The sequence below is a fragment of the Hyla sarda genome, chromosome 2, assembly GCF_029499605.1.
Source record: "Hyla sarda isolate aHylSar1 chromosome 2, aHylSar1.hap1, whole genome shotgun sequence".
In the NCBI taxonomy this organism is placed as follows: domain Eukaryota; kingdom Metazoa; phylum Chordata; class Amphibia; order Anura; family Hylidae; genus Hyla; species Hyla sarda.
Window position 1 is genome coordinate 85,816,079 of NC_079190.1, and position 125,833 is coordinate 85,941,911.

Here is a 125,833-nt window from a genome sequence, read left to right on the forward strand (position 1 = left end):
CGGAATTCGTGCAGAATTTGCACGAAAAAAAAAAAGCCTAAATCTTATTGGTGGTTGTAGTCCAGCAAAAACACCCAGTTTACTCCTATATTCTGTTCGGGAAATCAGTACATTACATGATGTGTTACCAGCACTGACCTGGCCAATGTCAGCTCCTTCTTCCATAGTATATACAGAACTAAAGAACCCATTCAGTAGCTTCGCCTTCTCTTGATCGCCCGTGACAACCTCCATTATCATTATTAAGGGGTCCTACATGCTCTGTCCTTGTTTTTTTTTTTTATTTATATATCTAAAAAATATTTAGGATTAGTTTTGCTTTCTTTGGCCACCTGTCTCTCATTTTGAATTTTTGCAGTTTTTATAAAATTTTTACAGATTTTATTAAGCTCCTTGTACTGTTTAAATGTTATAGCTGACCCATCAGATTAGAATTTTTTGAAGGCTATTTTTTTGTTGTTTATTGCTCTTTTAACATCATTTGTCAGCCATGTAGGATTTAGTTTTAATCGTTTATATTTGTTCCCCTTTGTTATATATTTAGCTGTATAGTTATTTAGAGTTGATTTAAAGATGTCCCATTTACCTTCTGTATCAGTATTTGAGAACACCTCCCCCCTAATAAAAGTTTGAATCCCCCTGCTTTTCCCATTTAAATTTTTTTTTAACAAAAATAAACATATGTGGTAACGTTGCGTGCGTAAATCTCCAAACTATAAAAATGTAACATTACTTTAACCGCACAGTCAATGGCGTATACGTAAAAAAAAATACCAAGTCCAGAATTGTGTAATTTTTGGTCACTTTCTATACCTTAAAAACATTATAAAAATTGATCAAAAAGTCTTATCAAAACAAAAATGATACTGATAAAAACTACAAATCTCGGCGCAAAAAATAAGGCCTCACACATCCCTGTATAAGGAAAAATAAAAAGTTATAGGGGTCAGAAGAGGACATTTTTAAACATGCAAATTTTTGTACAAAAAGTTATAATTTTTTAAAATAGGTATTATTTTAATTGTGTGGACCTACAGAATAAATATAAGGTGTAATTTTTTACCTAAAAGTGCACTGCATGGGATTGAAAGCCCCAAAAGTTACAAAATGGTGTGGGGGAGGTCAATTTTGCCCCACAAATAATTTTTTTTTTTGTTTTGCCATAGGTTTTGTGGTGAAAATATTGATGTCATTACAAAGTAAACTTGGTGGCGCAAAAGACAATCCCTCATATGGGTCTGTAGGTGTAAAATTGAAAGTGTTTAGTTTTTTCCTCCTCCCCTTCTAAAAATCATAAGTCAAAAATGAAAAATGGCCCAGTCCCCGAGGGATTAAAATTCTACTGCGTTACATTGATCTAGGGATCGACCGATATGGTTTTTTTAGGGCCGATAATCGGTGGAGGTTAGGGCCGATAGCCGATAACTTATACCGATATTCCGGTATACGTTATCGGCTATTTATCCCCCCACGACACCGCTGCAGAGCATTGATTTAAAGCGGGTGCTTTAAATCAATGCACTGCAGTGGCTTTTGCGGTGCCATAGGCTGCCGCCGCCACCCGCTTCTCTCCCCCTGCCTGTCCGGGGGTCCTGAGACATCACCGCCACCGCCACCCCCCCCCCCCCCCCCCAAACCTGCCGCACCGACCGGCCCCATTGCCTCCCCCATCCCCGGTTTTATAATTACCTGTTCCCGGGGTCCACTCCACATCTGGCTCCGGTGGCGTCCTCCTGAACTGTCACTGTGCGCACTGACGGTCACGTTGCGCACGTCACGTCACTCGTCATTGCGCACAGCGTAACGCAGGACGCAGCAGGAGCAAGAAGTAGCGTGGGCTCCGGGAACAGGTAATTATAAAACCCGGGAATGGGGGGGGGAGCGGTCGCGGTCCGGGGGGCGGGGCATTATCGGTAAGGTAATTGCCAATACCGATAATGCCCGAAATCGTGATTATCGGCCGAATCGGTCGATCCCTAAATTGATCCATGTAATCTGCACTCTAATGCAGCAATCTCTAAGAGAAGGATGCAGAGGCACAGTTTAGGCCTTGGGCTGCCTCAGCAATCAATCGGCGTTCACTATTGATGCTGGCTGATCGCAGAGGGCATCTGCCGGTTACGGCAAGCTAAAGACGAACCCCCTCACCTGACCCATGATATACCGGTACGTCATGGGTCGTGAAGATGTTAAATTGCTTATCCTGGGTTACATCCTAATAATTGATAGTACTGTATCTGCTACAATCAGTAAGTATCTCTTATCTGTACTGTATAGTGCAGCCTGCATCATGTAGACCCACCCAAAGGACGCAGGTCTTGAGCGGTACAGGGACAGCTTCAGGCTGCTGTGGATGTTGCACACCTGCTCCAGGACTGAACGTTACTGCTAGTGCACACTGACAGCCAGTGATCCTTCGACCATCACAGCATTGTCCAAAGATATGTCCTCGTCAGATGGAGGTCTGGAAGCACCAGACACAGAAGCCTTGGCTTTCTTGTTTTTGACTTGGGAGCCCCCATGGTAAAGGCGGAGGAGGGACTGCAAAGTGGGAGCGATTCCTGGCAGAGCACAAGCCCACAGCACAGCTAACGCACTTGCTACTTCTACTGTGTGGTGCACCCCTTCAGGGAGCCCTGAAGGGGTGCACCACACAGTAGAAGTAGCAGAGCGGACATGAACAAATGTCTCTTAGGGTATAGCACCAGCCCACAGCAAGCAGACACACTTGCAAGGCCAGCACTGGGGAGGCATCAATTAGGGTACACTGCTAACTTGCAGCACTGCAGCCACACTTTGAGGGGTACTCCAGTGGAAAACAAAAAATTTTTAAATCAACTGGTGCCAAAAAGTTAAACAGGTTTGTAAATTACTTCTATTTAAAAATCTTAATCCTTCCAGTACTTATCAGCTGCTGTATGCTACAGAGAAAGTCATGGAAACCCTCAAGAGCACAAGCTGAAGAAGAACCACAAGGGTGAGGATCACGCGGAGCACCCCAAAAATACCACCTTGGGAGCACAGGGACAACAGACCAGCCGCTGTCAACACAGGGACTGATACCTCTGTGATACATCCAAGGGAAAGCTAGACAGAAGTTTCTCTATATCTTGAATATGGGCTATTTCTACAAACCACTCTTCAGGGGCGGGGGGCGTGTGGTCGTGGCAGCTTGGAGAAGATGTCATGCAAGGGACTTTTTATATTTTGATTGAGACATTGGAAACATAGAGCAGGGCTGCCTCGAGGGGTGGGACCCGAACCCCTGTTACTTCAAAAATGACCCGAAGGACTGTGCACCGCCAGTCTGCCTCCATTTTATGCTGACCTCAGCATAACCGACAGGCTTTGTTTAGGCTAGAGCTACATGGCAATTTGAAGATCGCAATATAACATTGTGATATTGTATGTAATAAGTGTCAATATGGTTGCATTGTGATAACTGCAGCGCAACAGTCACAAAAAAAATCTATCTTTGATGGATTTTTAGTTGCAGGTTGCACGTGATTTTGTCACCATTTACATTAATATAAGTTACATTTGACCTACTTGTGATTTATCTGTGATTTGGCTATCTTTTAACCACTAAATTGTAACTAATAAGGTCATGTGACTTGGCTAAGCTTTGCTGTCATGCACCATGTCACTGTTTAGCCTTAAAGGGGTACTCCAGGGAAAACTTTTTTTTTTTAATGAACTGCTGCCAGAAAGTTAAACAGATTTGTAAATTACTTCTTTTAAAAAATCTTTATCCTTCCAATACTTATTAGCAGCTGAATACTACAGAGGAAATTCTTATATTTTTGAATTTCTTTTTTGTCTTACATCTGTGGGCCTACATCTACCTATGGGGGCAATATGGGAGCCCACACCTAGCTATGGGGGCAATATGGGCACCTACACCTACCTATGGGGGCTTAAAATATATATATGGGGGCACTGTACTATCTGACTGTACAATTGAATCCTGCAGTGTCGACACCGAGAAGGAAGAACAGATCACATGACCTCTTATCATGTGACCTGTAAAGAGATGTGAGAGAAGGTGGGACTGGGCAGCAGTATTCAGCAGTAGGAGCAGAATTCGGCAAGTTCCTGTACAGGGGTCATGGAGGAATTGAGTGGTGTGTGTACAGGCAGGTACTTGTGTGAATAATGTACACCACATCTACATCATGATTGGGGTCTCTGAGAGGTACGGTCATAAGACCCCCTCTGTAGCCTCTATGCCCCTCTGTAGTTATAATGCCCACTGTGCAGTACAGAGGGCATATTACTGGCAACAGGGGGCATTATGACTGTACAGGGGCATAGAGGTACAGAGGGGGCATTATGACTGTGTTGGATAAAGGGGGGGTATAACGACTGCACAGGAGGCATAGTAGATACAGAGTGGGCATATTACTGGCTAAAGAGGGGGATTATGACTGTACAGGGGCACATATAAATTAAGCAAAAATGAAGCTCAATTTGGTACCGTCATGCAATATTGAGTGGTTCTGTCCCTTTTGGCTCCTCCCCTTTGATACGCCCCTTTATGGCTCCACCCCCGCATAGCCACACCCAGTTATATATATCCCCTCAGACTTGTGGGGGTTCCTATGCCCCTGCCTGGAGACAAATGCAATAGTCTCATTGAGAGTTACAGAAATCACTTTATTGATCGTAATGGAGATCCCACTAGTTTAAAATTCCTGGGAATAGAAAGAGTTAACTATAAGGAAGGAGTGGATCGTCATAGAGCCCTGTTACAACGAGAAGCCAGGCTAATCTTAGAGTTGAACGCCCAGGGAAATCTAGGGTTAAATGACCGTTTAGATCTTAGTGTGTTTTTGTAATCCTATGTAGCACTCCATGTAATTAATTGTTATGGATTCACTGTATATGTTTTTAACTGTTTTATCTTGGATAACAAGTTACCTCCCCCCCTCTGGTGACATCACGCAGGGTGAAGGTATTTACCTGTGTGAAGATCCAGAGACGGGTTAGTCTGAAGAAACGGCCGGAGGGGCGTGAAACAATTGTCACTCAGTGTATTCCTACCGCTCCGGCGTCCCACGCCGCCGTCAGCAGACTGCCGCATCTATAATAAAGAAGCCGTGATCCACCTTCCGAACGTGAGTGCCTCCTGAATTTCTTATCTTTCTACTGCTTTACTTACACTTTATTGATCGTAGTGACTGCATCGAGAGGTTGCGCAACATAATATTAAGTTCTGGGTACCATCATTTTTGTCCAGGCCAGTTTAATTTCAAAATGATTCTGTTGAACTACAATTTAAAAGCAATGTCTGATTTTCATCAGGAAATTTTTATTCACCAGTTTCAAATTATTTCAGGGAGCATTGTAGGGTTTTCTGTCTTTAACAGAAAGGTACCAATAATCGTGTCCACGTCCGTATGTGTCTACCAGCTTTGCACATCTAGAGAGAGCAATAAAGCTGAAGCTCAGATTGAATAGAGAATGTGAATGGACATTTTCAAGTTATGCCATAGATTCTTAATTGGATTCAGGTCTGAGCTTCGAATAGGCCATTTTAGGATATCTAAACCATCCCATTGCAGCTCTGGCTGTTTTTTTTTTAGGGTCCATGGGGGAGATTTATCAAACCCTGTCCAGAGGAAAAGTTGCTGAGTTGTCCATAGCAACCAATAAGATCACTTCTTTCATTGTTCAGAGGCCTTTTCAAATATGAAAGAAACAATCTGATTGGTTGCTATGGGCAACTGGGCAACTTTTCCTCTCGACAGGGTTTGATAAATCTCCCCCCATATCCTGCTGAAACATGAACTCTTCCATCCAAGTCTCAAATCTTCAGTTAGAATCTTTGTGCACAGTGTTGAATTTCCGAGCACATAGCAAAAATGTTTAATTTTGGTCTCATCTGACCAGCGCACCTTTTTCCACGTTTGCTGTGTCTCCACATGAGGCAAACAGGATTTCTGTTTACCTCAGTGAAGGTCAGTTTTTAGATACAAATAAGTGACAGATTTTTCTGATGAAAAAATCTGTAGTCTGAGTACCATAAATGTTTGCAAACTATGGACACTCTTCTTGGATGTCAGAAATAAATAAAGGGGCACATCTAAGACTTGTACTGAACCCCATACTACAAACCAATCTTTATTTCTTTTATATATCTTTGTTTCCATAGTCTCAGTCTTTCGGTCAGGTTTCTAGAACTGCCATTCAGTTTGTTAGACCAATTTTTTGTCCTGCCAGTTCTTGTTCAGGAACATGATGTACCATCAGTAGGACTTTATATGACTTGACTGTGCGGCCAATTTACACTGGTAGCGCTTTGCCCATTCTGATGTCATACGAAGGTGAATGTTTGTTTGTAAACGGGTATCAGCAATTTAGGGTAATCAATAGGGTAAGTATATATAATGCCATATTAAGAAATGTCTTGTTGCAATTGGTGGAAGAAGAGGCATCTTGGTGTAACCATCAGTATGATTTTACCAAGGGAAGGTATTGTTTTGCCTTTTTTTTTTCTATTTTGTATACTTTTTTTGTGGCGTGGAATTGCATACCACACTTTTCTGCCCTTCATTAAAAAAAGTGTAATTTTTTTTTTTTTACATTAGAGCAAATGAAAAACCAAGAAAGTTAAATTAAAAGCCATTCTTTCCCATACATTTAATGTATCCAGTTCTAATTTTCAAATATGTGCATGATTTAAGTTGAATTTATCAATTTTAATATGCAAAATAAAGACTCAACAAGAAAAATGTATAATCTTTGTGTAAAAAACATAAAAATGTATAGAAAGGTATAGCTATACATTTAAAGGGTTGTCCCAGCTCACTCCTTCCGTCTTCTCCAGTCTGTTTTCAGCAGCTGAATGTGATCAGGAAAGCCGAAAGCAGCCAAGGTAGGGAAGTTAAACAACTCCTATTGATCTTAATGGAAGTTACGCAAACAGCATAGACACATGAGCCACTCTGATTACAGCCGTCACACCCCCTCCCATAGACTTGCATTTTGTGTTTATAAGACTATTGTATTTGGATTACCAGGGAAGATTCAGTAACGTTTTGTTTCCTTTTTAAGTTGTTTTCACGTTATCTATGTGTCCAGAGTTATCCTTACACTTCACACTATGGGGACAACTTACTTCACAAGGGAGTTTCAGATAAAACTTAAAAGTAAAAGGTAAAATACAGAAACTAAAAACTAATAGAGAAAATAAATCTTGATCTCCTCTTTTCTCCTTCTTTTGTTCTAATTGGATTTTTTTTTTTTTTTGGCCAGTCAATGACTTTGATATTGATCTGCTACAATTTTCTTTAACCCCTTAAGTACCAAGCCCATTTTCACTTTAAGGACCAGGCCTATTTTATCTTTGCATTTTCGTTTTTTCCTCCTTGCATTCTAAATCCGTAACTCTTTCTTATTTCCATCTACAGACCCATATAAGGGCTTGTTTTTTGCGTGACCAATTGTACTTTGTAATGAAACCTCTGATTTAAACATAAAATGTACGACGACCCCAAAAAATATTTTTTTAGGGAGGAAATTTAAATGAAAACCAAAATTTTGCACATTTTGGAGGGTTTTGTTTTCACACTGTACAATTTACAGTAAAAATTACGTGTTCTTTATTCTGTGGGTCAATACGATCAAAATGATACCCATGTCTAGATACTTATTATATTTTTGTACCGCTTAAAAAAAAAATTTCAAACATTTTGTACAAAATCAGTCATCTAAAATCGCCCTATTTTGACACTTATAACTTTTTCATTTTTCCGTTGAGGGCTCATTTTTTGCACCGTCATCTGAACTTTTTATCGATATCACATTTGCATTATTTTTACGCTTACGCCGTTTTTTTTTTTTCATGATCACGGATGTCGGCCATTACCGGCGGGTCCCCGGCTGCTGTTAGCAGCCGGAACCTGCCATGTATGACGCGAGCACCGCTCCGATGCTCGCGGTCATACACAGGACGTCCATTTACGTCCAAACCAGAATGTACATTTTTGTCCGTGGGCGTTAAGAGGTTAAAGGGTCACCATCCTTAAAAAAAAGACCTGTCAAGAGTTATAATTAGAAGAAATGGGAGAAATGCTCAGCTAAGCCCTTCTCTCCCTGTTTCTCTTGTTGCTACAGGAGATGGATTCTATAGAAAGTCTATGGAGCCTGTCTCCTGCAGCAAGGAGATGTAGAAGAGAAGTGTTTAGCTAAGTGCTTCTCTGTAATTGATCTACAGATCAGTGAGGTCTCAGAACCCAGATTCCAACCAATCAAGACCTTTGTCTTTATAACATGTCAAAACATTTTTTAACCTCTTAAGGACCAAGCCCATTTTAACCTTAAGGACCAGCCCAATTTTATTTTTGCGTTTTCATTTTTCCTCTTCGCCTTCTAAAATCCATAACTCTTTTATGTTTCTATCTACAGACCCATATAATGGCTTGTTTTTTGCGTGGCCAATTGTACTTTGTAATGAAACCTCTCATTTTACCATAAAATGTACAGCTATCCCCCCAAAAAAATTTTAGGGAGGAAATTTCTATGAAAACCACAATTTTGCACATTTTGGAGGGTTTCGTTTTCACACTGTACACTTTACGGTAAAAATGACATGTGTTCTTTATTCTTTGGGTCAATGCGATTAAAATGATTCCCATTAGAGATGAGCGAACTTACAGTAAATTCGAATTCGTCACGAACTTCTCGGCTCGGCGGTTTCTGACTTTAGCCTGCATAAATTAGTTCAGCTTTCAGGTGCTCCAGTGGGCTGGAAAAGGTGGATACAGTCCTAGGAGACTCAGGAAAGAGTATCCTAGGGCTGTATCCACCTTTTCAGCTCACCGGAGCACCTGAAAGCTGAACTTATTTATGCAGGCTAAAGTCAGCAACTGCCGAGCCGAGAAGTTCGTGACGAATCGAATTTACTGTAAGTTCGCTCATCTCTAATTCCCATAGCTAGATACTTATATATTTTTGTACCGCTTAAAAAAAATCAAAAACTGCCCTATTTTGACCACCTATAACTTTTTTTAATTTTTCCTTATATAGGGTGGTATGATTGCTCATTTTTTGCGCCGTCATATGTACTTTTTATCGATACCACATTTGCATATAAAAAACTTTTAGATCATTTTTTTTCGAATAAGATGTGACAAAAAAAGCAGCATTTTTGGACTTTTTTTTTATTTTTACGTTTACGCTGTTCACTGTACGGTATCATTAACAATATATTTTGATAGTTTGGACATTTATGCACATGGCAATACCAAATATGTTTATTAAAAAAAATTACGCTTTTTGGGGGGTAAAATGGGAAAAACTGACAATTTTCTTTTTTATTGATTTTTTTTTTTTTTTAACATTTTTAAATTTTTTCACCCTTTTTATGTCCCCATAGGGGACTATCTATAGCAATCATTTGATTGCTAATACTGTTCAGTGCTCTGCATAGAGCTTAGCACTAATAAGTATTATCGGTGATCTTATGCTCTGGTCTGCTCTATCTCAGACCAGAGCAGGAGACGCCGGGAGACAGACGGAGACAGGTGAGGGGACCTCCGTCCGCCATTACAGATGATCGGATCACCGCTGCAGCGATGTGGGCGATCCGATCATCTATTTTAACATGCTCATTGCCGCAGATGCCATGATCTGTACTAATCACGGCATCTGAGGGGTTAATGGCAGACATCCTCGCGATCGCGGATGACGGCCATTACCGGCGGGTCCCCGGCTGCTGCTAGCAGACGAAACCTGCCGTGTATGACGCGAGTACCGCTCCGATGTACGTCCTGGTGCGCGAAGTACCACCAAACCAGGACGTACATTTACGTCCGTGGTTGTTAAGGGTTTAAATGATAGTAACACAAGTTTTTGTGTGTAAACAACATAGCTGACAGCTTTTTTTTTTACTTTATACATAGTACTGTATAAAAGTATAGCATAGTATAAAAAGTAATTAATGAAACTATAAAAGAAACTGCTAATCGTCTTTTAGTTATTCAAACGTTTATTGAGTTTCCAAAGAAATGATCAGTTCATGTAGATGAACAATGACAAGTCCCTGTGTCCTGTGCTCAGCTTACAGCCGTAGATACAATTTTCACATATGTTTATATGAATGCATATACATGCATATGTGTATGCACACTCATATATATACATATAGTATTTATATAACATATTCACAGGGAATAAAAGGGAAATTATATTACTCTGATACTAATACATATATTTTATTTCTCAAAATAACATACTATGTGTTGAGGTTAGTAAAGACCATTATCAAGTATGAATTCCTTCTAGCTTCACTGATTTGGGTATTTATCTCCTGGTACATATTTTAGTAATTCAAAATCAACTCTAAGGAGAAGTTACAAGTATTGTAAACACAAATGTCTACACTACTGACAGTGGAAGACTGAATAACTTAACTATACTTATATACATATTTAACTTTGTAAACATCGCATTTTATCTTGAAATTAAATCATAGCACGTAAGTGAATTATTCAGATGTATAGGTAACTATATGTATGTCTCTCTGTGTGTCAATATATCTGTATGCATATCAATATATTTTTTTCATTTTTGTTTCAGTCCCTTTGTCGCTGAAATACCCAGCCCCTAAAGGCAATAAGTTGACAAAGTCTGCAATAAATAAGTAAATAAATAAGCAAATTAACATTAAAAGATAAATTCATAGTTGCCCAAATAATAAGCTGGCTAAAAGCTTCTACAGTATTTATTTTCTGTTTAAAGGTTCTAGCTTTATTTGCAAACTGTAAATTATTTTGCAACCATACATGCTGTAAAATGGTTGTACGTCCAGTCAGCCATTCCTGAAGAACCTATGTGTTTAATGTCCAATACTTGTCCAGATCTCTAATGGATGTCATAAAGTGACACAATGAAGCTGAATGGCAAAAAACTACTTATGTCCCCCTAGCCCTCCATGACTATAATGTTTATTTCTTTTTTAATTTATATAATTTCTCATGAGATGGGTAATATGAAACTAACAAGATGTTTTTTTGTTAAAAATAACCTTGAACTCACAACATCAAGCAACAGATGTACTGTCTGTCCCATGGCCTGCGCCCCACACTTTAAAGCGTACAGAAAGTCATATGTACTCAGTAAACATATACGTTGCTGATGATGAAAAAATATCGTTCAGAAATGTTTGGTGAATTTTTTTTTTTAAATTCATGCCTGGTTCATACATCCAGTCTTCAGTGTGAGAATCCCGTAAGTTTGATGACCTTGTATGTTGACTGCAATCCATCATTTTGTAGTGTTTAATAACGTTGTAGTGCATGCTCCAATAATGAAAGAGTATTAATGATTCTGACCCACAATCGCCCTTAATAATTGTTTTATTACTATCAAAGCTGTGTTGGGACTGAAACAGTAACCTGTAATTAAACATCATTTGCACCATACCAAATTCCATGAGTGCCAATATTTCAGCAAGATTCCCACTCAATGACATAAAGTCCCAGGCATATAATCTTTAAAACAGGAGTACCATTTGTTATTTTTACATGCACTAAACAGTTATGCCATTTACAGAGATGTAGACAATGGTCAGGGTGTTTAAGATGAAGAGATATATACCACAAAATAGAATTCTTGGCTAGAAAAGGTCGTATAATGATGTGATCAGACCTAAACAAAATCTAGCTTAATCATAGAAATATCTAGAGTGAAATTCAGTTTTTAAAAGACACACCTACTTACCGAAAGATTTTTTTTCGTTCAGAATCAAACCAAGAATTATTAATTATATTAATCAAGTATAATTAAACACATCTTTAACTCATTAATGTCCTCATGAAGCTGAATTCTCGATGCTGAAAACATCAGCATTGGGAAATTTCTTATAAGATAACTGTATCAGAAAGACAGAGTTTTAAAGGGCTTTTAGGAAACTAGGACAATCAACAAAACGTTTCCAGTCCGACAAAGGGAAGCTTGTTGTTCACTGTTATGAGGATTTTGATATACAAAGTAGTGTATCTTCCTTTCAGCCAAATTGTTGGTTTTTAACCCAATGTGATCTAAAATATTTGAAAAAGGAGTAATAAACATGCTTGCAAGCTGCCAATTAATGGCATTTTGTCTGAAAAGCACTAAGGTTTTCTTTAAGACTACAGGGCAAACAATTCCACACAGAGGGATATAATAAGTATAAGTTATGTGGGAAACACCTCCACTGTTACAGGATGTCTACAGAATGTTTTAATGTAAAATAAAAGAGGTTTTGGCCCATATTTTCCTCCACCCTCTTAAAAAACACAAAAAGAAAACATTTCCTTAAACCAGCAAAAAGTAAAACGCAGTATAAAGAAAATAATTTGTCTGAGATGTACAGCAGCATCAGAGGCGTAGTTAGGAAGGTGGGTGGGAAGTTTGATGGGGACCTTTGGCTGATGCTAATTAGATATCAATTGCTGACACTTAGGGGAGGCATTACTAAGCAATGTTTCCCTAGGTGCTATTTTTTTTGTCTGGCAGGGAGTATTGATCCCTATGGTTCAAGCAATAAACATCCTTCTGTGGGATATAAATGCTATATGAATTGCCCCTGAGTTGTATGGCCCCTTCAAACAACCCCACTTTCTTTGCCTCCATCTCCACTTCTGTGAGAAAGTCAAGCACATTAACTGTTCCTTCCTGATCCTACTTTAACACAATACCCACAGCCTGGTAAGAAAAGAAACATCTTTCAAAGTTTACCCCGACCCCCCAACACACTTCCCATGACGGATATTACGCTAACTATGCCCAAATTGTGTGCATGTATGGTTGCTTGTGTGCTGCTATGTAACTGTGCAGTTTTTATTTATAGGGATTGTGTTTTTAGCTCTATAGGCTCGCCCGTTGCTTCTTGCTGGCCTTCAGGCTCAGCAGGCCTTGCTCCTTTAAGGATTGAAAGTCTTTCAGAAAGCCCTCTCATTCTTGGAAAGAGAATAAAGTCGTACACTAGACCTCCAAGTGCTCCACCAATGATGGGACCAACCCAGTAGACCTGCAGCAGGTAAAAGACAATATAAAATTATCCATTTTGAACATATGACCAGCACAATTTTCCTATGTTTAAGCATTTTGTCAATACCCATGTTGTTGTTTTTTTGTTAATAGTTTCATTTATTGCTGAAAATGATATGTTTTACTTAAAGGGCTTTGTCCATCTACAATACTAGAGGCAAGCCATGGGTAAGAAAAGCTTATTTTTCTGTCCAGGGATTTAACAAAAAATATTTATGGCTGAGAGCATTATAAAAATAAAAAAGTCCTTCTCATCTCCCCCAATCCCCCACAGCTGCTATTAATATGCTCCCAGTCCATGCATATCACTGCCTCTTCCTTGTCTGTGTGAAGCGACTTCGCCACAGGAAGTGCTCTACTTAGCTAATCACTACTGGCCAAGGTGGAACAATTCCTGTCATAACAACGTGCAACAGAAGCATGGGGGAAGCCATGGACTGGAAGTGTCTGAATGTCAGCTGTGTAGGATTGGAGGAGGTGAGTACAACTTCTTTTTTTATTTTTAAAACTTCTTTAAATATCCATATCTCCTTCCCCCTTGGAGTATGCAACTTTATCTCCAAGGTGGTAAGGCAAGCATAAAAATCTTGTTTCATATGCCATCGCTATCAACCCAGTAAACGTGTAAAAAAAATCTATTATCACAGACATTTATAATGGTGGGAGTTATGAGGTCAAGTTACTTTCTTCATTTAAAAAAAATCCAGTTTTGACAAGTTATTACATATTAAAGGGGCACTCCGGTGGGGAAAAAAAATTTCATAGCAACTGGCTCCAGAAAGTTAAACAGATTTGTAAGAAAGATAAGATATTAGAAAGAATATGTGCAGCTCACAGTTATACAACCTACCGAGGACAAGCGGGTAATACACCTATACCTATGGTGCTAATATTAGAAATAAGAAAAAGAGGAAAAATACCCAGACCTCAAGGAAGGTATGATAAATGTAATACATTGAACTATAATCAATAGGCCAAGGATCGTGCTTCAATTATATTAAAATTTATTTTTATTAATTAATAAATAAAAATACCACCTCACAATGGGCCCCTTGTGAGGGAAGTATACATCTACCAACTAAAAAAATATAAAAATATAAAAACTATCACTGGTATAGAAGGCTATTTTTTCTATTATAGAATGCACTGAAGGAATAAAAAACACTTCATTAGTATCCTTAAACCCAGTCTTTTCTCACTGTAGACATGGTTAGAAGAGAGGATGCAATGATGTATGCAATATTGTAACGAGCTCCTTTTAGCAGACAGGAGTGTAACAGTGTTCAATATATTAACATAACATAACATATTGAACACTGTTACACTCCTGTTTGCTAAAAGAAACTTGTTACAATATTGCATACATCATTGCATCCTCTCTTCCTACCATCTCTACAGTAAGAAAAGACTGGGTTTAAGGATACTAATTAAGTGTTTTTTTTATTCCTTCAGTGCATTCTATAATAGAAAAAATAGCCTTCTATGCCAGTGATAGTTTTTATATTTTTTTTAGTTGGTAGATGTATACTTCCCTCACAAGGGGCCCATTGTGAGGTGGTATTTTTATTTATTTATTAATTAATAAAAATAAATTTTATTATACAGTGACCCCCCGACCTACGATGGCCCCGACATATGATCAAATCGACACACGATGGCCTCTCAGAGGCCATCGCATGTCGATGTCCGCATCGACATACGATGCTTTTTTATGTCGGGGCCATCGCATTAAGTGCTATTCGACAGCGCAAAATGCTTAAGCTGCTGCCGGATAGCAGCTTAATGTTCCCCGTGTGGTGCGGTAAGTATTACTTACCCCTCCACGATTCTCCGGGGTGCCCTCCGGGTCCAACGCTGGTCTTCCGGTGTCTTCTTGGCCCTCTCCGATGACGTCAATATGCTGCTGCACACGTCATCCAATAGGAATGGCGTACGCAGCGGCGCAATGAAGTCGCTACGCAGGCCCAGTAAGGCCTTGCGGAAGACAGCAGAGGACCGGAGAAGACCAGGAGAGCCCAGCGGAGGCCCGGGGTCACCATTGGGAGCGGCGGGGTCACCATTGGGTGCGGCGGGGACAGGTGAGTACAGCTTCCTATACTTTACATTGCACGAATCCCTCAACATACGATGGATTCGACAAACAATGGCTCGTTTGGAACAAATTACCATCGTATGTTGAGGGACCACTGTAATTGAAGCACAATCCTTGGTCTATTGATTATAGTTCAATTTATTACATTTATCATACCTTCCTTGAGGTCTGGATATTTTTCCTATTTTCCAGATTTGTAAATTACTTCTATTAAAAAATCTTAATCCTTTCAGTACTTTTGAGCTGCTGTATGCTTCCGAGGAAGCTGAGTTGTTCTTTTCTGTCTGACCACAATGCTCTCTGCTGACACCTCTGTCTGTGTCAGAAACTGTTCAGAGTAGGAGCAAATCCCAATAGCAAGCCTCTCCTGAGATGGACAGAGGTGTCAGCAGAGAGCACGGTGGTCAGACAGACAGAAAAGAACCACTTCCTCCGTAGTATACAGCAGCTGATAAGTACTGGAAGGATTAATATTTTTTAATAGTAATTTACTAGTTTGTTTAACTTTCTGGCACCAGTTGATTTGAAAAAAATAGTTTTCCACCAGAGCACCCCTTTTAAAGCAAGACTAAATACTGATTTAACCCCTTCAAGACCCGGGGTTTTTCCGTTGTTGCATTTTCGTTTTTTCCTCCTCACCTTTAAAAAAAATTACTCTTAAAATTTTGCACCTAAAAATCCATATGATGACTTATTTTTGGCGCCACCAATTCTACTTTGTAATGACATCAGTCATTTTACCCAAAAATCTACGGCAAAATGAAAAAAATCATTGTGCGACGAAATTGAAGAAGAAATGCCATTTTGTCAATTTTGGGGGCTTTAGTTTCTACGCAGTACATTTTTCTGTAGAAATGACACCTTATCTTTATTCTGTAGGTCCATACGATTAAAATGATACCCTACTTATATAGGTTTGATTTTGTCGTACTTCTGGAAAAAATCATAACTACATGAAGGAAAATGTATACGTTTAAAATTGTCATTTTATGACCCCTACAACTTTTTTATTTTTTCGCATACGGAGCGCTATGAGGGCTCATTTTTTGCGCTGTGATCTGAAGTTTTTAGCAGTATCATTTTTGTATTGATCAGACTTTTTGATCGCTTTTTATTCATTTTACATGATATACAAAGTGACCAAAAATACGCTATTTTGGACTTTGGAATTTTTTTGTGCATACGCCATTGACCGTGCGGTTTAATTAATGATATATTTTTATAATTCAGACATTTCCGCATGCGGCGATACCACATGTTATTTTTAATTTTTATTTACACAGTTTTTTTTTTTAAATGGGAAAAGGGGGGGGGTGATTCTTACTATTATTAGGGGAGGGGTTAAATGATCTTAACTTTTTTTTATTCACTTTTTTTTTCTGCAATCTTATAGCTCCCATATAGACCTATAACACTGCACACACTGATCTTTTACATTGAGTATTGTTATCCCATAGGACAACATTGCTTAATGATTCTGCCGCTTGACAGCTCATGCCTGGATCTCAGGCACTGAGCAGTCATTCGGCGATCGGACACCAGGAGGCAGGTAGGGGGACCCTCCCCGTGTCCTACAGCTGTTCGGAATGCTGCAGCGATCCCGAACAGCCCCCTGAGCTAACCAGCATTTATTAACTTTCACTTTAGACGCGGCGATCAACTTTGAACGCCGCGTCTAAAGGGTCAGTAGCGCGGCACCGCAATCAGTGCTGTGCGCTATTAGCCACAGGTCCCGGCCGTTGCTAGATGCCGGGCCTGACCCGCGTTATAGAATGGGTGCCGACCCATGACATACATGTATGTCATGGGTCGGGAAGGGGTTAAAATGCCTGCAATATTTATTATTTGTTATGGAGAAAAAAAAACCTATATTGCCCAGTGATTATTCAAGAATCTATAACAACAAATTTCAGCATCAGAACAAGATTGCTGTGTACATTTTTCACCTGGCTCTCGTTTTCATCCAAATACATTTTTATTTATTAATTTATTTATTTTTTTTGCATATTAACCCCTTTTTCATTTAACAATTTTCATTTAACAATTTCATTTAACAATTTTTCATTTTTTCCCTTTCGTTTTTTTCTCCTCCCCTTCTAAAAATCATAACGCTTTAAATTTTCTATCTACAGACCCAAATGAGGGCTTGTTCTTCGCGCCCCCAATTTTACTTTGTAATGACATCAATCATTTCACCACAAAATCAATGGTGAAACCCAAAAATATTTGTGGGGCAAAATTGAAAAGAGAAAATGTTATTTTGTAACATTTAGAGGCTTTCAATTCCACACAGTGCACTTTCCATAAAAAAAAAATGACACCTTTTATGTATTCTGTAGGTCCGTACATTAAAATGATACCCAACTTATATAGGTTTGATTTGTTTTACTTCTTTTAAAAAATATACAATTACCAATTTACAATTTGGTTACAATCACTTGAAAAATCCAGGAGAGGACACGGTGCTACACCAAGACTGTATCTCCTTCATTCTAATGATCAGTGGTCATTCTAATTGACACCAGAGGTCTGGCCCCAACCAATGTGAAAGTTTTGGCATATTCTAGGTTTTATTATTTTTGGGATAAAACATTGGGGATTTTTTTTTTTTACATAGTTGCTAAAATTTGGTTTATGGTTACAGGAATACCACATATGTATTTGAGGGGATAAAGCTATTACAAGACAAAATATATTTTTATGGAAAATTTTCCTTTTTATGTACTTTTTCCTTTTCAATATTTTATTTAGTTGGTTATTTAGTCAGCGCAACAAGGAAATAACAATTCCATCTTCCGTGTGCTGAAATAATACTTTGGTCAGTAGCACAGCCCAAATGGTGTACAGATACCTCTGCTTGCCGGCAAGCCAGCAGCACCCTGTAATTGCATTTGTAGGGCACTTTTAAATGACAAAAAGACCTCCCCCTCCTCTGCCTGACCACTTAGATGTATTCATTGCAAAATGACCATGAAATCATAAATGGCCATAACAAAAGTTCAGCTGTCAGTTACCTCCAAGCATCTGCGGCAATCACACAGACACAGCTTCTTTGCCTGGGTGATCACCATGATGTGCATGTATGACATCCTGCAGGAACTATAAACCACAGATGACTTACATGTACTTGTTTTGTGTTAAAGGGTTACAGGGAAGTGCATTATTGGTTCCAGAATAACTGCCCTGATTACACCAAAGTATGTTATACTCTTAAATACAATAAAACAAACATATTCACATTGTGGCCTTACCCAGTGGTTGGTAAAGTTTCTAGTGAGTACAGCTGGGGCAAATGATCTTGCAGGATTCATACCGGCTCCAGTATAGTAAAGCTGTAGAGACACAGAGTTCAGAAAAAAATTTGCCTTTAATAAATTGCAACATCTAATTAACTCAGTTTGTTTCTGTGTTGTCACTTAATTGCAATGTTAATAAGGTCATTTGGAAAAATTATAATAATGCAATTATTTCATAGCCCACTTTTTTTTAGGTTCCAGACCAACATTGGTATGACAGATTTTGTGGTTTATTACAGACTATTGCAAAATGGATAACTTTTTTTTTTTATTTTTCAAAATAAACCTAATACTGATATACAGTATATTCTTTTCTTCTAATCAAACATTTTTTTTATTATAGCTTTTTTACATTTTATCTTCTGTATATGATCATGGGGGCAGCCAATATGTCCCAGTTGATGTTTAAAGAGAGATACTCTACAGCAGCCACATGAATCATATGAACTTGTAGTCTGACAATCATTCTTTAACGGGTAACTAACAGCCCATTCACCCGGATCCATGGTCTGATTCTGAACATACCTTTTGTATTAGCCTTTATTGCTAATAGCCAGCTTTGGGCAATAGAGGGGGGACCAAGCACAACAGGTCCTGCCCACATTGCATAAAGTTAATTGTGCAAAGTTAATTAACTTTAGGACAAATCCTGGCCTGCTACATGAATTTACTGTCCTGTTCTAGTTGCAAGTTTTTTTTTTCTTTTTAAATCTGGTTCAGATCCGGGCCACATGTGCAGTGATCACGGGGACTGTACTGTGTTTGGAGAATTTCGCCCAAAAGATGTTCTCCAGTTCATGCTGTGAAGGCATTGTGCTGAAGAGTACATGCTAATTGGACTGTATTCTGTCTGCAACTGCATCTACATTAGTGATTTATCTTGTAAAAAAAAACATGCAAAAAGCACATTAGAGACAATCCACAGCCTTTTAAAGTGACAGTGACCAATTGTTCATTTTTCTGCTTTAAAGACTGTAACATTCAATTTTATGCAAATAGACTGTATTGGAATTACACAGAAAATTCAGTAAAGTTTACAAGTTGTTTCCACGTTTTCCAGGTATCTGGAGTTATCTTTCTTAATCTCCACACTACAGGGAAAGAATTGTTGGTCTTACAGGGGGACTCTGGTTAGTTACACCACGCTGTCATGTGACATCATTACCATCTGCTTCCCTACAAGACTACAACTTCTAACTAACCTGCATTACAACACGCATCATCCCTTTGGGAAATACACCAACACCTGCACTGTCAGCAAATAAAGTAATAGGGCTATTGACCTAAAGGTCATGGAAAGCAAGGGTGAATAAACACCAGACCTTTCTGCCCTGGGAGGAAAAAAAATATATAGTAAGAGAAGATGCATTTCGGCCTTTTCTGTGGGGCCACCTTTCTTCTTTGTATGTCACTGGTTATGTGTGGTCATGTAAATGAAAAATAAGCTATAATCTATGGTAATTTTCATTCGTATATACGCATATGTGACTGAAACAATAAAGTACGTAACTTATTTTTATTTAAATGTATATAACAGCTCCAGTGCTAGAGATAAAGTTAAAGTGTACAAAACTGTTATATATTACTCAGTACTTAATCCTGATCATGTACATATCATTTTTATGTTTCTATCACCCATATAGAGTATCTCTCATGTTCTTGTTAAATTTTATAATCCTCGTAGTTCTCTGACCCCATCAGCTTTTTTAAACACAAAATATAGAAAACTTCATTTTTTTTTTCTAAGTACATTAGAAAGATTTTTTATTTACCATAAGGAGTACAATAGCAAAAATTAGTTTTAATGAGAGTGCGCATCTAAACCTGCTTACTGTCTTGTCAATCCTCTCTTGTGGAGGGGACGTGTGCCTCTCTTGCCTGCACTTTGCATGACTCATCTTTCTCCCTCACTCTGCATACTCACTGCTAAGGGAACGAGCCTGGCAGTCAGTCAATCACTGCACTCTGCTTTGTAACTCTCTCTGGTTTTCTGCTGTACATGTTACACAGAGAGAAGGAAGGATTATTGGAGATTGCCTGTACTCCACCAAAGACAATATGGTGAGTATATAACTCAGATCTTCCTAAATTAGTTCAAAGGTTTAGTGCTAAAAGTACAGTAGTTTTTTAGGTATATATTTTCTATATGTTCCTATATCAGTCATGTTTATCATCCTTATGCGGTTATGTAATGTTGGGACATGTAGTTTTGGAATAGTTGAAGGTACAGTGTTTAGATAACTCTTTTGTACAGCAGTGTTGCCTTCAGCTTGTGCCTACAGCTTTTGCAAAACTACAACTCCCAGCATGCCCAGATATCCTTTGGCTGTCCAGTCATGCTTGGAGTTGTAGTGTTGCAACAACTCGAGGTACATGCTTGGTAAAAATGTGTTTGAGCAGTGTTGCTGCAGGCTGTGTTCCTCCTGCAGCCTTGTCCATGACCCTTGGACAAGCTGATGCTGCTGTGAGACTCATCAGTGTCCCAGGAGGTATATGGACCCCTAGTGGAGTGTTCTTTTTAATAAAATGTGGAGAGTTCTCTTTAATAAAATGTGAAGAAAAAAATTAAGAAGTATATTACAAAAACTATTGTTTTGCCAAAATGTACAATATATAAAAAGTTTTTATATCTGACAATGCATATTTAAGTATAACTGCTTACCCCAAACAAGTGCCCCAAGGTGAGTGAGAATCCAATAGCCAAAGATACAGAGCCCAGGCGTCCATTCCTCCTCTCATCATAGGTGGCAAAAATACAAAGCACAAACTGCAGGGTGAGGAAAATCTCTACTGTTGTTGCCTGACCAAGGCTCACACCAGGATGAAGCTGTATAGAAAGCAATATGAACATAATATACATATTTTAATCTGAGTATAAATCAGCTATAGCAAAGAGAACCTAAATACATTAATGCTTTTGTTCACTTCTGCATCAGAAACTCCATTTGCAAATTATATCAGGTTTCACAGAAATAGTCGTGCTAACAAAACTGCTGACAGCCCTAAAAAATGCACTAACTGAGAACATACAGTCATGGCCGTAAATGTTGGCACCCCTGAAATTTTTCAAGAAAATGAAGTATTTCTCACAGAAAAGGATTGCAGTAACACGTTTTGCTATACACATGTTTATTCCCTTTGTGTGTATTGGACCTAAACCAAAAAAGGGAGAAAAAATAAATAAATTGGACATAATGTCACACCAAACTCCAAAAATGGGCTGGACAAAATTATTGTCACCCTTAACTTAATATTTGGTTGCACACCCTTTGGAAAAAATAACTGAAATCAGTCGCTTCCTATAACCACCAATAAGCTTATTACACCTCTCAGCTGGAATTTTGGGCCACTCTTCCTTTGCAAACTGCTCCAGGTCTCTCTTATTGGAAGGGTGCCTTTTCCCAACAGCAGTTTTAAAGGGGTATTCCAGGCAAAAACTTTTTTTTATATATCAACTGGCTCCAGAAAGTTAAACAGATTTGTAAATTACTTCTATTGAAAAATCTTAATCCTTCCAATAGTTATTAGCTTCTGAAGTTGAGTTGCTGTTTTCTGTCTAACTGCTTTCTGATGACTCACGTCCCGGGAGCTGTCCAGCTCCTATGGGGATATTTTCCCATCATGCAAGGGATATTCTCCCATCATGCACAGCTCCCGGGACGTGACATCATCATTGAGCAGTTAGACAGAAAACTTCAGAAGCTAATAACTATTGGAAGGATTAAGATTTTTTAATAGAAGTAATTTACAAATCTGTTTAACTTTCCGGAGCCAGTTGATATATATAAAAAAAGTTTTTGCCTGGAATACCCCTTTAAGATCTCTCCAAAAATGCTCAATGGGATTTGGATCTGGACTCATTGCTGGCCATTTCAGAACTCTCCTGCACTTTGTTGCCATCCATTTCTGGGTTCTTTTTGACGTATCTTTGGGGTCATTGTCCTGCTGAAAGACCCAACATCTCGGACACAAACCCAGCTTTCTGACACTGGGCTGTACAGAGTGACCCAAAATCCGTTGGTAATCCTCAGATTTCATGATGCCTTGCACACATTCAAGACACCTAGTGCCAGAGGCAGCAAAACAACCCCAAAACATCATTGAACCTCCAACATATTTCAATGTAGGTACTGTGTTCTTTTCTTTGTAGGCCTCCTTCTGTTTTCAGTAAACAGTAGAATGATGTGCTTTACCAACAATCTCTATCTTGGTCTCATCTGTCCACAAGATGTTTTCCCAGAAGGATTTTGGCATACTCAAGTTCATTTTGGTAAAATGTAGTCTTGCTTTTTTATGTCTCTGTGTCAGCAGTGGGGTCCTTCTGGGTCTCCTACCATAGCATTTCATTTAATTGTCGACAGATAGTTTGCGCTGACACTGATGCTTCCTGAGCCTGCAAGACAACTTGAATATCTTTGGAACTTGTTTGGGGCTGCTTATCCACCATCTTGACTATCCTGTGTTGACACCTTTCATCAATTTTTCTCTTCTGTCCATGCCCAGGGAGATTAGCTATAGTGCAATGGGTTACAAACTTCTTGATAATGTTGCGCACTGTGGACAAAGGCAAATCTAGATCTCTGGAGATGGACTTGTAACCTCCATTTTATCTGCTTTAAGGTGGGATTTTTATATTGCCCACACCTGTTACTTGCCCCAGGTGAGTTTAAAGGAACATCACATGCTTGAAACAATTTTATTTATCCACAATTTTGAAAGGGTGCCAATAATTTTGTCCAGCCCATTTTTGGAGTTTGATGTGACATTATGTCCAATTAGCATTTTTTCTCTCCCTTTTTTGGTTTAGTTCCAATACACACAAAGGGAATAAACATGTGTATAGCAAGGCATGTGTTACTGCAATCCTTTTCTGTGAGAAATAATTATTTTTCTTGAAAAATGTCAGGGGTGCCAACATTTACGGCCATGACTGTAGGTATATATGCTCCCCCTTAGTCTTGTACTGTGCATGAACAAGAAAACTGTGTGTTTTGACTGCTCTAGCAGTTTTCTGACTGGATACTAGAGATATCAGTTATTGCTGAGAGGTGGTGCAGGAAAGGTTCTCATTTCAGGGAGCTCAGGGGAAGATCCCACCACCCCAACTTTTCAGCAGCTAGCGTCCAGGACATTGAGAAGCATTTCTCTTAGGCTAGGTTTCCAATTGCTTTTTTATTTTTATTTTTTTTGCAAAAACGCCAATAAAAACACCCATTCTGCCACGTTTTTATTTATTTATTTATTTTTTTAAATGCTGTGGCCAGATGTTAGCTGCAAGTCAATAGGGAACTGCAAAATGCCATATTCACTTGGCGTTTTTCAGTTTGGCTTTTTTTTTTTTTTTTTTTTTTATTCTTTTGGCATTTTTCAGTTATTATTGGCTCCTTGGTAGTTTTTCAAAAACTCCTCTTGTTGAGACTTTGATGTTTTTTGGGGGAAAATCTTAGTGTTTTCCTCCCATAAAAGTCTATGGAAGTTAAAAAAAAAAAAACGCCAAGAAAAACCCCATGTGGGTTTTAACTTTGGCGTTTCTGCAGGCGGCTTTTATTATTTTTTGGACTTTAACGATCCAAAAAAGGGATGAAGATACCTTTTTTAGTAAAATTTCGTAGGCTACCATTAAAATAAAAAATACAGTAGGGATGGAAAAATTTGTATTTAATGAAATTTATATTTTTTTATAACAAAAATGTTATTCATTTGTAATCAAGGTTCAATTTATGTGGGCGGGCAGGGAACTAAAAATGTAGCCGACAATAATAAAAATGTAGAAAGGGCCCATTTAAGTGTAAAAATAAATAATTTTGTTAAAATTTTATTAATGTATTTTAATAATGTGTTTAATAACGTGTGTGTGTGTGGGGGGGGTTTTTTAACTTTTTTTCAGCTGACACCCGCTCCTATCTGTCTATTATTGAAGGTACTGCAGCTCCCAGCATGGAGCAGAATGTGCTCCATGTTGGGAGCAGTAGTACCTGCAGTTAAGGACAGATCACAGTGGGTGTCACTCCTGACACCCGCTGCAATCGTCCTTCATCCCTGAAATGCAGAGCGGCTTTCTCTTGCCCTATGCATCTCTGCACTATACTCCGGGCCATATTTCCCGCTGATGGCTGCCACCATCCGGCCAATCATCACTCTGGGTGGAAAATATGCATCAGTGATGTGAATTCTATTCACATCACTGGCCGGCCGGAGTTCAGAGCAGAGATGGGAGCGCATGTGAAAGCTGCTCCGCATCTCTGCAATAAAAAGGAGGATTGCATCGGGTGTCAGGAGTGACACCCGGGGCGATCTGTCTCTTAGTACAGGTACTACAACTCCCATCATGGAACAGTCTGTTCCATGCTGGGAGTAGTAGTACTACCTAAAAAATTGAGAAAAAAAGAGAAAAAGTTAAAAACATAGACACACACTTTATTAAACACATTATTAAAATACATTACTAATTAAAAAAAAATCAAAACGAAAAATACCGTATATTATTTTTACATTTTTTTTGTCAGCTACATTTTTAGGTCCCTGCCCGCACACATAAATTTTCGTTCTATACATTTTTTTTCCATCCCTACTTTACTTTTTTTTTTTTTTTTGTACCCAACAAACAAAAAAAAAACAAAGGGGCCAAAAATGCAATTTCCACTCAAAGGCAAAAACACAAGTAAAAATGCTGAAACACAGAGAAAATCAGTGGCAGTTTTTCTGGCGTTTTTTTTGTAAAAAAAAAAGAAAAAAAAAATATTTAAATTGGTGGAAACCTAACCTTAGTCATGGAAAGTGTGTACACAGTTTTTTATTTTTATTTTATTTTTTATTTTTTCTTCATTATAGTGTCTTTTCTCTCTTTTTTTGTGATTGTATTTATGGCACAACCACACCATTGTATTTTTACAAAAATGTTTACATTTTTGGCACAATTGTGAATATCGTGTTATGTAAATATATCCAAAGGCCCATGATATCATGTACAAACATTATATATTTGGTCAAGAAAGGAAATAGCTAATTTAGCTCAATCCTGCACTTTCCATGTTAAGTGGAAGTTTATACCATAGGATAATAAGTACTGCTGTATTTATTTATATTAAACAATTCATAATAACAATGTGTTAATTTTGTTACAATTTGGTTTCAAAGTTTTTGGTTTTACTCACTAGTAGACATTAATGCAGTTGAAGAACATATATTAAATTACAGGTTTTGTTTAAAAAAAAAAAAAAGTATCAAAGAGAAGTCATTTGGCAGTAATATGTACTAACAAAATTTCACCTACCAGTTGTGTATACTTTTTTCCGGTAAATTTAAGACTGGTATATAATTATATATATTTATAGAAAAATGCAAAACAGGAGCTGCTTATTTTTTACAACTAGCACATAAACAGATATTAAAGGCTATGGGTACCTTTCTTTTAACCCCTTAAGGAGATGCACCGTACGGCGTTGCAGCGAGTAACTTCGTGCACAGCACCGTATATTTACGGCACGGCTCTGAAGCGAGCACAGGAGTTGCGTTCGCTTTATGCTCAACAGGTCCCGGCAGCTATCAGTAGCCGCCGACCTACTGGTAATGGAGGACATCCGAGATCGCACTGATGTCCGCCAATAACCCCTCAGATGCCGGGATCAATACAGATCATGGCATCTATGGCAATGGCTGATCGGATTGTCCGCAGCACTGCTGTGGGGATCTGATCAGCCAACATGACGAAGATCCCAAACGGCGTAAACGAAAAAAAAAAAGTCCAAAATTTCTGCTTTTTGGTCACAAAAAAATTATTAAAAAGCAATCAAAAAGTCACATATGCGCAAATGTGGTCCAAAAAAAATCTACAGAGCATGGCGCAAAGAATGAGCCCTCACACATCCCCGTATACGGAAAAATGAGAATGTTAGAGGTGGTCAAATTAGGGCAATTTAAAACGTTAAAATTTAAAACGATTTGGTAAAAAAAATAAAAAATAATAATAAAGTTTGAGTTTTTTTAACCCCTTAACCCCTTAAGGACTCAGCCCATTTTGGCCTTAAGGACTCAGACAATTTAATTTTTACGTTTTCATTTTTTCCTCCTCGCCTTCTAAAAATCATAACTCTTTTATATTTTCATCCACAGACTAGTATGAGGGCTTGTTTTTTGCGCGACCAGTTGTCCTTTGTAATGACATCACTCATTATATCATAAAATGTATGGCGCAACCAAAAAACACTATTTTTGTGGGGAAATTAAAACGAAAAACGCAATTTTGCTAATTTTGGAAGGTTTTGTTTTCACGCCGTACAATTTATGGTAAAAATGACATGTGTTCTTTATTCTGAGGGTCAATACAATTAAAATGATACCCATTATTATTTACTTTTATATTATTGTTGCGCTTAAAAAAAATCACAAACTTTTTAACCAAATTAGTACGTTTATAATCCCTTTATTTTGATGACCTCTAACTTTTTTATTTTTCCGTATAAGTGGCGGTATGGGGGCTCATTTTTTGCGCCATGATCTGTACTTTTTTTTGATACCACATTTGCATATAAAAAACTTTTAATACATTTTTTATAATTTTTTTTAAATAAAATGTATTAAAAAAGTAGGAATTTTGGACTTTTAAAATTTTTTTTCGTTCACGCCGTTCACCGTACGGGATCATTAACATTTTATTTTAATAGTTCGGACATTTACGCACGCGGCGATACCAAATATGTCTATAAAAAATGTTTTTTACGCTTTTTGGGGGTAAAATAGGAAAAAACGGACGTTTTACTTTTTTATTGGGGGAGGGGATTTTTCACTTTTTTTTAACTTTTACTTTTACATTTTTTTAACATTTTTTTTTTACACTTGAATAGTCCCCATAGGGGACTATTCATAGCAATACCATGATTGCTAATACTGATCTGTTCTATGTATAGGACATAGAACAGATCAGTATTATCGGTCATCTCCTGCTCTGGTCTGCTCGATCACAGACCAGAGCAGGAGGAAGGAGAGGGGACCTCCGTGCGGCGTTATGAATGATCGGATCCCCGCAGCAGCGCTGCGGGCGATCCGATCGTTCATTTAAATCGCGAACTTTATTGATCCCGGCACCTGAGGGGTTAATGGCGGACGCCCGCGAGATCGCGGGCGTCGGCCATTGCCGGCGGGTCCCTGGCTGCGATCAGCAGCTGGGATCAGCCGCGCATGACACGGGCATCGCTCCGATGCCCGCGGTTATGCTTAGGACGTAAATGTACGTCCTGGTGCGTTAAGTACCACCTCACCAGGACGTACATTTACGTCCTGCGTCCTTAAGGGGTTAAGGACCAGGCCATTTTACACCTTAAGGACCAGAGCGTTTTTTGCAAATCTGACCACTGTCATTTTAAACATTAATAACTCTGGAATGCTTTTACTTATCATTCTGATTCCGAGATTGTTTTTTTGTGACATATTCTACTTTATGTTAGTGGTAAAATTTTATGGTAACTTGCATCCTTTTTTGTGTGAAAAATCCCCAAATTTGATGAAAAAAATGAAAATTTTGCATTTTTCTAACTTTGAAGCTCTCTGCTTGTAAGGAAAATGGATATTCAAAATAAATTTTTTTTTTGGTTCACATATACAATATGTCTACTTTATGTTTGAAGCCCTCTGGTGTCTTCCAAAAGTAAAAACACGTCAATTTTATGATGCAAAGTTCCGCAGCAATTTTGACATTTTTCACAAAATTTTCAAACTCACTATTTTTCAGTGACCAGTTCAGTTTTGAAGTGGATTTGAAGGGTCTTCATCTTAGAAATACCCCACAAATGACCCCATTATAAAAACTGCACCCCCAAAGTATTCAAAATGACATTCAGTAAGTGTTTTAACCCTTTAGGTGTTTCACAGGAATAGCAGCAAAGTGAAGGAGAAAATTCAAAATCTTCATTTTTTACACTCGCATGTTCTTTTTTGAATTTTTGCAAGGGGTAAACAGGAGAAAAATTTTACTTGTACTTGAAACCCAATTTCTCTTGAGTTGGCTCCGCTGCAGGTCAGTCCCTCACCGCCGACGTCTGGGATGGGGGTCCCCAGCTCCCGGGGTCTTCTTCCCACTCACGTCCTCTGGAAGAGGGGCGGAGCGGGTTGCAGGAGTGACACCCGCAGCAGGTACCCTGATTGGTTTACCGGCCGACGAATCAGGGCGATCGTGAGGTGGCACCAGTGCCACCTCACCCCTGCTGGCTATGGCTGTTCGGGGACGTCAGAGACGGCCCCGATCAGCCAGTAATACCGGGTCACTGGAGACCCGATTGACCCGGAATCCGCTGCAGATCGCTGGGCTGAATTGTCCAGCGATCTGCGGCCATCGCCGACATGGGGGGTCATCATGACCCCCCTGGGCGATATGCCGCAATGCCTGCTGAGCGATTTCAGCAGGCATCCGGCACCGGCTCCCCTCTGACTATCGGCGGGGGGCCGGGAATGGACAGGACGTACTCCTACGTCCTCAGTCCTTAAGGACTCGGAAACGGGGGCGTAGGAGTACGTCCATTGTCCTTAAGGGGTTAAAAGCAGTACAATAATAAAAAGCATGTAACCATAGGTATCATTTCAATCATATTGACCCACAAAATAAAGAAAACATGTCATTTTTACCATTAACGTATACAGCAAGAAAACAATTTTGTGGGTTTACTATACATTTTAGGGTAAAATGAGTGATGTTACAAATTACAATTTATCATGCAAAAAACAAGCCCTCATATGGGTCTGTGAATGGAAACATAAAAGAGTTATGGATTTTAGAAGGTGAGGAGGAAAAAACAAAAACGCAAAAATAAAATTGGCCTGGTCCTTAAAGGGGTACTTCACCCCTAGACATCTTATCCCCTATCCAAAGGATAGGGGATAAGATGTATGATCCCGGGGTCCCGCCGCTGGGACCCCCGCGATCTCTGCTGCGGCACGTAGTCACACCCCTCCCATAGAGTTGCATTGAGGAGCCGTGGACGTGAAGTCACGAGGGCGTGGCCGTGATGTCACAAGTCTCCGTTGCCTCAGCCAGCATACTAATCGAACACCTGGTGCTGCAGGGAGATCGGGGGGTCCAAGTGATCTTATGGAAAGGGGATAAGATGTCTAAGGGCGGAGTACCCCTTAGTGTCCTTAAGGTTAAATTCATTTTTTTGTTTTTGTTTCGTACTTATTGTGGTTAAAACAGATAACGCCCTGTGGGTCTGTATACAAATTTAGTTTAGTTTCTGTTTCACAGCCTCTGCAGTTTATCAGTGATATCTGTGAGAGAGTAAGGTTGAAGACAAAATCTTTGCACTAGCTTCACTGATGGGCGTCACTGATAGCAAAGTACTACAGGAAGCTGTAAAATACACACTAAATAATATTTTTAATAAAGACCTATAGTAAGGGTAGAAAGACCGATTAGTAAGGGTAAAGCACCCAGTTGTCCAAATCATCTTTTTCTTTTGCCATAAAGAGACACTGAAGAATAATATTCAGGGTGGTCCCTACTTGTAATTAGGATGAAAGGTTTACAACATTATACCAACTCTTAACTGCCTTGTTTACAGCACTCCAGCTGAAATCAATGGTATTGAAATGTATTTATAAGGGGCAAAGTGAATGTCCACTGTAAATGATTTCAATATTTTTTCTAAGGGTACGCTTTCACTTTTTGCACAATCTGAACTGAAAATCCAATTAGAATTCAGATGAATGGGACAGTTGCTGAAATTCTGAAATCTTTGCAGTTAAAGGGCAACTTCCAGTGGTGGTTAAATCTGGTGCCAGAAAGTTAAACAGATTTGTAAATTACTTCTATGAAAAAAAATCTTAATCCTTTCACTACTTATTGGCTGTTGTGTATTACAGAGGAAGTTTGTTTCTTTTTTTAATTTCTTTTTAGTCTGCTGACATCTCTGTCCTTGTCAGGAACTGTCTAGAACAGGAGAGGTTTGCTATGGGGAGGTGTCAGCAGAGAGCACTGTGGTCAGACTGCAAAGAAATTCAAAAAGCTAAGAACTTTCTGTGGAGCATACAGCAGCTGATAAGTACTGGAAGGATTAAGATTTTTTTTTAAATAGAAGTAATTTACAAATCTATTTTGCTTTCTTGCACCAGTTGATTTAAAAAAAAAAAAAATTCCACCGGAGTACCCCTTTAATCTGTCTTGGGTCAATACAGCCTAAAGTATTGTTCTCAAGGGTATTTGTTCTGCTGCAATGCCTGATGTAACAGCTGAAAAAATTCTTCCTATTATGTGAATAGTTTATGGTAACTTACATTTTCCTGATTCATTCAGAGAATGACTGCATGAGAATAGTCATCGTTTTATTCTGCTGGGCATGACCACATGCTATGTACCCCTTATAATTCAACCACTGATTATTAATATCGGTTAAAGGGGTATTCCAATTTGAAAAAGTTATCCCCTATACACAGGGTAGGGATATACAAGCTGATTGGTGCACACAATTTATTCTAGAGACAATTCTTTTCCCATTTCCAGGATGCGTGGGGTCCAATGTGGATAGGGGATAACTTCTTCAGATAGGAATACCATACCCTTTAAAGGGGTACTCCGATGGAAAACCATTTTTTTTAATCAACTGGCTGCAGAAAGTTGAACAGATTTGTAAATTACTTATATGACAAAATCTTAACCCTTCCAGTACTTATCAGCTGCTGTATGCTCCAAAGGAAGTTGAGTAGTTCTTTGTCCATGTCATGAACTATCCAGAGCAGGATAGGTTTGCTATGGGGATTTTCTCCTACTCTGGTAGTCCTGATACAGACAGAGGTGTCAGCAGAGAGCCCTGTGGTCAGACAGAAGAGAACAACTTAACTTCCTCTGCAGTATACAGCAGCTGATAAGTACTGGAAGGATTAAGATTTAAGTAATTTTCAAATCGTACTGGAGCCAGTTGATTTGAAATGTTTTTTCCCACCAGAGTACCCCTTTAAGACTAATTATAGAAACATAGAATGTGTCAGAAGATAAGAACCATTCGGCCCGTTTAGTCTGCCTAATATTACATACTATGAATAGTCATTGTCCCTATCTTATTTGGAGGATAGCCTTATGCTTATCCCATGCATGCTTAACCCCTTAAGGACTCAGGGTTTTTCCGTTTTTGCACTTTCGTTTTTTCCTCCTTACCTTTTAAAAATCATAACCCTTTAAATTTTCCACCAAAAAATCCATATTATGGCTTATTTTTTGCGTCGCCAATTCTACTTTGCAGTGACATTAGTCATTTTACCCAAAAATTCACGGCGAAACGGAAAAAAAAATCATTGTGCGACAAAATCGGGCTTCTGTTTCTACGCAGTGCATATTTCGGTAAAAATGACACCTTATCATTATTCTGTAGGTCCATACGGTTAAAATGATACCCTACTTATATAGGTTTGATTTTGTCGTACTTCTGGAAAAAATCATAACTACATGCAGGAAAATTTATACGTTTAAAAATGTCATCTTCTGACCCCTATAACTTTTTTATTTTTCCACGTACAGGGCGGTATGAGGACTCATTTTTTGCGCCGTGATCTGAAGTTTTTATCGGATTATTTGTTTTGATCTGACTTTTTGATCACTTTTTATTCATTTTTTAATGGTATAAAAAGTGACCAAAATAAGCTTTTTTGTACTTTGGAATTTTTTTGCGCGTACGCCATTGACCGTGCGGTTTAATAAATGATATATTTTTATAGTTCGGACATTTACGCATGCGGCGATACCACATATGTTTTGTTTTTTTTACACTTTTTTATTTTTTTTTATGGGAAAAGGGGGGTGATTCAAACTTTTATTAGGGAAGGGGTTAAATGACCTTTATTAACACTTTTTTTTTTACATTTTTTTTGCAGTGTTATAGGTCCCATAGGGACCTATAACACTGCACACACTGATCTCCTATGCTGATCACTGGCGTGTATTAACACGGCTGTGTTCAGTGTTATCGGCGCTTGACTGCTCCTGCCTGGATCTCAGGCACGGAGCAGTCATTCGCCGATCGGACACCGAGGAGGCAGGTAAGGGCCCTCCCGGTGTCCTGTCAGCTGTTCGGGACGCCGCGATTTCACCGCGGCGGTCCCGAACAGCCCGACTGAGCAGCCGGGTCACTTTCACTTTCACTTTAGAAGCGGCAGTCAGCTTTGACCGCCGCTTCTAAAGGGTTAATACCGCACATCGCCGCGATCGGCGATGTGTGGTATTAGCCGCGGGTCCCGGCCATTGATGAGCGCCGGGACCGATGCGATATGATGCGGGATCGCGGCGCGATCCCGCTTCATACCGCGGGAGCCGGCGCAGGACGTAAATATACGTCCTGCGTCGTTAAGGGGTTAAACCCCTTCCCTGTATTAGCAGCGACCACTTCTGCAGGAAGGCTATTCCATGCATCCACTACTCTCTCAGTAAAGTAACACTTCCTGATATTACTGCATAAACCTTTGCTCCTCTAATTTAAAACTATGTCCTCTTGTGGTAGTTTTTCTTCTTATAAATCTTCTCTCCTCCTTTCCAGTGTTGATTCCCTTTATGTATTTAAAGTCTCTATCATATCCCCTGTCTCATTATTCATTCAAGCTATACATGTTAAGGTCCTTTTAACCTATCTGGGCAAGTTTTATCCTGCAACCCATGTACTAGTTTAGTATCTTTTCTGAACTCTCTCTAGAGTATCTATATCCTTCAGGAGATACAGTCTCTAGTACTGCGCACAATACTCCAAGTGAGGTCTCACCAGTGCTCTGTACAGCAACATGGGCACTTCTCTCTCTATTGCAAATACCTCCTCCCAGGGGCAGACAAGTTGCCATGAAAAGAAAAAAAAATTACATAGTTGTATTTTTTTATTTTATTTCAGAGGTCTTTCCTCCGATTCTGGGACCGTGTGTCCCAGAATCGGAGGTTAGAGCTCTGTGGGGGACTCCTCTGCCGATCAGCAGCTTTCCCTGCACTGCAAGAGTCATGTTACAACATAACATCACATGACCCAGCAGAACTGCTGATCGGTGTGAAGGATACAGAGCTCAGCACTGCAGGAAGCCTTCTGAGGTAGCTGAACAGGGGGGAACTCCCACACACATACACACCATCGCTGTCCACCCTCTTCCTCCCTGCACCCTCCCTGTCCACAGCACCTTACTCCCGACCCAACTGCCGACCACCAGGATGTAAACAGAGCATGGAAGGCCAGACCAGGCTACAGACCATGAACCCACAGACCAGGCCACAACTTTCCCTGGCTCCTGAATGGCAAAAAAAATGTGTCCGTACTAAGTAGATCATGAGCCATTCAGGAGCCTGAGAAAGTTGTGTGAGAGAGTCAGACCATGAAATGACTCATGGCCCTGTAATGATTACAGGGTCTTCTTAGTACTGACACATTTTTGGTCATTCAAGAGCCTGACAAAGCTGTGTGTGACAGTCAGACCCTGTAATTATTACAGGGCTATTAGTCCTTACAGGGTCTGATGTCACACACAGCTTTCCCAGGCCCTAAGTGGCGCATGATTTGCTTAATACTGACACATTTATGGCCATTCACAAGCATGGGAAAGCTGTGTGTGACAGCCAGACCCTGTAAGGACTAATAGCCCTGCAATAATTACAGGGCCTGACTGTCACACACAGTTTTCCTAGGATCCTATATGGCACATGATCTGCTTAGTAGTGATACATTTCTGGCCATTCAGGAGCCTGGGAAAGCTGTGTGAGACAGTCAGGCCTGTAATTATGACAGGGTCTGACTGTCACACACAGCTTTCCCAGGCCCCTATATGGCCAGAAATGTGTCGGTTATGACTGTAGAAAAAAATGTGTGCATTTTTGAAAATGTATTCTTGAACAATGCCAATCATTATCATTGATCAAAAACACAACACACATTTTTACATGCATTACTAATATTGTTTTATTGGGTTTAAACTCCCAGCAAAACACTTCATGTAATGGTGGACTACTAAGACTATGTTCACACGGTGGAAAATTTGCAGAATGTCCGCACAGAGAAAACAGGCATTCATTCTGCAAATGTGCATACTCTGCCGGCGCTAAGACCACTTGGAAATGCACCGCTTCCATAGACGGCAATGCATTTCTGAGCAGAATTGCAGAAACAATGAGCATGTTCATTGTTTCTGCCGACACTTCAACGGTGCAGCAGAATCAGATTGAAATCAATGGGATTCTGCTGCAGCCAAATTTCCGAGCTGAATATTTCTGCAGAATTCCACTTGACAATTCTGCTGCGTGAATATAGCTTAATGGAATTGTTCGTGGACTGGGCATCAATATAGGTGTGGCTCACATTGGGTGGGCATCGCACAGGGGCCCCATGATTCTTTATTGCCTGGGGGCCCCAAGAGTTGTCAGTCTACCCCTACCTCTCCCTATACATCCAAGCCTTTTGCTAGAATTTCCTGCTGCTCTATTACATTGTCTTCCTACCTTTAAGTCTTCTGAAATAATTACTCCTAAATCCCTTTCCTCAGATAATGAGGTCAGGACTGTGTCAAATATTCTATATTCGGCCCTTGGGTTTTTACACCCCAGGTGCATTATCTTGCACTTATCCACATTAAATGTTAGTTGCCAGAGCTCTGACTATTCTTCTAGTTTACCTAAATCCTTTTGCATGTGGTGTATCCCTCAAGGAACGTCAACCCAGCAAAAAGACCAATAGCTTACCATCGAAACTCTGCTGAGGGCAAGCAGCCAACGTGAATTGGCTAACAGGGAGATCACAGGGCCTCTACTTTCTTAATAGGTAATTGTCCCAGGGACTTGCACCTATTGACCTGGCTGAAAAAGACCAGAGTCCATCAAAGTTCAACCTATAACCTTAATGAGTCCCTACTGAGTTGATCTAGAGGAAGGTAAAAAAAAAGAACCTCATACTAAAAAGGTAAAAATTCCTTCCCGACTCCAAATATGGCATCAGAATAAATTCCTGGATCAACCTTCTGTCCCTATAGATCTAGAATCCATAACCTGTATTGTTGTTATTCTCCAAAAATGCATCCAGACCCCTTTTAAATTATTTTACAGAGTTAACCCTGACCACCTCCTTTGGGAGAGAATTCCAGTCTCACTCCTCTTACCGTAAAGAACCCCCATCTGTGCTGGTGTAGAAACCTTCTTTCCTCTAGACGTAGAGGATGCCCCCTTGTTATAGATACAGTCCTGGGTATAAATAGATCATGGGGGAGATCTCTGTAAAGTCCCCTGATATATTTATACATACCGTATATACTCGAGTATAAGCCAACCCCAATATAAGCCGAGGCCCCTTATTTCACCCCAAAAACCCAGGAAAAGTTATTGACTTGACTATAAGCCTAGGGTGGGAAATACATCATCCCCCCATGTAATCATCCAGACCCCCGTCATCATCCCCCCCCTTTCATCATCACCGCCTGTCAATCCCTTCATCAGTGGTCTTCAACCTGCGGACCTCCAGATGTTTCAAAACTACAACTCCCAGCAGCCATTGGCTGTCCGGGCATGCTGGGAGTTGTAGTTTTGGAACCTCTGGAGGTCCGCAGGTTGAAGACCACTGCGGCCTTAGTCATCATCAAGCCTCCCCCCCCCCCCCTTTTGCTTTGTACTCACCTCCCCTCGGCGGGAAGTTAGGGTGAGCTGGTCCGGGCCATCTATGCTGCAGGGACCGTCCGGTGGGGATGGTTAGTCATTGCGGGCTGTCCATTTTCAACGGGGGCCCTCTTCTCCGCGCTTCGGGCCTGCCCCGGACTAGTGACGTTGCCTTGACGATGATGCACAGGGACGCTCATGCGCAACGTACCTGTGCGTCGTCGTCAAGGCAACGTCAGTAGTCCGGGGCCGAGCCTGGAGCAGAGAAGAGGGCCCCCCGGTGAAAATGGACAGCCCGCAACGACTAACCATCCCCACCGAATGATCCCTGCAGCATAGATGGCCTGGACCAGCTCACCCTAACTTCCCGCCGAGGGGAGGTGAGTACAAAACCAAAGGGGGGGGGGGGGGCTGGATGATGACGAAGGCCGCAGTGGTCTTCAACCTGCGGACCTCCAGAGGCATGCTGGGAGTTGTAGTTTTGCAACACCTGGAAGTCCGCAGGTTGAAGACCACTGAGAAGGGATTGACAGGCGGAGAGTTCACTCGAGTATAAACCGAGGGGGGCGTTTTCAGCACGAAAAATCGTGCTGGAAAACTCGGCTTATACTCGAGTATATACGGTAATTATTAGGTCACCCCTAAGCCTTCTTTTTTCTAAACTAAATAACCCTAATTCTGATAATCTTTCTGAGTACTGTAGTCCTCCCATTCCCCGTATTACTCTGGTTGCCCGTCTTTGAACCCTCTCCAGCTCCACTATATCTTTCTTGTACACTGGTGCCCAGTACTGTACACAGTATTCTATGTTTGATCTGAATAGTGATTTGTACAGCGGTAGAATTATTTCCTTGTCGTGGGCATCTATGCCCCTATTGATGCACCCCATGATTTTATTTGCCTTGGCAGCAGCTGCCGACACTGGTCACTACAGCTAAATTTACTGTTAACTAAGACTCCCAAGTCCTTTTCCACGTCAGTCGTCCCAAGTGTTCTCCCATTTAATACATAATCCCAGCCCGGATTTTTCCTCCCCATGTGCATTACCTTACATTTATCAGTGTTGAACCTCATCTGCCACTTCTCAGCCCAAACCTCCAACCTATCCAGATCCATTTGTAATAGTGCACTGTACCCACTTACACATATTTTCCCCCAGCCCAATCCTTCTCATTTTATGCACCAACCTTTTATGTGGCACCATATGAAATGCTTTGGAAAAATCCAGATATACGACATCCAGCGATTCCCCCTGGTCCAGTCTGGAGCTCACCTCCTCATAAAAGCTGATCAGGTTAGTTTGACAGGACCGATCCCTCATAAAGCCATGCTGATATGTAGTCATACATTTATTTTTATCAAGATATTCCAAAATAGCATCTCTTAGAAAACCCTCAAACAATTTACATACAACGGAGGCTAAACTAACAGGCCTATAATTCCCTGGGTCACCTTTTCACCCCTTTTTAAATATTGGCACCACATTTGCCATGCGCCAGTCCTGGGGAACAGTCCCTGTTACTATAGAGTCCCTGAATATTAAAAATAGGGGTCTGTCTATTACATTACTTAATTCCTTTAGAACACGGGGGTGAATGCCATCTGGACCTGGTGATTTGTCCATTTAGATTTTTTGTAGGCGGGACTTTACTTCTTCCTGGGTTAGACAGGTGACCTGTACTGGTGAGTTTACCTTATCTCGCTGTATTTCACCTGGCATTTCATTTTCTTTGGTGAATACAGTGGAGAAGAATTTGTTTAATATATTTGCTTTTTCCTTATCCCCGTTTATAATTTCTTCCTCATCATTCTTTCAACCATTGTTATTGTATTGTACCGGATCAAACATGAAAAATTAAGCAACTTTACAATAGTTATCAATAAAAATTTTTATATTTTTGTTACTATAGTTCCTAAGCAAACTAAGTGTCTCAATGACAACAGGAAGCAAATTGCATTGTCCTTACTTTGTGCTAATAAACATTTAGTAGGTTTGCCAGAAGTAAGAGTATAGGATCATGATCAGTTGTACCATTAATATGAAGTAAACCATGGATTTTAAGACATGTATAATACATTAGAGCCTCATTTAACTCAAAACTGTCTGTAAATAAAACAGTTTTTTGTTGCTCATAGGAAGAAAACAGAGTTCAGTTTTTATTTCTCAGACTGCTCTGGAAAAATAAAAGCTGATTGGTTTCTGTAGGCAACAAAAACTGTTTTAGGCCATGTTCATACACAGTTAAATTTTTGACCAGCTTTCATAAAAAAACAGGTTAAGATTGGCAGTTTTTCAGCCATTTTGGCATGAGAAACTGACGTTTTTTAGTGTCTGGAAATGTAAAACCGATTTTAAAAATGACTTTTTTTCTACCTATAATCAGTCAAGAGAGCATGTCAATTAATTTGATTCCTGTAAGAATTTTTTCCTTAAAATTAATGTTTGTGCATTAACAGCTGTTTTACTATTGAGTTCAATAGGACAAAAAGCAGAAAATATGACATTTTAGACTAAAACTTTTTGATCTGATTCTTTAGGCATTATTTCATCCTTTTTGGCCATTTGTTTTTGGTGGGAGCTATACAGGTGCTATACAAATATAAATGTAATCTGGAGAAATGTGTCATTTCAAAACATTAAAAGCAACTAGATAACTACTACTTATCCTCTACGTCTAGAGGAAAAAAGGTTTCACCATCATCACAGACAGAGATTCTTTACTGTAAGGGCAGTGAGACTATGCAACTCTCTGCCACATGATGTTGTGATGTCTGACTCAATAATTTTCTGGAGAGTAGTAATATTACAGGTTATGGATACTAGATTTATGGGGATGGAATGTTGATCCAGGGATTTATTCTGATCGCCATGTTGGGGTCAGGAAGGAATTTTCCCTCTGTGAAGGGGCAATTGGCATCAGCCTCATGGGGAGTTTTTGCCTTCCTCTGGATCAGCACAGTAGGGTTTTAGCTATGTTACTATGTTATGCTATGCTATGTTAAATGCTCCTTGTATCAAATATGTCTACCTGTTGCATAACTGTAATTTAATTAAACTTTTGATATGTCACACAAACATGTCAAATGTTAAATTGGTTAAGATCTCAGTCCTGAGACCCTTGTTACATATAGCCAGGTGAAGCACCCAGCAGCACCTGTCACTCCCCGGCTGAGCAGTAGTGTATGGTTTGGGAGGGAGAAGGCATGCTACTGTAGCCCATGACCAGCAGTTTAACTCTTAAACTACAAACAATAACGTCCCTTTAACGTCTATCTAGCACCTATCTGCTGAGATTTGCAGCTCTGTGTCTGGTATGGAGCTGACAGATTACCTTTATTACAAGGTCTATTTAGGTAGTCAGTATAGGAATAAATGCCATCCTACTATCAAACACCATCTACTGCCTTAATGAAATAGTTTGCATGTAAATATTTTTTCTTAATATAAATAATCTAGATTCAGTCATACACAAATATTCTGATAATTGGACCCAAAGTCGCGTCTCCACAGAAATGAAGCAGGTAAACCCAACCAGATATATACTGTACATTAAGAACCTCTTTGAGAAGGACATATGAAAAGAAATGCTATCCATAATATACATACCAGGGTGGATTATAAATACTGCCAAATGACTTTTGATGTTCAGACTTCATAATATATTTTGGAACTAAGAGCTGTTGTACAGCAATAAGTAAGAAGAATTAGAGTCTACAGTCATGCCTATACTAGTAAATATAAGCATGAGTTCTATGTGTGCATGTTCATCATTACAGGGGCTTACACATGGCTATAAACTTTTCCCTTAGTGCATATATAAAGAGTATATAAAGTTTGAGCATATCACATGCTCATATTTTGTAATTCTATTCAAGAATTGTAGGGTGGAATTATTATCAACACATGCAGAGGCTGGACATTTTGTTTTGCAGGGTCTCTAAATTGAAGAACTGTTAGTCACTAATGAATTTATTCTCCCAAATGTCTAGCTGCTTTGCAGGTTAGTTCATCTTCACACCAGGTTCACGGTTTATATTTAAAAAAAGCAGCAATGGTAGCTATGTTGGATTTTTTTTTGTAAATGCATTGGTGATTTCTGACACCCCACTGACTTTAATGGAGATCATTTGGGATTCCAGTACTGTTGAGGGCTAACTAGGTTATTCTCGCGGTGGTTCTAAGGGAATATTCAGGTTAACTGCCTCAGGCACACCTAAAATGTTCAGGTTTTGCAAGGAAGCAAGCTTTAAAGTTTCTCACTGGAATGCTGACAATTGCCTACATTGTGCAAAGTTTAACTCCTGTAATTAATTCTCTCTAATGTTACAAACAGAAAATGCCTTGCATTAAACACACTGTCACAAATAAACACACTTCAAAAATTCTTCACCCTTTGTTAGACCCATTAGAAAAGTATTTACCGTGTTCAGAGCCATGTTGCCACGGATTGCCGCAGGAGTGACACCATACAGGACGGCAGCTCCCGCCACCGCTCCCAGCAGTTGTGCTGCAATGTAAAAAATGGCACGGAAGAGGGACATCTGTGAGCCGATGAGAAAGGCAAAGGTGACAGCTGGGTTAATATGAGCACCGCTAACATGGCCAACAGATTGGACCATAGTGGCCAGAACGAGACCAAATGCTAATGCTATAAGCAAAACATTAGCTGGTCCAGCGGCCCATTTTAGAGATGCACCTAAGCCAAAGAAAACATAGAACATGGTAGCAAAGAACTCAGCAAAAACCGCTCTCCAAAAGGAGAAGGAGCGGAATTCCCACATGATTGCGGGTTGTGTGTAAGGAGCAGGGACAGAGAAATTGGGGTAAGGGAAATTTTACAGAGTTGGTGGGAGATACCCCAACTTTTTATGGATGACCCCTCCAAAACTATACAAAAAAATTTGAATGTTACTTTAAAGATTAGAACAATACAAAAAATGTAACAAAAATGTAAACCTACAAAGAAAAAAACTAAACGTTTAAAAAACAACCCAAAAAAGTCACGGACAGAGTGACTGCTCCAAACTCCCAACTGCTGTGGATACTTCCCCCCCAACCTGTTTATAGAGTGGCGGGGGGATTTATAAGGGGCAAAGGCAGTGACATATTTAATCCCCCTATAGAGATACACACCACCCCCTAACAGGAGGGGTAGTGTCAAAGAGCTGGTGTTTTAACTTTTCCCTGTGTGCTATCTCCTCCCTCAGGCGAGCACATGATATAAGGCCACAGCAGAGATTTCTGCTCAGATATTAGAGTAATCGTGCTGCTCTTTAGTTATGTACAAAAGTGAATACCGCTATTCACCGTCATTTTAAGTCTTCGCTGGCACAAGTTTTCTCATAACATGCTGATAATACACGTGTTTTACCACAACACAGGTTTATACCATTGTAGTTTACATAAAATCAAGGCAGTAAAAGTATGTTTCTATTGATGGACAGAGGAAACATGTGGAATGCAAAATAACTCTTGGCTCAATGAACTCTTTATAGAAATGTGATTCTTTTCAGTCTGGTCCTTTTATGGATTTTCTTCTAGCATGAATCATTAGGCATCACCATTCCCCCCTAATTCTAAGCTTAGTAAAATTTATATATTATATTACAATATTATCTTTCCCTTCTAATCTTTCAACACTGGGGACGTTGCTCCTACTTTATTGTGTAAAAACACGAAAAAGAACTTAACATATTTGTCTTAATTGTATTTGCAGGAACCGTGAGCTTTCATTGCTGCTATACACATGTAGGAAGGATATAGTTGAAAGAAGTCAGCTAATGTGGTGCTGGGGCTTAACTTGCACAGGAATAAAGGTGTTTGTTTGTATTAACATTGCCCTTTCTATCTGGCACCCTCTCCAGCTTATTTTGTTGCACCGGCAGTTTGTATCTCAGCTGGGTTTTGCCACTGTGTACAATTATCTGGCTCCTTTCAGTCTGGGGGAGGCATCCTAAATCCGCAGCTCCCATATGGGATTATGCCATGTGCAGTTGGGATTGTTTGCAAAGCGCTGTGCGAGCATCCTCGTGAACAAAGGCACTTGCTGTGTGTGATGTTTCATTCAACTCAGATCCCTCTCACTTTCAATGTACTGCACTGTCAGCATTTCATAGATCTAAAACATAAATAGTTAAATATATAGGTGAGATCTATAATACAATAACCAATAATACAAATGCATTGCTTATTCTAGGAAACTATTACCTTTTCCACTAGACAGAGCTCAAGAACATTTTCGTTTAGTTATACAAGTTCTGACACAAAGTAATAGCACAACACTAATCTGAAAATGTAATACGTGGATTTACAACGTGATATAATGTTTCACTTATAGTTGTTACCATTGTTTTTTTTTTATATAAGTATTAATGAATAGATTTGTTGTGAAAGGTGTTACATTAATTTATTTTTAGCCCCTTAAGGACCCAGCCCATTTTCACCTTAAGGACCCGAGCATTATTTGCAAATCTGACCACTGTCACTTTAAGCATTAATAACTTTGGGATGCTTTTACCTTTCATTCTAATTCCGAGTTTGTTTTTTTTTGTGACATATTCTACTTTGTTAGTGGTAAATTTTTGTCGATACTTGCATCATTTCTTGATGAAAAATTCCCAAATTTGATGAAAAATTTGAAAATTTTGCACTTTCATAACTTTGAAACTCTCTGCTTATAAGGAAAATGGACATCCCAAATAAATTATATATTGATTCACATACAGTATACAATATGTCTACTTTTATGTTTGCATTATAAAGTTGACATGTTTTACTTTTGGGAGACATCAGAGGGCTTCAAAGTTCAGCAGCAATTTTCCAATTTTTCACAAAATTTTCTAAATTGGAATTTTTCAGGGAACAGTTCAGATTTGAAGTGGATTTGAAGGGCCTTCTTTTTAGAAATACCCCATAAATTACCCCATTATAAAAACTGCACCCCTCAAAGTATTAAAAATGACATTCAGAAAGTTTATTAACCCTTTAGATGTTTCACAGGAATAGCAGTGTCACGATTTGGCTAGCTGGATGTGGATCCTCTGTGTCAGCGAGGGATTGGCGTGGACCGTGTCGGTGGACCGGTTCTAAGATGCTACTGGTATTCACCAGAGCCCGCCGCAAAGCGGGATGGTCTTGCTGCGGCGGTAGCAACCAGGTCGTATCCACCGGCAACGGCTCAACCTCGCTGACTGCTGAGAAGGCGTGGGACAGAAGGACTAGGCAGAGGCAAGGTCAGACGTAGCAGAAGGTCGGGGCAGGCGGCAAGGTTCGTAGTCAATGTGGATAGCAGAAGATCTGGAAACACAGGCTTTGGACAACACTAAACGCTTTCACTGGCACAAGGCAACAAGATCCGGCAAGGAAGTGTAGGGGAAGTGAGGTAATATAGCCAGGGAGCAGGTGGAAGCTAATTAGGCTGATTGGGCCAGGCACCAATCATTGGTGCACTGGCCCTTTAAATCTCAGAGAGCTGGTGCGCACGCGCCCTAGAGAGCGGAGCCGCGCGTGCCAGCACATGACAGCCGGGGACCGGGACGGGTAAGTGACTTGGGATGCGATTCGCGAGCGGGCGCGTCCCGCTATGCGAATCGCATCCCCGCCGGCAATGTCAGTGCAGCGCTCCCGGTCAGCGGGTCTGATCGGGGCGCTGCAGAGAGAGAGACGCCGTGAGCGCTCCGGGGAGGAGCAGGGACCCGGAGCGCTCGGCGTAACAAGCAGCAAAGTGAAGGAGAAAATTCAAAATCTCAATTTTTTACACTAACATGTTCTTGTAGACCCAGTTTTTGAATTTTTACAAGGGGTAAAAGGAGAAAAAGGCCCCCAAAATGTGTAACCCAATTTCTCTCGAATAAGGAAATACCTCGAGAGGTATAGACTTGCATAGCGGGGCCGGGGCGTGACATCACGATACTCTGGCCGCGATGTCGTCACATCGAGCGTGCAGCTCTCCGAGGTGGGTGCTAAATGCAAGATTGCGGGGGTCCCCAGTGGCAGAACCCCCAGGATCAGACATCTTATCTCCCGTAGTACCCCTTTAACAACCCACAGGTGTTTGACGACTTTTCGGTAAAGTCAGATGTGTAAATGAATTTTTTTTTCACTAAAATACAGTTTTTCCCCCAAATTTACCATATTTACAAGAGGTAATAGGAGAAAATGCCCCCCAAAAGTTGTAACCCCATTTCTTCTGTATGCGCACTACAATGCTCAGAAGAGAAGGAGTCACATTTTGCTGAAATGGTTTTTGGGCGGCATGTCGCATTTAGGAAGCCCCTATGGTGCCATAACAGCAAATAAAATAAAAAAAACATGGCATACTATTTTGGAAACTACACCCCTCAAGGCATGTAACAAGGGGGTACAGTGAGCCTTAAAGGAGAACTCAAGAATATAAAAATTGTCCCCCATACTGCCGGCAGTAAAAACATAAAGATGGACATACCTTGCTTCGCTCCACTTGGGCCTCCGGTAACCGGCTCCGTTTTCCGCCGCGATCCTCTTCCTGGTTGTCGGTAGTCGGTGAGTCATGCTGCGCTCAGCCAATCACCGGCCGCCGTGAAGTCCCGACTCGGCCGGCGATAGGCTGAGCGGCAGTGTGAGAACGCTTCAGGACATACAATTCTTCACTACACCGGCACCTGCTGCCGGGGCCAAAATGTCACACTACCACTCAGCCTAACGCCGGCCGAGTCGGGACTTCACTGCGGCCGGTGATTGGCTGAGCGCAGTATGACTTGCCGACCCCTGCCAACCAGGAAGAGGATCGCGGCGGAGACCGGAGCCGGTTACCGGACGCCCCGGGGGAGCGAAGCAAGGTATGTACATCTTTGTTTTTTTACTGCCGGCATTATGGGGGACAATTTTTATATTCTGGAGTTCTCCTTTAACACCCCACATGTGTTTGACGACTTTTCGTTAAAGTCGGATGTGTAAATTAAATAATTTTTTTACTAAAATGCTGTTTTTTTCCCCAAATTTACCATTTTTACAAGAGGTAATAGGAGAAAATGCCCCCCAAATTTTTAACCCCACTTCTTCTGAGTATAGAAATACCCCATATGTGGATGTAAAGTGCCCTGCCGGCGCAATACAATCCTCAGGAGAGGAGCGCCATTGGACTTTTGGAGAGAGAATTTGTATGGAATTGAAGTCGGGGCCATGTGCGTTTACAAAGCCCCCATGGTTCCAGAACAGTGGACCCCCCCCCCACGCAATATGTGATCCTATCTGGGGGGGGGGGGTCCACTGGTCTGGCACCTCGGGGGGCTTTGTAAACGCACATGGCCTTCAATTCCAGCCAAATTCTGTCTCCAAAAGCCCAATGGTGCTCATTCTCTTCTGAGCCCTGTAGTGCGCCAGCAGAACACTTTACGTCCACACATGGGGTATTTATATACTCAGAATGGTGTTACAAATTATGGCGGGCTTTTTTCCTATTACTCCTTGTGAAAATGAAAAATTTGGGATAACACCAGCATTTTACTGTTTTCACATCCAAATTTAACAAAAATTCTTGAAGCACCTGTGGGGTGTTAAGGCTCACTATACCCCTTGTTACATTCCATGAGGGGTGTAGTTTTCAAAATGGGGTCACATGTGGGTGGTTTTCTTTTCTATTTATGTCAGAACCACTGTAACAATCAGCCACCCCTGTGCAAAAATTACCTCAAATGTACATAGTGCGCTCTCACTCCTGAGCATTGTTGTGCGCCCGCAGAGCATTTTATGTCCACATATGGGGTATTTCCGTACTCAGGAGAAATTGCGTTACAAATTTTACCTCTTGTAATAATTAAAAGTATGAGGTAACACCAGCATGTTAGTGTAAAAACTAAATTTTTTTACAATAACATGCTGGAGTAGACCCCAACTTTACCTTTTCATAAGGGGTAAAAGCCCACCAAAATTTGTTAGGCAAATTCTCCCGAGTACGTAAGTACCCCATATGTGGCCCTAAACTGTTGCCTTGAAATACGACAGGGCACCGAAGTGAGAGAGCGCAATGCGCATTTGAGGCCTGAATTAGGGATTTGCATAGAGATGGACCCATCTCCGATACTAAAATTACCCTACGGGGTGCCTCCAGCTGTTACAATGTCAATGGCTGTCTGGCAATACTGGGAGTTGTTGTTTTGCAACAGCTGGAGGCTCCGTTTTGGAAACAGTGCCGTACCAGACATTTTAAATTTTTATTGGGAGGGACTGTGTAGGGGTATATGTATATGTAGTGTTTTACTTTTTATTTTGTGTAAGTTTAGTGTAGTGTAGTGTAATGTTTTTAGGGTACATTCACACAGGCGGGGGTTCACAGCAAATTTCCCGCTGGGAGTTTAAGCTGCAGCGGAAAATTTGCTGCATCTCAAACTTGCAGCGAGAAACTCGTTGCAAACCCCCACCCATGCTAATGTACCCTGTACATTCACTTGGGGGGCAAATCTTCAGCTGTTGCAAAACTACAACTCCCAGCATGCCTTTTGGCTGTCCGTGCATGCTGGGAGTTGTAGTTATGCAACAGCTGGAGGCACACTGGTTGCAAAACAGAGTTTGTTACTTAACTCAGTGTTTCGCAACCAGTATGCCTCCAGCTGTTGCAAAACTACAACTCCCAGCATGTACGGTCTATCAGTGCATGCTGGGAGTTGTAGTTTGCAAGCTGGAGGCACACTGGTTGCGAAACACTAAGTTAGGTAACGAACTCTGTGTTTCACAACCAGTGTGCCTTCAGCTGTTGCAAAACTACAACTCTCGGTTATGCAACAGCTGGAGGCACATTACTGCAACTCCCAGCATGCCCTTTGGCTGTCAGTGCATACTGGGAGTTGTAGTTATGCAACAACTGGAGGCACACTTTTTCATAGAAAAAATTTGCCTTCAGCTGTTGCATAACTACAACCCCCAGCATGCACAAACTACCATACTAAGGGCATGCTGGGAGTTGTAGTTGTGCCTTCTGCAGTTGCATAACGACAACTCCCAGCATGCCCATTTGTGCATGCTGGGAGTTGTTGCTTGGCAACAGCAGGAGGCACAGTCTTACCTCGTGCTTCTGCTCTGCCGGATCCTGCCTGCCGCCGCTGTCTCCGCTCATAGGGCCCCAGGTCCAGGTGAGGACTCCGGAATAGGGGCGGAGCAGGTGCCTTTAGGGACACCCCCACAGCAAGAGTCATGATTCGTCAGCCGGTAAAGGCCAACGAATCAGGACGATCGTTAGGTGGCACCAGTGCCACCTCACTCTTGCTGCTAATGGGTGATAGGTGCCATCTCGGATGCCACTATCACCCTTTTTTTCCGGGTCACCGGGGACCCGGTTGACCCAGAATCGCCAATCTGGATTGATCGGCGATGTGCAGCGATCGCCGACATGGGGGGAGGCTCAGGACCTGCCCAGAGGTTTGCACGGGGTGCCTGCTCAATGATTTCAGCAGGCATCCCGGTCCTTAAGTCCCAGGACATCAGGGCGTACCTGTAAGCCCTGGGTCCTTAACGGGTTAAAGTACTCCATGCAAAGTTACTGCATACTGTATCTAATTCTGTTTATTGAAATATTCCATTTAAGTAAAAGTACTGTAACACATCTTGTTCTATTGTGTCCATTGTTGTAATGCACTTTTGTTTAGTTTTAAATTAAAATGCTCAAGGGTGTGAATTGCAACAATAGACATAAATTTTTCTTCTGTGATGTTTTTATCTGGAAAAAAAGTTTACTATATTATGTGGGTACAATTATATTGTTTTACTTTATTACTAGTTTGGTTGATTTACCTGTCAACCATCAAAATGTTATACATTGGGACTTTCTAAACTTTGTATTAAAGGAGATATCCAGTGGTGAACAACTTATCCCCTATCCTAAGGATAGGGGATAAGTTGCAGATTGCGGGGGGTCCGACCGCTGGGGCCCCCCGCGATCTCCTGTACGGAACCCCGACAGCCCGCGGGAAGGGGGCGTGTCGACCTCCGCACGAAGCGGCGGCCGACACGCCCCCTCAATAGAACTCTATGGCAGAGCCGGAGCACTGCCTTCGGCAATCTCCGGCTCTGCCATAAAGATGTTTTGAGGGGGCGTGTCGGCCGCCACTTCATGCGGTGGTCGACACCCGCTATCTGGCCGGAGAGCCTGGCCCCCGTACAGAGAGATCGCAGGGGGCCCCATATATTATGTGGGTACAATTTTATTGTTTTACTTTATTACTAGTTTGGTTGATTTACTTGTCACTGCAACCATCAAAATGTTATACATTGGGACTTTCTAAACTTTGTATTAATGTTTTCTAGTATATGAAGTGACCAAAAATCAGCAATTCTGGGATTTGGTATATTTTTTATGTTTACGCCACTTACCGTGCGGGATCATGAACATTACATTATATTTTAATATTTCATGATTAGTGGCTGTGGATGTAAAACTAGTAGAACTGATCATATACTCTGCTCAAAAAAATAAAGGGAACACTAAGAGAACACATCCTAGATCTGAATGAATGAACTAAGCGTATGAAATACTTTCGTCTTTACATAGTTGAATGTGCTGACAACAAAATCACAAAAATGTATCAATGGAAATCAAATTTATCAACCCAAGAAGGTTTGGGTATGGAGTCACACTCAAAATCAAAGTGGTAAACCACACTACAGGCTGATCCACCTTTATGTAATGTCCTTTAAAACAAGTCAAAATGAGGCTCAGTATTGTGTATGGCCTCCATGTGCCCGTATAACCTCCCTACAATGCCTGGGCATGCCTCTGGGGGATGTCCTCCCAGACCTGGACTAAAGCATCCGCCAACTCCTGGACAGTCTGTGGTGCAATGTGGCATTGGTGGATGGAGCGAGACATGATGTCCCAGATGTGCTCAATTGGATTCAGGTCTGGGGAACGGGTGGGCCAGTCCATAGCATCAATGCCTTCCTCTTGCAGGAACTGCTGACACACTCCAGCCACATGAGGTCTAGGATTGTCTTGCATTAGGAGGAACCCAGGGCCAACCGCACCAGCATATGGTCTCACAAGGGGTCTGAGGATCTCATCTCGGTACCCAATGGCAGTCAGGCTACCTCTGGCAAGCACATGGAGGGCTGTGCGGCCCCCCCAAAGAACACACCATTACTGACCCTCCGCCAAACCAGTCATGCTGGAGGATGTTGCAGGCAGCAGAGCCTTCTCCACGGCATCTCCAGACTCTGTCATGTCCGTCACATGTGCTCAGTGTGAACCTGCTTTCATCTGTGAAGAGCACAGGGTGCCAGTGGCGAATTTGGCAATCTCTGTGTTCTCCGGCAAATGCCTAACATCCTGCATGGTGTTGGGCTGTAAGCACAACCCCAACCTGTGAACGCCGGGCCCTCATATCACCCTCATGGAGTCTGTTTCTGACTGTTAGAGTGGACACATGCACATTTGTGGCCTGCTGGAAGTCATTTTGCAGGGCCCTGGCAGTGCTCCTCCTCGCACAAAGGCGGATGTAGCGGTCCTGCTGCTGGGTTGTTGCCTTCCTATGTCCTCCTTTGCATCTCTTGATGTACTGGCCTGTCTCCTGGTAGCGCCTCCATGCTCTGGACACTACACTGACAGACACAGCAAACCTTCTTGCCACAGCTCGCATTGATGTGCCGTCCTGGATGAGCTGCACTACCTGAGCCACTTGTGTGGGTTGTAGACTCCGTCTCATGCTACCACTAGAGTGAAAGCACCACCAGCATTAAAAAGTGACCAAAACATCAGCCAGGAAGCATAGGAACTGAGAAGTGGTCTGTGGTCACCACCTGCAGAACCACTCCTTTATTGGGGTGTCTTGCTAATTGCCTATAATTTCCACCTGTTGTCTGTCCCATTTGCACAACAGCATGTGAAATTGATTGTCAATCAGTGTTTCTTCCTGAGTGGACAGTGTGATTTCACAGAAGTGTGATTGACTTGGAGTTACATTGTGTTGTTTAACCCCTTAAGGACTGAGCCCTTTTTCACCTTAACCCCTTCAGGACCAAGCCCATTTTGGCCTTAAGGACCGGAGCGTTTTTTGCACATCTGACCACTGTCACTTTAAACATTAATAACTCTGGAATGCTTTTAGTTATCATTCTGATTCTGAGATTGTTTTTTCGTGACATATTCTACTTTAACATAGTGGTAAATTTTTGTGGTAACTTGCATCCTTTCTTGGTGAAAAATCCCAAAATTTCATGAAAAAATTGAAAATTTTGCATTTTTCAAACTTTGAAGCTCTCTGCTTGTAAGGAAAATGGATATTCCAATTTTTTTTTTATTATTCACATATACAATATGTCTACTTTATGTCTGCATCATAAAATTTATGAGTTTTTACTTTTTGAAGACACCAGGGGGCTTCAAAGTTCAGCAGCAATTTTCCAATTTTTCACAAAATTTTCAAACTCGCTATTTTTCAGACACCAGTTCAGGTTTGAAGTGGATTTGAAGGGTCTTCATATTAGAAATACCCCATGAAAGACCCCAATATAAAAACTACACCCCCCAAAGTATTCAAAATGACATTCAGTCAGTGTTTTAACCCTTTAGGTGTTTCACAGGAATAGCAGCAATCTGAAGGAGAAAATTCAAAATCTTCATTTTTTACACTCGCATGTTCTTGTAGACCCAATTTTTTGAATTTTTGCAAGAGGTAAAAGGAGAAAATTTTTACTTGTATTTGTAGCCCAATTTCTCTTGAGTAAGCACATACCTCATATGTCTATGTTAATTGTTCGGCGGGCGCAGTAGAGGGCTCAGAAGCGAAGGAGCGACAAGGGGATTTTGGAGAGAACATTTTTCTGAAATGGTTTTTGGGGGGCATGTCACCTTTAGGAAGCCCCTAGGGTGTCAAACCAGCAAAAAAATAACACATGGCATACCATTTTGGAAACTAGACCCCTTGGGGAACATAACAAGGGTTAAAGTGAACCTTAATACCCCACAGGGGTTTCATGACTTTTGCAAATGTAAAAAAAAAGTAAAATTTTTTACCTAAAATGCTTGTTTTCCCCAAAATTTTACATTTTTGAAAAGGGTAATAGCAGAAAATACCCCCCAAAATTTGAAGCCCAATTTCTCCCGATTCAGAAAACACCCCATATGGGGGTAAAAAGTGCTCTGCTGGCGCACTACAGGTATCAGAAGAGAAGGAGTCACATTTGGCTTTTTGGAAGCAAATTTTGCTCTGGGGGCATGCCGCATTTAGGAAGCCCCTATGGTGCCAGGACAGCAAAAAAAAAACATATGGCATACCATTTTGGAAACTAGACCCCTTGGGGAACATAACAAGGGGTAAAGTGAACCTTAATATCCCACAGGGGTTTCATGACTTTTGCAAATGTAAAAAAAAAAAAAAAAAAAAATTTTTACCTAAAATGCTTGTTTTCCCAAAAATTTTACATTTTTGAAAAGGGTAATAGCAGAAAATACCCCCCAAAATTTGAAGCCCAATTTCTCCTGATTCAGAAAACACCCCATATGGGGGTAAAAAGTGCTCTGTTGGCGCACTACAGGTCTCAGAAGAGAAGGAGTCACATTTTGGCTTTTTGGAAGCAAATTTTGCTCTGGGGGCATGCCTCATTTAGGAAGCCCCTTTGGTGCCAGGACAGCAGAAAAAAAACCACATGGCATTACATTTTGGAAACTAGACCCCTCGGGGAACGTAACAGTATTACAGTGAGTTCTTACACCTCACAGGTTTTTTGAAAAGTGGGCCTAAATTGAAAAATTTGATTTTTTTACACTAAAATGCTGGGGTTACCCAATTTTTTAACATTTTCACAAGGGGTAATATGAGGAATTGGGTTACAAATTTTGGAGGGCTTTTTCCCCTGACTATAAAAATCCATCCACATATGGGGTAACGTGCTGGGCGGGCGCACAACAAGGCTCAGAAGTCATAGAGGTCACTTTGTATTTGTGGCCTATGGCATATCAGTAGCTGACGGTTACATACATTCCGAGGAAAATACAAAAATGAAACACCCACATGTGACACCATTACAGAAAGTACCCACCCTGAGGAATGGGTATAGGGGTAAAGAGGACATTTCTAACGCACAGGTGTTTCCTATATTTATTTTCCAGGAATGGATGAAGGGTAGCTTTTGAAAATTGCAATTTTCAACCTATGCTCTGCTTCATCTTTTTGGGAACAACTAACATGTGACTCTGAATTGTCGCCTGGAAATACGACAGAGCTCAGCGAGAACTCTTAGCATTTGAGGCGGATGTTTGTTACGGACCTAACAGTTACATACATTCAGAGGAAAATACAAGAAAGGAACACCCATATGTGAGATTATTACAAACAGTACACCCCCTAGGGAAGGTGTATAGGGTGAAGTGGAGATTTGGAACAGATGGGTGTTCCCTTCATTTATTTTCCAGGAATGGATGAAGTGTACTATGGGGGGAAGAAAATTGCAATTTTAGAACTGATATGCCAATTATTTTCCCAGAATGATGACCCAGAGTACAGCCAAAAGTAAAAAGGATGCCCGCCCCAAACCCTATACTCTGAATCATCATTCTGGGAAGGGGATGTGTGGGGCCGTCCCTATTCTGTTACCTCAAATGCGCAACCCGCTCAGGTGGGGAGAGAGAGCGTTGCGCATTTGAGGCAACTGCAAACCTCCAATGCTGTTGACTCTGTGTCCCATGACCCATTTTTTAGGGGGAAGAAAAAAAAAAGATATTGGGGGTATTGAGAAAAAGGTTATTTTTTTTTTTGGGGGGGGGGGGGGGTTTGGTATAAAATTTGGAAGACAATGTACCCTGGACTGGTACATTGGAGTCGAATTGTGGGTAATGAAAATTAGGGCAAATGACGGAAAATTTAGTACTCCATGGAAGTGTGATACTCCCTGAAGCAGCCTATGCAGAGGCCCGGATGATCGAGGCAAGTGTCGCATTGAGTGGTGGTGTCCTTCCGAATCCCCCTCTTGCGACACACTCTGCATTTCTTCTGAGATCGTCCCTTCTTTCCAGTGTGGGGGATCACACCTGGAAAGTGTTGGCCGGGGACGATCCGGGGACCTGAAGTTCCAGAGGTGCTCTGACCCGCTCTTTGGCGGTCACCATAGATGAGGGCCTTTAGAACTTCCTCTTGGAACTCCAGGTATGTCCCTGTGTTGCCAGCGTCCTTGTACAGTACAAAAGAGTTGTACATGGCAACCTGTACCATGTAGACCGCAACTTTTTTGTACCATATCTTTGTTTTCCGCATGGCATTATATGGCTTGAGGACTTGATCAGAAAGATCAACTCCCCCCATATACCGATTGTAGTCCAGAATACAATCGGGCTTGAGGACCGGTCCCACGGTACCTCGCACAGGGACAGGGGTGCTGCCATTCCCATGAATTGTGGTGAGCATAAGGACATCCCTCTTGTCCTTATACCGGACCAACAACAGGTTATCATGGGTGAGGGCACGGGACTCACCCCGGGGGATAGGAGTCTGCAGGGGATAGGAAGGAAGGCCTCTTTGATTCTTCCGGACTGTCCCACAAGCGAGCGTGGATCTGGCGGCGAGGGATGTGAAGAGAGGGATACTAGTATAAAAGTTATCCACGTAAAGGTGGTAACCTTTATCTAGTAATGGGTGCAAAAGGCCCCAAACGATTTTCCCGCTAACACCGAGTGGGGGAACAATCTGGGGGTTCAATGCAGGAATCTCGTCCCTCATACACCATAAACTTGCAAGTGTACCCGGAGGTACTCTCGCAAAGTTTATACATCTTCACGCCATACTGCGCTCGCTGGTAGGGATGTATTGCCGGAAGCTGAGTCTCCCCTTAAAGCTGATGAGCGACTCATCAATAGCGACCTCCCTTCCAGGGACATAGGCCTCCCAAAATCTGGCCCCGAAGTGATTGATGACCGGCCTGATTTTATACAGGCGGTCATACGCGGGATCAGTTCGGGGGGGACATGCCGCATTATCAGCATAATGCAAACATCGAATGGCCTCGAACCGGGAACGTGCCATGGCCATACTGTAGAGGGGTGTCTGGTAAAAGACGTCCCCACTCCAATATTGCCTGACACTGGGTTTTTTAACTAGACCCAGATGCAGCGCAAGGCCCCAAAAGGTCCTCATTTCGGCTGCATCGACTGGAGTCCAGCCACCGGGTCTAGCTAAAAGTGAGCCCGGGTTAGCGGCGACGAACTGTTGGGCGTACAGATTCGTCTGTGTAACCATTAGATTAACAAAGTCGTCACTGAAAAAATGACCGAAAAAGTCCTTTTCAGTGAACCCGGCGATGTTAATCTTGATTCCTGAGTCGCCAACAAACTCAGGAATCACTGGCTCGTTGTCCGCTGGCTCAGCCCAGACAAGTTCTCCGGTACGAGGTACCAGTGACCTTGGCAGGGGGGCTTCACTAGTATGAGCGCCAGGGGGACTCATACTAGCATGGGGCACAGGGTCAAGGGCAGAGGAGGTTTGCGGCACCGCACGGCGGCGTCTCCGCCGCCTTGGTGGCTCATCATCAGAACTAGATGATAAGGAGGACGATGAAATAAGGAAGGTGGGGTCTTCATCGTCCTCTGAGCCGCTCTCGGTGTCGGAGGCAATTATGGCATATGCCTCCTCTGCCGAAAACGCTCTGCGGGCCATTTCCCTACTCTAATGGGGATACGGGTATGTGTGTGTGTGGGGGGGGGGAAACTTTATTGGTGTGTGTGCTGCGTGTGGTGTGGTGCGATACTACCTCCCTAACCCGCCCTAGCCTAACCTAACCTAACTAAACTAACCCGCCCTAACAGAAAAAAATATAAAATAAAAAGGGGACTTTTAAAAAAAAAAGGGGGGACTTCTAGCGCAAAAAAAACCCTGCGCCAAAAAAATAAGCGTTTATCTAATCAGTGGTGTGCGCACTGATTAGCGCTTGTGGCGGCAGGGGGCGCAGAAGTCAGAGGGGGGTCCGGCCACTCAGCCCAGAACAGTGGCTGGTGGCTTGTACTCAGACCCCCACACAAAAAACCCGAAAAATAAAATAAAAAAACGCTTAACCCCGGAAAAAATGCACCCGCCTGAACAAAAAAAAAAAACGCTGATCAGTGATAAATCACCGACAGCGGTGGGACAGGCTGCACACACAGGTACGGTCCGTCCACACAGTACACGCCTGCTACTGGTGGCACGGACCGCCTATGGGTGCAAAAAAAAAATACGCGTTAACCGAAAAAAGTGCCTTTACCACAAAAAAAACGCTGATCAGTGATAAATCACCGACAGCGGTGGGACAGGCTGCACACACAGGTAAGGTCCGGCCACACAGTACACGCCTGCTACTGGTGGCACGGACCGCCTATGGGTGCAAAAAAAGCGCTAGAAAACGCGTAAAAAAGCGCCGGCACCACAAAAAAAAAAACGCTGATCAGTACTACGGGACTGATCAGCGGCAGGTGGGCTTTAACAAACGGTGGCGGACCGCTCTTTTATAACTAAGAGGGTCCGCACACACGCTTAGGGAAAAAAGAAAAAAAAAAAAAGATCTGCGCCAAAAAAAAAAGGCTGACAGCAGGGCCGGGGTCACGCAGCTAAAGGTGCTACGGACCCACGGACACCCACTGAGGTACGCCGAAAAAAGAAAAAAAAAAAAAAACTTTTTTTTTTAACCCTAACCTGTCCCTACCTAAATCTAAAGCTATCCCTGGGGATTTCTGTGCCAAGGGGCCACAGAAAGGGGGCAAGGGGCACTTTTTTTTTTACTGAGGGGATGGTGGGCAGCACGGGGCTCCGTCCTGCACACCAGATCTCTGTGGAATGGTGGGCAGAACGGAGCAACGTGCTCCTAGCCCCCACCATCCCCTCCTATTACATTGTGATTGGTGTGGCCACTTTGGCCACCCAATCACAACTGTACTGAGGGGGGTGGCCACAATGCCAGCCCCCAGTACAGTACGGATGGTGATTGGTGGTGTATACTACACCACCAGTCACCATCTATATCCGGGTAACAGGGTCACACGTGACCCTGAGGACCCGGAACCGCTGCAGAACGCCGGTTAGTAGTTACCGGCATCCTGCAGCGATCGCCGGTATAGGAGGTCCTCCGGACCTCCTCCGGCACACTGCCGGGATGTCTGCTGATAGAAATCAGCAGACATCCGGCTCCGATCCCCGCCAGGTGAGCGGCGGGGAACGGAATCGCAGCGCATCGCTCATTTGACACAGCAGTGTCAATTTGGCTATCACAGGGAGAGGATCTCCTCACCCTGTGATAGCTGAAGCTGTACGAAGCTCTCATGGCCTCTGTGGCCCGACAGAAGTTCACACGTACGCAGCTCATACGGCTGCCTCATATACATTTACTGTTGATCCACAGCGCTATCGGGATCCCGATGCCCGATGGCGCTGTCATCAGTGTGCGTCCCCGCGAGCGCCCCACGCCCGCAGCTCTACTCCCCGTCCTCCGCCCCCCGCAGCTCTACTCCCCGTCCCCCGCAGCTCTACTCCCCGTCCCGTTAACGCTCAGGGAGCGGGGGACAGAAAGTAGAGCATCGGGCGCAGGTTAAGTTATTCGCGTAGTGCTGCGCATGCGCAGTACTACTTTACCTGCGCCCGATGCTCTACTTTCTGTTCCCCGCTCCCTGAGCGTTAACGGGACGGGGAGTAGAGCTACGGAGGGACGGGGAGTAGAGCTGCGGGGGACGGGGAGTACAGCTGCGGGCATGGGGCGCTCGCGGGGACGCACACTGATGACAGCGCCATCGGGCGTAGGAATCCCCATAGCGCTGTGGATCGCTCCCTGAGCGTTCACAGGGGACGGGGAGTAGAGCTGCGGGGGACGGGGAGTAGAGCTGCGGGGGGCGGGGAGTAGAGCTGCGGGGGACGGGGAGTAGAGCTGCGGGGGACGGGGAGTAGAGATGCGTGGGACGGGGAGTAGAGATGCGGGGGACGGGGAGTAGAGATGCGGGGGACGGGGAGTAGAGATGCGGGGGACGGGGAGTAGAGATGCGGGGGACGGGGAGTAGAGATGCGGGGGACGGGGAGTAGAGATGCGGGGGACGGGGAGTAGAGATGCGGGAGACGGGGAGTAGAGATGCGGGGGACGGGGAGTAGAGATGCGGGGGACGGGGAGTAGAGCTGCGGGGGACGGGGAGTAGAGCTGCGGGGGACGGGGAGTAGAGATGCGGGGGACGGGGAGTAGAGCTGCGGGGGACGGGGTGTAGAGCTGCGGGCGTGGGGATCCTGATGACAGCGCCATCGGGCATCGGGATCCCGATGACAGCGCCATCGGGCATCGGGATCCCGATAGCGCTGTGGATCAACAGTAAATGTATATGAGGCAGCCGTATGAGCTGCGTACATGTGTGAACTTCTGTCGGGCCACGAGAGCTCCGTACACCTTCAGCTATCACAGGGTGAGGAGATCCTCTCCCTGTGATAGCCAAACTGACACTGCTGTGCGCATCGATGCGTGACGTTTAAATATGTCACGTGACAAGAGAGAGCCAATAGGATGTGATGGAGGCGGACCATCTCATTCTATGGCAAATCTCATTCCACGGCAATGCACCGGGATGCCTGCTGAACGATTTCAGCAGGCATCCGGCTCCGGCGCCCCTCCGGCTAGCGGTGGGGGCCGGATTTCCCACGGGCGTATGGATACGCCCTCGGTCCTTAAGGACTCGGAATGCAGGGCGTATCCATACGCCCTATGTCCTGAAGAGGTTAAGGACTCAATTTTTTGCAAATCTGACCACTGTCACTTTAAACATTAATAACTCTGGAATGCTTTTAGTTATCATTCTGATTCCGAGATTGTTTTTTCGTGACATATTCTACTTTAACTTAGTGGTAACATTTTTTGGTAACTTGCATCCTTTCTTGGTGAAAAATCCCAAAATTTGATGAAAAATTAGAAAATTTTGCATTTTTCTAACTTTGAAGCTCTCTGCTTGTAAGGAAAATGGATATTCAAAATATATTTTTTTTTATTCACATATACAATATGTCTACTTTATGTTTGCATCATAAAATTGATGAGTTTTTACTTTTGGAAGATACCAGAGGGCTTCAAAGTTCCGCAGCAGTTTTCCAATTTTTCCAGGTTTGAAGTGGATTTGAAGGGTCTTCATATTAGAAATATCCCATAAAAGACCCCATTATAAAAACTGCAGCCCCCAAAGTATTCAAAATGACATTCAGTAAGCGTTTTAACCCTTCAGGGGTTTCACAGGAATAGCAGCAAAGTGAAGGAGAAAATTCACAATCTTCATTTTTTACACTCACATGTTCTTGTAGACCCAATTTTTGAATTTTTGCAAGGGGTAAAAAGGAGAAAATGTTTACTTGTATTTGAAACCCAATTTCTCTCGAGTAAGCACATACCTCATATGTCTATGTTAATTGTTCAGTGGGCGCAGTAGAGGGCTCAGAAGGGAAGGAGCGTCAAATGATTTTTGGGGGCATGTCACCTTTAGGAAGCCACTATGGTGCCAGAACAGCAAAAAAAAAAACACATGGCATACCATTTTGGAAACTAGACCCCTCGGGGAACGTAACAAGGGGTAATGTGAACCTTAATACCCCACAGGTGATTCACGACTTTTGCATATGTAAAAAAAAAAATAATAATTTTTACCTAAAATGCTTGGTTTCACAAAAGTTTTACATTTTTAAAAAGGGCAATAGCAGAAAAAAAAAAAATTTGAAGCCCAATTTCTCTCGATTCAGAAAACACCCCATATGGGGGGTGAAAAGTGCTCTGCTGGCGCACTACAGGTCTCAGAAGAGAAGGAGTCACATTTGGCTTTTTTGAAGGAAATTTTGTTCTGGGGGCATGCCGCATTTAGGAAGCCCCTATGGTGCCAGGACAGCAAAAAAAAAAACACATGGCATACCATTTTGGAAACTAGACCCCTCGGGGAACGTAACAAGGGGTAAAGTGAAAACCTTAATACCCTACAGGTGTTTCACGACTTTTGCATATGTAAAAAAAAGTTTACCTAAAATGCTTGGTTTCCCAAAAAATTTACATTTATACAAAGGGTTAAAGCAGAAAATACCCCCCAAAATTTTAAGCCCAATTTCTCCCGATTCAGATAACACCCCATATGGGGGTGAAAAGTGCTCTGCTGGTGCACTACAGGTCTCAGAAGAGAAGGAGTCACATTTGGCTTTTGGAAAGCAAATTTTGATCTGGGGGCATGCCGCATTTAGGAAGCCCCTATGGTGCCCAGACAGCAAAAAAAAACACATGGCATACCATTTTGGAAACTAGAGCCCTCGGGGAATGTAACAAGGGGTTAAGTGAATCTTAATACCCCACAGGCGTTTCACGACTATTGCATATGTAAAAAAAACAAATGCTTCTTTTCCCAAAAATTTTAAATTTTAAAAAAGGGTAAAAGCAGAAAATACCCCCCAAAATTTGTAAGGCAATTTCTCCCGAGTACGGCGATACCCCATATGTGACCCTTAACTGTTGCCTTGAAATACGACAGGGCTCCAAAGTGAGAGCGCCATGCGCATTTGAGGCCTAAATTAGGGATTGCATAGGGGTGGACATAGGGGAATTCTACGCCAGTGATTCCCAAACAGGGTGCCTCCAGCTGTTGCAAAACTCCCAGCATGCCTGGACAGTCAGTGGCTGTCTGGCAATACTGGGAGTAGTTGTTTTGCAACAGCTGGAGGCTCCGTTTTGGAAAACGTGGCGTACCAGACGTTTTTCATTTTTATTGGGGAGGGGGGCTGTGTAGGGGTATGTGTATATGTAGTGTTTTTTACTTTTTATTTTATTTTTTGTGGTAGTGTAGTGTAGTGTTTTTAGGGTACAGTCGCACGGGCGGGGGTTCACAGTAGTTTCTCGCTGGCAGTTTGAGCTGTTGCAGAAAATTTGCTGCAGCTCAAGCTTGCAGCCCGATACTTACTGTAAGCCTCCGCCCATGTGAGTGTACCCTGTACATTCACATTGGGGGGGGGGGGGGGGGGGGACATCCAGCTGTTGCAAAACTACAACTCCCAGCATGCACTGACAGACTGTACAAGCTGAGAGTCTTAGTTTTGCAACAGCTGTAGGCACACTGGTTATGTATCACTGAGTTTGTGACCTTACTCAGTGTTTCAAAACCAGTGTGCCTCCAGCTGTTGCGAAACTACAACTCCCAGCATGTACGGTGCATGGTGTAAGGTGACTGCTGGGAGTTGTAGTTTGCAACAGCTGGAGGCACACCGGTCGTGAAACACTGAGTTAGGTAAAAAAAAAAAAATGGGTTTCACAACCAGTGTGCCTTTAGCTGTTGCAAAACTACAACTCTCAGCAGTCACCGACAGCCAACGGGCATGCTGGGAGTTGTAGTTATGCAACCAGCAGATGCACCACTACAACTCCCAGCATGCACTTTAGCTGTTTGTGCAAGCTGGGAGTTGTAGTTATACAACAGCTGAAGGTACACTTTTCCATAGAAAAAATGTGCCTCCAGCTGTTGCAAAACCATAAGTCCCAGCATGCCCATAAGGGAATGCTGGGAGTTGTGGTGGTCTGCCTCCTGCTGTTGCATAACTACAGCTCCCAGCATGCCCTTTTTGCATGCTGGGAGCTGTTGCTAAGCAACAGCAGGACGCTGTAACTCACCTCCTGCTGCTGCTCCGTCGCAGGACTGTCCCTCGCCGCCGCCGTCGCTCCTGGGGCCCCGATCCCAACATGGACGCCGGGGATCGGGGTCCCCAGCACCCGGGGTCGTCTTCCCGCACCCGCTCACGTCCTCCGGAAGAGGGGCGGAGCGGGTGCGGGAGTGACACCCGCAGCAGGCGCCCTGATTGGTTGGCCGGTAATCCGGCCGACGAATCAGGGCGATCGTGAGGTGGCACCAGTGCCACCTCACCCCTGCAGGCTCTGGCTGTTCGGGGCCGTCAGAGACGGCCCCGATCAGCCAGTAATTCCGGGTCACTGGAGACCCGATTGACCCGGAATCACTGCAGATCGCTGGACTGAATTGTCCAGCGATCTGTGGCCATCGCCGACATGGGGGGACATAATGACCCCCCTGGGCGATATGCCGGGATGCCTGCTGAACGATTTCAGCAGGCATCCGGCTCCGGTCCCCAACCGGCTAGCGGTGGGGACCGGAATTCCCACGGGCGTATGGATACGCCCTGCGTCCTTAAGAGGTTTAGTGTTCCCTTAATTTTTTGGAGCATTGTATTTCCATAAATTACATCTAGAAGATCCGTATCTGATTCTAGAAGATATGTATCTGATTTAAATGTTGCCTAAAAGGAGTAGAAAAGGTAGGTATATACATCCTGCCTGAGTCTAATTTCCAGAGCCTCCATAAGTGGGTCATCATGGTGACATTTTGCATTTTATTGTTTGTATTTTACATGACCATATCAAAGTTTTTACATTACATGTATTGATTATATGCATGTATCAACTGGGGTTTCACTTTTCCCACCTGTCATGTGATATCCTTGCGTCATAACTAGGGGTGGGTCAGGCGATGAGCCTCTTTTGGGGGGCGTGCACAGGAGGACATTTTTTTTTATTGATTTGCCATTATGCATGAGGTATTTAAACTTGCAATGTACAATTGGCGTTTTATTGATTTTAAGGGACATGTCGTTGTCTACTCACATGACTTAATACAAGTTTGCTTCTTACCTATTATTATTTTTTGAAGGCTGGACAAAAATATATATATTTTTTTTTGCATGGGCATTTCTAAATTAAATTCCATATCCATTTATGCCACATTCTACAAAAAAATATATTTTATTCGCCTCAATCCCTTAAGATTTCTCTATGTGATCCACCAATAATTTGTATTAAGAAATTATCCAAATATTTATGTTTATAAACATAAGTACCACATGGAATATAATTACAATTTACTGTAGATATAGGGGGAGATTTATCAAAACCTGTGCAGAGGAAGAGTGGTGCAGTTGCCCATAGCAACCAATCAGATTGCTTCTTTCATTTTCCACAGGCCTCTAAAGAGGCCTGTGGAAAATGAAAGAAGCAATCTGATTGGTTGCTATGGACAACTACACCACTCTTCCTCTGCACAGGTTTTGATAAATCTCCCCAATAGAATACATAAGTGCTTCCACTCTTGCATTACACGCTTTCTTGACACCTTATTTCTAGAGAGACCTTTTCATGTAAGCAGGATCTTTGCTATATTTTAATTGGTCATTTGCATTATACCATGTATACAACAAAACCAAGCTTTTTCCAAAGCCCTGGGTAGACTGCATGCTCCTGGTACTGTTACGCTTTCTTTGTTAATTTGGCCCATGTTTTTGCTCAGTCGTTCTTGTCCTTGTTGCTGTCTGTGTGGCCATGGAAAGGGAAGAGCGAGAGACACTGGCTGCCTCTACTATTTCTATATCTTTACAAGTGAGACAGGCGACCAGCTTTTCTCTTGATGCACTGGATGCAAAGAAAAATTCATAAGAAGCACCTGCAAGAAAAGCACCCAAAATGGGACCAATCCAGTACACCTAAAGAGAATAAACATACACTATTATTAGTTGGTTAAGATTTACAGAAAAAATATGCATGAACAAAATGTAACTACAGAACTAACATTCTAATAAACGTATATTATTTTATTTAATACTAATTTAATACTAATTTAATACTAGGCCCAGATTTATCAATCTGTCAGAAACAAATATCATTGAACTCTTACCTGATATAGTGCTTGTATCAGAGCATATCACCACTATATCGGGGTAGCATACAGGGATACGCTGCTGGCTGTGAATGTGTAACGCAACTGGTATCCAAGCAAGGAACCCGTACAGCAAATAGGAATAGAGTAAAAATAGGGCACTGTAGAAGGCGCTTCCGAAACAGATTATTCCATCTACTTCAAAATAAAGTCTATAGACTTGCATTGAGGGGTCGTGACGTCACGAGGGGGTGTGGCCGACCCCCGCAGCGCGCACACAGCGTTCGGAACTAAATGTACCGATCGCTGGACAGTGGAGTACCCCTTTAACATTAAGATATGAAAGCTAAGCTGTTTATTCATATGGCTGCATAGCTGCAGATAGAGTTTTTATGCTCCCCCCCCTTTACAATGGGCACATATGCATTAGAAATTAACCAGGAAGCAATGGAAGAACATTTCCTTAAAATTACTTGCCTACTATATTGATCCTCCTCATGCCACAAAAGTGGTTCTCATCAATAAATGTATGGACTCGAGAAGGGCTCTTAAGGTGTCCTGTTGTATCTGGCATCAGGACATTTGCAGCAGATCCTTTAAAGGGGTACTCCACTGGAAAACATTTTTTTTTAAATCAACTGGTGCCAGAAAGTTAAACAGATTTGTAAATTACTTCTATTTAAAAATCTTAATCCTTCCAGTACTTATCAGCTGTTAAATGCTCCACAGGAAGTTCTCTTCTTTTTCAATTTCCTTTCTGTCTGACCACAGTGCTCTCTGCTGACACCTCTTTCCATTTTAGGAACTGTCCAGAGTAGTAGCAAATCCCCATAGCAAACCTCTCCTGCTCTGGACAGTTCCTAAAATGGACAGAGGTATCAGCAGAGAACACTGTGGTAAGACAGAAAGGAAATTTGAAAAGAAAAGAACTTCCTGTGGATCATATAACAGCTGATAAGTACTGGAAGTATTAAGATTTTTAAATAGAAGTAATTTACAAATCTGTTTAACTTTCTGGCACCAGTTGATTTAAAAAAAATGTTTTCCAGTGGAGTACCCCTTTAAAGGATCTGCTGCAAATGTCCTGATGCCAGATACAACAAGACACCTTAAGAGCCCTTCTCAAGTCCATACCTTTATTGATGAGAACCACTTTTGTGGCATGAGGAGGATCAATATAATAGAAGTCAAGTAACTTTAACCCCTTAAAGGGGTACTGCGCCCCTAGCATCTTATCCCCTATCCAAAGGATAGGGGATAAGATGTCAGATCCCCGGGGTCCCGCTGCTGGGGACACCCGGGATCTCCGCTGCGGCACCCCGCTATCATTACTGCACAGAGCAAACTCGCTCTGTGCGTAATGATGGGCAATACAGGGGCCGGAGCATCGTTGCATCACGGCTCCGCCCCCTTGAGACATCACGGCCCGCCACCTCAATACAAGTCTATGGGAGGGGGCGTGACAGCCATCACGCCCCCTCCCATCGACTTGCATTAAGGGGGTGGGCCGTGATGTCACAAGGGGGCGGGGCCGTGACACCACTATGCTCTGGCCCCTGTATCGCCGATCATTATGCACAGAGCGAGTGTGCTCTGTGCAGTAATGATAGCGGGGTGCCGCAGCGGAGATCACGGGGGTCCACAGCAGCGGGATCCCAGCGATCTGACATCTTATCCCCTATCCTTTGGATAGGGGATAAGATGTCTAGGGGCGGAGTATTCCTTTAAGGACCTGCCCCATAAATGTACAGCGCTGCAGCGAGTAACTTCACGCACAGCGCCATACAGTCACAGCGCGGCTATGATGTGAGCGCAGGAGCTGCACTTGCTTCATGCACGGCGGGTCCTGGTGGCTGTCAGCTGATGTCCGCCATTAACCCCTCAGATGCCGTGATCAGTACAGATCACAGCATCTGCATTAGTGCTGCACTTTAAAAGGCTGATCTGATTGCCCGTGACACTGCGAGGATCAGATCAGCCAAGATGGTAGACCTTCCTCCGCCTCTCTCCGAGGGTCTTCTGCTTTGATCTACCTTCCAGCAGACTAGAGCAGAAGATTGCTGATAATACTAATCTGTGCTATGCCTATGCATAGCACTTAACAGTATTAGCAATCTGATGACTGCTATAAATAGGGACTATTTATAGCAGTCATCAGATTGCTAATACTGTGGGGACTAAAAAAGTGTAAAATATATTCAAAAAGAAAAAGTAAAAAATAAATTGTGAAAAAGCCCCTCCCCAATAAAGATTTAAATCACCCCTTTCCCTATTTTAATAAAAAAAAAAAAAGCATAAAAATTTATAAATAATAAACATATTTGATATCGTGGCATGCATAAATGTCTGAACTATAAAAATGTTAATGATCCCATATGGTGAACGGTGTAAACATAAAAAAAAGTCAAAAATTCAGCTTTTTGGTCACATCACATCAAAAATTAATAAAAAAAAAACGATCATGGTGCAAACATTTTGCCCTCACACATCCTTGTATACGAAAAAAGGGGAGTGTTAGAGGTGGTCAAAATAGGGCAATTTAAAACGTACTGATATTGTAAAAAAAAGTTTGAGATTTTTTTAAAAGCAGTACAATAATAGAAAAGTATGTAACCATGGGTATTATTTGCTAAATTTCCTTGTACAAAAAATATTTTTTGGGGTTTACCATACATTTTAGGGTAAAATCAGTAATGTCATTACAAAGTACAATTGGTTTAGAAGGCGAGGAGGAAAAAACGAAAATGCAAAAATAAAATTGGCCTGGTCCTTAAGGGGTTAATGTTATACCTGATCTGTTTGTGTGTACATTATGCAGTTAATACAGTATTCACTTACCCAGTGGTGCTCCCAAATGCCTGAGAGCAAAGCTGGACCAAGGGATCTAGCTGGGTTCATGCTTCCACCTGAAAAGTGTCCCTGGGTATGAACAGAGAGGTGACTAAGCACATTTATAAACAGTGGTATATAAACAGCAGAGGAGTCCAATAGAAAAGACAAAGTCCAATAGAAAAGACAAAAATAGGTGTTGTTTGACACTTTTGCACTCTTAAACACCCCAAACTGGAGGTTTTTGTTGCATCCTATTTTCAGTACATTTTTTTACTACAATCATGCATGTATTTTATGTGATGAGAAAACCCTGTCATGGATTGTGTTGAATTTAAAGGGGTACTCCGCCCCTAGACAACTTATCCCCTATCCAAAGGCTGTCACACCTCCTCCTATATACATGAATGGAGGGGGCGTGACGGCTGTGGTCACCTGCCATCCGGCACGGGTCACCCGTCACTGCCTTCACCAGACTACTGGGGTGCCATGCCAGAGATAGGGAATAAGATGTTTAAGGGTGGAGTACCCCTTTAATTTTTTGTTTTTTTTAAACTTGTTTTATTGACAACTTGTACAAACAGTATCCTTGTACATCAAAAACAGTACCAAATACAAAATGTACATGTATATGGAAAAAAGGGATTTATTTTACTTGTCTGCAGAAAAAAAAAAACATTCAAGTACCTTATCTATAATCCCATATTGTATGAAATCAGCAAAAAATACAAACATTTTATAATAGCGTGTGTTAAGAGCGTCATGGCAATAATAAAACCCTGTCAGTAATGTGTACACTGGATAATAGTGCATATGTTGAGAAGCAATTTATGACACTACAGAATATCCACCCAGAGAAATTCCAGGCCAACAGTCTATGCAAAAATGGCTTCCATTAAACACATACATCTGTAGAAGCTCCTGACATACACTCACTTAAATATATAAAAGGCATCTAGATTTGTCAGATATCCTGCTACAAGAGGTGTAAGTGCTTTCCCTGCTGCCCTATACAAAACAAGGCTCTCAAAGGCTACTTTTGTGTAGTAAACCTCTTGGTGAAAGATCATTGACTGCTAGACACGCCTCTACAATGCAATCAAAGACATTTTTCCAAATTGACAGACTTTAAAGGGGTACTCTGCTGCCCTGCTTCGGAAGCTCCGCTCCCCAACGTCCGGAAGTTTATTGTTCCGAACGCTGCGTGCGGGCTTCCGTGTTCAGGGCCGCCCCTCGTGATGGGGAGCGAAGCTTCCGAAGCAGGGCAGCGGAGTACCCCTTTAAGAGGGGGACAAGCATTGAACTTTGTGATAACATTGAGAGAATCAGAATGGTGATTTTGATGCATTGCCTACCATCTAGGCCATTCAGCCCAAGTAAGAAGGTTTTGGGGGCAGTGCCTAAATGACTGCACATGCTCCAGTTGGCCCAGACAGACCCTCAGTAGAAAGGAGTTCAATTCAATAAAAAGCACACGCAGCTTCCAGTGTTTTCTTGTCCACCATTAAGACTTTGGTAGTACTTTGATTAACCCCTTAACGACCATGGACATATATTTACTTCCATGGCCAGCTCCCAATCTGTGAAGCACGCTCAGAAGATGAGCGCGCTTTGTATCTATGGGGTCTATGAGCAACCAGGACCCGCGGCTAATACCGGACATCGCCGATCCGGCTGATGTTCGGTATTAACCCTTCAGACGCCACAATCAAAGTTGATCGGAGTGTCTAAAACGGGAGAATATGCTGCCGGTTAGCTCAGTGGAGCTGTTCGGGACCGCCGCTGTGAAATCGTGGCGTCCCGAACAGCTAAGAGGACAGAGGAAGGCTCCCTACCTGGCTCCACGCTGTCCGATCGGCGTTTGATTGCTCCAAGCCTGAGATCCAGGCTTGAGCAATCAAGCGCAGATAACACTGATCAATGCAATGCTAAGGCAAGGCATTGAACAGTGCCTGCAATCAGTGTAATGCATGTTATAGTTCCCAATGGTAGCTATAACATTGCAAAAAAAAAGTATAAAAAAGAGTTAATAAATGATTTAACCCCTTCCCTAATAAAAGTCAGACTCACCCCCCTTTTCCCATTAAAAAAAAAAACCGTGTAAAAAGAAATAAATGTAAATAAATAAACATGTGGTATCACCGCATGCGTAAATGTCCGAACTATAAAAATAAATCATTAATTTAAACACACGGTCAATGGCATATGCGCAAATAAATTCAAAAGTCCAAAATAGCGTATTTTTTGGTCACTTTTTATACCATAAAAAATGGATAAAAAGCTATGAAAAAGTCACATCAAAACAAAAATGGTACTGATAAAAACTTTAGATCACAGCGCACAAAATGAGCCCTTATACCGCCCCATACACAGAAAAAAAAAAGTTATAGGGGTCAGAATATGACAATTTTAACCCCTTAACGACGCAGGACGTATATTTACGTCCTGCGCCGGCTCCCGCGATATGAAGCGGGATCGCGCCGCGATCCTGCATCATATCGTGTCGGTCCCGGCGCTCATCAACGGCCGGGACCCGCGGCTAATACCACACATCGCCGATCGCGGCGATGTGCGGTATTAACCCTTCTAAAGTGAAACTGAAAGTGACCCGGCTGCTCAGTCGGGCTGTTCGGGACCGCCGCGGTGAAATCGCGGCGTCCCGAACAGCTGACCGGACACCGGGAGGGCCCTTACCTGCCTCCTCGGTGTCCGATCGACAAATGACTGCGCCGATAATGCTGATCACAGGCGTGTTAATACACGCCAGTGATCAGCATAGGAGATCAGTGTGTGCAGTGTTATAGGTCCCTATGGGACCTATAACACTGCAAAAAAAAATTAAAAAAAGGGTTAATAAAGGTCATTTAACCCCTTCCCTAATAAAAGTTTGAATCACCCCCCTTTTCCCATAAAAAAATAAAACAGTGTAAAAAATAAATAAAATAAACATATGTGGTATCGCCGCGTGCGTAAATGTCCGAACTATAAAAATATATCATTAATTAAACCGCACGGTCAATGGCGTACGCGCAAACAAATTCCAAAGTACAAAAAAGCGTATTTTGGTCACTTTTTATACCATAAAAAAAATGAATAAAAAGTGATCAAAAAGTCCGATCAAAACAAAAATCATACCGATAAAAACTTCAGATCACGGCGCAAAAAATGAGTCATCATACCGCCCCGTACGTGGAAAAATAAAAAAGTTATAGGGGTCAGAAGATGACATTTTTAAACGTATAAATTTTCCTGCATGTAGTTATGATTTTTTCCAGAAGTGCGACAAAATCAAACCTATATAAGTAGGGTATCATTTTAACCGTATGGACCTACAGAATAATGATAAGGTATAATTTTTTATCGAAATATGCACTGCGTAGAAACGGAAGCCCCAAAAGTTACAAAATGGCGTATTTTTTTCGATTTTGTCGCACAATGATTTTTTTTCCGTTTCGCCGTGCATTTTTGGGTAAAATGACTGTCACTGCAAAGTAGAATTGGCGACGCAAAAAATAAGCCATAATATGGATTTTTAGGTGGAAAATTGAAAGGGTTATGATTTTTAAAAGGTAAGGAGGAAAAAACGAAAGTGCAAAAACGGAAAAACCCTGAGTCCTTAAGGGGTTAAACATCTAAATTTTCCTGCATGTAGTTATGATTTTTTTTCAGAAATAAGACAAGATCAAACCTATATAAGTAGGGTATCATTTTAATCGTATGGACCTACAGAATAAAGAGAAGTCTCTTACCGAAAATGTACTGCGTGGAAACAGAAGCCCCCAAATTACAAAATTACGTTTTTTTCTTCAATTTTGTCACACAGTGATTTTTTCTTGTTTCGCCGAGATTTGTTGGGTAAAATGACTGATGGTATTACAAAGTAGAATTGGTGGCACAAAAAAAAAGCCATCATATTGATTTTTAGGTGCACAATTGAGAGTCTAAGTTTCTACTTGTTTGTTTGTGGCCCAAAAAAAATGCAAGAAAAAAAACGCCAGAAAAAGCGCCACAGCACTTTCCTGTGTTTGGCATTTTTTTTTTTTTTTTGCGTTTCTTGCCTTTGAGTTGAAATGGCATTTTTGGCCCCTTTGACATTTAAAAAAAAAAATTGTTGGGTACCAAAAAAAAAAAAAAAATATGCAGTAGTGACGAAATAACGAAATTCATATTTTTTTTTTATAACAAAATTTTTATAAATTTTTAAACGGATCAATTTATGTGGGCGGGCAGGGCACTAAAAATTTAGCTGACAATAATAAAAATGTAGTGTGTGTGTGTGTGTGTGTGTGTGTGTGTGTGTGTGTGTGTGTGTTTTTCACTTTTTTTTATTTTTATATTGTTTAGGTAGTACTAACACTCCCAGCATGGAACACACTGTTCCATGATGAGAGTAGTAGTTCCTGTACTAATAGACATATCGCCCCGATTGGGATGCGATTGTCCATAATATAGCAGAGATGCGGAGTGGCTCTATACAGCGCTCGCATCTCTGCACTGTACTCCGGCCGGCCAGTTATATGAATAGAACATCAATCATTCATATTTTCAGAATGGGGATTGGCCGGATGGTGGCAGCCAATCCCCGCTCTCAGCGGGAAATATGAATGAGTGGCTGGCCGGAGTACAGAGCAGAGATGCGAGCGCAGGAGAAAGCCGCTCCGCATTTCAGGGATGAAGGATGATCACAGCGGGTGTCAGAAGTGACACCCGCTGTGATCTGTCCTTAATTGCAGGTAGTACTGCTCCCAACACTGCAGTACCTGCATTAATAGACAGATTGCAGCGAGTGTCACTCCTGACACCCGCTGTGATCCTCCTGTATAATTTATAGATACGGACGGCCGCTCTTCTATGGTCCCCTGCACTGACGTATATACACACCTATTCATATTTTCCACAGAGAGTTGTGATTGGCAGGAACCATCTGGCAAATCACAGCTCTCTGCAGGAAATATGAACAGGTGTATATATACGGCAGTGCAGGGGACCATAGAAGAGCGGACGGCCGCATCTATAAATGATACAGGAGGATCACACCGGGTGTCAGGAGTGACACTCACTGCGACTGTCTATTAATGCAGGTACTACAGCTCGCAGCATGGAGCAGAGTGTGTTCCATGTTGGGAGCAGTACTACCTGCAGTTAAGGACAAATCACAGCGGGTGTCACTGCTGACACCCGCTGCGATCATCCTTCATCCCTGAGATGTGGAGCGGCTTTCTCCTGCGCTCGCATCTCTGCTCTGTACTCCAGCCGGACACTCACACATATTAATTAGCCTATGCTGTGGAGTGACACAACATAGCAAATGGCCCAACTACTGGATGATGATCTTTGGATCCATCGCATACAACAGATACCCCTGGTAGTGATAAGAGGGACACAAATAGCAAGGGACACAAATAGCAAGGGACACTGCAACCACATATTTAGACTTTTATGGCAAAGCTTCCAATTGGCATTTTTTAACAGGATAATGCTAAAGATTCATTGTTCAAGAATTTATAGTGAGCCAGCTTTAGCAACCTACAAGTGTGCAGGATCTATAGGCCCTGCTGAAACATCTGTGGGCAAATTCCCAGAGGATGCACAATGGAGGCTGTGTGCCTCTATACCCAACTGTATCTCCTCTTGGATCCAAACTAGAGGCAGCCTACTAGAGCCTACTTTTCATTATACAGTTTCCTCAATAAAATTATCCTTTTTCTTTTTTAATAAAAATGATCTTTTTCTCTATCTGCGGTAGATTTTTGATCTGCATCATTACATTTACACAAACATTTTATTACATTACAAGAACTCTTTGTGGTGTGGTTTGTTTTTTAATCAACCTGTTCAGTGACTTACCCGCAGCATTCCTGGTTTGGAATATACAGCATAAGAAAGAAAGTTGTCCAGCAGCGGGCAGATCCAGGAATTCATTCTTGATATTCAGAATCCATATAATACCCATGAGAAGTACAGCAAAAACACAGGCATGTTTCTGATGCGATGTGTCCTTACTAATGGTGTGTACAAAGAATATTAATACAATGTGCACTTGAAATACTATTCCCCCAGTTTATGTAACTAAACCGTCACTGCCCAAAAAATCCCTTTGCATGATCCCTCTTTATTCATTCTTCCCTTTTGGGCAGTGACCATTTAGTCACATGACCCCAAGTGCACATTTTCTATACTTTACTATTCTTTGTACACACCATGAGTGAAGACATATAGTGCAAAACCTGCCAGTGTTTTTACTGTGCTCCTCATGCATTTTAATATGGATTTTGAATATCACAAAGCAAGTGCATTCCTGTATCTACCTTCTGTTCTTGTAATAAGTGTATTGTATATGTTTAAATGGGTTTTCCTGAACTTTTTAATTTTACCACAGGATAGGCCATCAATTCCTGATCAGCTGGGTGCCCACACCTGACACCGATACCAATCATCTGTTGGGCTATCCACACTATACAGTAATCCAAATAACATAGCTTGGTAAGGTCTGTAAGGACTTTCCCTTTAACTGTAGACTAATATGCAATTGGAATTCTTTCTTTTTTTTCTTAATATTTTTTTTCTCCTAATTATAAAAATAAATGACTTTCAAGTGTTTCTCAAAGGCAGAATGTTTAGCTATGTTTTGTGTCATATTTGTTATCTATTTTATTTTTTTTTTTGCTATGAAGTAAAAACAATACTGGATGACTATCCCCTATGTGTGGTGGTTGCATAATTTTTGTCAGGGGTTGTAGTAGAGTAGGTTCACTGTGAAAACACCATAAACACACCAGTCACTGTACAGTACATACTGTATGGCATATGGACATTCTACCCATGTGACATAGCACATGTTACTGTTATTGATAACTTACTCCATCCATTGCTTTCTCTAATTACTAACTGCACTAAGAGTTATGTAGCCAGGTATGCATCTTACCGATGCTAAAGCTCCTGCTGTTAGAGAAAAACCAATGGCAAGGCTTCCCGGCTCTGTAGTATCTCTTCGCCGTCGATCATCCACAGCAAAAATTGTAAAAGCCAATTGAAAGGTAGAAATAATTTCCATCCCCATGGCTTGTCCTGCATTTTCCTCACTACTAACCTGGAAAGAGAGAACAGATAAGTGATAAAAATGGGACATCACTGTGTACTTATATAGGAATGTGGGGAATTACAGTGTAAGTCCAAAACTGCTTCCTGCCCAATCTACACCTTGGCAACCATACGATGCCCAGCGAATTCTGTGCATGAGCCGTTTTTTTTTTTTTTTTTAAAGAATGGAACTCATGCACTGTACTGTCCAGTGCCAGCTGCGTCTCTTTACATCTGTGAAGAATGGGCAGAAGAGCTACTTTGGACTTAAAGGAGTACTCCGTCTCTAGACATCTTAAAGCATATCTAAAGGATTAAAGGGGTTATCCAGGAAAAAACTTTTTTTTTATATATAAACTGGCTCCAGAAAGTTAAACAGATTTGTAAATTACTTCTATTAAAAAAATCTTAATCCTTTCAGCACTTATGAGCTAATGAAGTTGAGTTATTTCTGTCTAAGTGCTCTCTGATGACACCTGTCTTGGGAACTGCTCAGTTTAGAAGCAAATCCCCATAGCAAACCTCTTCTACTCTGTGCAGTTCCCGAGACAAGCAGAGATGTCAGCAGAGAGCACTGTTGCCAGACAGAAAACAACAACTCAACTTCAGCAGCTGATAAAAAATTGTAATCCTTTCAATAATTAATAGAAGTAATTTACAAATCTGTTTTAACTTTCTGGAGCCAGTTGATATATAAAAAAAAAAAAAAAAAAAGTTTTTTCCTGGATGACCCCTTTAAAGTTTATGTTCAGAACGCCGGGTATGGGCGGCTGTGGTTGTATCTATGGGAGGGGGCATGATGGCCCCCCCTCCCTTGGATAGGGGGATAAGATGTCTGGGGGCAGAGTACTCCTTTAATCTTTCTTTCTCATACATTCAGAAGTAAAGGTTTCAATTTTGTTCTTATACCTCTTACTATTTATAGTTGCTAGTTTTTCAGCTGGCTATATTTCACTTTGTACAATAGCTTTTATTGGATAAAATTACACAGTATACATTTTTTCAATATAAATATATAAAACAGGGGAACTTAAATAAAAAAAGGAACATATTGGGAATATTTACAATATAAAAAAATAAGAATAATAAGGATCTTACTCTAACCTAAGAATTAGGCTGGGTTCAGATTGCGATTGTGCAATCGGTGGCACATATACGCCATTAAACTGTCAGGACTGGGATGCAGATTGGTATACGTTTGCAGACAGACATGGGCCCCATTGACTTTAATGGCCTGAACATAATCAACTAGTGAATATGTTCTGGTAATTTTCTGAATGTATGCGTGTATTGACCGACACTCAAAAGTGCAGCACGAGTAAAAAAACATAAATGTGCAGGAAATGACTTGAAAGTAGTCACTAGTTAACTATGTTTGAGCCATTAACCCCTTAACGACCACAGACGTATATTTACGTCCTGTGGCCGGCTCCCGATCTGTGAAGCGCACTCAGAAGCTGACCATATCTGTGGGGTCCCAGTTGCTGTCAGCAACCAGGACTTGCGGCTAATACCAGACATCGCCGATCGGGCTGATGTCCGGTATTAACCCTTTAGACACCGCGATCAAAGTTGATTGTGGCATCTAAGACGGGAGAATACACTGCCAGTTAGCTCAGCAGAGCTGTTCGAGATTGCCGCGGTGAAACCTTTCTCCCGGCTGAAATCCAGGCTTGAGCAATCAAGCGCAGATAACACTGATCAATGCATTCCTATGGCAATGCATTGTACAGTGTAAGAGATCAGTGCATGCAGTTTCATAGCCACTTCCCTAATAAAAATCAGAATCACCCCCCCTTTAAAAAATGTTTTATAAAAACTAAAACAAACATATGTGTCATCGCCACGTGCATAAATATCCAATCTATAAAAATTATATAGTTAATTAAACCGCATAGTCAATGGCGTACACGCAAAAAAAATTCCAAAGCGATAAAGTCCGATCAAAACAAAAATGGTACTGATAAAAACTTCAGATCATGGCGCAAAAAAATGAGCCCTCATACTGCCCCGTTCCTGGAAAAATGAAAATAAAAGTTATAGGGGTCAGAAGATGACAATTTTAAACGTATACATTTTTCTGCATGTAGTTATGATTTTTTCCAGAAGTACAACAAAATCAAACCTATATAAGTAGGGTATCATTTTAATCGTATGGACCTACAGAATAAAGATAAGGTGTAATTTTGACTGAAAAATTTACTGCCTAGAAATGGAAGCCCCCAAAAGTTACAAAATGGCGTTCTTTCTTCAATTTTGTCGCACAATTATCTTTTTTTCTGTTTCGCTGTAGATTTTTGGGTAAAATGATTAATGTCACTGCAAAGTGGAATTGGTGGCGCAAAAAAAATGCCTTCATATGGATTTTTAGGTGCACAATTGAAAGGGTTATGATTTCTAAAATGTAAGGAGGAAAAAACGAAAGTACAAAAACTGAAAATGCTTGGATCGTAGGATCCAAATAGTGTTGTCACCTAATATTTCCTATTTTAAGTATGGGGGGGGGGGAATTAATCAAAGGATTCAGACTTTTTTTTTGTGTGTGTTTGGTATTGCTTGCGACTGGTATTTTTTTAATTTTTTTTTTTTTTTTTACTTCTCCCCCACAGCATAGAGAAAACACTATGGATAGTCAAATCTATGTTTGCAGATGCAGTGGTTAGGAATTTATCACTTTTTCTAAAAAGTAAAAAAAATGTCCATCTGTCAGGATGATGAGGTGTCAAGCATACCCGAACTCTGAACCTATATCTACACCTATGAATGTCATCTCCTCTGTAAAATGACTCTTACTATAAATCAAGCCAAAATTACAGGTCTCAGATAGGTAGATAACTGCTGTGTGGGATACACAATTTAGGATTTTCCTAGTGTAGTGACGGAAAATGTAGATTTTATAAGGACAGGAGGCGAGTATCATTGCATTATCTTTCTTTAATAAGCTCAATAGCAGAAAGAACAAGATGCATTTATTCATACAATACTGAAAGAAAAAAGATGCAGGTCACCTAGCAACCTATACACAATCACAATACAGACATAGATACATGACTTTCCGGCCTAAAATAAAACCACCGAAACGTATCTTCCGACGACCAGTCCGCCGCCTTCAAAACGTCCGAGAGCGAACCTCCCGATTTAGCCATTTTTGTAGCAACGGCACCTCTAGATGAGTGTGCAGAAAAAAACGAAACATCTACACCTGCCAACGCCATAACCTGTTTAACCCATCGAGCCAACGATGGAGAAGAAACCGGTTGATGTGGAGGACAAAACGAAATTAACAACTGAGAAAACCGCGGAGACCTAACCGCCGCAGTCTGAAGTTCATAAGCCTTTAAACAACGCACTACACAAAGCTTGGGATGAGAAGAAAAAATTGGATAAAATACCGAACGTAAATCCTTCTTAGTACATCTAGCGATGGTAAACTGAACACCTTGAGGAGTGAACTGTCTCCTCGAAATGTCCAAAGCCCGTACGTCCGAAACGCGCTTGATGGACACCAGGCACAATAGCATAGTCAGCTTAAAGGACAAAAATTTCAATGACAACGTATCGTTATCCTCCCACGTTGAGAACATATTGAGAACCAACGAGACATCCCACGTGGCCACATACCGCGGCCCCGGAGGACGCTTAAAGCGTATGCCCCTGAGTAGACGGCACACCAAAGCATGTCGACCTATCGCCACCCCATCTATCGGGGCATGCTGGGCGGAAATGGCTGACCTATAAACATTAATAGTCCTATAGGCCTTGCCATCCTGAAAGGCTTCCGACAAAAAAATTAAAATTCCAGACACAGGGGCATGAATGGGATCCATTTGCCATTGTGAGCACCAATGAACCCATAATCCCCAGGCAGATCGGTAAGCCGATCTGGTGCCTGGAGCCCACACCTCGCAAATGAGGTCTCTAGCTGCCCGTGAAATGTCGCAATCGAGATTGGTCGACCTGATATCAGCCAAGCGACCAACGGTAATTGCCCGACAGAACCAACGGATGAAAGTCTCCTGTCGGTCCGATTAGGGTCGAAGGGAACAGTGGACATATCCTCGGATAGTCTATGGTCATCCCCAGAACCTGAGGGAACCACGACTGGGTTGGCCACCACGGAGTGATTAGAACCAATGTCGATCCTTGCGACATCGTGTGCCATAGCACCCTGGGTATCAAAGCAAACGGAGGAAACGCGTATAGCGTTCCCTGAGGCCAGCTTTGAAGAAAAGCGTCCGTCGCCTCCGCCTCCGGTCTCCAACTGAAGAACCGGGGTAACTGGCGATTGAGCCTCGAGGCAAACAGGTCAAGAAACAGTGGACCCCATAGTAACTGAAGGGCCCGAAAGATGGACGGGTGCAGACGCCAATCGCTGCCGTCCACCAGATGTCTGGAATTCCAATCCGCTACCGAATTGGATATCCCCGGGAGGTACTCTGCCTGGATGACAATGTTCCTTTCCAGACAAAAGAGCCAAAACTCCTTTTCCAAATCCGCCAGGCTTATCCATTTTGTGCCCCCCAGACGATTGATATACTGAACTGCCGAGATGTTGTCCATCCGGAGCAGTATACAACAATTCCTCCTGTGAGCAGCAAAGCTCTTGAGGGCAAACGATCCCGCCAGAAGTTCCAGACAGTTGATGTGTAACTGAGACTCTTCTGACGACCATTTCCCTCCTGTGGTGGAGGACCCGCACCTGGCACCCCAGCCGCTCAGGCTGGCGTCCGATTCGATAATCAAATCTGATTGGAATTGAAGATTGTTCTTCCATTCCATTCCTGGACATGCCGTAGCCACCACAGCAGCTCCTCGCGAGCGTCCTTCGATAACGGAACCTGATCCGCATAAGACAAACCCTCTGCGAGGTGTTTGGTCTTCAATCTCTGAAGCGCCCTGTAGTGCAAGGGCGCCGGGAAAACTGCTTGTACAGAAGCGGACAACAGGCCCACGATCCGAGCCACTGCCCGTAAGGACACCCGCTGTTTGCGGAGCAACACCCGTATTTCTTTGCGAAGCATTACCAGCTTCTTGTTTGGCAGACTCAACGTCGCCTCCCGGGTCTCTACGACAAAGCCCAAAAACTCTATGTCCCGAGCGGGAACTAACACTGATTTGGGATAGTTGATGAGGAAACCCAGTTCCGTCAATAGATCGGTGGTCCATGCCACATGTAGCAACGCCTGTTGTTCTGATTGTGCCATGATCAATATATCGTCGAGATATATGATCAAGCGGACACCCTGGCTCCGTAGGGCCGCCATGACCGGCTTCAGGAGCTTGGTGAAACACCACGGAGCTGACGACAGGCCGAACGGAAAACAAGAGAACTCCCATTTCTGACCTTCCCACACGAACTGCAGGAATTGACGGGAGGAGTGATGGATTGGTACCGTGAGGTACGCATCCTTGAGATCTATTTTTGGAGCCAATCTCCCGTGAGGAGCAAGTCCCTGAGAAGGTGAATGCCCTCCATCTTGAAGTGGCGATATTTAACACATTCGTTGAGGTGTCTTAGATTTATTACTGGTCGATGACCGCCATCTTTCTTCTTTACTAAGAAGAGATTGCTCACGAATCCTGGCTTGACAGGTCCACCGGGATTATTGCATGTTTGGCATGTAATTCGCTTATTTCCGATCGAATGAGAGTCATATCTTCGTCGGAAAACTGAATCCTCCTCGGCCATTGCTCTTGAGCCGGAGGAGTCATGAATTCTATGACGTAACCCGCCACTGCCTGTAGGACCCAAGGGTCCACTGTAATCCGGGACCAGGCGCGGGTAAAAAATCTCAACCTGCCCCCCACCGGGATATTCCGCAACGGAATGTGGGGACCTACCTGCGCCTCTGCCCCTGGAGAATCCACGTGTACTGCCCCTCGCCCTCCAGGGTCGACCTCTCGTTGGGAAGAAAGGGGATGTGACCACGGATGCTGGGACGGCTTGAAGTTGAGGCCTCTCGTGGACATATTGGACTGAAGCTCTAGCGTAGGGTCTATGATAGGCGCCAAGGCCGGAAGGGCGACCCTTGCCCCTTCCAGCCTCCCCGAAAACCTTGGTCTGGGATTTCTTTAGAGACGTCTGGGCTTTGTCCAGACTAGAGAACAAGCCCACAAATTTGTTGATATTTTTAATCAACGAGTCTCCAAACAATAGACCCTCCGCAGCTGGACCAGGTTCCTCCGTGGCCAGATGTGTCAGCTGCGGGTCAAGGCGCATCAGAATGGAACGTCTGCGCTCCGCTGAAAGGGCAGTATTGGTGTTGCCCTACAGGCAAACGGCCCTCAGCGCCCAACCTCTGAGGACCCCAGCATCAATTGGGTCCCCTGAAGCCACAGCGTGTTCGGAAATATTTAAAATCTTTGTCAGCGGGCCCAGGAGATCTAACAACTTATCCTGGACCGCCTTAAAAGACCGATCAATACCCTTCTTAGGGTTCTTTCCGGACTTTAGCATATACTTGATCAAAATAGGATCAAGTTCCGGAGTGTCGGCTATCTTATGTGCGATTGAAGGGCGCGGGCACTCCGAGCGAAGTTTGCGTCTGTCGCCCCTCTCAAGAGGTTTGCGTAGATGCACCTCAATGTACTTCGCCACCTGGGGAATGGGAGTCCATTCCCCCGATCTTGGATGCGTGATGGTCTCTGGATCAAAAAACGGAATGCCTTGTGAATCCAACACAGCATCCGGCGAAACCTCATCCGAAGGACCAGAAGTAGGATGAGTCTCATCCTCCGCCTCATAACTCTCCTCCACACTACAGAGAGAAGAGGCTGCCGAGGCGATCGAAACCGCATCGGACTCCACATCTGACTCCTCTTTATAAGAGTCCGGTTTGGTCCTCTTTGCGGAACGGGAAACCCGGCCATCTCCGTCATCCTCCCGGGAGGAGGGTCTAATACCCGCAGTCGGGTTGCTGCCCTTAGGCAAAGGGTCAGCTGAGATATTTACACAATCTCCTGAACTATAGGGTGCGACAGGAGAGGTCAGTATATCGGAACAATGGTGTCTCTTCCGGTCCGATTTACCGGGTCTCTTAGAGCTGGAGGCCTGATCCGGGACCAGTGGATTCACTTGAGGAACCGTGGGCAAAATCGTATCAGATCGGGAAGCGCTCATAGCCAGCAAAACTGCATTTGTGATGGACTTATTAAGGCACGCCACAGCGGAGGTCACGGCCGACTGGACCGATAAATTGACAAGCTGGTGGATTTGGTCTGCGGACATATGTCCTGAGTCACGTACAGTACTGGGGCCATCCCCCAAGGTCATTTCCGATTTGTCGGCAGACATAGTTAACAGCAAATAGGTGGGAGTAACCTGTAAGAAACTTAGGGCTGTGGAGACAGAAAGACACAGCAAATAAGTATAGCAGCACAAAGTACAGTGTATAATAAGGATCTATAGGGATAAAGGGATAAATAAACAAACGTATAACATCCTGCGAGTAAGTACTATGCAGGGAAGAAAATGGGGGGGGGGGGGGAGGGGGAGAATACAGACTGAGAAAGACAATAATCCTCTAATTGCCCCCCCAGACAGTCAGGACAGCAGCACAGGATAGCTACTGGCAGCAGCCGCCTGTGTGTGGCAGACAGGAGATCCACCGGACTCCGTCACCACAGCTGTTCCCTGCCAGCAATCCCTGCAATATAATCGCAGGGGACTGCGCTGACGCGAAAGCCGCTCTGCGATGATTCACAGACCGGATCGCGACAATGAGAAGAAATCTCGCGAGACCGAGCGTGTCTGCGCATGCGCGCACAGCGAGCGGTCCCCGAGATAACAGCAGGAAGAAGAAGAAGAAGAAGGAGGGCTGACGTCACTGCCAATGGCGGCGAGCCCGCCACGAACACAGGGAGAAGGAACAAACACCCCAGGAAACACAGGACAACCAGGTAAGGGGAAAAAGGGGGGTACAGAGAGGGAAACAACTCCCCAAGCGACAAAAGGTATAACGAACAATAGGGAATGCAGAGAGAAATTGAGGCCGGTGTATGCAGTATCTACACCGAGCCCCAAGAACAGGAAACACAGTGCCCTAACTGCAGACAGAACCCTATAACATATAAGGGCACCTGCACTAAACAAGAACAGTAAAAAACTATAACTGAGGCACTGAAAATCTAATAAAGATGAGAGTTGGTACTTATCTGTGAACTCTGCTACTGAGCAGAAAGAAAGAGGAGGAGGTGGAGTCGCAATGTGGTTTTATGGAGCAAGTTCTGTTATCATTGGTTGGCATATGGAAGGGGTGCGGTCAGGTTGCTAGGTGACCTGCATCTTTTTTCTTTCAGTATTGTATGAATAAATGCATCTTGTTCTTTCTGCTATTGAGCTTATTAAAGAAAGATAATGCAATGATATGAGCCTCCTGTCCACCATAAAATCATGGCTAGCTGCCAAGATAGCATTTGCTGAACATATCATTGCGTCCATCACTAAGAATTATACAAATATTTGTGCCTTGCCATAAAACGATGACATAAATGTTGCCATAGTATAGTTACTGCTACACAATTCTGTGCTTGTTAACAATCTTCTAAATCTACAATCACTCTACCAGCAGCCATTTCTAGACTATGTTAGTATGTGTGGTGGTGGATCTTTTGCAAATGTTAGCAGATTCTACAGGAGGATTGCTACTGCATACAACATTGTGTCCCCTATCTAACCAATGGACACTATGAGAGACCACATTGTATGTTAGAGCATAACTACCATTTAAAATAACTTTTGGCATGTCGTAGAGACCTATCAAGTGCTTTGATCAGTCGGGGTGCGTGCCAATAACACCATCAATTGCTAGAAGAGCCCTTGCTACAGAGCCCATAAACTTTCTATAGAATTCGTCTTCTGCAGCAAGGAGACAGGAAAAGAAGAGCTTAGCTAAATGCTTCTCCCTGCTTGTTCTAGTGATCAGTGGTGGTCACAGCACCCAGATCTCAACCAATCAAAACTTTTGTCTCTATGACATGTCAAAAGTTTTCTGTTCTGTCTTCTGTTATAACCAGAAACCCATCCAGAGATGTAAGGAACCTTAGGAATTCACGTCCATGATGAAATTACAGCATCACACAGTCAATGCATATTTTCCAGTTGCACATTCTTGTTGAGAATTTATTCCTCTATCACATCCCAAATGTGTAGTTATTTAATGGAAATCAGCTGCATTTGCTGCTGAGAGCTGCAGACACCATTGGAAAGCTGTTAGGATATAAAAGCAAAGTATACCTTTCCTGGAGCTTGTTGCCAAACTTATAAAATCACCTTTTTATTTCTTAACCAAGTGTCAAGGAGACAAGGCCAAGCTGCTCAAGTGCCTCAGTCTGGCATACTTCCTCACTAACCCTCACCCCCAACCCCATTTTGCATGAGTAATAACTAAGTTATAGTACAGGGGTACTAAACTGGTGGAACACGGACCAGATCCAGACCGCGGCCGCCAGTCATATAAATACCGCCAGTCATCCGGACCGCCGGCTGGATCTCCCCTCATTCATTTGTATAGGTGTCTTTAGACACCGATACAAATGAATAGCTGTGGCGGAATGCTGTGTCTCTGCCCGCCCGGCGCTTCTTTTCTGATGTAGGCTGCACGATTAGCGCTGCCTGCATTATCTGCTCTGGCTAGGCCACCGTTATTGCCACCACCGGGGGCACAGTGGCATCATTCACTGTGTTGGCACAGCGGCATCTTTCATTGTGGGGGCACAGCGACATATTTCAGTCCAGGGCACAGTGTTTGTCAAAATTATATTTGGGGATATAGCATGTGGCAGTAATATAACAGGGATATAGCGTGTGGCAGTACTATACAAGGTGCTTACCAAGTGGTAGTACTATACCAAGGATAAAGCATGTGGCAGTAATATATTAGGGGCATAGCATGTGGCAGCACTATACCAGGGGCATAGCGTGTGGAGGTAATATACCAGGGCACAGTGTGAGGCAGTAATGTATCCAGGGACATAGCTTGTGGCAGCACTATACCAAGGCACAGTGTGAGGCACTAATATATCCAGGGGCACAGTGTGCAGGCAGTAATATAGCCAGGGGCACAGCATGCAGGAAGTAATATATCCAGGGGCACAGCATGCAGGCTGTAATATTTCCAGGGGCACAGCATGCAGGCTGTAATATTTCCAGGGGCACAGAGTGCAGGCAGTAATATATACAGGGGCACAGCGTGCAGCAGTAATATATGCAGGGGTATAGTATATGGCAGTATTATATTCAGGGGGTACACTGTGTGGCATTAATATATTTAGGGGTACAGTGTGTGGCAATAATATATTTAGGGGTACAGTGTGTGGCAGTATTATATTCAGGAGTAGAGCATTCAGGAGTACAACATGTGGCAGTATTTTCATGGGTACAGCGTGCAAAAGTTTTATATTAAGGGGTACACAATGCGGCAGTATTTTATTTAGGGGTACAGTGCGGCAGTATTACATTCAGGGGCAGTATTTTATTGTCCGTGGAAGTATTATTTTCATGGATACCGTAAGCGGTAGTATTATTTTCAGAGATACAGTCTGTGGCAGTATTATTTTCAGGGGTACAGTATGCAGCAGTATTATTTTCAGGGGTACAGTAGGCAGCGGTATTTTCAGAGGTACAGTAGGTAGCGGTATTTATATGGGTACAGTATGTGGCATTATTATTTTCAGGGGTACAGTAGGCAGCGGTATTTTTAGGGGTACAGTATGAGGCAGTAGTATTTTCATGGGTACTGTAGGCAGCGGTATTAATTTTAGGGGTACAGTAGGCAGTGGTATTTCTATGGGTACAGTATGCTGCAACATTATTTTCAGGGGTACAGTAGGCAGCGGTATTTTTAGGGGTACAGTATGCGGCAGTATTATTTTCAGGGGTACAGTTTGCAACAGTATTCAGAAAATACAGGAAACAGTACATTTACATCTTTCAGAGCTCAATCATTTTACCTATCTACTTCATGGCACTGTGACCACTAGGTGTGAACCAGGCCTTAGCGCTTAGCTCGGACCTTTACCAGTGACAGACCTGGATGAGCGGACCCTCACTAAAAATAGTTGAGTACCCCTGCTATAGTATATGGATGAAATGATAAAAATGAAACAAAGTGCTTTAACCCCTTAACGACCACGGATGGTACTTCGCGCACCAGGACGTACATTTACGTCCTATACATGACCGCGAGCATTGGAGCAATGAACCTGATAGCAGCCAGGGACCCACCAGTAATGGCCGACATCAGCGAGTTCGCGGATATCCGCCATTAACCCCTCAGATGCCGTGATCAATACAGATCTTGCGGCTACAGTTTCAGACGATCTGATCGCCCGCGTCATGGACATGGGGATCAGATCAGCTGACAAGGCGGACGGAAGTCCCCTCACCTGCCTCCGTCGCCTTCTGCACTGATCTGCCTTCCAGCAGACCAGAGCAGAAGATCGCCGATAATACTGATCAGTACCATGACCATAGCACTGAACAGTATTAGCAATCAAGTGATTGGGCACATAAAAAGTGTAAAAAAAAAAAAAAAAAAAGTGAAAATGTGAAAAATACCCTCCCCCAATCAAAATGTAAATTGTCCCTTTTTCTCATTTTACTCCCAAAAAGTGTAAAAAATCATTAATAAACATATTTGATATTGGCGCATGCGTAAATGTCCGAACTATTAAAATATAATGTTAATGATCCCGTACAGTGAATGGCGTGAACGTAAAAAAAAAAGTCCAAAATTGCTGCTTTTGTTTCACATTTTATTCCACAAAAAATGTATTAAAAAATTATTAAAAGTTTTATATAAACAAATGTGGTATCAATAAAAAGTACAGATCATGGAGAAAAAAAAACCCTGTACCGCCGCTTGTACGGAAAATTGAGAAAGGTATAGGTTGTCTAAATAAATTTTTAAACTAATTTCCTGAAAAAGTTTGTGATTTTTTAAAAGTGGTACAATAATAGAAAAATAGTAATCATGGGTATCATTTTAATCATATTGACCTGCAGAATAAAGAAAACATGTAATTTTTACCGTAAATTGTATGGCGTGAAAACGAAACCTTCCAAAATTTGCCAAATTGCGGTTTTGTTTTCAATTTCCCCACACAAATAGTATTTTTTTTATGGTAGCGCCATACATTTTATGGTAAAATTAGTGATGCCACTACAAAGGATAACTGGTCGCGCAAAAACCAAGCCCTCATACTCATCTGTGGATGAAAATATAAAAGTTATGATTTATAGAAGGCGAGGAGGAAAAAACTAAAAACGCAAAAATAAAATTGGCCTGGTCCTTAAAGTCAAAATGGGCTTGGTCCTTAAGGGGTTAAAGGGACCATATTTGTGACAGAGAAACATTACTTTTCATGGCCCTTCCTGCTATTCCAGGGCCTAAACTTGATACTTTAAGGAGTCATATCCAGTGGCATACCTACACTTTGGAGAACCCGGCCACCACTGGGCGTGCACACCAAAGCATAGGTACGCCTACAGTAGCTCACTCACTATTGGGGAATCCAGGACACTTGCCTCGGATCCCCAGGCAATCAAGCGCTACTTTCAGATTTATGCGCGCACACACATTTGTGTGAGAGCTGTCTCTCAGTGTAAGCTGCAGGAACTACAGCCTACACGGAGAGGAGACCATGACCTCCACCCAAATGCATTGCAGACGTCATTCAATAGCACCTGCACTGTGAAAGAAGGACAAGGACAGGCTGTGCTGTGGCAAATATTGCGTGGGACATGAGGTAAGCAAAGTTTTATCCTGAAATCATAAGTGAGTGGGTGCTGACTACCTACATATAGTCATGGCATGTTGGCACCCCTGAAGTTTTTCAAGAAACTGAAGTATTTCTCACAGAAAAGGATTGCAGTAACACATGTTTTGATATACACGTTTATTCTCTTTGTGTGCATTGGAACTAAACCAGAAAAGGGAGGAAAAAAAGCAAATTGGACATAATGTCACGCCAAACTCCGAAAATGGCCTGGACAAAATTGTGGATAAATAAGATTGTTTTCAAGCATGTGATGCTCCTTTAAACTCACCTGGGGCAAGTATCAGGTGTGGGCAATATAAAAATCACACAGGAAAGCATATAAAAAGCAGAGAAGTTCACTTAGTCTTTGCATTGTGTGTCTGTGTGCGCCACACTAAGCATGGACAACAGAAAGAGAAGAGAACTGTCTAAGGACTTGAGAACCAAAATTGTGGAAAAATATCAACAATCTCAAGATTACAAGTCCATCTCCAGTGATCTAGATTTGCCTTTGTCCACAGTGCGCAACATTATCAATAAGTTTGCAACCCATGGCACTGTAGCTAATTTCCCTGGGCGTGGATGGAAGAGAAAAATTGATGAAAGGTGTCAATGCAGGATAATCCGGATGGTGGATAAGCAGCCCCAAACAAGTTCCAAAGATATTCAAGTTTTCCTGCAGGCTCACAGAGCATCAGTCTCAGCGCGAACTACCCGTTGACATTTAAATGAAATTAAACGCTATGGCAAGAGACCCAGGAGGACCCCACTTCTGACACAGAGGCATAAAAAAGCAAGATTACATTTTGCCAAAATGAACTTGAATAAGCCAAAATCCTTCTGGGAAAATGTCTTGTCTGTGGACAAATGAAACCAAGATAGAGTTTTTTGGTAAAGCACATCATTCTACTGTTTACCAAAACGGAATGAGGCCTACAAAGAAAAAAATATGGTGGAGGTTCAATGATGTTTTGGGGTTGTTTTGCTGCCTCTGGCACTGGGTGCCTTGAATGTATGGAAAGCGTCATGAAATGTGAGGATTACGGACGGATTTTGGGTCGCACTGTACAGCCCAGTGTCAGAAAGCTGGGTTTGCATCTGAGATCTTGGGTCTTCCAGCAGGACAATGACCCCAAACATATGTCAGAAAGCTCCCAGAAATGGATGGCAACAAAGCACTGGAGAGTTCTGAAGTGGCCAGCAATGAGTCCAGATCTAAATCCCATTGAACACCTGTGGAGAGATCTTAAAATTGCTGTTGGGAAAAGGCGCCCTTCCAATAAGAGAGACCTGGAGCAGTTTGCAAAGGAAGAGTGGTCCAACATTCCGGCTGAGAGGTGTAAGAAGCTTATTGATGGTTATAGGAAGCCACTGATTTCAGTAATTTTTTTCCAAAGGGTGTGCAACTAAATATAAAGTTATGGGTGCCAATAATTTTGTCCAGCCCATTTTTGGAGTTTGGTGTGACATTATGTCCAATTTAGCTTTTTTCCTCCCTTTTTTGGTTTAGTTCCAATACACACAAAGGGAATAAACATGTATATAGTAAAACATGTGTTACTGCAATCCTTTTCTGCTAGAAATACTTCATTTTCTTCAGAAATTTCAAGGGGTGCAAACATTTACGGCCATGACTGTATTTACCTACTGGGTTGCGGGGGAATCGATCTATCTACCTATGGATGTTTTTACCTATTGGGGGGCTACCTACCTGAGGACATACTTGCCTGTGTGGGAGACTACCTAATTAACATAGTTTGGAGGCCTACAGATTGGGAAATTATGTAAAGGTGAAGAGTCTAAGATGTTTGTCCTGCAGATGCTAAAGAGATGAGTTATGGCTGGAAGAAATCGTCATGGCGGTCAAGAAGGGCAACTGTGATCAGAGTTGATGTCACCTGTGTGTACGGTGTCACCACGAGCTGGATGGGGTTTGGAGCGCTGATAAAGCACCTCCCTAGGGGCAAAGTGGGCACTAAGTACACCTCTGGCCATATCTGGTAAGCAAAAATAATAATAAACCCTAGTTAGTCAAAGACAAAGGGTTAGACACTGTGGGGGAGATTTATCAAAAACTGTGCAGAGGAAGAGTGGTGCAGTTGACCATGGCAACCAGATTCCTCCTTTCATTTTTAGTGAGACCTGTGAAAAATGAAGGAAGCGGGCTGATTGGTTGCCATGGGCAACTGCATCACTGTTCCTCTACACAGGTTTTGATAAATCTCCCCCTGTAAGATTACCACCAGGGTTCCAATGACTGCTCCACAAGCTGACATTTTTTTTTATAGGTAATGGTAATATTGTGATCAATATTTTAATCTGCAGATTCAGTGCAGCTTTATTTTCTAGCCACAGTGAGGCATTGTGACTGAACTTCTAGAGAATATACTGTATGTTGTTAGAAACCCAAGATTTACATTGTGACCCAGGTACACAGGTTCACTAACATTAGAGGTGTCCGTTTAGTAGGGAAAATAGCTTCATGTCAGTTTCTAAATAAATTAACCAATTGGTTTTATCCTGTCTCTAAATGTAGAATTACAGTATGTATTCAAAGAACATTTTTCAGGTAAATTTATTTTGTAGTGTCTATGGATAAATCTCTGATCCCTGTACATGTTTTATCTATGCATAGCAGGGGCGTACATGAATATTAATTGAATGAAAATAAATAAATTAAAAAATAAAATATCATATAAATATAATAATAATAATATAAAAATAAAACTGTGTGTACGGTGTCACCATGAGCTGGATGGGGTTTGGAGCGCTGATAAAGCACCTCCCTAGGGGCAAAGTGGGCACTAAGTACACCTCTGGCCATATCTGGTAAGCAAAAAAAAAATTAAACCTTAAAAAAAATAAACTTACCCTGGTAACAAGCTGATTGTACAAAGATGCAGGAAGAGATATATAGAAAATGGCAGAGGCACATATTCCACCAAGACACTGAGCTACGGCAAAGGCCACACCATGAAGAATATCCAATTTCCGTGCACATACCAAGGCAGAAGTAATAGCTGGGTTTAATTGGGCTCCACTTATTTCACCAAAACTCTGCACCAGACTAACAACTGACAGACCAGCAGCTATTGGTGGAGCCATAGGTTGGGAAGTCCTGATTCCTAAGCAAGACGATCCTAAAACCACTGTTATCAGCATAAAGGTTCCCAAAAATTCTGCTAAAACCAAGCGCCAAAAACGGTGTTGTCGCAATTCCTGCAAAATTAAAAGGTAAGAATTCAATTACGTCAGATAACTTTTACATACTAAAATAAAATGAATAATGATGCTATTTACAGGCTGCAATATATTTTCTTTGCCCATGATCTTCTCTACAAAACTTGTAAAATGTCAAATAGCACTCATTGACATAATAACAGTATAAAATATAACGCCACCATAAATTACCTTAAAACTATATTTTAGAAGTTAAAACACCGGAAAAGAACAGTGTGAAGGAGCTCATCATAAATAGATTTGGTAAATGCCATTCACATTGGTCTTGATTTTAATAACAAAACACATAATAATGTACCGAGGGCTCCCAGGCAGCTTTGGCAGCAACAACAGAACCATTGAAGGTGAATTGGGTCGCATTGCAACCAACAAGTGGCTGTGAAGTCCATACTGGATAGATTCCTTGTAATTCTCTGGCCACTCGCAAAGCAACCCTATTCACTTTTGCACGATTTAAGGAGTGTACCATGGTGATATTAGGCCATGCAGCCCGTGTCCTGCCAAACATCGCCATGTAGTTCTAGCTTAAATCTGACAAATACTGTTATGTGCATCAATTGTACAAGATATGCAATAAGGTAAAATGTATTATGAAAACAAGGCATTTAAGGAAACTTGTAGTCTTGTAGTTATAAAGAAACCATGCCAAATTATATTCATAAAGATAGTCTAACAGTAATAGGAATGATTAGAGAGTTGTTGACCCAGGTGTTTCCTACCTCTTTGATGACCATCTTCTCTCAATGCTTATGGAGATGTGGATGAATAAATATTCCGAAGCTACTTTATGTATTCCGCATCTGAACAAAGCCCTCCTCTGTGATTGTAACTCCTCCTTTTATGCATCAACTATTATTTTCCTTTTATGTCTGCTTTTAATTTTAATTCTGAGTCAGAGTAGATGTGCTAAGAAAAACTAAACTACAGTATTAAAAAACAAAAATACTTTGATGTAAATGGGATATCCTACTTTCTATTGATATTGATAAGTTAATTTAACAGTACAAATTCTGTCAGATCCTCTTTGCATTAAGAAGTGTGTTTTGGCTAGAAGCATTAGTTGAATCCATAGTTGCTTTGGTGATCGAACCACTATTAAAAAGTGAATAGCAAGGTGAGTACTGCAGCTGTATGGACCAGGTCCCTTCCTCTCTGTTCCCTTGGTTACTATTGTAGTATTTATAATGAACCTCTTTTATCCTCAGAAATCTAAAAATGGGACAAATATGCAATAACATCAAAGGAAAATTAGATACAAATCAGATAAATAACCTGACAGCAATACTGTGACAAAAAAATAAATAAAATAAATACTGAATATTAAGTCATGGTTCATAACATGCTGTCACTTATGTAAGCCTACATTACCGATTTGTGGCATTGTGTTGCTGCACATACCTTAGGCGTTTCCCATTATTTTCTAGGCAGAAAGTTTGATAGCCATGTACAATAAGAGATCGATTCACTTATCACTACTACTCAAAAAGTAAAAACCAATGGGGAAAACATGAAACGTTTTTTTTGCATATATATATATATATATATATATAAATATATATATATAAATAACTCAACGTGTGTGTGTGTGTATGTTCCAGCATCACTTCCAAACAGCTGAAGATATTTCCATGAAACTTAGTAAGCATGTTACTTATATATCAAATAAAAATATATAAAAGTTAAATTAACCCTAACTTACCCCCTTATGTGAAGGATGGGGTTTTTGTCTTAAAAATAGAATACCCCTTTATTTGACTATGCTACAGGGGCTGTAAAGTTAGTGTAGTTCATAATATAGTGTCTGTACCTGTGTGTGATGGTTTTCTCACAATTCTTCTGTGATTTTCACCCCAATATTTATTTTTACCAGCATACAAAATGACTGTTGTCTCAGATTTTTCCCAGGTTGCAATGCATCCGAGACCTGACTCACTAGTCAGCTGATGACAGGGAGCCTGTCTGCTTCAATGGGTGGAGCGATCGCTTGCTGGGAGAGAGATCAATCTGCAACTAATGCAACAGCTGTAGGCACCCTGATTGAAAACCACAGGTCTTTTGAATGGATGCAGCTCGTTTATGTTTCAATGGTTGGGGTGGCTGATGTGTGGGAAGGAGGAAAATGGAATTATGGGATTTGAAGGCAAAAGAAGAAAACTCCAACAGAAAATACCAGTTCACAAAAAGCTAGCCACAGTATTATGGTAATCTCACAACATAGCCATTTAGCCCCAAGACAAGTGCAGATCCTTCCTAAGCATGTCCATTACTGTCTGCCAGGTATGTACTAAAATCACCTTATGGTGGAGAACACCTTTATGTCCCATGCAAGTATAAAGGATTTCAGTACCTTACTCCAAGCTCTGCTCTGCATCTCCTGGTCAGTCCAGCTACACCCCTCCTGCATGTCACACCTCATCTTGCAAAGCCACAAACACCATTTAAGCCACACCCCTCTTATTGTCTACCCTTTTAGTGTATTGCTTAAGATTGCAAGTCAAGCCCACGTCCACAAAACCATGCCTGCTTCTATTTTTGGCCTACAATGTGTTCATCACAACTCAGCCCCAGCTGAAGACGCGATAAGCAGATGAGATATAAGAGTGGGAGATGAGGACGGGATATGAGGTTGGGAAATGAGGATGGGATTCGTGGTTAGGATATGAGTTTGGGATATGAGGTCGGGATATGAGGACGGGATATGAGTTCAGGAAATGAAGATGGGATATAAGGTCAAGATATAAGGACGGGATATGAGGTCATGATATGAGGACAGGATATGAGGACAAGTACTTCCCCCTATGTTGCTTTTCCTTCCCCACAAAGAGTAAGTAGGAGAAACCGGGCAACGCTGGGTACTAGTAATTTCATAAACAAAGAATACAAAAGAATAACAAGACACAGACAACGTGGTTTTACATAAAAAAAAATATAGGCACAAACAGTACACAATACATAATAAATTTCCATGTCACTCATAGATACAATAGTGATTTTAGGCAATAAACACTGAAGGGAGAGAAAACAGCTCCCAAGCAATAAAATTAAAACCATAACCAAGCTGTCTCAGTGTCCCATGTAACAAGAGTAGAGAATTTACCTACAGTGTTATTATAAGTCCTACCCACTACTGTCTGCTTAAGTTAACTGAAGAGGTTCAAGTGAACCATGAAGACCCTCATTACAATAGCAAGTAGTATAGCGATAAGGTAGCACCAAAGATCGGAATTCATTACCGTCAAATGGGGATTCAATAAACGCCCTCCATTGATCTTTGTTAAAGGACATCTGCAGCATGATTAACACTTATCCCCTATCCACAGGATAGGGGATAAGTGTTTGATCGCGGGGGGTCCGACCGCTGGGACCCCCTGTGATCTCCTGTACGGGGCCGCGGCTGTCCAGCGGGCGTGCCGGCCGCAGCAGGACGTTGCAGCCGGCACGCCTCCTCCATACATCTCTATGGGAGAGGCGGGGAGGCAGCGTTCGTGCCTCCCCGTCTCCCCCATAGAACTGTATGGGGCCTTGGAGGAGACAGGGCCTCACCGTCGACCTCTAGGTCGACGCTACGCGCCTTAGTGCTCACCATGAGCACTAATGGCGGTACCCCGTTAGGGAGATCGCGGGGGGTCCCAGCGGTTGGACTCCCCGCAATCAAACCCTTATCCCATATCCTGTGGATAGGAGATAAGTGTCATACCGCTGCAGTTGTCCTTTAACTTAAAGGAAATCTGTCAGTAGTATCACCTAACACTAAATCTGTCACACAGGCTTGTAGTGCGGGTGATGCTGATTAAAAGCGGCACTCACATTGTCGAGACTCGCCCAGCCGTTCCGCCGCAAATCACATTTTTCTATTTATGCTAATGAGGGCATTGGGGCATGGGCGGAGCTCCGATCCGAGCTTGGGGCACGCTGACATCATTTTCGCCGGCGGCAGCTCCGCCCAGCTCATCAATATTCCTAACCCCCCTCCCTGCTCCTTTGCCCTTTGTTAGTGTATGGCGCATGCGCCGCTTGCTGTGTACTACCGAAGATTCCACAGACCTCCTCAAACTATACATTCAATCTTTCCACTCCGACCAGATCTTTTCATATTTTTTCAAGCCTCTCTTTGTCTTTAGAGCATGCCATTTCTCATATTTTTTTATTTGTTGGACTAACCTTACCCAAACCACTATTTCAGGGCGATTTTTCCCAAATAACCCTCTCAAGATTACCACTTTTGCCAGCATAAGAATACAATTTAATATCTCTTGACCCTTTGTGATATTATCCAGATCACCTAGAATAATCTCTGTCCCCAACCATTCCCTCTTGATATTCAATTTATTTTCTTTTTTTTCAACTGTAATTTTTATTAAGGTTTTTCAACAGAACATCACGAGATACATTGTAGCGTAAAGTGCAAATCAATACAAAAACAACAACAACAACAAAAAACTGGAGAAGACAAGGTTTAGCAAGTCATATAGGTCTCAACTGTCAGGCAATTCGTAAACTAGGCCCAATACCGGGCTCCAATAAAGCAATAAAGAACAAATCACAACCAGACAAGACAAAAAAAAACCAACAGGATAAAACCAAAAGTACAAGAGAGAAGGGATAGAGGGAGGGGGGAGGTGAAAAAGGGGGGGACCAGAAGGAAAAGGAAGAAAAAGATAGCGTCAGTGGGGACTAAGGAGTTGCCTATCTAGAAACCTGTCCCACGGCTCCCAAACAGAAAGAAAGAGAGGCAAAGAATTATTAAGAGAGGCAGCAAGGTATTCAAGAGAGCGGATTTAGCAATTAAGGTTTTGGCAGCTAAAACCATATGCATAAACAATCCCAGAATCCCGAGCTCCCAAAACGTCCGATATCAATCGCTTCACCATATCCCAAAACGGAACAATAACAGGGCAGGACCAGAATATGTGAAAGACCGTACCCAACCCCACCCCACAACGCCAGCACTGAGGGGGGATGGTAGGGTTCAGTTTGTTAAGTAGTGCAGGGGTGTGATACCAGCCCATTAACATCTTATATTGCGTTTCCTTATAAGTTGTGCAAATAGAGGCCCTCTGACAAATTATCTGCCATTGGGGTAGGGTAACAGTGGCATTTAAATTCTCCTCCCAACGGCTCATGCGATGGGGAGACCCATGGGGGGGGGGGGCATTAAGAATAGAGTAGATATCAGAGAGAAGCCCTTTCATCTACGGTCCCGACTGGCATAACCGTTGGAAGGCTGTAGGCAAGGAAACCTCGTAACTGCCTAGGTCAGACAACATGAAATGCCTGAGTTGGAGATAATGGAGCTGTTCGGAGGAGGGAAGACCATATTGGGAAACCAAATCCTCAAAGGGCAGCAAAGCTCGGGACAAGGGCGGCAGCCTATGAAGGCCGCAGAGCAGCACAATGACAGAGCCTGGAGGTAGCAGTACCATGACGACCCTACAGCGGCACAATGACAGAGCCTGGAGGTGGCAGCAGCATGAGAAGACCATATGGCTGCACAATGACAGAGCCTGGAGGTGGCAGTAGCAGTATCAGAAGTCCTGAAAGTGACCCGGTGACAGAGTGGGGCGGAGGGTGGCAATACCAGTACCCGCTGACAAAGGTGGGTGAAAGAAGGAGCACATGGCATCAGATGTGTGTCATCAGGCGGATGGCAGGATCAGAATAGTAGCTGAGGCAAGTAGGCAAAAGAAACCGGTCTCTTTTGTCAAAGTGTTGGTGTGGCACCATGGATAATCTAGCCTGATGCATCAGGCATTGGTGGGTGGAAATCCTGGCTTATCCAAGCCTGATTCATCTTGACAAAGGTCAGTCTCTCCACATTTTTGGTGGACAGGCGAGTTCTCCCTGGGGTTACTATGGCCCCCGCCACTCTAAACACCCGCTCAGATGGCACACTACTGGCAGGGCAGGACAGCTATTCCAGGGCAAACTCGGCTAGTTGCGGTCACAAATCCAGTTTGGCTGCCCAGTACAGCGGATCTTCAATGTAGGTTGGCAGGGCATGTCCAAATATGCCACCACCTGCTGGTTCAGGTCCTGCTCAAGGTCTACCTGCTGCTGATTAGTTGCTTCACTATGCGGGTGAAGAAAGCTACTCATCAGCAACTGCAGACTCAGGCTGCTGCTGATGGAGCTGGTACTGCTCCTGCCACCCCACCCCTCCCCAGCAATCATGGCAGTGGAACATGAGCGCAGAGGGCCCCCCCAGTCAGACCTGCGAGAGGATGGATGATGGCGCAGAAAGGCATCGGTCAACTGACTAAGTAGGATGTCTCTGTAGTAGGTCTGTTTGTCCGCCCTCTCAGTGGGTGTAAAAAAGGCCCCCATTTTGTGCAGGTAGCGAGGGTCCAACAAGGTAGGTGGAGAGCCAGAAGTCACCCCGCTGCCGAATGGTGACAATTCGGCAGTCACTATGCAAGCAAGTGAGCATGCATCGTGCCATTTGTGCAAGTGACTTGGAGTGACTCCCTGCCTCCATCTCCACTGCATACTGCCACGGTGTGTCTAGGTCCTCTGTCTCGTCTTTCTCATCACCCTGTAGCTCCTGCTCCTCCTCCTCTCCTGTCAGCTGAGTATACAAACCACCCATTTCGTGAAACATTGCCTGTGCTCCTCTGTCCCCCTTCCTTTCCAGTTCAGCCCCCACAGGGCTCATGTGGCCATGAGATGTAGGCACCACGTCTCCAGTGCACTAACCAGCCATTGTTTTCACGATCTGTTGTAGAAAATGAAGCAGCGGAATGATCATTCATACTGTAATCCTGGCAAATAATGTGGCTTCCTCAAAGGTCCTGAGCAAACGGCAGGTGTCACGTATGAGCTGCCACTGGTTGACATCGAAATTACACAGGGGAGTACCCCTATCCGTTTGGATCATCAAATAATCGTTGATGGCCTTTCTCTGTTCGTATAGTCGGTCCAACATATGGAGAGTGTAATTCCAATGGGTGGAAACATTGCATATCAGACGTTGGGGGATGCCATTCTGATGCTGCAGCTTACCGAGGGTTTTGCGGTGTACGAGAGGCTGCAGTGCATGCAAAGTTTCCTGGCCATTGTTATGATGTCTTGCAGATGGGTGGAACACTTTAGGAACCGCTTGATAACCAGATTGAACACGTGTGCCATGCAGGGCGCATGACTTAGGCTTCCTTGACGCAGCGCAGACAAGATGTTCTTCCCATTGTCAGTCACCATGGTTCCAATTTTCAGTTTCGCAGAGAAAGCCATGATTTGATTTCTTGGTGAATCACTTTGAGCAGTTCCTCCCCGTGTGACTCTGTTTACCAAGGCAAACCAGGTAAAGAACAGCATGACACCACCGTGCCCTGCACACTTGGTATGCTGGAGGGGCACTGCGACTTGTCCGTGCAGTTGAGGCTGAGGACATGGTGGAGGATGAGGAGGCAGTCGGACATTGTCCCAGGACCAGTGGCGTGAGAGCGTGGAGGCGGAAGCGGCGTGACCTGGCCAAGTTGCTGGTGTGGCTGTGCAAGAACCACATTCACCCAGTGGGCGATAAAGGACATTTATTGTCCCTGACCGTAGTTACAGCTCCACATGTCGGCGCTGCCGTGCAAGGCTCAAGGACTGGCCCTCCTTCTGTTCTACATATTTGTGCAAGGCTAGTACTGCCTATTTTGAAAATAAATTACTGCTTGGACTCTCCACCTCGGCTCGGCACACGCCATCAGTTCTCTGAAAGGTGCAGAGTCCACCACTTGAAAAGGGGGGGGAACTGCAGCACCAGCAACTTGGACAGGGGCACATTCAGCTTCTGTGCCGTTGGATGAATGGGCATATACTGCTATCTCTTTGAAATCGGTTCAGTGATGGATCGCTGCTGGAATCACTGACCATAAGTAGTAGGAGCAGGAGCATCTGGACCAACAGAAGATAGGAATGACAGCGCCCTTCGGCTAAGGTGGTGGAGCCTTGGCTGGCTGAAACAGGCAGTGGCGTGCCACTGGGGGATAGGGGATAAGATGTCTTAGGACCAGAGTACCCCTTTAAGGTACGCACACAGCAGCCATGGCCGATTCCAGTACGGGTAAGGCCATTTTCACATAGTTTTTTGGGGACACTTTTTTAGTCCTCTCTTGCTCAAAAAAAGGCCGTAAAATTCTAAAATAATAGCTGTGAAATAATAGAATGTGTGCATTACCAGCAGTTTGTCGATTGTCAAAACAACTAAATAATGGCTGTTCTTTTGTTAAAAGGATTGGAAAAAAAATAGTGTGAGCATTAGAGTAATCAGATGCAAAATGCAGTATGAACTTTGCCTGGATTGTACAATAAATGGTTTACCATGAGCCTAGTTCCGCACTCTCTCTTATATTTCTGTAAATAGACTCATTTCAACTGAGAGCTCTTAGGCTTTTTGCAGTTTATCTCAAGACATATGTGGAGCTGTTCTATGTCCCAGGGTTACTTTCCATTTTGTTTTTCATACAGGGCAGGTCACAGAAATTGAATGCAGATTTAAGCTAAACAACAGACATCAGCAAAACAACACAGGTCCAGCATTAGGATGAACCATACAGTGAGAAAAGCTATTGTCATGTGGTCCATTATTCAGTTCTGGCATAGAGAGTAAATGCAGGGGAGGGAGTGTGACCAGAGCTGGGGGGGGGGGGGGGGGGGGGGGGGGGTCCTAATTGTATTCCAGCAGTGCTCTGTGTTCATAATGCTGATGCACTGGGTTCTTTAATAGAAAACAGCCAGAACAATCAGAAAACTGCTATAAGCATTAAACTTATCTAAAAATCCCCATCAGTCTACAACCCTGAACACATTAGTCCGCAAACACTCCACCTATTTAGTGATGTGTCAGGTTCTGTTAACATTGAGACTTGTTTTCCCATCAGTTGCTAAATTTACCTGTTACATTCTGTAATAAAGCATCTAATGAAATAAAACAATATAAAGGCACTGCTCCTCAGAAACAAGACAGAACAAATGAAGGGGGTGCAGAAGTTAAAGTGCCAACTGGGTCCTTACTCTTTGGGGTCCACAGACTGTGATGATATATGCTGTACTATATTTGGGCAGTATGGAAGCTAAATTGGAAACATTTACTAATACTGGCACATTAGCTAAGCTGTACAACACTTTGTAGTATTCCTCATAACTATGCATAGGGCACATCCTACCAATCAGGGCCGGCCGTTGGGGTGTGCGAGCTGTGCGGCCGCACAGGGCGCCATAGCAAGACGGGCGCCAGGCGGCCGACACTGCTCGCAGTGTAATAGGCCGGCCGGAGATGGGGAGAAGCGAGCTGCAGGCTGCAGCTACTTTGAAGGAAGAAGCAAGGTCCGTAACGTGGAGGAGGAGCTTTCGGTGCGGGCAGCGTCCAAGTGCTGCGCGCGCCTTCACAGAGAGCCACGGAAGGATCCCTGTGTGCAGTGTGAAGTGCTCTACAAGCTGATTCCAGGGAGCAGCGCAGCAGCCTTCAAAAGTAAGTACCTGGCTGTTCTAAATAATTGTTTTATTTTATGCTTTTTTAATTAATTTATTTTTTAAACAGGGCATAGGATATGCGAAGGGGGGAAGGGTCCGTCTGTCTAATTGTGGAATAAAGCGAGAGGGTCTGATTAATGGGGACAGAGAAGTGGACTGGTGAAGGGGGGGATCTGAATCTGATTAAGGGGGACTGGTGAAGGGGGGAGGGTCTGATTAAGGGGTGAAGATGGTCTGATTATGAGTGACAGGGGACTGTGGTTATTCACCACAATCGGTATAGCATTTGATCATAGGGATTTTAATACATACTTTTAATGTGAGAGATATACAATTCACTTATAAAGCACAAAGATGCCACTGAAGTAAAGTGCACTGAATATTACGGCCTACAATCCCAATTATAAAGTGTCAAGCTGTGCAAATTGTGCATAAGATACTGGTTATAATCAACTCACCCATGTGGTGCGCCACACTGCCTGCCCCAACGTACGTTTTGTCATTCTCAACTTTGTCAAGGGACATAATTTACACACTACCTACTCCGCTATTTATATGCCGTTAATCATGGCATTTGGCGCAATCCCAGACCGGAGTCATGACCATTGGCGCATGTGCCGGGACGGATATCCACCCTCTTCCCCCGTCGCGTCACAGCAACAGTGCACAGGTCACGGAGATGTCACTTCCGGACCTACGCACTGTGCTTACTGACGCCCGTACGTTGGGGCAGGTAGTGTGACACACCACATGGGTGAGTTGATTATAACCAGTATCTTATGCACAATTTGCACAGCTTGACACTTTATAATTGGGATTGTAGCCCGTAATATTCAGTGCACTTTACTTCAGTGGCAACTTTGTGCTTTATAAGTGAATTCTACAGGGTGGGCCATTTACATGGATACACCTTAATAAAATGGGAATGGTTGGTGATATTAACTTCCTGTTTGTGGCACATTAGTATATGTGAGGGGGGAAACTTTTCAAGATGGGTGGTGACCATGGTGGCCATTTTGAATCCAACTTTTGTTTTTTCAATAGGAAGAGATGTGACACATCAAACTTATTGGGAATTTCACAAGAAAAACAATGATGATAACTTTATTCTTTCATGAGTTATTTACAAGTTTCTGACCACTTATAAAATGTGTTCAATGTGCTGCCCATTGTGTTGGATTGTCAATGCAACCCTCTTCTCCCACTCTTCACACACTGATAGCAACACCGCAGGAGAAATGCTAGCACAGGCTTCCAGTATCCGTAGTTTCAGCTGCTGCACATCTCGTATCTTCACAGCATAGACAATTGCCTTCAGATGACCCCAATGATAAAAGTCTAAGGGGGTCAGATCGAGAGACCTTGGGGGCCATTCAGCTGGCCCACGATGACCAATCAACTTTCCAGGAAACTGTTCATCTAGGAATGCTCGGACCTGACACCCATAATGTGGTGGTCACCATCTTGCTGGAAAAACTCAGGGAATGTGCCAGCTTCAGTGCATAAAGAGGGAAACACATCATCATGTAGCAATTTCGCATATCCAGTGGCCTTGAGGTTTCCATTGATGAAGAATGGCCCCACTATCTTTGTACCCCATATACCACACCATACCATCAATTTTTGTGTTCCAACAGTCTTGGAGGGATCTATCCAATGTGGGTTAGTATCAGACCAATAGCGGTGGTTTTGTTTGTTAACTTCACCATTCACATAAAAGTTTGCCTCATCACTGAACAAAATCTTCTGCGTAAACTGAGGGTCCTGTTCCAATTTTTGTTTTGCCCATTCTGCAGCACCTGAAACTACGGATACTGGAAGCCTGTGCTAGCATTTCTCCTGTGGTGTTGCTATCACTGTGTGAAGAGTGGGAGAAGAGGGTTGCATTGACAATCCAACACAATGTAGAGAAGAAAAAAAGGGGAAAGGCCCACAGAGGTGCCTAGTGCATTACCCTGGGAGATAATGGGGTCCCCACAAAGAAGTGGGGTAGATAGGGGGTCTGATGGATGGCCGCTCACCTGGAGTATATGTTTATATACGCATGTAACCTCTATCTAAGGTAGAAGGAGGATTCTGTGCAGGCCCGCAGGTCTCAGGATGGATCCAAAGGGAAATCCTGTTAGTGGACTGAATGTGATGAGGAAAAATGACCTTAAGGTAGGCGCTCAGAAGTCCAGAGAATTTCACAGCCAAGTCATGGAAGTGAGTTAAATTCAGGCTTTATTTGTTCATAGCATCAATAACGCGTTTCGGGGTCCGCATACCCCTTCTTCAGATTGACAGATTTGTACAGTACATTGACACATGGGGCTTTTTATACACAAATAGATTGAAAAAGATGGTGGCAGGATCAGAGGTCAAAGTGGCAACATGCATGGATAAAATGTTAAACACAAAAAAGAGTAATATATTAATATTTGATACATTTAAGATGCAAAAACAGGCAGAGATTGGACGCAATACATAAAACAATTCATTTATTATATACATCTTGGAAAAGGTTGTTTCTTTATTGTAAGGTTCAGGGATGGAGAGGCTTGATGCGCACTTATAATCGCGCTCGCCGTGCGCTCCACGGCATGTAAATAAAAGCTGCATGTATCCGCTCTGTTTATAAACAGAGAGGAGACAGCGGCGTGCAGGTTGCCAGGGACGTGTCGCTAAGGAGTGGGTCCCTGGCTGTACGGGAGCGAGTATACAGCTCTGCTCACAAACAGAGCGGAGACAGCGGTGTACAGGTTGCCATGGACGCGTCGCTATGAAGTGGGTCCCTCGCTAATACAGAGCTGCAGAACGAGTGTGCGGCTTGTCTGTCAGCATGTGAATGGACATATTACATGTAAATTTGATGGGGGAATAAGTTAATGTAGATGGCTGCAATTGGAATTAATTAGTATACAAATGTATAACCAATTTTATCTGTAAATGCAATAGAAACAGCACTGGTTGCAGTATTAATAAATAGATAACTAATATATGAACAATTATGGGTTTGGGAAATAATAGTGTCATATACAATGGGAAAAGTTAATAATAATTAATAACAATTAATGGTATTTAATAGTTATAGATGAATAAATAGAAAAAGAGACATAATGAGTACATAAGTAAATAAAAAGGAGAGGAAATACTTATAAAAGAAAGAATTGAAAATGGCACAATATAATATTGGTGTATAATTATATGTATATAAAAAGGAGAGAAGTTCATCTGGGTATGGAAAATGGGTATTTCTAAAAGAATAATAAATAATTATATACTATGAGCGACAAATATATATATAAAACAGATGGGGTTTAATATATAGAGTTATGATAAAAGTATAAATACAATTGATGGTGAAAAGGATTGTCATATAAGAATGTAACGTATAATAAATATTAATGTATAAATATAAAAAAAAAATAGTCTACTTATATATCAACCTAAAACTATGAGTATAAAATCCCAGATTGCTCTCAATACATTCATTTAGGCCCAACGGTTATAAAGTGCGCAATTTAAAAATCCAGAAATGTTCACGTTGTCTAAGTACATTCTATCGTTGTGGAACATCTTTGTTGATTTTCTCAATGGCTATAATTTTAAAATCTGAGAAAGAGCCTTCGTGGTGCGTAGAAGTGTGACGTGACACGCTATGCAACTGATATTTTAACATCACATTGCTGCGATGTTTGTTAATCCTACTCTGCAGACATTGTGTTTTGCGGCCTACATACTGCAGGCCGCATGTACATTGTAGGAGGTATATAACGTACTGGGACTCACATGACATATGTGATTTGATGGGAAAAAAAACTCTTTAGTCTCTTCCAAATGAAATTGGGTTGCCATATGTATTAGGTTAAAGCAGCACTTACAGCGTGTATGGTTACACTTATAGCAGCCATTTTTTTTAAGGAAGTTTAAAGAGTTTTTATTCTGCAGGGTTTTGAGGTTGCTGGGGGCTAATATATTTTTAAGAGAGCGTGCTCGTCGAAATGTTATCTGTACAAATCTGTCAATCTGAAGAAGGGGTATGCTGACCCCGAAAAGCGTTATTGATGCTATGAACAAATAAAGCCTGAATTTAACTCACTTCCATGACTTGGCTGTGAAATTCTGTGGACTTCTGAGTGCCTACCTTAAGGTCATTTTTCCTCATCACATTCAATCCAACACAATGGGCAGCACATTGAACTCATTTTATAAGTGGTCAGAAACTTGTAAATAACTCATGAAAGATTAAAGTTACGTTAAAACTAGGGATGTCCTGATACCGATACTGGTATCGATATCAGGGCCAATACTAGCTATTTGCATGGTATCGGGGACTTGTTTAATGTCCCCGATACCATGCCCAATACCTGCTGCCGCTCTGCTGTCCCGTTCTTCCGTCCTCCGGGCCGTATCATGTTGTCCTATGGAGGAGCATGTGACACACACGTCACTCCGCCTCCTCCCCTGCACCCAGCGTAATGCTACGGAGGAAACAGAGTGACGTATATGTCACATGCTCCTCCATAGGACGACATGATGCGGACCGGAGTACGGGAGAACGGGACAGTGGAGCGGCAGCACCCGACAGAGGAGGTGAGCTGCCTGCAAGGATGGGGGCTTCTACTAATGTCTACCGGGGGGGCCCTGCTGCTGTTTAAACGGGGGGGGGGGGCTGCTGCTGTTTAAACGGGGGCCCCTGCTGCTGTCTAAAGGGGGGGCCCTGCTGCTGTCTAAAGGGGGGCCCCTGCTGCTGTCTAAAGGGCGGGCCCTGCTGCTGTCTAAAGGGGGGGCCCCTCTGCTGTCTAAAGGGGGGGGGCTGCTGCTGTTTAAATGGGGCCCACTGTCTAAAGGGGGGCTGTGGTCTACAGGGGGGCTCCTACTTATGTCTACAGGGAGGCTGCTGTCTACAAGGAAGCTGCTGCTAATGTCTGCAGGGGGATACTACCTACTATTAATGGCAATCTTACAGCAGAGTCACCTTCACTAACTTGAATTTATAGGTTGATAGTGCAGGTGACCCGGTTTCTACCGCTGCTCACCATGTGGTCATCGGTCTCACCGCCAATGCAAATTTTCTGTTCTGTCCAATGGAGTAGAGAGAAATCTTGGCTCATACTACAGCAGCCGCCTCCATTAGAGATGAGCGAACTTACAGTTAATTCGATTTGTCACGAACTTCTCGGCTCGGCAGTTGATGACTTTTCCTGCATAAATTAGTTCAGCTTTCAGGTGCTCCCGTGGGCTGGAAAAGGTGGATACAGTCCTAGGAGACTCCACCTTTTCCAGCCCACCGGAGCACCTGAAGGCTGAACTAATTTACGCAGGAAAAGTTATCAACTGCCGAGCCGAGAAGTTCGTGACGAATCGAATTTACTGTAAGTTCGCTCATCTCTAGCCTCCATTGTACACAACAAGGAACCACATATCATACGGTAAACAGCACAAGAAACCGGGTCACCCTGGTGTCAGATTCCCTTTAAAATATACTCGTACTTGGTATCGGCGAGTACTAGAATTAAAGTATCGGTACTCGTACTCGGTCTTAAAAATATGGTATCGGGACATCCCTAGTTAAAACCAAGCAAATCATTGTTTTTCTTGTGAAATTCCCAATAAGTTTGATATGTCACATGACCCTCTTCCTATTGAAAATACAAAAGTTAGATTCAAAATGGCCGACTTTAAAATGGCCGCCATGGTCACCACGCATCTTGAAAAGTTTCCCCCCTCACATATACTAATGTGCCACAAACAGGAATTTAATATCACCAACCATTCCCATTTTATTAAGGTGTATCCATATAAATGGCCCACCCTGTATATCTCTCCCATTAATGGTATGTTGTAAAATCCCTATGATTAATGCTATACTGATTGTGGTAAATAACCGCACTGCTTACCATAGTTGTTTTAGAGTTTCCATTTTTCCTGTATTTTATGTGATGACTTAATAAAGATATTTGAATCAGTAGTTATTGCTCCTGTTCTGCTGTATAATATAGTCTTATGGAGCTATACAGATTTTGGAGACCCTAGGCAACCTCTATACCAATATATGTACCTTTATGAGAAAATATGGGAATAACAAGCCGTGGTGTCTTTTTGTGCCCTAACATAACTGGGAGATGCCTGATGCTATCAGCTGTCATCTGCCGGTAATAACAGACATTGGATATCGCTCCGATGTCAGTAATTTAACTGGTTTAATACCATGATCACTGCATTTAAACATTCAGTGCCGCTATTCCCTGGAGTCTAGTGGTCACATTGCCCCCTGCAATGTAATTACGGGCAGATGATGTGTTTCTAGGAAAGCCTGAGGCCTTACATCTGCTCCACAGGTTTCTGTGGTTGCTAAGTCTGCCTTTGGCAATCAAGCCCAGATACCATAGATCAATGTAATGATATAGCATTACATTGATCTTTGTAAGCCATCTAATGATGACTTATGATAGGCCCCTAGGGGGGGCCAAGAAATGTGTAAAAAGCAAAAAAGTAGATGTTTATGCTTACCGTAAAATCTCTTTCTCAGAGGATCCATTGGGTGACACAGAGAGCGTGGGTATATAATGCTGCCAACAGGAGGCTGACACTAGGCAACAAAAATAAAGTCGTCCCCTCCTAGCAGGATATAGCCCGCCTACAGACTCTCAGGACAGAAGAGAAAGTGGAAGAGGGCGACAATGAAACTGAGCGAAGGGAACAGCCTCCATGGCCGCCACCATCCAACCCAGGACTTCCATGCAGAAATGAATGGAAACTGGAACAGGACGACAGAGAAGACGAACTCCAGTTGACAGAGCGTGGCGCCGGTCTGGCGGGAGCCAAACCAAGGCGGCCGCCGTGTCAAACTGGAATCCCAAAAAGATCAGAGACTGGGTGGGAATCAGGTTGGACTTGTCCTGATTGACCACCCAGCCGACAAGGTCTGAAGAGTGAGAAGGAGACTCTCCTGATTCTGGTCCCTGTTTGGGACACACCCCGGGCTCACAGGTTGGCGATCACCATCACCAGGACCTTGGTGAAGACCCCTGGGGCCATCACTAAGCTAAAACTGATAGCTCAAAGTATGTAGGCAGGTTATATCCTGCTAGGATGGGCTGACTTTCTTTTTGTTGCCTAGTGTCAGCCTCCTGGTGGCAGCAGCATATACCCACGTTCTCTGTGTCCCCCAATGGAGCCGACCGAGTAAAAATGTTTTTAAGGATATAAAAAAATCTTCCCACTTAAAAATTTAAATCACCCTCTTTTCCCATTTTTCAAATAAAACTATTAACCTCTTAAGGACGCAGGGCGTACCTGTACATCCTGCGTCCGTTCCCACGATATAACTCCGCGTGACCCCGCGTCATAGTTGGTCCCGGGGCTAATACTGGACAACATCGATTGCAGTGATGTCCGGTATTAACCCTTTAGACATGTCTAAAGTTAAAAAAAAAGCCTTCCCGGCTGCTCAGGACCACCATGGTGAAACCGCGGTGTCCCGATCAGCTAGGACGCACAACGAGGGTCCCCTACCTGCCTCCTGCTTGTCCGATCGGCGATCGATTGCTCCAAGCCTGAGAACCAGGCTTGAGCAATCGACCGCCAATAACACTGATCAATGCAATGCTATGGCATATCATTGATCAGTGCCTGCCATCAATGTACTGCATGTTAGAGCCCCTTATGGGGGGCTATAACTTTGCAAAGAAAAAATGTAAAAAAAAAAAGTTTATAAATGTGATTTAACCCCTTCCCTAATAAAAGTTTGAATCATCCCCCTTTTCCCATAAAAAAAACTATGTAAATAAAAATAAATATAAACATGTGATATCGCCGCGTGTGTAAATGTCTATAAAAATATATCATTAATTCAACCGTACAGTCAATGGCATACACGTAAAAAAATTCTAGTCCAAAATAGTGTATTTTTGGTCACTTTTTATACCATAAAAAATTGAATAAAAAGCGATCAAAAGGTCAGATCACAACGAATATGGTACCAATAAAAACATCAGATGACAGTGCAAAAACATGGGCCCTCATACATTCCTGTATGTGGAAAAATAAGAAAGTTATAGGGGTCAGAAGAGGACATTTTTAAACATATTAATTTTCCTGCATGTAGTTATATTTTCCAGAAGTACGACAAAATCGAACCTATATAAGTAGGGTATCATTTTAATCGTATGGACCTACAGAATAAAGAGGTGTCATTTTTACCGAAAAATGTACTGCGTAGAAACGGAAGCCCCCAAAAGTTACAAAAGTTTTTTTCTTCAATTTTGTCGCACAATTTTTGTCGCACCCTGGGCTTTAAGGACCAAGGACGTGCCCGGACGTCCTGACGTTTTCCGGTTCCTGCCGCGTGCTTCAGCAGGCATCCAGGGCAAATGCCGAGGGGGGCCATGTTGGCGATCGTCGCAAAACGCGAGGGAAATCACCCCTGCGATCTGTGGCGTTACCGGGCTGATCGGGTCTCTGGGACCCGACCGCCCGGTAATTTTGCATGATCCCGGTTGTCACAGACAGCCAGGACCATGCTGAAGTATAGGAGCGAGGTGGCAAGCCTGCCACCTCCTCCTATCCCCTGCGATTCCTCGGTTAGCTAACCGACCAATCGCAGGGGGGGCAGTTACTTCCTCCCGCCCGGCCCCTGGAAGTCCGGAGAGATCGGGAGGAAGACCGGAGGACGCAGCAGGGGACGGGGGAGTGCTGGGGCCCAGCCCCCGTACTTACCTCGTCCCTGAAGACCCGGATCCTGGCGGCGGAGACGGCGGCGACAGGTGAGTGGATATTCGGCGGCGTTGCGGGACATTTGCAGCAGTCCAGACCGCCGCAAACCGATCTGGACTGCTCCATCTGGTCCCCTTACACTACAACTCCCAGCATGTCCAGACAGCCATTGGCGTCTGGGCATGCTGGGAGTTGCAGTTTTGCAACATCTGGAGGTCCACAGTTTGGAGACCACTGTGCCCTTCCAGATGTTGCAAAATTACACATCCTCAGCATGCCCTTACTGTCCAGGCATGCTGGGAGTTGTAGTTCTGTTAAACCCCAGTAAGTCGTGAAACCCCTGTGGGGTATTAAGGCTCTCTTTATTCCTTGTTATGTTCCTCAAGGGGTCTAGTTTCCAAAATGGTATGCCATGTCGTTTTTTTTTTGCTGTCCTGGCACCATAGGGGCTTCCTAAACACGACATGCCCCCCGAGCAAAATTTGCTCTCAAAAAGCCAAATATGACTCCTTCTCTTAAGAGCATTGTAGTTAGCCCGTAGTGCACTTCAGGTCAACTTATGGGGTACCTCCATACTCAGAAGAGATGGGGTTACAAATTTTGGGGGGTATTTTCTGCTATTAACCCTTGCAAAAATGTGAAATTTGGGGGGAAAACACATTTTAGAGAAAAAACATTTTTTTATTTATATATATATATATATATATATATATATATATATATATATATGCGTGAAACACCTGTGGGGTATTAAGGCTCACTTAATTATTTGTTACGTTCCAAAATGGTATGCCATGTGTTTTTTTTTTTTTTGCTGTACTGGCACCATAGGGGCTTCCTAAATGCAACATGCCCCCCAAAAACCATTTCAGAAAAACGTACTCTCCAAAATCCCCTTGTCGCTCCTTCGCTTCTGAGGCCTCTACTGCGCCCGCCGAACAATTTACATAGACATATGAGGTATGTGCTTACTCGATAGAAATTGGGCTACAACTATAAGTATACATTTTTGCTGCTATTCCTGTGAAACACCTAAAGGGTTAAAACGCTGACTGAATGTCATTTTGAATACTTTGGGGGTGCAGTTTTTATAATGGGGTCATTTGTGGGCTATTTCTAAGATGAGACCCTTCAAATCCACTTCAAACCTGAACTGGTCCCTGAAAAATAGTGAGTTTGAAAAATTGGAAAATTGCTGCTGAACTTTGACGCCCTCTGATGTCTTCCAAAAGTAAAAACTTGTCAATTTTATGATGCAAACATAAAGTAGACATATTGTATATGTAAATCAAAAAAAATTTTTAGTTGGAATATCCATTTTCCTTACAAGCAGAGAGCTTCAAAGTTAGAAAAATGCAAAATGTTCAAATTTTTCATCAAATTTTGGAATTTTTCACCAAGAAAGGATGCAAGTTACCACAAAATTTTACCACTAACATAAAGTAGAATATGTCACGAAAAAACAATCTCTGAATCAGAATGATAACTAAAAGCATTCCAGAGTTATTAATGTTTAAAGTGACAGTGGTCTGATGTGCAAAAAACGCTCTGGTCCTAAGGTGTAAAATGGCTGGGTCCTTAAGGGGTTAAAAGGTAAGGAAAAAAAACGAAAATGCAAAAACTGAAAAATGCTGAGTCCTTAAGGGTTTAAATTGTGATGTTTCTTTAGATTTTACGGTGAACTGCGTAAAAAATTTCCAAAATCGCTGATTTTTTGTCACATCACGACCCAGAAAAAAACGTAATAAAAGGTGATCAAAAAAAGTGATCAAAAAAATTAATAAATATAGCTCATCAAAAAAATTTTAAGTTATGGTGGTCAGAACATGGCATTGAACAATTTTTTTTTTTCCAAGTTTTCTTTTTTACCATGAAACAAAAAAAATAAATAAATAATAATAATACGTATTGTGAACTCTGAAAAAAGTATTGCCCCACAAAAATCCGCAATTCCATATTTTTTTCAATGTTGCCTTTAACCTATATATTTTTTCTGGCTTAGCTATACGATATATAATAAAATAAAGTACGCCAACGAAAAATACAACTTGTCCCGCAAAAAAGAAGCCCTAATACAACTTTGTCATTGGAAAAATAAAAAAGTTACAGGTCTTGGAATGTGAGGAGGAAAAAATAAAAAAAACATTCACTGGGTCACGAAGGGGTTAAGAGCCATAACACTTTAAATTAGGGCTTATTTTTTCCGCCACCAATTCTACTTTGTAACGACATCACTCATTTTACCACCAAATCTGTGGTGAAACCAAAAAATATTTGTGGGGCTAAAGTGAAAAAATAAACGCCATTGTGCTTCAGTTTCTACGCAGTGCAGTTTTTGGTAAAAATCAGGGAGATTTTTACAAACCTGTGCAGAGGAAAAGTTGACCAGTTGCCCATAGCAACCAATTAGATCACTTCTTTCATTTTTAAAAAGGCCTCTGAAAACTAAAAGAAGCGATCAGATTGGATGCTGGGAGTTGTAGTTTTGCAACCTCTGGAGGGCCACACTTTGACAATCACTGGTCTGCTGCCTGCCCCTAGCTTTTAATGGGGTGCAGTTTTTATTTTTGCACTTTTTTGGGGGTGTATGTGGTCCGTGTTACCAGCGACTGTTCTGTGCTGTGTGGCCGGACCGTACCCCGTGTGTAGATTGTCCTGAGTGCTGATCAGTGATTTATTACTGATCAGCCCTTTTTTTGGGGGGGTACAAGCATTTTTATTTTTTGCACTTTATTGGTGGGAGTTTGAGGTCCGGCCACATAGTGCAGAACAGTCGCTGGTGGCATGGACCGCATACGACACCCAAAAAGTGTAAAAAAAAACTGCACCTCAAAAAAAAGCCTACAGTAAACGTAGGAAGCACTACACTAAAACTACACTACACACTGAGATAAAGTGAAAACACTACATTTACACACTAAAACCCCCAATAAAATATAAATGCCCCAAAGGGTTTTCAGTAGAAGAAGTACCGTATTTTTCGTCCTATAGGACGCACCGGCATATAAGACGCACCCAATTTATAGGTGCAAAATCTAAAAAAATAAAGATTTTGAACCCAATAGTGGTCTTCAACCTGCGGACCTCCAGATGTTGCAAAACTACAACTCCCAGCATGCCCGGACAGCCGTTGGCTGTCCGGGCATGCTGGGAGTGGTAGTTTTGCAACATCTGGAGGTCCGCAGATTGAAGACCACTGCATAGGAGGTAATACTCACATGTCCCCGCCGCTCCGGACCCGTCACCGCTGCCCTGGATGTCGCTCCATCGCTGTCACCGTGTCGCCGTCGCTCCGAAACGTCTCTGCTGCCGACCGGGTATCCTCGCTCTCCGCCGCCGCCATCACGTCGTTACGCACGCCGACGCACGTACGCGACAACGTGATGACGAGGAAGGAGAGCGCCGGCCATACAGGGGATCCCTGAACGGAGAAGACACTGAGGAGGCAGGTAAGGTCCCTCCCGGTGTCCTGTAAGCACTAACCCGGCTATTCAGTTGGGCTGTTCGGGACCACCGCGGTGAAATCGTGGCGGTCCCGAACAGCCCGACTGAACAGCTGGGTTAGTGTCACTTTCCCTTCAGACGCGGCGGTCAGTTTTGATCACCGCGTCTGAAGGGTTAATACAGGGCATCACCGCGATCGGTGATGTCCTGTATTAGCCGCGGGTCCCGGCCGTTGATGGCCGCAGGGACCGACCCGATAGGTGTGTGTATTCACAGTATAAGACGCACCGACTTTTCCCCCCCCGTTTTGGGGAAGAAAAAGTGCGTCTTATATGGCGAAAAATACGGTATACGCCATGCGCTTGCCTCCGACAATGAGGGAGAGGAGAAAAACCCCACATTTCTTCCTCCTCCCCCAGTCATTATCCAGTGATGACGAGACCCCCAGAAGGCAGCGCCTCAAGGCAATGCCAATAGTGGCCCCCCCTACTAGTGACCCTGTCCACCCCATCTGGTCCCCAGTCCGGACAGAAATTTTCAGTGCGGACATTCCACCGTCTGAACATAGCCTCCGCCGCCCTTATGCAAATAACTAATTTAGGCCTCAAATGCACATGGTCCTCTCTTACTCGAGAGCCCCCTAGTATTTCAAGGTAACAGTTTAGGGCCACATATGGGATATATCAGTATTCGGGAGAAATTGTGTTACAAATTTTTGGGGGCTTTTTCTACTTTTACCACTTTTGAAAAAAATGAAAAAATTGGGGCTACACCAGCATGTTTGTTTAAAACTTTTTTTTACAATAACATGCTGGGTTTTTACTTTATTTTTTATTTTCACAAGCGGTAAAAGGAGAAAAAGGACCCCAAAATAAGTAACACAATTTCTCCTGGATACAGAAATACCCCAAATGTGGACACAAAGCCATCTGCGGGCACACAACACGGCTCACAAGTGAGAGCGCACCATGTACATTGGAGGTCTAAATTGGGGAATTACACAGGGGTGGCTGATCGTATCAGAGGTTCTGACATAAATGCTAAAAATCTGTCCACTGTTCCAAAAATCTGTCAAACACCAATGAGGTGTAAATGCTCACGGCACCCCTTGTTACATTCGTTAAGGGATGTCATTTCCAAAATCAGGTCACAAGTGGGGGATCTGCGGTCCGGCATCATGGGGACTTAAAGGGGTTATCCAGGGAAAAACTTTTTTGTTATATATCAACTGGCTCCAGAAAGTTAAACAGATTTGTAAATTACTTCTATAAAAAAAAAATCTTAATCCTTTCAGTACTTATGAGCTTCTGAAGTTGAGTTGTTCTTTTCTGTCTAAGTAATCTCTGATGACACGTGTCTCGAGAACCGCCCATTTTAGAAGAAAATCCCCATAGCAAACCTCTTCTAAACTGGGCGGTTCCCGAGACACGTGTCATCAGAGAGCACTTAGACAGAAAATAACAACTTGACTTCAGAAGCTCATAAGTACTGAAAGGATTAAGATTTTTTAATAGAAGTAATTTACAAATCTTCTTAATTTTCTGGAGCCAGTTGATATATTATATTTCCTGGAATACCCCTTTAAGGTTTGTTCTCACTGCACTTTCTTCTGATCATGGTGATTTCCTACTCTTGCCAGCTATAGGTTTGCTTAGGTTCAATAAGTTATCTGTGGCTATGAATGGGCATGTATGATCAGTCCATTAGTGTGTGCACAAAATAGGGCAAATACTCCTAAACCGTATACAACAGTGGTGTAAATGCCCCTTATATACATATACTGAGATGACGCCCCAAATGTCATGAGGAGAAAACCCACATAAGGTGGACACAGAGCTGCAGTCACGTGTCTAGTTCTCCCCCCGGTCATATAACGGGGATCACATAACACCCGGCCCGAGCGCCCCACTCATTCCCCCCGGGAGTCACCACCCACAATCACGTGGCCTCCCGTCCGCTCCAAAACCACGAAAACCTTTACCCCGTGAAGTCAACGTCACATGACGCCGGAAGGCGCAGTCTGCCGGATTCCAAGATGGCGTCGCCCATGAGGGCTGTGTTATTGGGGAGCCGTGCTGTGAGATGCCTGCGTGTCGCGGCTCTGCAGATGAATTACACAGCGGTCAGCTCCAGGAGAGGTGAGGGAGACATCAGAGCGTGGCGTTAGCCGCTGTGACAGTAATGACCTGGGAGACTACAAGTCCCAGCATGCTTGTATCTCTCTGGCAGCGTTCCTGTGGGTGTCATGGCAGCTGCTGGCAGTGACGTCACCGACGTGCCCTCACACCTTCCCTGTACTGTGTGACCTGGCTGGGGAGCGTCCTGTACGCGGGAGGTGACGTCATCTAGGTCAGGTGGTACACGGGGGTCACTTAGGTCAAGGTTTTGTTCACACCGCAGAGAAAACCATCTATAGCAGTGTTTCCCAACTAGGGTGCCTCCAGCTGTTGAAAAGGCTGCCTGGGCATGCTGGGAGTTGTAGTTTTGCAACATGTGGTTGGGAAACACTGTTCTAGATGGCCTTCTCAGTGGTGTGAACAGAGGGTATTGTTTAAAGGGGAACTCCGGTACTGAACTTCTTATCCACTGGTTAGGGGATAACTCTACACTCCCCCTCCATGCATCTCTATAGGAGAGCTGGAGATACACTGATGCTGTGGCCGCTCGGTGCATGAGGTGAGCTGCGGCCCTGGCAGACGATCGCGGGATGTCCCAGCAATCACACACTTATCCCTTGTTCTGTGGATAGGGAATAAGAAGGTCAGTACCAGAGCTTTCTTTAACCCTCAAAAGGAACCTGTCATCAGATTTTACCATATACAGTCATGGCCGTAAATGTTTGCACCCCTGAAATTTTTCTCAAATGAATTATTTCTCACAGAAAAGGATTGTAGTAACACACGTTTTGCTATACACATGTTTATTCCCTTTGTGTGTATTGGAACTAAACCAAAAGAGGGAGGGAAAGAAGCAAATTTGGACATAATGTCACCAAACTCCAAAAATGGTCTGGACAAAATTATTGACACCCTTTCAAAATTGTGGAAAAATAAGATAATTTCAAGCATGTGTTTGCTCCTTTAAAACTCACCTGAGACAAGTAACAGGCGTAGGCAATATAACAATCACACCTGAAAGCAGATAAAAAGGAGAGAAGTTCACTTAGTCTTTGCATTGTGTGTGTGTGTGTGCCACACTAAGCATGGGCAACAGGAAGAGGAGGAAACTGTGTGAGGAGTTGAGAACCGAAATTGTGGAAAAAAATCAACAATCTCAAGGTCACAAGTCCATCTCCAGAGATCTAGATTTGCCTTTGTTCACAGTGCGCAACATTATCAAGAAGTTTGCAACCCATGGCACTGTAGCTAATCTCCCTGGGCGTGGACTGAAGAGAAAAATTGATGAAAAGTGTCAACACAGGATAGTGTAGATGGTGGATAAGCAGCCCCAAACAAGTTCCAAAGATATTCCAGCTGTCCTGCAGGCTCAGGGAGCATCAATGTCAGCGCGAACTATCCGTAGACATTTAAATGAAACAAAACACTATGGCAGGAGACCACGGAGGACCCCACTGCTCACACAGAGACATAAAAAAGAAAGACTACATTTTGCCAAAATTGATGGTTATAGGAAGCAACTGATTTTAATAATTTTTTCCAAAGGATGTGCAACCAAATATTAAGTTAAGGGTGCCAATAATTTTGTCCAGCCCATTTTTGGAGTTTGGTGACATTATGTCCAATTTGCTTTTTTTTTTTCTCCCTTTTTTGTGGTTTAGTTCAAATACACACAAAGGGAATAAACATGTGTATAGCAAAACATATGTTACTGCAATCGTTTTCTGTGAGAAATACTTCATTTTCTAGAAAAACTTCAGGGGTGCCAACATTTACGGCAATGACTGTATAATGCATGGCATTGCATTTTATATGGTAAAATCTTCTTCCTCACCATTCCCGGGAGATTTTCCCATTTAAATGTGTCCCCTGGACGGAGAGCTATACTTACCTAGTCCCAGTGCTCCAGCTGTGATCATTCCCCCTCAGCGTGATTGACAGCCCACATCATTGCTCTGATTTGTATAGGGAGCCAAATATGGCTGTGCGAACGTACCCTTACTGCTCATTCACACTACGGAGATATTCTGAGCAGAGATTGTGTGTGCAGTAGGTGCCCCCAAAATCAGCTGGCTCTATGACTGTGCAGATATGTGCTGCCCCCAATGCAGTCTGTGTGTAATTCTGCTGACGGAATGAACAGGTTCCAGGATTTACATGGCAGAATTTCTGCAGTGTGCATGAGCAGCAGCATCCTGTTGAATTCTACTATTTTCTGTAGTGTGGAAATTTAGTACTATGCATGTGCGCTTTCACAATATAGAACATCCGCCTGGGTTTACGTGCACAAGAGGTGCCGCCTAAATCAATCCATTGACGAGGCATTTCCAAGCAGAAAGAATGAACATGTTCCGGAATGTAAAAATTCTAGGCTCCGCCAATAGAATGAACATGTTCATTATTTCGGTGGAATTCTGCTGCGTTACCATCAATGGTGACCGTACATGTCCGCACAGTCATAGCGCTGATTGATTTCTGTAGTGTGAATGTTTAACCCCTTAAGGACCGGAGGTTTTTCCGTTTTTGCATTTTCGTTTTTTGCTCCTTGCCTTTAAAAAATCATAACTCTTTCAAATTTACACCTAAAAATCCATATGATGGCTTATTTTTTGCGCCACCAATTCTACTTTGTAATGACGTCAGTCATTTTGCCCAAAAATCTATGGTGAAGCGGGAAAAAAAATCATTGTGCGACAAAATTTAAAAAAAAACGCTGTTTTGTAACTTTTGGGGGCTTCCGTTTCTACGTAGTACATTTTTCGGTAAAAATGACACCTGATATGTATTCTGTAGGTCCATACGATTAAAATGATACCCTACTTATATAGGTTTGATTTTGTCGGACTTCTGGAAAAAATCATAACTACATGCAGGAAAATTAATACGTTTAAAATTGTCATCTTCTGACCCCTATAACTTTTTTATTTTTCCGTGTATGGGGCGGTATGAGGGCTCATTTTTTGCGCCGTGATCTGAGGTTTTTAACGGTACCATTTTTGCATTGATAGGACTTATTGATCGCTTTTTATTCATTTTTTCATGATATAAAAAGTGACCAAAAATGCACTATTTTGGACTTTGGAATTTTTTTGCGCGCACGCCATTGACCGTGCGGTTTAATTAACGATATATTTTTATAATTCGGACATTTCCGCACGCGGCGATACCATTTATGTTTATTTTTATTTTTATTTACACTGTGTTTTTTCTTTTATGGGAAAAGGGGGGTGATTCAAACTTTTAATAGGGAAGGGGTTAAATGATGTTTATTCACTTTTTTTTTGCACTTTTTTTTTGCAGTGTTATAGGTCCCATAGGGACCTATAACACTGCACACACTGATCTTCTATGTTGATCACTGGTTTCTCATAAGAAACCAGTGATCAACGATTCTGCCGCATGACTGCTCATGCCTGGATCTCAGGCACTGAGCAGTCATTCGGCGATCGGACAGCGAGGAGGCAGGTAGGGGCCCTCCCGCTGTCCTGTCAGCTGTTCGGGATGCCGCGATTTCACCGCGGCTATCCCGAACAGCCCACTGAGCTAGCCGGCATGCTTTCGGTTTCACTTTAGACGCGGCGTTCAACTTTGAACGCCGCGTCTAAAGGGTTAATAGCGCGCGGCACAGCGATCAATGCCGCGCGCTATTAGCCACGGGTCCCGGCCGTTGTTAGAGGCCGGGCCCGACCCGCTATGACGCGGGGCCACGCCGTGGCCCCGCGTTATAGATCGGGAGTGGACACATGACGTTCCAGTACGTCATGTGTCCTTAAGGGGTTAAAGCTGTTTAGTCATTTAGTTACATTGACGTCTGCAGCAGATCCGGAATGTTCCCTTGAATATATTCAATTTGCCCAAGAAGGGGAAATGTTCACAGTAGAGCCCCATATTGTCTTAATGCGGGGTTTTCATATGCTGCATTTTTAGAATTAAAGGGAGTTTTTTTTTATTTTATTTTTTGCTTTTCTTAGCTTAGGGAGTTAACAGTGTGTTTAAAAAAACAAACTTTCACTTACCGTATAGACTCGAGTATAAGCCGAGGCCCCTAATTTTACCCCAAAAACCCAGGAAAAGTTATTGACTCGTCTATAAGCCTAGGGTGGGAAATAAATCATCCCCCCCCCCTTCATCATCACTGCCTGTCAATCCCTTCATCAGTGGTCTTCAACCTGTGGACCTCCAGATGTTGCAAAACTACAACTCCTAGCATGCCCGGACAGCCATCGGCTGTCCGGGCATGCTCGGTGTTGTAGTTTTGAAACCTCTGGAGCTCCGCAGGTTGAAGACCACTGCGGCCTTCGTCATCGTCCAGCCCCCCCCCTTTTTGTTTTGTACTCGCCTCCCCTCGGCGGGAAGTTAGGGTGAGCTGGTCCGAGCCATCTATGCTGCAGGGACCGTCCGGTGGGGATGGTTAGTCATTCCGGGCTGTCCATTTTCACCGGGAGGCCCTCTTCTCCGTGCTTTGGGCCCGGACTAGTGACGTTTCCTTGACGACGATGCACAGGGACGTTGCGCATGAACGTCCCTGTGTGGCAGCGTCAAGGCAGCGCCACTACTCCGGGGCTGGGCGCGGAGAAGTGGCCCCCCCGGTAAAAATGGACAGCCCGGAATGACTAACCATCCCCACCGGACGGTCCCTGCAGCATAGATGGCCAGGACCAGCTCACCCTAACTTCCCGCCGAGGGGAGGTGAGTACAAAACAAAAGGGGGGGGGGGGGGTGTTGGATCATGACGAAGGCCGCAGTGGTCTTCAACCTGCGGACCTCCAGAGGTTTCAAAACTACAACAGTTGTAGTTTTGCAACATCTGGAGGTCCGCAGGTTGAAGACCACTGAGAAGGGACTGACAGGCGGAGAGTTCACTCGAGTATAAGCTGAGGGGGGGGGGGGGGGAGTTTTCAGCACTAAAAATCGTGCTGAAAAACTCGGCTTATACTCGAGTATATATTGTACCTCCTGCTCTCCAGAGGTGGCTCTGGTAACCCCCTCCGGTCCCCAGCTCTGGCGGAACATCACCGCGGCCAGTAATTGGCTGAGGGCCAGTGTGACATTCCAGGCCCTGACATCACTCCGGGCCCAGGTGTCACATTTTCTGAGCTGAAGGAGCGCTTCTTTTTTTATGCACTGTCAATTGCCTAAGTGCTAAAAGAAAACCCCTCTCACTGAATAACCCTTTAGTGTAGTAATATATACAGTACACTTAAATATGAAAGATAATAACATGATATACACACAGTACACATGTTTTGTCCTGTATTTTATGTTTAGTTGAAGAAGATATTGGGGAAGATTTGTCAAAACCAGTGTAGAGGAAGAGTGGTGGAGTTGACCGTGGCTTCTTTAAATCTCATGTGGTTACTATGAGCAACTGCACCACTCTGATAAATTGTATTTGTTTAGTCAAACCTAACCATTCTTACTGAAAAGTTTTGTTACAATACACTAATTTTGACCTTTTGCTCTTATACAGAAATATCATTCAAACTAGATGAGAAAACTGCTCATAGTAGCCTAGACCTATTCAAGAAGGACACAGGAGTCATTTATCATATACTGGGCATTGACCCTACCAAAGTCCCCCAGAATCCTGAGCGTTTCCGTGAGTGGGCTGTTGTTCTTGGAGACACCCCAGTCGGGAGTGGTCGTCATTATTGGGAGGTGACTGTGAAGAAGTCCAATGAGTTCCGGATAGGTGTTGCAGATGCCGACATGTCCAGAGATGAATGCATTGGTGTAAGCAACCGATCATGGGTCTTTGCATATAGCCATAAAAAGTGGAATGCAATGGTCGTAAATAAAATAATCCCAATTACCAACATTGGCCATCCAAGCAAAGTGGGCCTGCTGCTGGACTATGAAGGTAGAAAACTCAGCCTTTTGGACCCTGAGAAAGGCTCCCTAATCCATACTCTCAATGCAGACTTTCGAGGCCCAGTTGTGCCAGCCTTTGCCCTGTGGGATGGAGAACTCCTTACCCACTCAGGCTTAGATGTCCCTGACAATCTATAAAGTCCTCTAAAGTATTACAGTAAAAGTGCCTCTTCAACTTAAAGCATATACTGGCATAAACAGCAAAACCTTTTTTTATTGGTATTTCTTGATATACCGTACATATAAAGCTTGGCTTTGATTTCTCTGGTGTTTATAACCATTATCAGGGTGGATAGTGTTCATATATTCTCAGAATGGCAAAGTGAAATAAAGATGTATTCTAATGTTGTGCCTAGGGGAAAAGGTGAATGACAACACTATGCTTGTATCTGGAGCAGTGCAGACTCATCACATTGGTGTTATCAAGTACCACCACTTTGGTAAAACACATTTCAGTTTTTTGCAAATTCATAATGAATCTTTTTCCCTAGTGACTTTTTTGTTGGCTGTATATGAATTTTCTCACAATTGTTAAATTAGCGGATGTCGCCCTTTTACATTTTAGTCTGTGAGAAAGTCCAGAGCTCATGGATCTCAGCCTCACTTGCTGAATGCAGCAGGTGTTCTTGTGTGACGTCAGCACACAAGGTTAACCCATTATTGATGGGACATTTTTTATTTTAGCATTTTTGTTTTTGCATTCTCGCCTACCAATAGCCATAACTCTTATTCTTTCAGTCAGTATGATTGAAGTGATACCAAATAAAGAATAACTTTATTTTTATTTTTCAGTCTACAGGGCAGTTTGCACAGTGATCAGTAGTTTTTGCCAACACATGATCTAACCAAAAATCAGCAATCTTTTCTTTTTTAATGTAGTAATACCAAAAGTTTTTTTTTTCTTTATTGGAAAATTGGATAAAAGGGGTGATTAAATTATTTTTTTTATTAAGGCCTTTTATAAAAAAAAAAATTTAAATCCTTCTAAGGGACTTTTAGAAGTAATCATTAGATTGCTTATACTGATCAGTGCTATGCTTTTGCACAGCATTGATCAGATAGATCAGTGTCCTGCTATGGCAGACTGTATCTGCAGTATTACTATGGCAGGCACAGAGGCTTAGTAAAGGCTTCTGACTGCAACAGTAACCAATTTGCACCTGCATTCCTGTTGGGGGGGGGGGGATGCATTTTCCATATATGTTGTGTTTTTTCCCCACAATTCATTTTATCCATTGATCTTGTTTCTCCTGAAAAATGTGGGGGGGAAAAAACTGCACACATTGACACATGCATTTTTTAAGCAGGAAAAAACAAAGGAGGTCTGTTGGAGAAAAATGCCATACCTAGACCGTGCTGTATTAATGAAAAAGCCACTGATCTAAATGAACACCCCTGGTAAGAAAAAGCATTGCAAAGAAGAAAAAAAAAGTATTTTATAAATAGATGTTATATAAACCTGTTGATTTCTACCAAAAGAACTGACTGCAGTGGTTTTCTGCAAAAACACAGGAAAAAAAAACAGCTTTTTTTTTCTGGAAAATGCTGTTTGTAACACCACCCTAATATAGACTTTTCTGTATGGGAAAAAAAAAAGGATCACAGTGGCCCTCATTTACTTACTTACAACCCGATTTTCTATGTTGCTTTCACACCCGACTGCTTTTTTCCCCTGGTATTTATTATTATGTCGCATCCTGTTTATCACACGTGGGTTTTGTAGGTTTTGGTTTCCAACTCCTCTGAGTTGTCGGGGAAAAAATCCACAACAAGTCAACAAATTCGGGTTGGAAACCTTTATAAATACATGGGAAAGCTCAGAAATGTCGGGTTACGCCCCTTTTTCGGGTTTGGGAGAATCCACATCGCGTCCGTCGGGGAAAAAATGTTGCATCGTGTCGCAGACTGGCGCACGATGTCTGCGACATGTCGCAGACAAAGATGCGCCAAAAAAACTCGACAAAACAAGTCGGGTTTAGAATAGTAAATGAGGGCCAGTGAGATTAAAGTTTTTCAGTACTGGGCCAGCTGATGAAGGGATGCCCATGGGATGTTCAATCCTAGTCTTCTATCTATATGGTCCATTTTAAACAAGTTTATTACATGCGCATTTTTGTGTCTGTATTATAGACTTAAAGAGGTACACCGGCGCTAAGACATCTTATCCCCTATCCAAAGGATAGGGCATACGATGCCTGATCGCGGGGGTCCCACCTTTGGCCCCCTTTGATCTTGCACGCAGCACCCCATTACAATCAGTCCCCAGATCTGATTACTGGTGATCACGGGGCCGGAGCATTGTGATGTCACGGCCCCGCCCCTGTGTGATGGCCCGCCCCGCCCCCTCAATGCAAGCCTATGGGAGGGGGCGAGACGGCTTTGGATAGGGTATAAGATGTCTTGACGCCGGAGTACCCCTACTGACCACCTTTCTGGCCTGACCACCTTTCTGATGGCCAGGACTGACTACTTTTTTGGCTCACTAGACTAGACCTGTGAGTAGCCAACTGTAATATTGACGCAGAAATGCATGTGTAATACTGATCTTAGGCTGGTGTCACACACAACAGTTTTAAAGCCAAAGCCAGAAGTAAATTTCAAATTCAGAATTCTTGCCAAATCCACTTTTGATTTGGGCATAAAATCTGCAATTGCGCAAGCCTTAGGCTACATTCTGGGTGTCTGTTACAGATTCCTTTTGATTCTGAAAAACTGAGACTGATCCCGAGAATTGACTTCAATGAGGTCCGTTAAGTTTCCTCTGGTGTCTGTTTATTTAGCAGGATTTGACCGAACTAAAACATACACTGCTTAAACCTTTTTTTTTTTTTCATCCAGTCACATCTTGCTAAATAACCAGAATCTGTGACAGAGGCCCCCTCCTTGCCCAATCAGAGCTCTGACGCAGATGTGAATCTAGTCTAAGGCTGCTTTAGGCTAGCCGTGTTCTTCCGTTATTTTGTAAAATGATAACGTCGTGAAGGGAAATGGCATTCACACTTATACACTAGTATTTATTTGATTTTGATTATGAAAAGTGAAGGTCTCTGTAACCTTAGCCAAACCAGGTGTAACCAATGACATAAGAAGTTTGATGAAATGGCAGTGACTCTGCAGGTAAAAGTACAGAATGTGTATTTCTCTACTTATTAAATTGGTGATTTTTACATAAAGGCTGAACGTATTTACAAATCTGCAATAATATTGATTGTATAAAATAAATATTTTGAACAAAAAAATGCTGATCCAGTAGAGTATTCTGGCTGACGATTCACTTTCTTTTCCTAACCCATTATGTATACAGCACCAGCATATTTCCCAGTATATACACTTATTCCTAGTGAAGCAGTCTATCTTATTTAAATTTTTAATGTTTACAAGTTCACAGCATATTTTCAGTTAATATCAGTAAACTCATGTTAACAGAGGTAGAACATGTAACATTTATATTGCACAGGTTGTGTAATGCTGGTGGTTGGCTATCCGTGCCCCACTACCTGGATGCTGTCATTCTGCTTCCTCCCCCAAGGCTTCTCCTACTGAGCCCTTCTTATACTGGGTGTGTGCATACCTTTAAAACCTCTCCTGGCTCAGCATCTCCTATTTATGGCTACCTTGCCCACTTCTTGATGCCTGCACATTTGAATTTGTTTATTCATTGCAACAGTGCAACAGAGTGTCTGACCCAGCTGTACTGTACAATCTCTCCTTTTTCTGACCTGAACCTGTGCGGCCTGCCCTTATCATCTGAGTTTGGACTACACCGCTTTCTCATTCCTGTATACCATTTTGGGATTTTCCAGTGTACGACCCAGTTTGCTGACTGTTTACCTGCCTGACCACTCTGTGTCATGCATCTGTTCCATCTGACTCTCCTGGGCCAATAGCTACCACACCAGGATCACTCCTTTGAAGCGACTTGACAACTAAGACCAGCTTAAGCATCCACAAGCTAGATAAAGGTAAAAAAAACTCAGGAGGTGCTTTATGCTCCACTCCAGAGCATGGCTCAAAGCTAGACCTGTTGGTAGCAAAGCCTGCCCAATCCAGCAGGGTTGTCATGTATTTGTGGTCAGGGCTTAACACGTAAACGTAAAGATTTACCCGCTTATACTTGACCAATCTATTTCAGGAATTGCCCTGCAAGAAAAACTATTATACAACTGTACATAGTAATAATAGCGGTTGAACTGTGCCCAAAAACCATGATCGAGGGTTAGCCATTAGAGGGCAAAAAACAAGACCGTGCACGTTAAAATATATTAATTGAGATTCACAGAACCAGATATCTGACCATATCTGCCATTTCATGATATGGACTTGGTAAGTAGGTGGAATAACCGCCTGACTTCCACCGACCTAGCTACTGGATGCCTTGCGGGGAAACCTTATGCCTAGAGGCTGTGGATGCAGCCCCAATACTGAATAAAAGCCCTGAAAATTCCAGAGGATTGCCCCCAAAAGTGCAGATCAGAGTGTGTATGTGAGATAACAACTGTGCTGTGGTTAAAGCCGCTGACTCAAAAGGCAGTAGCGGGTAATCATAAATTACTTAATGACAACCACAACTCAGAAACACCACCACCGTACATCGCACAACCTGTGAGGAAAGTACTTAACCGGAGCCCCCAGCCTACAAGTTTCGTGACTCTGCCGCTGAGCTCAAAAACTATCCCTCCACCTTAACTAAGATTTGACTAGAGGCCTGGACTTGGTGCAGGTGCATGAAAAGGCTAGCCATAAAAGGCTAGCTACATGGCAGCCCTTATGCCTAGACTAGGAACATGGCCCATCTGATGGGTGACCAGGATATCTGACATGAATCTTGAAATGTGCCTTTGTATAGGTTGCCGGGAAGGACACTTGGAGTGCTGTGCACCTGAATACCTTTAACCCCTTAAGGACCTGGGGTTTTTCTGTTTTTTGCATTTTGTTTTTTCCTCCTTACCTTTAAAAATCATAACTCTTTCAATTTTGCACCTATAAATCCATATAATGGCTTATTTTTTGCACCACCAATTCTACATTGTAATGATGTTACCAATTTTACCAAAAAATCTACGTCGAAACAGAAAAAAAAGAGACAAAATTGAAAAAACCCACCATTTTGTAACTTTTGGGGCTCCCGTTTCTACACAGAAAATTTTTTTCGGTAAAAATGACACCTTCACTTTATTCTGTAGGTCCATACGATTAAAATGATACCTTACTTATATAGGTTTGATTTTGTCGTACTTCTGGAAAAAATTATAACTACATGCAGGAAAATGTATATGTTTCAAATTGTCATATTCTGACCCCTATAACTTTTTTACTTTTCCACGTATGGCATGATATGAGGGCTAATTTTTTGCGCCGTGATCTGAAGTTTTCAGCTGTATCCTTTTTGTATTGATTGCCTTTTATTCATTTTTCCATGATATAAAACGTGACCAAAAATACGCTATTTTGGACTTTGGAATTTTTTGGGTGTGTACGCCATTGACCGTGCAGTTTTTTTTTTTAAATTCGTTTTATTGAAAAGTAAATAACTGTAGACCACAGGCCCATTAAAGTGAACATGAAGCATATCCACAATACATAGAAAAGGGTCATGAGACCATACATCAATTTACAGAATGTAAGCGACAGGATACTCCAGGTTACATCACATGGTAAACGTCGAAGTCATAAAACACTACCCAACTGAGGTAGGGAGACTGAAAACAATATAGAACATGAAGGCGAACAGTCGCCAAAATTAGCAATCGTATACCATCCCGCGAGGAGCACCAATACTATCACTAGTTAGCGGTGCCATCAAATAACCCATGATAAATAATCCCGAAAGGCACCCACGCATCCAAAGAGGTAGAAAGAGAATCGACAAACGTACACAGAAAGAGAACCGAAGGTTAGTAGATACCACAGAGAGCAAGCATAGCATCAATGTATCTTACACTGTCCCAGAGGGAGTCACAGAATACGAGCATTGAGTCAATGGAGAGGAACACCAACCACCCCACACTGAATAAAATTTACCCGGGCACTTCCTATTTTTGTACACTATGTGTGAGAAAGGCAATGTAGCATTCACCATAGCCTTCCATTGAGTCAGGGTAGGAGAGCCGGGGTCCATCCATTTAAGAGCAATAGCCTTCCTGGCCAAGAACAGAGTTTCCCGCAAAAACGTACGTACGTGATGTGTCCATATCTCTTCATCTAAGATACCAAAAAGGCAGATCAAAGGATCAAGAGATAGGGAAGGTTGGGCTAGAGTAGCTAAAAAAGTGAGCACTGCATGCCAGAAAGCTGCGATATATGGGCAGGCCCAAATCAAATGCCAAAAGTCTGCCCTGGCAGCGCTACAACGATGACAAGCATCGGAGTCTGAACGACCCATTCTATTGAGCCTTAAAGGAGTGATATAACTATAGTGTATAATGTTCAATTGGATCAATTTATTATTCGCCGCCGGGGACACTAACATGTGGGAGGAAAAAATGTCCTCCCATACATCCTTAGTCAAATTAGGGATATGGGATTCCCAATGCTGGACCGCCGGTACTGGAGTGCGGGAGTTCTTGGCCTGAATAAGGTGCGTGTACAGGATGGACACCAGCCCCCTGGGACCCTGTGACTTCAGAACCCCGATGAGGGGAAACGCCGATATCAATGGGCTCCCAATGGGGAACTGGGCATTCAGGGCGTGTCGGAGCTGGAGGTATTTAAAAAAACTGTTTCTGGGAAGAGCATGACCGGATTGCAACTGATCAAATGAACAGAGCACATTGTCACGATAAACCTGCCCCAAGGTGAGCACCCCCGCGTTCTGCCAGAAGACTGGGTCCAGAGCATCGCTCACTTGAGGAAGTTGAGGATTATGCCATAGAGGGGTATCCTCAGCGATGTCAGTATATCCATATATCCCCTTAACAGCCCGCCACACCTTTATAGCCAGCTTATGAAGTTGGAGATAAGCTCTACCACCTAGGACAGGACTATCTAGCAACATCCTAAGGGACATCATCGGGACAGACCTAGCTAGGGACTGTTCGGAGTCCGGCACCACATCCCCAGAGATCCAGTGCCTGATATACCGAAGTTGACCGGCCAAATAATATAAATAAAAATCAGGGAGTGACATTCCCGCCGCCAGCTTGGGGCGTTGTAACGTGGTTAGCCGAATTTTAGGTCTATTGGGGCCCCAAATAAATGGTGAAAGAAGGGAGTGAAGAGAATCAAAGAAGTGTCTAGGTACAGGCACTGAGGCATGCTCCAGCGCATAAAGGCACTTAGGTAAGACAATGAGTTTAATAAGATTGATTCGGCCAGCGACCGACAATGGGAGCGTGGTCCACACCCGGAACTTCGCTTTAACATAAGGAAGTAGAGTGAGTATGTTGGCGGACAGGTCAAGCAAAGGATCTCTGTGAATGTGCACCCCCAAATACTTAAATGAGGAAACCACCGGGAGGCCATTCATTACCGGGGGCCAATCCCTAGACAGAAGCGGCATCACTGCAGACTTAGTCCAGTTGATGAGTAGACCAGAAAAATACCCAAATCGGTCCATGAGTGTCATGACATAAGGTAGCATCAATGTAGGGTCAGAGAGGAATAACACCATATCATCGGCATAGAGGCCTATGCGCTCCTCCCGGCCCCCCGTAGACATACCTCGGAAGCCAGGATCCTGCCGAATGCGGAGGGCGAGGGGCTCCACT

At 42.8% G+C, this 125,833-nt stretch overlaps 3 protein-coding genes and 1 long non-coding RNA gene across 9 annotated transcripts; 2 read left to right on the top strand and 2 right to left on the bottom strand.

Moving 5' to 3' along the window:
• The first annotated feature begins 4,958 nt into the window (after nt 1-4,958).
• Nucleotides 4,959-12,979, top strand: LOC130358729 (uncharacterized). Of its 2 annotated transcripts, XR_008889632.1 has the most exons (4): nt 4,959-5,117; nt 6,830-6,877; nt 10,582-10,645; nt 12,851-12,955. It is a non-coding gene; the product is annotated as an uncharacterized LOC130358729 (long non-coding RNA). The 2 variants fall into 2 exon arrangements; XR_008889633.1 differs by lacking the exon at nt 10,582-10,645 and having other exon boundaries at nt 12,851-12,979.
• Nucleotides 11,354-41,126, bottom strand: MIP (major intrinsic protein of lens fiber). Its single transcript, XM_056562390.1, has 4 exons — nt 40,427-41,126; nt 21,086-21,250; nt 18,379-18,459; nt 11,354-13,015 (listed from the first exon to the last, which is right to left on the bottom strand). The coding sequence occupies exons 1-4, from the start codon at nt 40,784-40,786 to the stop codon at nt 12,830-12,832; spliced, it is 792 nt and encodes a 263-aa protein (XP_056418365.1). The 5' UTR covers nt 40,787-41,126; the 3' UTR covers nt 11,354-12,829.
• A 20,876-nt stretch (nt 41,127-62,002) lies between these two features.
• Nucleotides 62,003-112,260, bottom strand: LOC130358726 (aquaporin-4-like). Of its 5 annotated transcripts, none has more exons than XM_056562389.1 (5): nt 111,959-112,091; nt 88,303-88,518; nt 72,386-72,550; nt 65,470-65,550; nt 62,003-62,458 (listed from the first exon to the last, which is right to left on the bottom strand). In XM_056562389.1, the coding sequence occupies exons 1-5, from the start codon at nt 112,007-112,009 to the stop codon at nt 62,240-62,242; spliced, it is 732 nt and encodes a 243-aa protein (XP_056418364.1). In that variant the 5' UTR covers nt 112,010-112,091; the 3' UTR covers nt 62,003-62,239. The 5 variants fall into 5 exon arrangements, with proteins under 5 accessions (XP_056418364.1, XP_056418359.1, XP_056418360.1 ...); XM_056562384.1 differs by having other exon boundaries at nt 88,171-88,518; nt 111,959-112,072; XM_056562385.1 differs by lacking the exon at nt 111,959-112,091 and adding an exon at nt 89,259-89,394 and having other exon boundaries at nt 88,171-88,518.
• SPRYD4 (SPRY domain containing 4) lies at nt 112,147-119,086 on the top strand. The gene is made up of 2 exons (XM_056562391.1): nt 112,147-112,277; nt 117,727-119,086. Exons 1-2 carry the CDS (start codon nt 112,175-112,177, stop codon nt 118,263-118,265), a joined length of 642 nt encoding a protein of 213 aa, XP_056418366.1. The 5' UTR covers nt 112,147-112,174; the 3' UTR covers nt 118,266-119,086.
• Nucleotides 119,087-125,833: the final 6,747 nt, after the last annotated feature.

Excerpts from the sequence above, each read along its gene's own strand:
- MIP (XM_056562390.1), bottom strand. The coding sequence starts at position 40,786 with ATGTGGGAATTCCGCTCCTTCTCCTTTTGGAGAGCGGTTTTTGCTGAG. Across the intron at positions 21,251-40,426 it reads GCAACATGGCTCTGAACACG|CTTCATCCTGGTGTGAGCCT; the intron begins GTAAATACTTTT and ends CTTTCTATACAG. Across the intron at positions 13,016-18,378 it reads GAAACTTTACCAACCACTGG|GTCTACTGGGTTGGTCCCAT; the intron begins GTAAGGCCACAA and ends TACCTGCTGCAG.
- LOC130358726 (XM_056562384.1), bottom strand. The coding sequence starts at position 112,009 with ATGACCGGGGGGAGAACTAGACACGTGACTGCAGCTCTGTGTCCACCT. Across the intron at positions 72,551-88,170 it reads ACAATCAGCTTGTTACCAGG|GTTAGTAGTGAGGAAAATGC; the intron begins GTAAGTTTATTT and ends CTCTCTTTCCAG. Across the intron at positions 62,459-65,469 it reads GCATTTGGGAGCACCACTGG|GTGTACTGGATTGGTCCCAT; the intron begins GTAAGTGAATAC and ends TATTCTCTTTAG.
- SPRYD4 (XM_056562391.1), top strand. The coding sequence starts at position 112,175 with ATGGCGTCGCCCATGAGGGCTGTGTTATTGGGGAGCCGTGCTGTGAGA. Across the intron at positions 112,278-117,726 it reads AGCGGTCAGCTCCAGGAGAG|AAATATCATTCAAACTAGAT; the intron begins GTGAGGGAGACA and ends GCTCTTATACAG.